The 129,052-nt window shown below is 35.4% G+C and overlaps 8 protein-coding genes, 3 long non-coding RNA genes and 1 pseudogene across 20 annotated transcripts; 5 read left to right on the top strand and 7 right to left on the bottom strand.

Moving 5' to 3' along the window:
• Positions 1-16,876: 16,876 nt before the first annotated feature.
• LOC146722505 (uncharacterized) lies at positions 16,877-18,376 on the bottom strand. The gene is made up of 3 exons (XR_014925135.1): positions 18,229-18,376; positions 17,848-17,935; positions 16,877-17,198 (listed from the first exon to the last, which is right to left on the bottom strand). It is a non-coding gene; the product is annotated as an uncharacterized LOC146722505 (long non-coding RNA).
• Positions 18,377-20,660: 2,284 nt separating this feature from the next.
• LOC146722504 (uncharacterized) lies at positions 20,661-22,366 on the top strand. The gene has a single exon (XM_085484678.1). It carries the CDS (start codon positions 20,687-20,689, stop codon positions 22,163-22,165), a length of 1,479 nt encoding a protein of 492 aa, XP_085340804.1. The 5' UTR covers positions 20,661-20,686; the 3' UTR covers positions 22,166-22,366.
• A 2,432-nt stretch (positions 22,367-24,798) lies between these two features.
• Positions 24,799-29,218, bottom strand: LOC114944368 (uncharacterized). Its single transcript, XM_029320261.2, has 6 exons — positions 29,048-29,218; positions 27,601-27,890; positions 27,102-27,315; positions 25,905-26,137; positions 25,053-25,212; positions 24,799-24,926 (listed from the first exon to the last, which is right to left on the bottom strand). Coding segments are annotated over exons 3-6 (462 nt in total). The 5' UTR covers positions 27,103-27,315; positions 27,601-27,890; positions 29,048-29,218; the 3' UTR covers positions 24,799-24,858.
• LOC146722503 (uncharacterized) lies at positions 28,097-42,331 on the top strand. Its single transcript, XM_085484679.1, has 5 exons — positions 28,097-28,822; positions 29,111-29,159; positions 29,416-29,655; positions 41,295-41,638; positions 41,675-42,331. Exons 1-5 carry the CDS (start codon positions 28,526-28,528, stop codon positions 42,320-42,322), a joined length of 1,578 nt encoding a protein of 525 aa, XP_085340805.1. The 5' UTR covers positions 28,097-28,525; the 3' UTR covers positions 42,323-42,331.
• A 2,447-nt stretch (positions 42,332-44,778) lies between these two features.
• LOC114944367 (uncharacterized) lies at positions 44,779-52,670 on the top strand. Its single transcript, XM_029320260.2, has 8 exons — positions 44,779-45,224; positions 45,312-45,488; positions 46,130-46,255; positions 46,972-47,346; positions 48,386-48,618; positions 48,894-49,053; positions 50,504-50,626; positions 52,000-52,670. Exons 1-7 carry the CDS (start codon positions 45,023-45,025, stop codon positions 50,566-50,568), a joined length of 1,338 nt encoding a protein of 445 aa, XP_029176093.2. The 5' UTR covers positions 44,779-45,022; the 3' UTR covers positions 50,569-50,626; positions 52,000-52,670.
• LOC114944369 (uncharacterized) lies at positions 45,350-50,836 on the bottom strand. 2 transcript variants are annotated; one of them, XR_003822168.2, is made up of 5 exons: positions 50,513-50,836; positions 48,879-49,028; positions 48,453-48,610; positions 46,955-47,136; positions 45,350-45,479 (listed from the first exon to the last, which is right to left on the bottom strand). It is a non-coding gene; the product is annotated as an uncharacterized LOC114944369 (long non-coding RNA). The 2 variants fall into 2 exon arrangements; XR_014925134.1 differs by lacking the exon at positions 50,513-50,836 and having other exon boundaries at positions 48,879-49,442.
• Positions 52,671-54,604: 1,934 nt separating the features above from the next.
• On the top strand, positions 54,605-65,831 carry alpha-Man-IIa (alpha-mannosidase 2). Of its 5 annotated transcripts, none has more exons than XM_029320263.2 (8): positions 54,605-54,828; positions 55,539-55,727; positions 56,001-57,358; positions 57,826-58,164; positions 58,496-58,804; positions 59,485-60,016; positions 60,330-60,482; positions 60,832-65,831. In XM_029320263.2, the coding sequence occupies exons 2-8, from the start codon at positions 55,599-55,601 to the stop codon at positions 61,414-61,416; spliced, it is 3,405 nt and encodes a 1,134-aa protein (XP_029176096.1). In that variant the 5' UTR covers positions 54,605-54,828; positions 55,539-55,598; the 3' UTR covers positions 61,417-65,831. The 5 variants fall into 5 exon arrangements, with proteins under 5 accessions (XP_029176096.1, XP_029176097.1, XP_085340801.1 ...); XM_029320264.2 differs by having other exon boundaries at positions 55,428-55,727; XM_085484675.1 differs by lacking the exon at positions 54,605-54,828 and adding an exon at positions 54,836-54,960.
• On the bottom strand, positions 60,742-66,437 carry Naa40 (N-alpha-acetyltransferase 40). Its single transcript, XM_029302692.2, has 4 exons — positions 66,215-66,437; positions 65,746-66,131; positions 65,290-65,448; positions 60,742-61,549 (listed from the first exon to the last, which is right to left on the bottom strand). Exons 1-4 carry the CDS (start codon positions 66,218-66,220, stop codon positions 61,471-61,473), a joined length of 630 nt encoding a protein of 209 aa, XP_029158525.1. The 5' UTR covers positions 66,221-66,437; the 3' UTR covers positions 60,742-61,470.
• A 2,931-nt stretch (positions 66,438-69,368) lies between these two features.
• Positions 69,369-71,781, top strand: LOC114930840 (uncharacterized). The gene is made up of 2 exons (XM_029302698.2): positions 69,369-69,902; positions 70,053-71,781. Exon 2 carries the CDS (start codon positions 70,084-70,086, stop codon positions 70,996-70,998), a length of 915 nt encoding a protein of 304 aa, XP_029158531.1. The 5' UTR covers positions 69,369-69,902; positions 70,053-70,083; the 3' UTR covers positions 70,999-71,781.
• Positions 71,782-72,940: 1,159 nt separating this feature from the next.
• LOC114933679 (uncharacterized) lies at positions 72,941-76,515 on the bottom strand. Of its 5 annotated transcripts, none has more exons than XM_029306279.2 (6): positions 76,215-76,515; positions 75,774-75,944; positions 74,905-75,706; positions 74,028-74,674; positions 73,463-73,577; positions 72,941-73,385 (listed from the first exon to the last, which is right to left on the bottom strand). In XM_029306279.2, the coding sequence occupies exons 2-6, from the start codon at positions 75,907-75,909 to the stop codon at positions 73,163-73,165; spliced, it is 1,923 nt and encodes a 640-aa protein (XP_029162112.1). In that variant the 5' UTR covers positions 75,910-75,944; positions 76,215-76,515; the 3' UTR covers positions 72,941-73,162. The 5 variants fall into 5 exon arrangements, with proteins under 5 accessions (XP_029162112.1, XP_029162110.1, XP_029162111.1 ...); XM_029306277.2 differs by having other exon boundaries at positions 76,313-76,515; XM_029306278.2 differs by having other exon boundaries at positions 76,340-76,515.
• A 9,682-nt stretch (positions 76,516-86,197) lies between these two features.
• On the bottom strand, positions 86,198-87,020 carry LOC114930841 (uncharacterized). The gene is made up of 3 exons (XR_003819544.2): positions 86,916-87,020; positions 86,687-86,840; positions 86,198-86,467 (listed from the first exon to the last, which is right to left on the bottom strand). It is a non-coding gene; the product is annotated as an uncharacterized LOC114930841 (long non-coding RNA).
• A 3,050-nt stretch (positions 87,021-90,070) lies between these two features.
• Positions 90,071-91,538, bottom strand: LOC146722502 (zinc finger protein 862-like; annotated as a pseudogene).
• Positions 91,539-129,052: the final 37,514 nt, after the last annotated feature.

Here is a 129,052-nt window from a genome sequence, read left to right as displayed (position 1 = left end):
TCACTATTAAATTTCCTTGATTTTGAACAACAGTATTACTTTGATCATCTATAATAAATGCTTTTATTATTTTGTGTAATAATTATATATTGCTGAAACTACACAGCTGTCATTTTTGAATGCACACAGTTATTGAGAAAACAAAAATTGTGTTAGAAAGAGGAAAGTCTGCAGTTTTTAATGGATATAAATAAAATGTTTGTATACTAGTTTATTTTATTTTGATAAAAAGTAATGAAAAAAATTCTGATAATTACATAAAATCACATAAACTAATGACAAATATTTTCAAAGTGCACACCATTTGAATTTGTACAAAATTCTGTTCTTTTATGAAAACTCATAAACACATTTTCTAATATGTCATTTTTAATGTTATTGCTGATCCTTTTAATAGCTGCTATTAAATATTTTGGCACTGTTGAAAATATTTATCATTAATTTATGTGATTATTAGCACTTTTTTCATTACTTTTTATCAATAAAATAAACTGATATACAAACATTTTATTTATATCCATTAAAAACTGTGGACTTTCCTTTTTCCAACACAATTTTTGTTTTCTCAATAGCTGCATAAATTAAAAAATAACAGCTGATTAGTTCCTGCAATTTCTTACTTGACACCCTGTATAAGATATAATAATTTAATTCAAATTTTCTATTCATTACAATACCTTGTGATGATTATGATTTATTTAATATGCAAATCCTAATAGATATATTACTGTATACATTTTACTTACTTATATCTCCTTTATTTATTGATTTGTCTCCTTTAAAAATAATGATATTATTTCGAGCACCTGTAATAAATGACTTATTTTTGCAAGGACATATATATATATATATATTGTATTAATTATATTAAATACAATCCAATAAATAATTTTAATTACAATTAATTAATGAAAGGCTCGTATAAATTAACAAAATTAAACAAATCAAATATAGTAGGCCAACTGAACGAGCAAATAAATAAGGTGTAAAAATTTATTAATAGTTAAATAATTAAATTAACATTCCGTTACAGAATCGATATAAATTGTAAACGTTTCGACTGCACTACAGTCTTTATCAATACATAAAAGTTAAATATTAAAATACAAAGTTAGTTAAATATTAAAATATAAAATTAAAACGATTCTTCGCTGTTGACCAATAGATATGCAAGGCGATTGGTCTGAGATGCCAAGTTATGCGACATTTAAACATGATTATCGTTTTAACAAGTCCTTTTTCCCGATATTTCAAGTGTGTGTTGCGAAGTCTGAATAACAAATGTCAGGACAATGATAAATATTTTCAACAGTGCCAAAATATTTAATAGCAGCTATTAAAAGGATCAGCAATAACATTAAAAATGACATATTAGAAAATGTTTTTATGAGTTTTCATAAAAGAACAGAATTTTGTACAAATTCAAATGGTGTGCACTTTGAAAATATTTGTCATTAGTTTATGTGATTTTATGTAATTATCAGAATTTTTTTCATTACTTTTTATCAAAATAAAATAAACTAGTATACAAACATTTTATTTATATCCATTAAAAACTGCAGACTTTCCTCTTTCTAACACAATTTTTGTTTTCTCAATAACTGTGTGCATTCAAAAATGACAGCTGTGTAGTTTCAGCAATATATAATTATTACACAAAATAATAAAAGCATTTATTATAGATGATCAAAGTAATACTGTTGTTCAAAATCAAGGAAATTTAATAGTGAAAAATAACAATGAAATTGCTTCAGCGAATGGATGTGTGAAATGTATGTGTTGTTTTCAACAAAATAAAAGAATTAAATATTTATATACAATTAAGTATGTACTTTATAAGTGAAGAATCTATAAAATATTGTAGGTTCCAAATATGCAAAATATGATGCGTTGTTAGAAGAAAATCAACAATTAAAGAAGAGAATAAATGAATTTAACAAATCATAAGAACGATTAAATCAGCAGGCAAGCATGTTTTGTGAGCTCATGAATACAAAAGAAGCTATGTTAAAGAAGAAATTAAAAATGGTCAGAAAGAAAAATAGAACCTTAAATAGAAATATACGACAAAGAGAAAAAAATATGTATTTAAAAACATTACTTACATACTTCCATCGCCAGCAGTTTAGTAGAAGAAAATAATTCATCTATTTGTAAAAATCATCTATTTACGAGGCCTTTGAAACTTTCTTTAAGTGCAAGAATTAAAATATAAGATACGTATATATTATTTATATTTTTTTATTGAAAAAAATGATTTTGCATACATGATATTGCTTCAATCTGGTATAATATATAGATGTCGATAAGAGAGAAATAGATATTAACTAATTATTAAGAAATGTGTGAATTTTATTAAGAAATATGTAAAACTAGTTGTCGTAACTGCTGATGATTTACAAATATTAAATATAAGTAATTTAAAAATTAAGATTTAATTAAATCTGCATACAATAAATAATAAAATTTATTAATGTTTAAAATGTATTAACTTAGAAAACTAATGTCGAATGTTATTATTTTGTATGATTCATTGTGTAGACTCAAAATATTACATATACTTACTTACGTATAAACCCATTTATCTCGGTTATCGTACAACACAGAATTTATTTTTTTAATCAATTAACTTCATTAAATTTTATTCTATATTCTTTATTTTATTTAATTTTATTTACTTTATATTTTGAGAGAGAGAGAGCTTCTATATGCTGCCTGTGGGTTAACCTCAATCTAAAGCGGGGTCTACAATGGCAGCAGGAGTACAGAGTACAAGAGTAAGTAGTAAGCAGTACGAAATGGGATTGGCTCATTCCGTTACTCCCGAAATGAGCGAATCCCATTTCGTATTGCTTACTGGGCGTCGATTGTGTAACTTTTTCTAAAGTGAAATTTTTCACTTTCACATTTTCATTTTAGAAAAAATTACACAATTGACCCCCTGCTTACTCTTGTACTCTGCACTCCTGCTGCCATTGTAGACCCCGCTTAAGGGTCAACAGGTCGGCCGGCCAAACTCCGAATTGATGTTGGAGACCTCGCGCGGTGACAACGCGAAACTTCGATTTTAGTGTTGCCAACGCCGAGAAACCAATTCTCGGGTTTTATGTAGTGGTGCATGTCTGTACACGTACATACACCATTGCATTGCTCACGCGGACGCACGGTAGAGAGACAAGGACCGATAATCACGTGTTCTCCTTGTTCCTCTACCGTGCCGGTATACGCGAGATGCCGCCTGAAAATGCTTTCTGGCCTTCCGTAGCAGAAGGCAGTAGCGTAGCAAGGCTAATAAGTACCTACTTTTTGTAAATTTTATATATGCTTATGCACATATGTGCGTATATATATATATATATTAATTTCAATATATACATATATATATAAATTATTATTTAACTATTACATACGATACGCCTTTTATTCAAATAATAGAAAAAATAATAGAAAAAAACAAAGAATGAATAAAATTTATTCATTTCATTTTTATTTGTTTTTATAAAATTTTTATTCAAAATAATATATTAGCAAAATCATTTATTGCGACTTGTAATCATAACATTACGCTAATCGATGTACAGCATTCATCTTATAAGATTTCCATGTGTTACCACAGATTAATAGACAGATCGCCAAAGGTCTGGATGAAGGAGAGACCAGCATTTCTCACTGATTTCAGCGCCATATTGTAGTAGTGGTCAATGCAGTAACTATTAATACGTTCCCAAGATAAGAGCGTCTCATGCTCATGAACTCGTCCGGCGGCATGTACGAGATTTATCTTTTCGTAGCGTTCGCGTATTTCGGAAAGGACAGAATTTTATGATGTTATAAATAAATAAATAAATAAAATATTAACCTGACCTATTATAATTATTTTTTAATAAATGTTTCATTATTATTATCATCTAAGTCTAAGTCGTTTAATTAATTTTTAGTTTTTTAATAATTAATTTAATTTATTCTAATCATTTCAATATGTGAAAAATACTAATACGTATACGTTTTATAATGAATTAATATATTTCGAGAGTCGAATTATATATTTTTAATAATATAAAAGTGTTCAAAAATTATATTTGACTTTTAATTTTAATTATTGTAGCAAAGAGTTCCGAAATCTCTTACACACATAATAGGGATTTTGTTCATCCATATAATTCGCAATTAAGTATATATGTTAATTATTAATTTTAATAAAATACAAAATTAAAATTAAAGGTCAAATATAATTTTTGAACATAAATATATTTAATTTGTTATAAAACGTATCCCCGTGATAGTATTTTTCTCGTACAAAAATAACTAGAATAAATTAAATTACTCATAAAAAAATAAAAAAATAATTAAATAATTTATATTTTATATGATAATAATAAAACATTTTATAAAAAAAACAGATTCAATAAATATAAGTATATATATAACATGTACTTATATTTATTGAATCTGTTTTTTAATAAAATGTTTTATAAGCTTAGAAAACTTGACTTCGACGTAACTAGCAAATTTTATTTAATTATTTCACGACGGTTTGACGTAATAAAATGTTTTATTATTATTATATAAAATATAAGTTTAAATTCTTTAATTAATTTTTAATCTTTTATGATTAATTTAATTTACTCTAATTATTTTTGTACGAGAAAAATACTATCATGGGTATACGTTTTATAATTAATTTAATATATTTGTGTTTAAAAATTATATTTGACCTTTAATTTTAATTTTTATTTTATTAAAATTAATAATTAACATATATACTAAATTGCGAATATATGGATGAAAAAAATCCCCATTATGTGTGTAAGAGATTTCGAAACTCTTTGCTAAAAAATAATTAAAATTAAAAGTCAAATATAATTTTTAAACACTTTAATATTATTAAGAATATATAATTCGGTTCCCGAAATATATTAATTCATTATAAAACGTATACGTGATATTATTTTTCTCATATAAAAATGACTAGAATAAATTAAATTAATTATTAAAAAACTAAAAAGTAATTAAACGACTTAGACTTAGATGATAATAATAATGAAACATTTTATTAAAAAAAGATTCAATAACTAGTAGGTCAAGTTATAATTTTTTATTTATTTATTTATAACATTATGAGCTATTAAGCTCATCATCTCGTTCGCTCTCTGTCTTGCTTTCATTCGGCAAGTCACAAACGATATATGATACTCGTATGTTCCTACTTCAACTCTCGAGAATCTGAAACAAACGAAACTCGTGTCCAATATACAGGGTGTCCGGTAACTAACAGACCAATGATTACAAATGGATTCTTTGGTCAATTTGGGAACGATTTTTCTTCAGCGAAAATGTCGAAAAAGGTCATCATTTTTTACAACTTTCCAATCTTTGTCATTATATATCTTTATAACTAAGCCTTAAATTAAAATTTTATTATAGTAAACTCTACCTGAAATTAACTGAAGAATGTAATTATGTTAGACTTTTAACTCCAAAACGTTTAGTTTTCAAAAAAACCTATTTTTTTCAATCGCTTATAACTCGAAAATTATTGACTTCTCTACATTTTTGCTAAGGAAAAATCGTCTCCAAATTGGCCAGAGAATCCGCCCTTAATCATTGGTCCGTTAGTTACCGGACACCCTGTATATATTATATAAAAGTGTATAGCACGTCAGAAGCTTGTGAGCTTACAGCGATAAGTAAAAACAATTGCGTATCTATTTCATTGCGTTTATCTGTTTAAACGCGCGCTTTAATTTTTCCAACGTTTTTGCCTGTTTATATTTTAAAGGTCCTCTCTTCTAAAAATCTTGTTTTAAAGATCCTCTCCGCGAGCAAAATTCGAAAACATAAATTATTTAATATTTTTACTTTATTATTTGTAAATCCTCGGTAATTTCAAAATTTTTCTATTTGAAAATTATTAATTTTCTATTGCCAATTAATTTTATCACAGACTTTACTCTTACTTCCATTGCACTTTCGTTTGCGGTTTTCAGTATACGATTTTTTATCGTAGTTACTGAAAATTATTATTGTGAATTATACTTGTGCAGTGATTTGAAGAATTTACAATTTCGTTGAAATTGTTGATTCTTCAAAAAAATTACGAGATTCGCGGAAATTGCGTGCTTTCTTGGCATTTTCCGTTCGCGGCAGGCGGTTTATTTTTGATTGTTGCAAGTGTTTTTTTTTTTTTTTTTATTAAAATAGATAATAATAATGTGAAATAAATCACGATATTTGACAGATGTGCATATATATAGAAATTGTAATAATAATAATATTATATCATAAAATTGTAAATTGTTTCAATTTTTTATAGACTGCGATAAAAGATTTTACATTTGGATAAGAAACTGCGGTAAGTAAAAATATAAAATTCTTGAAAACGTACCAAAAATATTTGATAACGTAAAAAGGTGAACTTTGAAAAATAAGGAACTTAAAAATTGCACTAATAAATGGGCTATATGTGAGCCGTGCGCGGATGTAAGGTGTGTTATATCGAAATTTAATTAATAGAATTGAGAATTAATCCCAATTTTAAGTCTTACAAATGTCCAAGCTAATTTTTTGTACCTCGTGTACATTTTTGAAAGTTATATCGAAAAATTAAATTTCAATATGCGTCTTACATCTCACATTTCGCATACGGCTCACATATAGCCTATTTATCTCTTATACTTTATTTCAACCCTTATAGAAATTTATTACTAGTAACGCCAATTTATCAATTTTATTTCGAGTAATTAATCACTTTTATTTCGAATACTTAAATTACTGTATATTATAGTATTTTAAATACTCGAAATAAGTGATTAATTGGCATAGTGATAAATTTCTACAAGAGAATGAGGAGCCTTTAAATTCTTAATGTAAAAAATTTCAAGTAATTTTTTTTAATAAAATTTAATTAAAAATTTTTGAACACTGTGTTATATCACATTTAAAATCGTGATTATTTCAATAAAAAAACATTTTATGTGTAAAAAATATATTTTTTATATTTAATAAATTTTATATATATATATATATATATATGCATATGTAAAATATTCTCTTTCTCTTTCTCTCTCTCTCTCTCTCTCTCTCTCTCTCTCTCACACACACACACACACACAACGGGGGCCAAATCTCTCAAATTGGTCTCATGATCAATTAGCCTGGATTCGCACCAGGGGCAAAGTCTGTTGGTAATGTCAAACGAATTTAACCTGGACTTGCACCAGGGGCAAAGTCTTTTGGTCGAGTCTACGAAATTTAGCACGGACTCGAACCAGGGGCAAAGTCTTTTGGTTCAAGTCTACGAAATTTAGCACGGACTCGAACCAGGGGCAAAGTGTGTCGGTAAGGGGCAAAGTCTATCGCACGAAGATGGCGGTCTATTCTTTAGGCAGGCCTTTGGCGATCTGTCTATTAATCTGTGGTGTTACTACCTCACAATATTATTATAAATAAATGTGAAATTTAATTTGCATTACTTTTATATTTTCATATATAATGAGCAGATGTAAAATATTTCTCATTCGTGTGCGTAATATATTGGTTTTTGTATTTATACTGATTTTACACATATCAAATGCAAGAGAGACAAAGATAGAATGATACTCTCTTCTTGTCAAGCTGTCAGTATGTTACCATAAAAATTTCCCCATAAGTATAGATCTAGTGAGATTTGTTCATCCCAAATATTACATAAAAAGAAGTTACGTAGCTTCGTGAAATATTTTTTAATATATTCTTTATATAATAAAGCAAGGAGACAAAGAGTCGAATTTTGCATTATTGTTCTTAAGAATTTATAATAAATTAAATACGATCTTGTGGTTAACCCAACCTTACCCGCTGCTAGCTGCGCATCTCCCCAAGTTATATTATGAATTTTATATTCATCTTTTTTCCAAAAAATCAATCTTTGTCTCCCTGCGGACAATCCTACTGATTAAGAATATCGTAAATTTAATAAGATTCATTAAGTATTTTGGCTAATATCTGGGATGAACGATTCCGTAATTCCCGGCCGGCCGATAGGCGTCTCCACCATGCCGCCTGTCGACCCTTAAGGGTATCCATTCTGTAACTTTTTCTAAAGTGAAAACGTGAAAAGTGAAAAATTTCCACCAATCGCATATCGATTTCATTTTAAATTCAATTTGTGATTGGCGGAAATTTTTCACTTTTCACATTTTTACTTTAGAAGAAATTACAGAATCGATACCAAGGTTGCTGGTTAAGGGCCGATTTTTCCAATTTCTTGGTAAGTTTTACCTGAAAGGTAGCATATTTTTAAGCGTTTTTGAGTGAAGCAGGTTTGAGCGATCCGGGATCGATTAATGACGTCATTAACCAATCATAGCCATTTCTCTGAAGAATAAATAGCTCTGATTGGTCAATGACGTCATTAATTGACTCCGGATCGCTCAAACCTGCTTCACTCGAAAACTCTATTTGTCTCTTTTCAGATAAATTTTAAAAAAAGAGCCGAAGATATGCTACCTGTTGAGTAAAACTTATCAAGAGTTGGAACATCCGGTCCTAAGCCACAGTAGAAGCAGTATGTGCTGTCACGTCCTAGTGACCTTCCTACTCTCTCTATTCTTAGGCTAGAAAGAATGGGGCGCTCTCTATTTTTTATGAGGCAACCTGCTTACACCGGCTATACCTCAGGGACGTCGAGAGCATGGACTATACTGTGGAACTAGGGACCGAGTGTTGGGACGTTGGGATGGGGAATTCTAGTTACTAGTGAAAAAAAGATTTCTACTAGCAATTCTTTCTAAATTATCTAATGAATTTATCAATTGATCGACCGTAATTTCCCCGTTTAAATAGTTGTTAATTAATAAATTCAATAGCGAAAATATAATATAACTCTCAAATCTAAGGTCTTGAAAATTCCTCATGGGGTCCTATTATTAAACAATAATTTAAATTACACAATTATCGGGTTCCGTGAAGTCTCGCGTTTATCGTATGCAATGGATCTGGAATGTTATCTAAACAGACGAGAAATTGGTCTAAATCGATGTTTCCCTGTAAAACGTCTGTTAGTAGGGCGATAATTATACTTATTATCGTATGAATTTCTTTGTTAATTAATTTGCGATTTTCTTCAATAGTAAATTCTGATGACATTTGAGAAATACCTTAAATATTTAAATATCTAGATAATTAGCATATTGATCGATTTCAAGTAATTTATCTGGACACTGATCTTTTAATAATTGTATCAAATCCTTACGATAGGTTTGTTTCTGAGAAGTATTCTCTTCTATTTGTGGTACTAAATCACACAGTTCTGCGATTAGTAACAGTTCTGAGAATTGGTCTTTTATTGTTTGTACTTCGTCTGTAGGCTAAAATTGTTCCGGTAAATTATTTTTTTCTACTTGCGATACTAATTCGTGTAATTCCGTGATTAATAACTGCTCTGAAGAATCGGTTTCTGAACTAAATTTATGAGATGGTTCGTCTGGCAAGGATTCTATTCTGGAATCAGGGGAAATTCCTTTGTCTGAGATTGGTGATAACTCTGGGAAGCTAGTTCTGAGATCAAAATAATTAAGTGCTTCTTCTATTAAAGAATCAATTGAACTCGGTAGTTCAGGAGTCGTGAGTTCAAGGGAATTAAGAGGTTGGTTGATCGAGGTTTCGGTCTCAATATGAGAGGGAGTTCCTTTGTTTGCTACGAGCTTATATTGTCAAGATTTAGCTGAATAGATGAAGTCTTCAATCTTGTTATGGTCTGCGGAGAAAAGGTAACTTTTTCACACGATTTGACACGAGGTTTATTATCCGGTGACCGTTGCCTGAGCCAAAGTAGAGTAGATGCAGCGCGGTTAGCGCGAGCCTTTTTCTTACTTGCCCTACGGTTACGTTTCTTTCGATAATTGATCTTCAGTTCTCGTTTATTCATTTATAAAATTGTCATTAAATAATAATGGAATATCTATTCAAATTAGATGTTACTAGGAGGATACTACTAAGGGGTGGTATACTGAAAGAGATTACGTTAATTGAATCAAATCTAATTAACTAGAGAATTTGTCAAAATAACATTCGCTAAATTATTGGTCTCTTTGTATCGTTTATTGGGAAGGAGAAGATTTAGGAAAAAGATCTACCTCGTGGCGTTGATAGGAGAGTTGTTTCTGGTGCGCTTATTCAGCGCTCGGGGGAAGGAAATAATCAGGGGATTGATAAGAGAGTTATTTCCGGTGCGCTTATTCAACGCTCGGGGGAAGGAAATAATCGGAAAGTTGTTTCCGGTGCGCTTATTCAGCGCTCGGGGGAAGGAAATAATCAGAGAGTTGTTTCCGGTGCGCCAATTCAGCGCTCGGGGGAAGAAAATAATCAGAGAGTTGTTTCCGGTGCGCCTATTCAGCGCTCGGGGGAAGGAAATAATCAGAGAGTTGTTTCCGGTGCGCTTATTCAGCGCTCGGGGGAAGGAAATAATCAGGAGGTTAATAAGAGAGTTATTTCCGGTGCGCTTATTCAGCGCTCGGGGGAAGGTGATTGGATAATGCTTGAAGGAAATCTGCGTGACCTTCAAAACTCGTTCGAATTTTTATGTAATGTCGGAGTGTTGGATGATCTGTGTGATTAACAGACTTCTACCTTTAAGACGACGAACTCTTCGTAGACCTGTGATGTGCCTGGCCAGCTTCGCTCCTTCGCAAGGATCTCGGTCGTGGGGTGCTTATAGCGAAATCAAACGCTCGACCGTACGATGCTCTGAAGTTCTTTATTCGTCTTTTAATCCGGTTACAAATTGTGCGTGATTAAAAATTAAGAAGTCAGCGAGTTCGACGGCTAACCTGTCACGTGAACAATGTGCTAAGTTACAAATTTACGCGGGGTTACAACGATTAGGCGTCGTTGACAAACTTATATGTTCCGAGATGCGTTATAGATCGTTTGATGATTTTAGAATGGTACGAAATTGTTGCTGCACTCCTCGGCTAGCGACAATTTAAAATGTACACTGTAACTTTCTATGATGAAATGCCGTCGCGTAATTTTAGGATAATACGAAATTGTAGCTGCGCTCCTCGGCTAGCGACAATTTAGGATGTAACTTTTCTGATGAAATGCCGTCGTCCGGCCAGATTTTCTAGGGTTTATATACCTTTTGAAACCGAAAAATCTTGGTGTCGTGTGCGAATTTTTGGGTGGGAGGATTCCCACGAAAACGCTTTTCTAGGAAGATCTCATAATAAATTCTCTTATAAAAGAAGGGGTAGTTTGGGGGTCCTGAGAAGGCACGAGTGAGCTCTTCTTATGACCAAATATGGTCAAGAGAATTTATCATGACCATATATGGTCATAGGCGACGAGAAAATCTAAGAGAGAATAAGTCGTAAAAGTCTATGATTTGTTGATTCTCGAGGTTCACGACGTGCAGATGTTAGTATCCCGAAAGGCGCGGGGTTGCTTATTGTATCAAGATCGGGGGCGGTCCGGGCGACAAAGAAAGTTCAAGCGGTAGCCGCACGTTGGGGTTTTATTGTTCGCTTGCTAGTTTCTATACGTTTCTGAAATCGTTCTCTATATAATTCTCTGCTATATTCTAGTTGTTGCAATTTTAATATAATGAAATGAAGTTATAATTGCTAAATTATATAGTTATGATTTCAGAACGTGGTATATTTTTATATAGTTACGGTAAAATATTCATGAAATCCTTATTTATGTAAATATATTGAAAAAAAAGGAAAATAACATCTCTGATACTAAGTTGCAAGAATTCGAGTAGTTTCAATTATTGATAATAGTGATAAAGATAGTAAGGTTGTAATTAATAAATATAATTACAATTGAGGCGCATCGTTATCTTATAAATTAAAGAAAAGATTTTATGGAATACTTTATGACAAATAGTTGGTCATTACCCACACGGAACAAAACATCCAATGGACGTCCATATAACCTCCATACCTCCATGCGACCTCTACCTCCACGGTGGACAACAGATGGATTTCTAATAGATATCCATACTATCTCCACAATAGATATCGTCTACAAATTCATCATGGATGTACATTAGACATCTATTGTGGATATATGATAGATTTATACATCCTTGCATTGAATAAAATAAAAATTAAGTTTTATTTAAAATTCTTATTTCTGAGAATGTTTTAAAAAATATTGAAAAATTTGTAATTATATATATATTATTCAATTTTCAACTTATATATACGTAACATTTATTAAAACAGTTTTTAAAAATATACTTACATAACAATACAATAGTAATAGCAAGATTAACAAATTGTATGAATCAAAACTTTTTAGATTAAACTGTAATATTTATAAAATTTATTATTAAATATAAAAAATTTTTAATTTTTTAATTAAAAATAGAAAGTATTGAATTTGAAATGACTTTAAATCTTGCAAAAAATACATTAGCTAGTTTTTAATAAAATTACTGTTACAAGTACGCAAATAAATAAATAATGATTAAAAAACATTCAACAATTTAGAAATTAATTCGATAAATAAATATCTCCTAATAATTAATGAAAATTAACGTAGACAATTTTTTTATAATAGAAGATATATTTTTATTGATAACGTTTATAAATAAAAGTATAATTATATAATACAATATGTTAATATAAAATTACTACAAGTGTATTTTCAATATATATATAAATTTTTTTGCGACCTTTATTACATAACTCCTAGAATGACAAAGAAAGATAACATACCGAATTTACAAAAGGAAGACTTTTCTCGCTTGATTTTCGGTCTCAATACAAAAACAATGTTCCCAGATTATACATATATATATTTTTTTTCCGATGAGTAAGAGAGAGAGAGAGCGTGTGTCTTAAAGAAAGAGGGAGGGAGAGAGATAAGGAGAGAGAGAGCATGTGTCTTAAAGAGAGAGAGAGGGAGCGCGTGTGTTTTAGAGTGAGAGAGAGAGAAAGCGTGTCTTAAAAAAAGAAAATAAAATATCTGGGAGAAAAAAATAGATAACATAGTAGTCATCCACAAAAAAATTTAAACATTTATTTTGGTATAAATTTCGTGAAAGTCGAACAACAAATGTGGAAGTAGTTCGCGGTAATACAAAAAAAGAATTAATTTTTTGTGTTAAAACGGATTTAATATAGACTATATGAGGACCGCGCAAAGCGCGGTCCGAATAGAAAGGCTGGCTTTGAGGACCGCGCGAAGCGCGGTCCGAAAAGCTAGTTATCTTATAATTAGACAAATTAGGTCGATAAAATAATATATAGATACAAATATTTGTATAGTAATGCTAATTGTAATGATGACAAACATGAACGCTTATTCTCTTATGAAAAATTTTCGTATACGAAGATGACGCTGAACGAAAATTGTGTGTTGTGTGTTGTGTGTGTGTGTGTGTGTGTGTGTGTGCGTGTGCGTGCGTGCGTGTATGTGTGTATGTGAGATTGGTATATACTTTTACACAGTTAAAAATATATACCAATCAGAGGGATCGCGCAGCATCATTTTCGCATACGAAAAATTTTCTCGCTCCATTTTCGGTTTCTACGAAAAAAATCTTTCCAGATTATACATATATTAATATATTTTACCCGAGTAACGCGAGGACGTCTTATAATTAGACAAATTAGGTCGGTAAAACAATATATATATATTATAGATACAATTATGTGTATAGTAATGCTAATTGTAATTATACTGACAAACATGAACGCTTATTCTCATATAAAAAATTTTCATATGCGAAGGTGACGTTGTACGAATATTGCGTGCGTGCGTGCGTGCGTGTGTATGTGTGTGTATAAAATAAAATATATGTATAATATATATGTGTAAATATATGTATAAAATATATAATACAATATGTTAAATATAAGAGATATAAGAGAGTTTTACACATATATATACATACATATATTTAATGAAGAAAATATATATACATTGAATGCGTGTGTGTGTATGTATACACACACACACACGCGGGCGCGCGCAATGAAAATGCTTATAACGTTACGTTTTGCAGGAGGACATGGAGCAGGTGGCAAATTTACACCAGACTCTTCTTCGCTTTCCGACGAAGAGTAAATTTTTCTCGCTCTATGTTTTCGGTAATATTTTGCTTCCTTTTCCGTGTCCATATCTGACGTGTATAAAGCTTTCTCTGCCTTCGCATAAGCCTTCTGTAAGGACGCTGAAAATATTATAAACATTAAATATTATAAATAAGTAAAATATTTATAAAAGTCAGTAAAACCCTATACTTAAATATAGTACTTACAATATTCGCCAAAAATTCTTATAACTTCTAATGCGGGCCAATCAAACTTTGGTATCTCCTGTTTCTCTACCGCTTTTCGGATTTTTATATCCGTCTTAAAATGCGAGGGATATTTGCATTCATCTTTATTTTGCAACCAAATTTTTGGTATTACTTGAATACCATCCGGGAATTCTGCGACGACAAAGCCTTGATTCGACATCTTCCAATGCGATTCTAAAAAAGAGCTTCTGCGTGTAATATTGTAATAAAAAAAGAAATCAATTTATATAGATGTGTTTTGTGTATATGTGTATTGTTATGTATATGCATTTGTTATGTATATGTAATTGTTGTCTCAACCACAATTTTGTCAGTTTATTTAAATTTTGTCAATTTATTTTAATTTTTTATTTATAAAAGATATTACAAAGCGGAGCGCAATATGTAAATATTATAAATGTGCGGTGCTTATAAGCGGTATTACTGCGAAATATCTTTCATTTTTATATGGCAATTTTATAAATTTAGATCTAATTTTATGTAAAGGCCAGACTTGAATGTCAGATAATTTACTCACTTTAAATATATCCAAATAAACAGAACTACATGGATTATTATAAAGTTCTTCGACAACCTTAAATTTACGACCTACTGCAATATAATTGCCTTCACTCGATGTTGCGATATTTTCCAAACAAACGATATCTTTATCTATGAGACAACAATTATCAGGAGATTTGACTGAAATAATAAAATGAGGAAATTCAATCTTCGAAAATTGTGGATTAAAACAACCTGATATTAGCGGTCCTCTCTCGTGTGGATTCTTTACATTTATTTTTGAAATATTAACATTGTCGGAATTTACTTTACAAAAACTCATTTCCGCATAGCGATTGCTAATTTGCTCCAATGGTTTTTCAGATTTTCTTAAAATAGATTTTAATTCTTTCATAAAATTTTCAAACGGAAAGGCACTGAAAGTATCTAACGGCCCAAATTGTTTTACGCAATCAGTAATGTGTAGAAGCCCGTGAATATTATGAGACACAAATTCGGGCCCGTAAATTTTAATAAAACATTCAACGAAATATCTCAATAATTTGCTCGCGTATTCAATATATTCAGCCGTACTATTATTTTGACATAAAATACGAACAGCAACATGCAAAGTGAGAAAGTTGGAAAATACATCAGGCTTTAATTCTTTTTGCAATACAACGGGACCGGTATATAACAAAAATTGTCTCAATTCGGTTGCTTTCCACTGTGCAAAATCTTCAATTTCTCGCGGTCTTCTCGCAAATTCTTTCGGAATAAAATGCCTGATATCGAGAAGAAATTTGGAAATATTTTGTATTCGTTGCGAGGATAAATATCTAGCATTAAGAGGACCGCATATCCATAATTTTATTAGTTTCTTAACAACGCCGATACATATCAAATGCATATAATCTAATGGAATTTGAGACACAATGTCAAAATTTGGAATATTCAATAGAATAGGACGACCGAGATGGTATTCTTCTTGGGTTTGATTACGAAAGTTAGCGTCTGTTCTTTTTTGCCAATCAAAATCGGGAAAACAAATTCTATTAGCGATAAAATCACCTTCAATTGTACATTTCGAACAGCTAAAATAACCAGTATGTCCTTTAGTAAGCGTAATAAAAGATTTAGCCGGAGCATCACAAATGATAGAATGTATCGACACTGGGAATGTTGTTTCGTTATAAGTTATGCCTTCATTAATTAAAACTGTAACATTTTTTACAAATTGTTCTAAGAATTGATTTGCATCCGCTGGTTTGGTTTTGCCGAAATAACAACCAATAAGAAATACTTTCCCGTGAGGCATAATACGACCTAAAATGGGCCATAATTGATTTGAATTGGATCGAGATATTGGTAAACCATCAATACCGATTTGAATTTTAATAGAAGATGAATTATTACTTTTAGATAAAAATTGCAAAATACTATATTCCATACCCAAATGACAATATTGACCAGGAAATATCTCATTAATAACGTTAGAAGATCGTGGTGTACGTAATAATGTCTTTGCACATTTTGGCAAATTAGAAAAAATTGGATGCACTTTTTTTAAACCAGACAATAAATGTGATAAAGCTACATGAGAAATACGATGCGTAATAGCCCATTGTACTAAAAATGTTTCAAAATCATTGTTTTCGTTTTCTGAATTATTATCCTCTCTGATAAAGTGTGGCAATACATTGTTTAAAGAAACATCAGATTCGGAGATTCTCGTTTCACTAGAATGTGTTAAATTTGCCTCTTGTGTTTCGAAAAGAGTATTATTCAAATTAACATTCCCAGAGTCATCATTATCATTACTCGAAGCGGAATTATTTAAAATTATGTGCGAATTGGATCTACATTCATTATTATCCGAATTATCCGAAGTAAAATTATTTTTAATTTCGTGCAAATTGGCTCTACGTTCTTCATTAAAGACAAGTGAAGATAATGCGTCACTCTCTTCTCGAATTAACTTACGGCGATACCTCGCTGAAATACGCGACAGACATTTGCGTTTCGACATGGTTGATTGGATTTATTATGTAATATTTGTAACGTATACGTGATAAATGTAACGTATTTTTAAAATATGTAAATAATATTTACTGTGTGGGTGTGCGTGTGTGTGTGTGTGTGCGTGCGTGCGTGCGTGCGTGCGTACGTGCGTGTGTGTGTGTGTGTGTGTGTGTGTGTGTGTGTGTGTGTGTGTGCGTGTGCGTGCGTGTGCGTGCGTGCGTGCGTGCGTGCGTTTGCGTGACTGTCAAGTAAAATTATTACAGATTACAAATTATACTTGCTAAATTTTTTTGATTACTCTCCTTGAATCTCCGTTGAATTAATGCGTCTTATACGCATCTACAGCCCATGGGTAGTCAGGAGGAAAAGCGCACGGCGACGAGCTTTAAGGTCGATAATCCTAATAACATTCATGCGAATTAGTATATTCATCATTATATTCGACACGGAATTCTTTACAATTATATGCGAATTGAGGACTCTATACGTTTTTTATTATACAGAAAAGTGTGTAAGTCAAATTTATCATTCTCTTTTCGAGTTTACAGCGTCAGACATTTGCGTTTCGGAGCGATTAATTGCATGTATAGTAATATTTAATCAAATTTAACATTTACAATATATATAAATAATATTTACTGTGTATGTATGTGTAACTGTCAAATAAAAATTATTAAAGATTACAGATTACTTGTTTAATTTTTTTTATAACACTCCTTGTCTAATAGTATATATTGTCCGAGTAATATAATCACAGCTGAATTATTAATTGCATGTATTGTAATATTTACCCAGTCAGAAATCATCCATCGAATTGACATATAATCGACGTCGAAATCATCACAATTACATCGAAGTACATGTAATTTCGATAATTTCGACGTCGATTATATGTCAATTCAATGGGTGATATTTGACTGGATAAATATATATATTACAATACATGATGCCGATTCGATTAATTATTTCTCGCCGGATAACGTTTAACTATATATACGTAAATATGCACACTCAAATAAAAACTATTCAATACTACAGATTATACTTGCCTTATTTTTTGCCAGCTCTCGTTGTCTACAGTTCATCAGAGGAACGGAACAGCGAACAGCGACGGACTTTATCGCCGGCGACGACGTCCTAAACAACATTCATACATGCAAATTGGCTCTATATTCTATATTCATCTCATTATCCGCAACGAAAGAATTTATAATTACGTGCCAATTGGGAACTCTACGTTTATTACAGACGAGTGTATATGATTCATTACTCTCTTTCTGAATTAATTTTTTGGCGGTATCTTTGGTCATATGCGCGACGGACATTTTGGCGCGCTTTTTATTGCATGTATTATTATTACCGTTTAACTACGTACATACGCACTTTATTCAAATAAAAACTACTTAATATGTATTTCAGATTATACTTGCCTTATTTCTTTGATAGCTCTCCTTGTTCAATGCTAATATCTCCTGTAAAATGCTCACGGCTAATCGACGGCGCGTCTTGCACGGATCGCAGACGGGAACGGAAGAGGAGACGAGCACGGCGACGGTCCGCGGCGTCTGCGAGTCCCTAACAACGTTGGTACATAGCAACGATTGTTAGTTACTATTGTATTATTAATTACAACTAACAATAATGAAAATAAGGAAAATAGGGGAGGATAGAGAAATGGGGAGAGAAATGGTGGTGGTGGAATTGGAGAAGGAAGAACAGAAATGGGAAGTGATGGAGAAGAAAAAGAGGCTGAAAGGCAGAAAAGAAAGGATAGACACGGATTTAACATGGAAAGAAAGGAAGATAAGACGAAAGTTGGGAGAGATAGCAAGGAGAGAAGAGAAAAGAGGAGAAAGGACATGGGTAAGTAATGGCAAGTTAAAAATAGGAGAAAAATGGTGGAGATGGGATGAGGAGAAGGAAGTTCTGAGAGATGAGAAGGGAAATGTAAAGAATATGATAATGGGGGAAGAGGAGAGGAGAAAGGAAGATGGGCTAAAGTAGAGATAGAGAGAGAGAGGGAAAAGGAGAAGAGAGGAAAAGGATGGAAGGTAGTATTCTGGAACGTAGCGGGAGTAGGGAATAAGGACATAGATTTTTGGAAAGGATTAGAGGAATGGGATGTAATAGTGTTATCAGAAACATGGATGGAAGAGGAAGGATGGAAGAAGATGAGAAGGTACCTACCGAAAGGATACGTATGGGGAGTGCAAGGAGCAAGTAGAAAGAAGAAGAGAGGAAGAGCGAAAGGAGGCATGATTATGGGGATAAAAAAGGAGATTGCAGAGAAGGGAGGAATGATGGAGCTGAGTAAGGAGGGCTTTGTGGTAGGAAGAGTAAAGATAGGGAAGGAAAAATGGAGGGTGATAGGAGTATACGTAGGAGAAGGAATAGAGAAGGCGTGCAGGGAGATGGAGAAGTGGACGGAGGAGAAAGAGGAGGAGGTTTACACGATAATAGGAGGAGATTTTAATGCGAGGACAGGACAAGAGGGGGGTAGAATCAGAGATAAGGAGAATGCGGAAGAGGAGAGGAAAGAGGAAAAGAAAAGAAAGTCGAAAGACAAATTAATCAATGCAGAGGGAAGAAAACTACTGGAATTCATGGGAGAAAGAGGTTGGAGCATAATGAACAGTAACACAAAGGGAGATGAGGAGGGAGAATGGACTTTTACAGGAGGAAGAGGGAACACGGTTATAGATTACGTAATTGGAAATGAGGATAGCGGAGAGAAGGGGAGAAGGTTAAGAATGAGAGACAAGGTGGACTCAGATCATCACCCAATAGAAGTGGAGATAGAAGGATGGCAGAGAAGAGAGAGAAGAAAGTCGAGAGGAGGGAGGAGAGGAGTATGGAATGAGGAGGGCCGGAGGATTTTTGAGGGAAAAGTGGGGGAGATAGGAGAAATAGGAGGAGGAGAGGAAGAGATAGATGGAGAATGGGAAAGAATAGAGGAGAGGATGAAGGAAGTATTAAGAGCAACAGAGGAGGACTGGAGGAAAGGGAAGAAGGAGAAAAGAGGATGGTGGGATGGGGAGTGCAGAGAGGAGAAAAGAAAGGTAAGGAGGGAGCTGAGGAGATGGTGGAGGGAAGGAGGTGAGGGGGAGGAATATAGGAAGAGAAGAGGGGATTACAAGAGATTGTGTGAGAGGAAGAAAAAGGAAGAAAACGAGAAATGGGAAAAGAAGGCAGCAGAGGTGAAAAGAGAATCGGAGGTATGGGAGATAATAAACAGAGAGAGAAGAAGATGGAAAGGAATAAACGAAGAAATTGAGATGAGAAAGTGGAGAGAATATTTTATGAAGTTGTTAGGAGGAACAGAGGAGAGAAAGGTAAGAAAGGAAAGAAGAGAGGAGGGGAACAGGACAGAGGAGGAGGAGGAGGAGGAGGAGGAGGAGGAAATAAGTAGAGAGGAAATGAGAGAGGCAATAAAGAAGCTGAAAGCAGGAAAAGCGACAGGGATAGATGAGATTCCGAATGAGGTATGGAAGTATGGAGGAGGGAACGTGGAGGATTGGATGCTGGATTTTTGTAATAGAATATGGAGAGGAGAAGGATGGCCGAAGAGATGGATAGAGGGAGTGATTACACCGATAAGGAAAAAAGGGGATGGAAAGGAGGTGGAAGACTACAGGGGAGTAACCATGATGCCATCAATGTATAAGGTTTACACGATGATACTGACAGAAAGATTGAGGAAGGATGTGGAGGAAAAAGGGATAGTGCCAGAAAATCAGATGGGGTTTAGGAGAGGAATGGGAACAATAGACAACATATACGTGATGAATTATCTAATCAATAGACAACTGGAAAAAAAAGAGGGAAGGACTAACGGCATTGTTTATAGATCTGAAAACAGCATTTGACTCGGTAGACAGGGAGAAATTAATGGAGGCAATGGAGGAGAGAGGAGTAAGGAAAGGATTGAGAAGAAGGGTAGAGATGGTGATGAGAGAGACAACATGCAGGATAAAGATAGGGGAAGAAGTTGGAGAGAGTTTTTGGATTGAGAAAGGAGTAAGACAGGGGTGCCCATTGAGTCCAATACTATTCAACATCCTAATAGCGGACTTAGAGGAAAAAATGGGGAAGGTAAGAAGAGGAGGAGTAAGAATAGGAGAAAAAAGGATTTATACATTGGCATACGCGGATGATATGGTGTTGTTGGTAGAGGAGGAAGAGGAACTGAGAAGTATGGTAGAAAGGTTAGAAGAATATCTAGACAACAAGAGATTGGAGCTGAACGCAAAGAAGACGAAGATAATGAGGTTTAGGAGAAAGGGAGGAAGATGGAAGAAGAGGGAGTGGAGATGGAAAGGAGAGAAAATGGAGGAAGTGAAGGAGTTTACGTATCTGGGATATAGACTACAGAGGAATGGAGGACAAGAAGGACAAGTGAAAGATAGGATGAGGAGAGCAGCGGCTATTATGGGGCAAGTATGGGGAATAGGAAAGAGAAAGTTTGGAAAAGATTGGGGGAGAAGATTATGGCTTTTCGACAAATTGGTGTGGACAGTGATGAGCTACGGGGTGGAAATATGGGGGTGGAAGGAGAGAGAGGGAATGGAAAGGATGGAAGAAAGATACCTGAGATGGATATTAGGAGTAGAGAGGGGAACGCCAGGTTATATGGTGAGGGAGGAACTGAGAAGAGAGAAGCTGAGGATAAGAGCCGGAAAAAGGGCATGGAATTTCGAGAAGAGAATGGAGGAAGGAAGAGGAAGCGAGCTAGCGAGGAAATGCTGGGAGGAAATGAGAGAAAGGGCGAAAATAGGAAGAGTGGGATCGGAGTGGGAAAGGGAAAGGGAAGAATATTTCAGGAAAAGAGGTAGGAGGATAGAGGAGGTGGAGGAGAGAAGAGGTATGGAGGAGGGATGGTTTGGGGAGTTAATAAGGAGGGATCTGGAGGAGCAGAGGAGGGAGAGGGAGGAGAGAATAAAGGGATCGGAATTTAACAGATGGTACAAGGAGGTTAGAGGAGAAGGAGTGCCAGAATACTTAAGAAAGGATTGGGGAGAGAGTAGATGGAGGAGGATAGCAAGATTCAGATTAGGAAGTAAGATTTTAGAAAGCAGGTATTGGGAGGAAGCAGAAAAGAGGAAATGTAGGATATGTGGAGAGGAGGTAGAATCGTGGGAGCATGTATGGGAGAGGTGTGAAGTGAGGGGGGAGAGGAAAGAGAGTTGGCAGGAAGTAGTGAGGGAGATACTAGGAGAAAAAGGAGAAGGGGAAGGATGGATGAGAGAGATAGAGAGAGAAAGGGAGATAAGAAAGGGGAGAGGAGAGAGAAATGTGGAGAGAGTAGGAGGGAAGGAGGATGATGGAGGAGAGAATGACGTGAGGGGGGCAAAGGGGAAGAATGTTTAAGAAAAGAAAGCAAGAGGAAACGGAAGTCCAAGAAGCGTGTGTGTGTGTACATGGGGTTGGGCAGAAGCCAAGGGGAGATGGCCTGGACAACGGGCGACCCAAAGCGGAAGTCCAACCCCTTAGGACAGATAGGTTAAGTTAGCAATAAGATAGGTTAAGAGGTTAATAGCGAAGAGGTCATGGTAGCGTGCGATTTATATTTTTTGTTTTTGTTTGAATTAGTACCTTTGTATATGCGGCTGCTGTATTGTTAAATTGTAAGGGAATTGAAACCCCAAGGGGACCAATAAAATTTACTACTACTACTACTACTACTACTACTACTACAAATAAAAAATATACAATTAATATAAATAAAAAATATTTTGCAATAACGCACGAATATATTAATAAAAACTTAATAAAAGAAATTTTTACTGAATTTGCAATTAAATATTTAATAAAATAAAATACGTTGAACTCTGAAAACTATTTAACTTATTATATACTATTATAATTAATGTAAATGTATATGGATTGTCCATCTGAAACATACGTAAAATTTATTAATAATAAGCTTATTATTGTAAGACTTAGACAGTAAGCGCGAATTAACCAATCATAATGAGAGAGACGAGAAAGAGACTCGCAAAAATACTATGATTGATCAATTCGCTTACTATCTAAGTCTTACAATATTTATACTTTCCTTTATGTGGCTTACAGTGCTTTTAGTTTTTTTACTCTAAAGTTGCGTTCCGATATTTATACTCACTTCTGAAAATCTATATTATTTGTACATATATATGTAACTGTATAATAGTATATATTTTCAGTACTAATAATTAATATTGGAATGCATTTAATGTTTTATTACCGCTTACATCTTTGTGTGTCATCGAGGCAATGTGAAAATTTTATTTATGTGCAATAGCCTTAGGGCCTGAGGGCCATTACACGTGAACAAAATTTTAGCATTGAATTCATGACACACATGTTAAATTTTTATTTATTTTATTTTTTTAAGAAGTCTCAGATCTGCATATATAAGTTATTTGAAACTTATATATTGCGTTTCATCATTGACTTCCATAAAAATAACCTGAAAATAAACTAGATGTATTATTATTGCACATAAACAAAAATAGTGACAACAAATTAAAATTATCAAGCTATGTGGTATTAAATAAAATAATTGATATATTTTTTACTATTTTATAATAATGTATTTTTTCTTTTATATATTAGGTAGGGTCACTATTTATATTTCGGGAATTGGCAACACTGATGTCATGTGAGTCCATCTGACGGTTCCATCGTAAAGTTTGACATTTTTGACGATATACGTACTCAGAACATTTTGTCATACGGACGCTATTTGTTTATTTTATATTTAGTTGAAAGTTTCGTCTCGGCAAAAAATGGAACTGAATCGTGAACATTTTCGTGCGATGATTTTTTACGACTTTCGACGTGGATTATCACAACAAGAGTGCGTCAATCAACTTAATTTGACTTTTGGCGATGAAGCTCCATCAAAAACCACTGTGTATCGCTGGTATAGTGAATTCAATCGTGGTCGTAGTTCGCTGTCCTGACGAGTTTCGTGAAGGTCGTCCAAAATCGACTGTAGTGCCAGAAAACATCGATGCTGTGCACGAAATGATTAAGCAAGATCGTCATGTAACCTATTGTGAGATTGAGGCATCTCTAAGCATTAGTTCCACCAGCATATATGCGATTTTACATGAACACTTAGCTGTGCGAAAGTTATGTTCGCGTTAGATCCCACATAATTTGACAATCGCTCAAAAAAAGGCTCGTGTCGATTGATGCAAAGAAATGCTTAAGAAATACAATCGCGGTGCTTCAAAAGACGTTTATAAAATCGTGACAGGTGACGAATCATGGATATATTCGTATGAGCCCGAAAGTAAGCAGCAGTCGACTGTATGGGTGTTCCAAGATAAATCAAATCCAACAAAAGTTGTTCGCGCACGAAGCACTTCAAAGAAAATGGTGGCCTGTTTCTTCGGAAAAACTGGTCATATTGCAACAGTGCCTCTAGAGGATCGTAGAACAGTAAATTCTGAGTGGTACACAACCATCTGTTTGCCAGAAATCTTCGGTGAAATAAGGAAAACAAACAAGAGACGTCGGATTGTTCTTCATCATGACAATGCGAGCTCTTACACATCGGCTCAAACAAGAGACTATTTGAGCACTCAAAACATCGAATTGATGGGTCATCCGCCGTACAGCCCTGATTTGGCACCCAATGATTTCTTTTTGTTCCCATCCGTGAAGAATAAACTGCGTGGTCAACGATTTTCATCGCCCGAAGAAGCTATTGAAGCGTTCAAAAATCATGTTTTGGAGATACCTTATTCGGAATGGAATAAATGCTTTGAAAATTGGTTTAAGCGCATGCAAAAGTGTATCGATCATCGTGGCGAGTACTTTGAAAAACAATAAAAATATATTCGCAGCTTAACTATTTGTTTTTGTTCCTATTCCCGAAATATAAATAGTGACCCTCGTATTAATTTTATAGATCTTTTATAGATTTTTATCTATTATAGATTATTAAGATCTTTTATAAATTAATAATTTGAATTTTCCATTGATGAATCATTGTTTTCGCGATTGGGTGAATCATTGTTTTCGTCTCTAACGGTCCGCTTTTTTCATTATTGTATCTTGCCTTGGAATGCCTAAACCACTCCATGACTTCGTTGTATTTTTGTTCGATCAGAATCCGAGATATTGTGAAGTATGGATCCTGAAAATATTTAATGTTTAATTTTCGAGATATTTCACCGTTCGGTACTTTTTATACACTCTGTATATATATTCAAAGGCATTTTTGTTTATAAATTAATTATTTATAAACAACGTATAAACTTACTGAAAATAACTTTCATTAACTCTAAATTTTGTAATGGATATTTTCCACGTCGGCTTTCCCAATTGTAATTTTCCGCCAATTTATTTGAGAATACTTTATAAAGTGTTCTCTTTACCGCATCATCGACGCCTGTTCCACCAATTGCTTGTATATATGCGCGCTATAATAAGAATACAAGTAATATTATTATTAAAGTTAATAACGATCTCTTTTTCTTAACAGCAATTTCCAATTATTTTCCATAATACATTTTATTGTGAATTGAAACGTTTACTGAAAATTGATTATGCAATAAACTTATGAATTTTATAATAATTAGAAATATATTATATATAGGGTGAACCCCTATATATAATATAAGGATATATAGGGTGATTAAGAAAATGGGGTGAAGAAAATAGGGTGATTAAGTGACAATTAAGAAAAAGATTTTAGACAAAAGTTGCAAGTACCAAGGGGGACATATATGATACCATACCAGTTATTTTTTTGCTCTCTTGCTTTTTTATCGAAATATATGTAAAGGTCACTTTCGATTTTTTAAATGTTGTTGGGTATCCTTAATTAAAAAAATGAAAGTGACCTTTACATCTTGATAAAAAAAAGGCTAAGCAAAGACTATATGGTCCTATTATATGTCCCTCGTATTAAAACCATATGACACTAATTATTGTTATATAAGACATTTCTTCATATGCATATTTTAGGATACATACACGATCTATTCCAAAAGTTCGGGAACTTTTGGGACAGACCGTACATTTTACAAAATTTACAAAGTATCGTTAACGTTTATGAATGGTTCACTCTATGTATTCAGTTACTAAAATATATAGATATGTGCTAACTTACTATTTCAGTGTTCTCTTGGGAATTAGCAGTTTTTAAAATTTCCTCAATTTCCGTTAATTGGGCTCTAGTTTCTAAAGGAAATCGACTTTTAGCGCCTTCGTAAGAAAATCTCGTATTTTCACATTCTGTGCTTCTGTTGCTTTTGTCCACTAAAATATCCAATAGAGATAGTGCTTGTCTCATATCGTATTTTACAGTTGCTATTTCTCTAGTCAATCTCTTTAAATGATCCACTGTAAATAGTATTTTTAATTATTAATAAACGAATAAATGTGTGTGTATATATATCATGTAAATTTCAAAAATCTACATTTTCCGTTTATTAGTAAAACTCTATTAGTATACCGAAATAATATATAGTTTTGTATACTATATTATCATTTTATATACTATATAAAAGTTTATATGTTATTTCGGTATATAGATAGTAAATAGAGTTTTATTAATAAAAAGAACAAAATGTAGATTTTTGAAATTTATACTACACACACACACACCAGTAACGTATTATTGTATGCATATAAATGTATGTAATATATATATATATATATATATATATATATATATATATAAAACATGAATTAAAATTGCATTACACATGTTGATTTATCAAGAAATACAGCAGACAAGACGATGTATTATTTTGATATATGTATATAATTATTTTGACAATAAAAAGAATATATATAAAATGTTGCTTTTTGAAATTATTTGAAATTAATAGTTTTAATTTTTTTTAAATCAATAGTTTTGTATTAAAATATGTATAAATTATAATTATTTTTTTTTATTTCTTTCAAATACACACCCACACACACACACACACACACACACACACACACAGAGTTAAATACCCAGATAGCACAAGATATCGAAAAGAATTCATTTATATGTCATCAATTTTGAGTCCTTTTTCAAATGCATATAAAATTCATTTTAAAAATGAATTCTATACATATAACTATGCATATATAAAATATAAGGAGCATATTTAAACAATTAAGTGTAGTGAAACATTACATATAATAGATGCTTTAAAACTATACAATACACACACACACACATATATATATATATATATATATATAGTTATGTCGAGAATCTATTATGTATAAAATCATATAATATTTAAAAAAATTATTGTTAAAATATGCCTTATATTTTTATGCATTATATCTTTATTATATATTTACTTACTAATTGCAGCTTGTGAAGACTATGATCTTTTAAATTGTTATATTTTCTTTTTCCTCATTTGTATATCGATTTTCTCGCGCATATATGTTAGATCGATCAACTTCCTTAATTTTATTAACATGTCGATTATGTACTACATTGTTTCGATTTTTTTCTTTTGTAACGATGCATGGTTCTTCATCTATTTCGTATGAAGTATCGTTGTCATTTGCATCTGTACATAAAATATATTATAAATACATTTAATGTAAACACACTTTATGTAAGTATAGCAGGTATTATTATAATTTCTGAGATATTTTATTAATATTGTTATTATGTATTATTTTAAATGTTTTATGTGTGTATATAAAATTATGGAATACTCTTTTAAATTTTTTAACATAATTTTTAACAATTAATTCTTTTTAATAATTAAATACTGTGATATTTTTTTACAAATATGAAATTTTACATTGTATTATATTATTACATGGAAATATGTAATGAATTTACTCACCTTGTTGAGATGATGTGGAGTTCAAGTTTGAAACTTGTGATAATCCTTTGTGTTTTTTTTTGTAGAATCCGAAAAATATATAGTGGAACCTGATGTATTTTCACATTGCTTCATTTGTATTGTACAGTCGTTGACAAATATCCGTCGCGTATTTCAACAAAATATCGCCGTAAATTAATTTATGTTTGTTCATTAGCAACGACGATTGCAACGACGTTGTTGATCGCACTCCGCTTCGCATTCCTGATCCTCTCTTCCGAAACGGTGGATTGTGTCCGACGCACGTATTGCTATCAGGAAAGAAGATACTATATATTGGACAGGATAGGAGTTATCCAGAAAATAAGGCAAGTGCATAGTCTATACTTTTTACTAAATAATTTTCATTTATATTAAAACACAACAATATATATATATAATCATGCCAAAGCGCAAATATCCGTCGCGTATTTCAACGAGATATCGCCGTAGATTAATTCGAGAAGAGAATGATGAATTATTTCCGCTTATATGTAATAATGAAGAACCTAGAACCAATTCGCGTGTAATTGAAAATAATTCCGTATTGAATAATGACAATGATGAAATTCTACACGCCAATTTTAATAACGCTCTTTCCGCATTTGTACAAGAGACAACAAATTTATCATTTTCCGAGGAAACGAACATTTTCGAATCTGATACTTCCTTGAACAATACATTTGTACAAACTTTTATAATAGAGGATGATAATAATAGTAATTTAGAAAAAGAAAACAATGATTTTGAGGCATTTTTAATACAATGGGCTATCACGCATCGTATTTCTCACGTAACTTTATCACATTTATTGTCTGGTTTGAAAAAAGTACATCCAATTTTTTTTAATTTGCCAAAATGTGCAAAGACATTATTACGTACACCACGATCTTCTGTTATTACTAATATGTTTCCTGGTCAATATTGTCATATCGGTATTGAATACGGTATTCTACAATTTTTATCTGCAAGTAATGGTATGAATAATAGTACAGTTTTATCTTCTATTAAAATTCAAATCGGTATTGATGGTTTGCCGATATCTCGATCTAACTCGAATCAATTATGGCCCATTTTAGGTCGAATTATGTCTCATGAAAAAGTATTTCTTATTGGTTGCTATTTTGGTAAAACCAAGCCCGCGGATGCAAATGAATTTTTAAAACAATTTGTAATAGATATAAATGTTTTGATTGATAAAGGCGTAACTTATAATAAAACAACATTTCCAGTTTCAATACTGTTGTGCCTCGGGTGAGACACAGAAGGGATGTTGCCGGATTAGGAAGTGGACTTCTGAATCGTCGGGGTTTCTCCGTAGATTTTAGTCTTGTTTAATGTAGAATTACTTCTTTAATCAATATATATATATATGTGTGTATTTTGGTATATAATCTTAACAAGACTCGGCGTATGGTTATTTATAAACCTCTGGTAACTTCGTTTCTCTTTTTCGTTCGTTGACGCGACTCTAGATGTATTCTGACTTTAGCTAACGACTCGTCTGATTACGAGTCGGGAGTTATCCTCGATGTGTCTCGGTAGGTTGGTCTAATTCAACTCGCTCTCTGTTCACTCCCGAGTTCTTACGTGAACTCGGTTTTTCGTTATTTCATTTGGAAGGGGTGCCTGGCGACAGGCACTCGATTGGTGCATAGCTTTTGCATACGCGGCTAGATTTTGAGCTAAGAGCTGTTCGAAAGATGAAGTTCTTAGCTTGCGTCTTCGCGGTTTCCGGCCCGCTGCTGCATCAGCGGTCTCCACGCGGATTTTATATCCGTTAACTTGTAATTATAGCCTTTCGGGCTATAACAATACACTCTATAATATGTGATGCTCCTGCAAAATCATTCATAATACTTACTAAAGGACATACTGGTTATTTTAGCTGTTCAAAATGTACAATTGAAGGTGAATTTATCGCTAACAGAATTTGTTTTCCCGGTTTTGATTGGCAAAAAAGAACAGACGTGAGTTTTCGTAATCAAACTCAAGAAGAATATCATCTCGGTCGTTCTATTTTATTAAACATTTCAAATTTTAAATTAATACAATTGTCGCTCGTATATTGAAAACAAAGTGATAAATATAAGGCCAACTTATCGAGCTGAATATTCGAGATGTTCAGTCAACTACCATTTATTACATGTATAAATTATAAAACTACAGTCATTATATTAAAACTAACGCAAATTACAATCATTCTATAAACGTTTCGACCGCACGCGGTCTTCTTCAGTATAATTATTGAAATATAAATTCTTACAATTCACATAATATCGAAATTTAATTATAGTTATTCAGAATCAAGAGTTTTTGAGCAATTAACGCGTGTTTCAATCCGTCCTGTCCAACAATGTTCGCCTCGATATGATCCCTGATTTTGTTCAGATCTCGGATAGTTTCATCGTTAATATGCGAGAAATTAACCCGTTCCGTAGGCGCTGCGATTAATAAAAAATTACCGATCAACGTATGTCCAAATTATAATATGTATCCCCTACAACTGGTAGTATGCTTACCTATCATCGTTCTTCTTGACAATTTTGCTACTTATTAACAGTTATTAAGGATGACACATAACAAACCAACAATACAGAAAGACAGCTCATTTTAAACTCTACTTGATCGGAGAGCGTGCGTGTTTATATATGATCTAATATCTATGTTTTACTCGTTAATGTCCTATTTGTCCTATTATTATTTCTTGTTCGCTAATATATCCAAAATATCAAAATACGACTCGCTAAGTAACTCAGTATCTTTGTTTAAATTTAGTCCATTTTTTTGTTCCTTGATATGTAGCATCTCAGAAATGAGTCTTTTATAATAATTATTTTCGTTGTCCATGATCTTAACATTGTCCCAATTAAAAGTATGATGTTCATTTATTATGTGTTCAGAAATTACTGAATGTTTCGTTGAGTCCAATCTAATATTATTTTTATGTTCTTTCATTCGCGTCTGCAATTGCCTCTTTGTTTGGCCTACATAAGATGCATTACAATTATTGCAACTGATCTTATAAACCACATTCGAATTGCATGGATGTTTAGTTTTATCTTTCTGCGCTTTAATAATATTATCCAGTTTGTTGAGACATCTATACCCTACCATACAATTTTTATTTTTTACCGAGGAAACAATCATTTCTGAGATCCCATCTATATACGGAATGACAAAGAATTTTTTATTGACCGAGTCATTTCCTATACTTTTTGTTCTTTCTATGTTGGCCTGTCTCTCTATAATGCTCCCCTTAGATATGATGTGTTCTATCCGATGATTAATTTTGTTAAAAATCAGATCAAGAGGGTAACCATTGCTTCTGAGTATATTAATAATTAACTCCAAATTTTTATTAAAAAATAGTGGATGTGATAGCAATAGACATCTGTCTACAAGGTTATATATTATTCCAATTTTGTGGCATAATGGGTGGTTTGAATAAAATGATAACGTCCTTCCTGAGAAGGTTTCTTTTTGATACCAGTCTATATATATTTTGTTATTAATAATTTTAAGTGATAAATCTAAGAAATTCAAGCTATGGTTAACCTCTTGTTCGACCGTGAATTTAAGTCTTTCATGATAGTTGTTAAAATTATTCACAATCTGAGTCATATTAGTCATAGAGGTGGCCACTATTATGTCATCCACATAACGAAAATAAAACAAACATTCCAAATTCAACGCTTTGAGAACTGTATCCTCAAGATCTTGCATAACCAGGTCTGCAATAATTGGTGATAACGGTGACCCCATAGGGGTCCCAAACGTCTGTTTACAAATTATGTCATCAAATGTAAAATATGTAGAAGTCAATATGAATTTTATACCCCCCAAAAATTCGTTTTTCGGTATTTTAGTATTTATTCCAATGTAATCCCATCTATCGTTAATACCATCAATCGCAAGATCCAGAGGAACGTTCGTAAACAAAGACACCACATCCAAGGAAAACATCCTATCATTCTCATTGTTCACGAACGCGCTGCGTGAGAGGAGGTCGCGCTGCACTAAGGCTAAGTCACTCTCTTTTGTATAAAGAATTTAATGCTTAAACACACGTAAATACAGAACACTCAGACAAGACTTATAACAACTGTTAATAATTTCACAGGAAAAGAACGTAATCGAGATAAGAGTACAAAATAAGCGGTGGTCGTCAACGAATTTTGCGGTTTATCTATCAAGCGGTCACGATATGCGGTTCACAGCGGAAAAGCGATAAAAAGCTGCACGCCGAATGTGGGCTTTTCCTTTATAGGTTTTCAGGACGGAACCCACTCTTACGTAAAGCGCCAATGATCTCGAGTATTTTGAATATTGCGCGGGGTGACCTGAGCGCATCACTCGTGATTGGCCGCTGTAAAATTAGACTAAACGCGTGTTCTAAGAAGGCATGCGTAAGCGGGGCGATCGCGGTAATTATTGGTTAATCGAGGCGTCCGTAAGAATTCGCGCATGCTCGCTGTAACCGGACTATTCGGCGGAACGGTTACAGTACCGTTAGTTGTTGTTAGTTGATAGGTTTTTTTTGTGACAGATTGATTTATTACATGGTTTTTTTCCTTGAAATACATATAAACTATGTCTCTATTTGTTATGATTTTCAATCGACCCGTCTAGAATATTCGATTAGGCGTTTCAAACATCCCGCCCGCCTTGTCGCGCAGTGACAATATACCGACGAGTTTCGGCCGTGGAATCACAAGTCGATCGTGATCGATGGTGGGGCGCGCGCGCGCTGGCGCGGTGGCAAGCACGTGGTGATCGCGTGACTCGAACAGCTGAGTCAATGGGAACACGTGGTGATCGTATTGTGCGGATCGATCAGCTGAGGCAGAAAAATGCGGGTTTGACGTGGAATGGCGGGTGTGTAATGCAGTGCGGTGAGGGACTGGTGAATGTTTACGGGCTGACGGCCGGCACGTCCGCGCTGTTTATGCTCGGAAGGGGATCCGCGCGCGGCAGCAAGACGAGCTTGACGAGCGGGCGCACAAGCTCAGAAGTGGCGGTGCGGATTGTCACCACGCGGACGATACCGTCGTTCCCGGGATGCAACCTCGTGATCCGGGCGAGAGGCCATCGGGTCGGGGGGGTGAGCTCCGAACGCAGGATGCAAAGATCACCGACGTGGGGTGCGGCCTCGGCCTTGAGCCACTTAGTGCGTGGATTGAGTCCGTGGATATATTCCTTCGACCACCTCCCCCAGAAGTGCTCTCTCATTTGCTGGAGGTGTTGCCATCGCGATCTCGTGTCTCCATGTTCGCCTCCCTGCGGTGGCTCAGGGATGGCGAGAAGGGGCGCCCCGATCAGGAAATGTCCAGGAGTTAGTGCTGAAACATCGTCTGGATCGTCCGAGAGTGCTTAGCTGACTTGACTGCAGCCTCCCATAATCCACCGAAATGCGGAGCCGCCGGCGGATTGAAGTGCCAGCGGATGCCTTCCTTGGCGGCTGCGCGTGCGATTCCTTCACCCTCCGAAGACGCTGCAATAAAGAGTTCCCGTAGGGTGCGGTCGGCTCCGACGAAGGTCGTGCCGCAGTCGCTGAAGATGTCGGCACAGAGACCTCGTCGAGAGACAAATCGACGAAGGGCGGCGATAAAAGCTTCCGACGAGTAGTCCGATACGAGCTCTAGATGGATGGCCTTCGACCAGAAGCAGATGAAGAGTGCAATGTAGCCCTTGTAGGCGCGGTGGCCGCGACCTTTGCTGGTCCGAATGAGGATTGGTCCCGCGTAGTCCAGTCCAGTGCGGAGGAATGGTCGCGTTGGCGTGACCCTGCTGCGTGGCAGACTGCCCATGGGTGGTTGTGGTGTCGTCGCTCGCCACCTTGTGCACGTGACACAGCGATGAAGCCGCTGTTTTACCGCTGCACGTCCTCGGGGTATCCAGAAACGCTGTCGAAGCAAGCCTAGGGTCAACTGCACCCCTCCGTGCAAGGTCCGGCGGTGATGAGCATCGATCAACAGTCGAGTCAGCCATGAAGTTGTTGGCGCAATCATCGGATGTCTCTCGTCCTGTGACAAGAGCGAATTTTTTAAGCGTCCTCCTACTCTCAACACGCCACGTGTATCGGCGAATGGAGCTAGTTTGGCCAACGGACTGCGTGTTGCGACAGTGCGGCCTGCAGAAACAGCGGTGACCTCGTCAGGGAAGTGGAGTGCTTGTACCTCTCGTAGCCAGTGTGATAGAGCTCCGTCTAATTCGTCTGCGGTGGGTGGCTGTCCAGGGGTGACAGTTGGTGCAACAGTGCGAAGCCAGCGACGACACCATACTGTGACTCGTAGCAGGTGGTTCAACGACGAAAAGCGGAGGAGGAGCTCAGGTTCCATGACGACCAAGCTCCTCGTCATCAGGCTGCCGGCTCGTCTCTCGATAAGGTTGTCTTCTCGGGTGTCCACTTCGGTGAGCGGCCATGCCGCCTCTTCCTCCAGCAACCAGGTAGGTCCTGTCCACCATAACGTATGATTTACCAATTCCAACGGACTAATGCCCCTCGATGCACAATCCGCAGGGTTGTCTCGACCAGCCACATGTCTCCAGAGTGCGTTCGGCAGTAGGGTCTGGATGTGAGACACCCGGTTGGCAACGAAGGTCTTCCATCGCGAGGCGTGTCCCTGGATCCACTGGAGCGTGACCTTCGAGTCCGTCCACAGATGCGTGGGTGCATCTCCCAAGTTGAGCGTGCGTTGCACATGCTGAGTCAGTGTGGTGAGTAAGGCGGCGGCGCAGAGCTCGAGTCTCGGCAAGGTCACTTGCCTGACAGGTGCCACCTTGCTCTTGGCCATTAGTAGTGTCACTGACGTTTCATTTTTTCCAGCGATGCGGAGGTACACGGCGGCAGCATACCCGCGCTCGGACGCGTCGGCGAAGCCATGTAGCTGCAGCGATGAGTCCACATCGCCCGTGCCGAGCCAGCGAGGCATCCTCAGGCGGTCGAGGAGATGGAGGCCACCCAGCAGTTGCTGCCAACGATGAGCGTCGGCTGGCGGCAGTTGAGCATCCCAATCTAACCCCTGAAGCCACGTAGTTTGGATGAGGATCTTCGCGCGGATGACGACAGGAGCGAGCCAACCCAATGGATCGAAGAGCCGTGCGGTTTCAGAGAGAACCCGTCTCTTCGTATATTTCTCTACGGACGGTGGAAGCAGTGTGAAGGAGAACTCATCATCTTGAGGATGCCATCGAAGTCCTAGCGTTGAGTGACTCTCTCCTTCCCATGCACGCTGGGACTGCTGCATACGATGATCCTGAGGAACGCCAGTTAGGATCTCTTCGTGGTTGGCTGCCCATTTTCGTAACGGGAACCCGCCCGCCTTGCAGAGGTTGCGTAGCTCCTCCTGAAGCACGATTGCTTCGTCGAGCGTGGTTGCTCCGGTGACTACGTCGTCGACATAACAATCCCGTCGCAAGGCCACCGAGCCGCGAGGAAAATGTTCTTCCTCGTCCTTGGCCAGTTGCTGAAGAGTCCGTATGGCGAGGAATGGAGCGCAACTGAGGCCGTAGGTGACCGTCCTCAGTTGGTATTCGTGCACTTCATCGTCAGGAGAGTGCCGCCACAGGATCGTCTGGAAACTGCAGTCGTCTGGATGCACGAGAATCTGCCGGTACATTTTTTCTATGTCGGCGACGAAGACGTAGCGGTGTTGACGCCATCGGAGCAGCACGTCGGCTAGCGGCGGAAGGAGGTTTGCGCCGGTGTGGAGGTGCGTGTTCAGCGATTCCCCGGCTCGTGTTCGCTGCGATCCGTTGAACACGACTCTCAACTTGGTGGTGGTGCTGGATTCCTTGAAGACCCCATGATGCGGTAAGTAACACTTGCCCTGCCGGTCAGTCGACGCCGTGGCTAACTTCGTCATGTGTTGTAGGTCCTCGTACTCGCGCAGGAAGCTCCGGTAGAGATCACCAAAGCGAGGGTCCTGGATGCAGCGTCTCTCCATGGCCATCAGAAGACGTTCCGCTGGCTTGCGAGTCTCCTCCAGTTTTGTCGGTGGTGAGGAGAACGGCAACCTCACCATGTATCTCCCAGAGGCAGTGCGAGTGTGACTGCGCACAAAGAGCTCCTCGCTCCCTTGTTCGTCGGGGGTGAGAGACGTGACAGCGGTGGGCTCCTGTTCCTGTTCCCAGAATCGACGCACCAGGTCAGCGAGGTCGTAATCAGCAGTGATACGGAGCGTGCGTCGGTGATCCGCGGTTGCTGCTGCATCAGATCCCCCGGAGAGAATCCAACCCAGGATAGTTTTCTGGGCGATCGGCATTTCTGGACCGCCCTTGCGTACGCCCTCCTCAATTATGAAGGAGCAGACCTCCGCTCCTAGGAGCAGTTCAGCCGGGTCGTCGTCCTGGAAGTTGGGGTCGGCCAGCTGAAGTCCCTGGATATGAGGCCAGCGTTTATCCGTCTTTGAGGTGGGGCCCTGTGTCATCACGAGGCGCGGCAGGATATAAGCCACCACGGAGAGCTCGGCGTTGGTCACGTCTGACGTTACCTTCAACGTGATCTTGCCGCGGATTGGTCCTGGGCGGGCTCCTCCGACCCCGGAGATGGATAGTCCCGTGTGCGCTCGAGGTAGTCGCAAGCGTTGCGCCACTGTCTCGGAGACAATGGATAGCTCGGAACCCTGATCGAGCAAAGCTCGCACTGAGTGCGGAAATCCATGCCTGTCAGCGATGTGGACGCGCGCAGTTGCTAAGAGGACGGCCTTTCGATCCTCGTTCTGATGTGTAGCGGCTAGTGTCGTGGCAAGTGTGGAAACTGATGCGGTGGCAGGAGTGTTGATCTCCGACGATGAAGACGTGGTGGATGCCCCGTGCAACATCGTGTGGTGACGTGCGTTGCAAGTGAGGCAGGCCTTCTTCGATTGGCACCGTGAGATAAAGTGGTTCCCCAGGCAGTTGTAGCAGAGCTTGTGCGTTTCCACGAAGGCTCTGCGTTCCGCTGAGGACTTGGCCTTGAAGTCTCGGCAGGCCATGAGGGCGTGTTTCTCGCGACACAGTGCACATTGTGGGGTTATCGGTCCGTGCTTAGTGACGTGGGATCTCGCGCTTCGGGTTGTATCTCCTGAAACTTTGGTGACTCCCTTTGGTCGTGCGGCGTTGAGCGTCAGAATTCTGCGGCCGATGAAGTCGAGAAGTGTCTCGTGTGATGGTGGTTCAGTGGATCCCGATGTGGATGATTCCCATTCGAGACGGGTGGTTGAGTCAAAGAGTTCAGTGACCAAGTAATTGAAGAGGTCCATCCCGTGCGTGTCGATCGGGCGACCGATGCTCTCCTGCGCGTTGACGACGGTGGTGACGACGTTGTGGATGCGGCTCAGCTCGTCGGCGGTATCTCCCTTCATCTTGGACACATTGACGAATGCGGCAAAATTGGAGCGGATGAGTTCTCTTTTATTCTCGTAGTGTTTGCTCAAGATCGCCCAAGCGCGATCGTAATTATCGCCGATGACAGGTAACGATCTGATTAATTTTTCAGCTTCTCCGGTCACACTTGAGCGCAGGTAATGAAGACGCTCAATTTTTGAGATTGACCCATTGTTCCCGACAATGGAAAGGAAGAGATCCCTGAAGGATGGCCAATCTGCGTAGGTGCCAGAGAACTGTGGTACCTTGATGCGTGGCAGCGAAGATCGTGATGCGACGTCGGTGGCTGGACGCATGGGCGTCGATGCGAATCCCTCGGCGTAGTCATCCAATGTGCTCCGCTGCGTTACGTACAGGTTCTCGGTATCTTCGTGTAACCCTGATTTGAAGTAATCGCTGTCACTGAACCTTTCTTTCAGCGCAGCGCGGATGAGGTCGTGCTGAGCCTCAAATTTCGTCCAAAGCTGGTCGAGGATTCGGGTGCGTGTACTGACGGCACTGGAGGTAATGTTGGCGTTGCCCAGCTTCCTCAAATATTCCACTGAGCGTGAGATGCGGACGTGGATCTCCCGTTGGCAGTCGATCAACGTGCCCACCTCCATGTTGATGCACGCACTCTCACTAGCCGCACGAAGAATCGCGTTCACGAACTTGCGGTTGCCGGTGCGTGTGATCCGGCTCGAAGGACCAAAAATTATGTTCACGAACGCGCTGCGTGAGAGGAGGTCGCGCTGCACTAAGGCTAAGTCACTCTCTTTTGTATAAAGAATTTAATGCTTAAACACACGTAAATACAGAACACTCAGACAAGACTTATAACAACTGTTAATAATTTCACAGGAAAAGAACGTAATCGAGATCAGAGTACAAAATAAGCGGTGGTCGTCAACGAATTTTGCGGTTTATCTATCAAGCGGTCACGATATGCGGTTCACAGCGGAAAAGCGATAAAAAGCTGCACGCCGAATGTGGGCTTTTCCTTTATAGGTTTTCAGGACGGAACCCACTCTTACGTAAAGCGCCAATGATCTCGAGTATTTTGAATATTGCGCGGGGTGACCTGAGCGCATCACTCGTGATTGGCCGCTGTAAAATTAGACTAAACGCGTGTTCTAAGAAGGCATGCGTAAGCGGGCGATCGCGGTAATTATTGGTTAATCGAGGCGTCCGTAAGAATTCGCGCATGCTCGCTGTAACCGGACTATTCGGCGGAACGGTTACAGTACCGTTAGTTGTTGTTAGTTGATAGGTTTTTTTTGTGACAGATTGATTTATTACATGGTTTTTTTCCTTGAAATACATATAAACTATGTCTCTATTTGTTATGATTTTCAATCGACCCGTCTAGAATATTCGATTAGGCGTTTCAAACACTCATCAATCTTTTTACCAGACAATATGCTGTACAAATCAAAACTATTATTAATATGACTTTTCGCTTTGGGTAGGCTAGTTCGTAAGGTGTTTTGTAAAAACGAAGCCAGCGAGTATAGAGCTGTATCAACCGATGAAACTATGATTCTAACTGGATAGTTTTCCTTATGGATTTTAGGTAATCCATACGCTTTTGGAAGGAGAGAATCACTACAACGTAATTTATAATATTCGTTTTTTGAAATATAATCTTCCTTAAGCCATCTCTTCAACAAATCATTCAAATCGTTCTCTATTTTTTTGCACGGATTTTTTTTAACAATAGTGTAAGTGTTGACATCTTTTAAAACGTTTTCCATTTTGTTAATATAATGAGATCTTTCCATTGCCACCGTAGCATTACCCTTGTCCGCGCGTGTGAATAGAACATTCGGATTGTCTTTACAAAATTTTATTAAATCTCTGTGTGCACCAAGTAATTTTTGTTGACTTACGTCATTTTTATCCTTCGTGTTCAGAAGTTGTGCAAATTTTGGAACCGCGATATTTCTGATCGTTGTGAGATTATTAATATTATTTCGTTTGCTATTACTCTCTATGTCCTTGATGAATTCATGTATCGCTGTTTTTTTACTAATATTCGGAAGACAGAATTTATCACCCATTTGCAACAGATTAGAAACGTTAGGCGGAATGTTTGTGTTGGAAAGATTAACAAACCATTTTTTATTAGTATTTTCCCAAGGGGTAATTGTATCATTGAGAAATTTATTGGCTTCTATGTGTATATTGATCTCCTTGGCATCATTAGTGATTGCCCTGAGAGAATTTTGTGATATTTTCGTCGGTTGTGAAGTTTCAAAATGTAAAGAACAATGTATATCTATAGGTTTGATGCTGTTGATATACTTATAGTGTTGTTTTCTCTTAAGCCAATTGAATTTCTTTTCGTGTGCAGTAACCAATCTGTTGTGGCAATTTTTAAAAGCAATGTTATGATGTTCGAAAATTCTATTCCACGCGAGTACAGGTAAACGATTAAATAACCCGCTGGTGAGATGAAAAATCCTATTTTGTAATGACTCTACCTGTCTATGCAAATCAAAGATTTCAATGCTCATCGCATTTGTTTTGAATTTGTACAACATACTATCTAGTCTTCTGATCGATCTGTGATGAAAAACGTTAAATTTAATGCGGCAAAAACCTTCTAAATGTGTAGGAAAAATATCGCCATTTTTACAATTTCTTAAAAATTCCAATTTTGCTCTCGCTCTTATTAACAAGTAATTCGCATTAATCCATTGTTTAAAATAATCTGCGGTTATTCTTCCAAAAACTCTATGAATAAAATTAAAATTAAAATAGTAATCAGTCCGTTTTGTGTTAAATTGACGCATTGTAAGGCCAGCGTATATTAAAAATAAATTAATACAATTGTCGCTCGTATATTGAAAACAAAGTGATAAATATAAGGCCAACTTATCGAGCTGAATATTCGAGATGTTCAGTCAACTACCATTTATTACATGTATAAATTATAAAACTACAGTCATTATATTAAAACTAACGCAAATTACAATCATTCTATAAACGTTTCGACCGCACGCGGTCTTCTTCAGTATAATTATTGAAATATAAATTCTTACAATTCACATAATATCGAAATTTAATTATAGTTATTCAGAATCAAGAGTTTTTGAGCAATTAACGCGTGTTTCAATCCGTCCTGTCCAACAATGTTCGCCTCGATATGATCCCTGATTTTGTTCAGATCTCGGATAGTTTCATCGTTAATATGCGAGAAATTAACCCGTTCCGTAGGCGCTGCGATTAATAAAAAATTACCGATCAACGTATGTCCAAATTATAATATGTATCCCCTACAACTGGTAGTATGCTTACCTATCATCGTTCTTCTTGACAATTTTGCTACTTATTAACAGTTAGCAATTCGAATGTGGTTTATAAGATCAGTTGCAATAATTGTAATGCATCTTATGTAGGCCAAACAAAGAGGCAATTGCAGACGCGAATGAAAGAACATAAAAATAATATTAGATTGGACTCAACGAAACATTCAGTAATTTCTGAACACATAATAAATGAACATCATACTTTTAATTGGGACAATGTTAAGATCATGGACAACGAAAATAATTATTATAAAAGACTCATTTCTGAGATGCTACATATCAAGGAACAAAAAAATGGACTAAATTTAAACAAAGATACTGAGTTACTTAGCGAGTCGTATTTTGATATTTTGGATATATTAGCGAACAAGAAATAATAATAGGACAAATAGGACATTAACGAGTAAAACATAGATATTAGATCATATATAAACACGCACGCTCTCCGATCAAGTAGAGTTTAAAATGAGCTGTCTTTCTGTATTGTTGGTTTGTTATGTGTCATCCTTAATAACTGTTAATAAGTAGCAAAATTGTCAAGAAGAACGATGATAGGTAAGCATACTACCAGTTGTAGGGGATACATATTATAATTTGGACATACGTTGATCGGTAATTTTTTATTAATCGCAGCGCCTACGGAACGGGTTAATTTCTCGCATATTAACGATGAAACTATCCGAGATCTGAACAAAATCAGGGATCATATCGAGGCGAACATTGTTGGACAGGACGGATTGAAACACGCGTTAATTGCTCAAAAACTCTTGATTCTGAATAACTATAATTAAATTTCGATATTATGTGAATTGTAAGAATTTATATTTCAATAATTATACTGAAGAAGACCGCGTGCGGTCGAAACGTTTATAGAATGATTGTAATTTGCGTTAGTTTTAATATAATGACTGTAGTTTTATAATTTATACATGTAATAAATGGTAGTTGACTGAACATCTCGAATATTCAGCTCGATAAGTTGGCCTTATATTTATCACTTTGATTTCAAATTTTGACTGATTGTATCTCAAATTCCATTAGATTACATGCACTTGATATGCATTGGCGTTGTTAAGAAATTAATAAAATTATGGATAAGTGGTCCTCTTAAATCTAGATGTTTATCATCGCAACGAATAAAAAATATTTCTCAATCTCTTCTCAATATGAGACGTTTTATTCCAAAAGAATTTGCAAGAAGACCGCGAGAAATTCAAGATTTTGCACAATGGAAAGCAACCGAATTAAGGCAATTTTTGTTATATACCGGTCCGATTGTATTACAAAAAGAAGTAAATTCTGATATATTTTCAAACTTTTTAACTTTACATGTTGCTACTCGCATTTTATGTCAAAATAATAGTACAGTCGAATATATTAAATATGCAAATAAATTATTTAAACATTTTGTTGAATGTTTCATCAAAATTTACGGGCCCGAATTTGTATCCCATAATATTCACGGTCTTCTGCATATAACTGATAACGTAAAACAATTTGGGCCATTAGATACTTTTAGTGCTTTTCCATTTGAAAATTTTATGAAGGAATTAAAATCTCTTTTAAGAAAATCTGAGAAACCATTAGAGCAAATTAACAATCGCTATGCGGAAATGAGTTTTCATAAAATCAAATCTAATAATGCAGACATTTTAAAAATATGTGTAAAGAATCGACATGAGAAAGGACCGTTAATATCAGGTTGTTTCAATCCACAATTTTCGAAGGTTAAATTTTCTCATTTTATTATTTCAATCAAATCTTCCGACAATTGTTGTCTTATAGAAAAGGATATTGTCTGTTTGGAAAATATTGCAACATCGAGTGATGGCAATTATATTGCAGTCGGTCGTAAATTTAAAGTTGTTGAAGAACTTTATAATAATATATGTAATTCTAGTTATTTAAACATTTTTAAAGTAAGTGAGATATCTGACATTCAAACGTGGCCTTTGAATAAAATCAATTACAAATTTGTAAAATTGCCATACAAAAATGAAAGATATTTCGCAGTGATACCGGTTATAAGTACTGCACATTTATAATATTTGTATCTTGAGTTTTTATTTGTTTAATAAAAAATTAAAGTAAATTCTGATAAAATTTTGAATTGAGACAATCTTTTTTACACACACACAAACACACACTATATATATATATATATATATATATATGTATATATAATTTATACAAATTTGATATCTTTGTTAACATGATTACTCGTAGATGTTTTTTTAAAGGTCATTCCACAATAAATTGCAAATGTTCTCGATGCCAGTTGACAATTGTCGATTGACTAATTAGAGCAAAGTAACTTGTCAGCTGATTGGTTAATCCGCAATTGTCAACTAACAACGAGGATATTTGCAACCTAGCTATTATAGAATGGCTCTAATTTTACAGGAAGACGTCGAATCGAGAATTCATTCTGGTTAAATTCTTCGATGGTATTCAAGTAATCCTAAAATCTGGCTACAAAGTAAAGAATAATGCAAATATCCTAAAAAATTCATTAATATCAAAAAGTAAAAAACACATGAATTATTTTATTTAATACACATAGCTTGATAATTAACTAGTGTAATTATGTTATATTGCAGAATTTTTTATTTGTTGTCACTATTTTTGTTTATGTGCAATAATACATCCAGTTTATTTTCAGATTATTTTTATGGAAGTCAATGATGAAACGCAATATACAAGTTTCAAATAACTTATATATGCAGATCTGAGACTTCTTAAAAAAATTAAATAAATAAAAATTTAACATGTGTGTCATCGATTCAATGCTAAAATATTATTCAGTGCAATGGCCTTCAGGCCCTAAAGCCATTGCATGTAAATAAAAATTTTACATTGCCTCAATGACACACATAAAGATACGTAAGCGGCAATAAAACATATTGAATGTACTCCAATATTCATTATTACTGAAAATACTATACAGTTACATATATATGTACTAATAATATAGATTTTCAAAACTGAGTATAATAAATATCGAAACGCAACTTTAAAGTAAAAAAACTAAAATCACTGTAAGCTACATATAGAGAAAAGTATAAATACTGTAAGACTTAGATAGTAAAAGCAAACTGATCAACCATAGTATTTTTGAAATAATTCTCGCGAGTCTTCTTATCTCTCATTATGATTGGTTAATTCGCGCTTACTGTCTAAATCTTACAATAACCTTATTATTAATAAATTTTACGTATGTTTCAGATGGACAATCCATATACATTTACATTAGTATAATAAGTTATATTGTTTTCAGAGTTCAACGTATTTTATTTTAAATATATAATTGCAAATTCAATAAAAAATTCTTTTATTAAGTTTTTATTAATATATTCGTGCGTTATTGCAAAATATTTTTTATTTATATTGATTTGTATATTTTTTATTTGTATATGCGATTATTATTAATTTTACAATAAAAACAGAAAAAATTTTTTCCAATTTCTGTATTTTTGTGTGTTTCCAATTGTCTTCTTTAATAATTAAGCTAGAAATATTTTAGAAACATCCATAAATCATCTATATAATCTCTAGTAGATGTTCATTATTCATCTATGTAACCTCTAATGGATATCCATTATCCATCCATCATTTTTTGAAATATCCATAATTACTCTGTATTACATCCATATGACATCTATGAGTATGTCTAATGGATGTCGAATGGAAGTAGCAAATGCGAAACTAGAAACATAATGTTTTTAGTGTTATTATTTTATTATTTAATATATTTATATTATATTCATGAATTTAGTAAAGTTGAATTTGTAAATTTTAGAAAATTAAAAGTAGGATATATAATATTACATGTTTTTAAGTGTACTTTCAATACATTTGAGAATTATAAATAATATTTAAATTAAAATTAAATGTTGTTTTGTTAAAAACGTAAAAGAAATAATACGTGTACAAATATATTTAATATGTATTCATCTATCATCTATCATAGATATCTATTAGACTTCTATGATTGCTTTACAGACGATCATTTTATCGCGGAGATAATATGGAGATCTATTAGAAATCTATACAGCATCCATCGTGGAGATATATGTTCCATGGAACTATGGAGGCTATATGGACATCCATTGGATGTCATGTTCTGTTGGTTGTAATATATATATTTATCCAGTCAAATATCACCCATTGAATTGACATATAATCAACGTCGAAATTATCGAAATTACATGTACTTCGATGTAATTGTGATGATTTCGACGTCGATTATATGTCAATTCGATGGATGATTTCTGACTGGGTAAATATTACAATACATGCAATTAATAATTCAGCTGTGATTATATTACTCGGACAATATATACTATTAGACAAGGAGTGTTATAAAAAAAATTAAACAAGTAATCTGTAATCTTTAATAATTTTTATTTGACAGTTACACATACATACACAGTAAGTATTATTTATATATATTGTAAATGTTAAATTTGATTAAATATTACTATACATGCAATCAATCGCTCCGAAACGCAAATGTCTGACGCTGTAAACTCGAAAAGAGAATGATAAATTTGACTTACACACTTTTCTGTATAATAAAAAACGTATAGAGTCCTCAATTCGCATATAATTGTAAAGAATTCCGTGTCGAATATAATGATGAATATACTAATTCGCATGAATGTTATTAGGATTATCGACCTTAAAGCTCGTCGCCGTGCGCTTTTCCTCCTGACTTCCCGTGGGCTGTAGATGCGTATAAGAAGATGTCGAATCAAGGCTTTGTCGTCGCAGAATTCCCGGATGGTATTCAAGTAATACCAAAAATTTGGTTGCAAAATAAAGATGAATGCAAATATCCCTCGCATTTTAAGACGGATATAAAAATCCGAAAAGCGGTAGAGAAACAGGAGATACCAAAGTTTGATTGGCCCGCATTAGAAGTTATAAGAATTTTTGGCGAATATTGTAAGTACTATATTTAAGTATAGGGTTTTACTGACTTTTATAAATATTTTACTTATTTATAATATTTAATGTTTATAATATTTTCAGCGTCCTTACAGAAGGCTTATGCGAAGGCAGAAAAAGCTTTATACACGTCAGATATGGACACGGAAAAGGAAGCAAAATATTACCGAAAACATAGAGCGAGAAAAATTTACTCTTCGTCGGAAAGCGAAGAAGAGTCTGGTGTAAATTTGCCACCTGCTCCATGTCCTCCTGCAAAACGTAATGTTATAAGCATTTTCATTGCGCGCGCCCGCGTGTGTGTGTGTATATACATACACACACACGCATTCAATGTATATATATTTTCTTCATTAAATATATGTATGTATATATGTGTAAAACTCTCTTATATCTCTTATATTTAACATATTGTATTATATATTTTATACATACATTTACACATATATATTATACATATATTTTATTTTATTAATATATAATAATATATTGTTTTTATGATTCATGTAAAATTATATTATATTTAAATTTCTTTAACTTTTCTTTATATTATAGCTTGAATCACTTTGATGATGTCGCGTATTGGAATCAAAGTTTTCAAAACACGTGGTAAAGTATTTATGGCGAACACAAAGTCACCTTACATCGATTCTAATACGTTACATCATCACCGAAATTCAGTATAATTTCGAACGTTGGACCGTTAAGACGTGTTGATACTTTTATTTTTTCTTTTGTAATAAATAAAATTTAGAGTGGGTCCGATGCATCTGGGAAAATGCTAACGATAAATCGTAATCTTAATTTGAAATAAAATTTAGAGTGTTACAGTGAAATGAGAAGTTCATAAAATCCAGACTATATAAATTCTATCAAAATTAATTACTAAAATCTTGACACAGATCAACGACTCAACGATTCAGATGTATCTCGGATACAATGTAAAACTACATCCAATGTACGCTCTTCCGAAAAATCACAATCATCGCAAATTACAAACTCGAGCTCCCATTCATCATTTTTACAAGGTGAGCATTCGCAACATTACATAAAATTTCATATTTATAATTAATATTATTAAAGTTACATATATATATATATATATATATATGTATATATACAGGGTTTGTCCGGAAAGTAATGCGTCGCATTTTTTTAAAAAAGAATTTATTGATCGCATAGGTAAAACAACTTAAAATTGTTCGAAGTATGACCCTTCTGCGTCAATACATTTTTGCCAACGCGATTTCCATGCGTCATAAGATTTCTGGAACTCCTTGACTGGGATGCTGTTCAGGGAGGCCGTCGAAGTAGCTTGTACGTTGTCAACCGACTCGAGCTGTTGTCCTTTGAGCTCCCTTTTCAGCCGAGGAAATAAAAAAAGTCCGCCGGGGCCAAACTTTCTTGAGCATTTCAAAAGTTTCCAGCGGCGTCTTGTCCAGCTTCACGCAAAACTTTATCGCATAGCGTTGCTCTATCGTTCTCTCCATCACAAGTTCGACGCGACCACTAAGCAGAGGTTCACAGAATAAGCCGTCCTAACCCTCCAAGCGCATGGAAACAATTGAGCGACCTACCGTTGGAAAGCTAAGGGTACCCCCCTTCCTCCCCAACCGGTCCCATCGCTCTGCGATGTATAGTCGCGTCACAAAAAAATGCGACGCATTACTTTCCGGACAAACCCTGTATATTTAACTTTTATATACAATATTTAAAATAATACATACAATTTTGTTCTCTACAGCTTCGCCTATTAATGAAGATAGGAATGGAGATGATTTCGGTGCTTCATGTGAAACAGATGCTGAGGAACATATGCCGCGTACTATTATTGCTCCAAGAGAGAAAACTCGAGATGGCTTGATACATGCCCATGGTCGGTCAGACAATGAATATTCGCATAACAGCCCTATAATAAAAGGGAAAAATCGAATTAATTCGACACATAATTGGTATGACACCATCGATCCACCATTGACGCCATCGATCGGCTCGAGACATAATGACAATGATGCGGGAAAAATTGGCCGAGCTACTAAGAATAAGTATACGTACAGAGAAATTGAAAAGGAAAAGGAAAATTTTAATAATCAATTTTCACACGCAGAAGGTCCAATTGGTAAGTAAAGCTGCGTTCGGGAACATCACGCGGATGCACACCGGCCGCTGAAAATTTATACTATGCGTTAGGCCTGTTCTACAATAGAGTCGTAAGCTGTAAGACATAAAAAATTGACCAATCACAGACGAATTAAAATAGAAGAAAAATCGACTGTGATTGGTCAATTTCTTACGTCTTACAGCTTACGACTCTATTGTAGAACAGGTCTAACGCATAGAATAGAGTTTTGGCGGCCGGTGTGCACTCGTGTGATGTTTCCGAACGCAGCTTAAATGTAATGCATGTGTGTGTGTGTGTGTGTGTGTGTGTGTGTGTGTGTGTGTGTGTAAATACGGTTGAAATACACAATTATGCACTCAATTATTATAAAAAAGGATTATTGAAAAGGTTATATTAAACAAAGTACTTAAAGTATTATTAAAGTGATTATTAAAAAATATTATCGTTAAATTATGCGCATTTTATATATATATATATATATATATATATATATATAAATATAANATGCGCATAATTTAATAATATTTTTTAATAATCTCTTTACTGGTCCTTTTTATAATGTTTTTAATAATCATTCTTTTATATGATTTTATACATATCAATGTCCGCAGTATTGTGTATTTTAATCGTTTTCTCTCTCACACACACCCACACACACGTACGCAAGCACGCACGCACGCCCGCACACGCTCACGCACACGTTCACACACCCGCGCGCGCGCGCGTGTAATTTAAATATTTTCAACAGTTTACATTTATTCTTGTATATTTCTGGTTTATCGTTTGAAAGCAGCGTGTAATGCGACTAATTTATGTTTTATAAGCTATTCGTATATTTTATATACTATGCACATTTTATAACGTTTTTTTATTATATGTTTTTGTATTTTTTTTATATTATTATTATAAACGTTAACACATTTATTATATAAATTTATATGCTATTGATACATTACAATTACATATCATGTTGATTTTATAAATCAGTCGTATTACACGTTGCCTTCAAGAAAATAAATACTAATAATATTTGTAGTTGATCATTTAAAAAAATTAACGAGGGAAGTAGCATCAGTAAAATATGATGTGAGGCAAATACTGACCTTAGTAGACATCATAGTGGACAAAATTAATAAAGACACAGAATGTGAGAGAACACAAATTTCCTTTGAGGGCGCTGAAAACCGGTTTCCCTTGCAAACCGTAGTTCAGTTAGCGGAAGTTGAGGAGATCTTGAAAGCGTCAAATTCCCAACATAACACTGAAATAGTAAGTAAACGCATATAAATTTATATAAATAAGATATAAATATTTTACCAATAAAATAATCAGACGCGAAATTATATTTTGATAATTGAACAAATACTGTAACTCACAATTACCATGAAGTTTTACAAGCTTTTATTGCATACATTTTATCGTTCAGATTATTAATAATTTAAAATTGTTATAAAAAAATGATTGGAAAGATTGAGAATTTAAAAGAATTTTAAGGAATTATTTAATCTGATAATAATATATTATTTTACCTTTTTATTTTATAGCGCGGATATATCAAATCCATCGGAGGGACAAGTGTCGATGATGCCGTAAAGAGAACATTGTATAAAGTATTCTCCAATAAATTGGCGGAGAGATATAACTGGGAAGGCCGACGCGGAAAGGAACCACTGCAGAAACTGGAAGTGATGAAAGTTATTTTCAGTAAGTTTAAATATTAATTAAACGTAAAAATATGTGATTAAGTAATGCTTTCATATATATACACATAATGACAGATAAAAAAACTGCACACACACACACACACACACGCGCGCGCGCGCGCGCGAATGCAAACTCTCTCTCTCTCTCTCGCTCTTTCTCTCTGTGTTATTTTACAGGGTGTCACGGAAATTTGTTGACTATAATTAACGGTCAGTTTTTAACGCACATAAGGAACAAAAAAATAAAAAAATCTTTTAACAGATGACATTTTGCATTTATATTTACATTTAAATAAAGATTGGAAATAATTTTATCACTACAAACAAACGTTTATTTTAAAATACTAATTTAATTATAACAGTTTCAGTAATTTATCATGACGCATTGTACTATATGCATGGTCCGTATTCAGAACGCTTTTAAAAATGTTAGCGTGCTTTTTTGTCATTCTATCTTTATTGTTCATTAAACGTGAAATAAGGATAGAATGACAAAAAAGCGCGCTAACATTTTTAAAAGCGCATTCCGAATACGGACAATATAGTACAATGCGCCCTTGATAAATTACTGAAATTAACTGTTATATATATATATTTAATTAGCATTTTGAAATAAACGTTTGTTCGTAGTAATAAAATTATTTCCACAATTATCTTTGTTTAAATGTAAATAAATGCAAAATGTCCTCTGTAAAAAAATTTTTTAATTTTTTGTTTCTTATGTGCGTTAAAAATTGACCGTTCTGAAACGTGCAGTTCTGAATACGGGCCTATATGTATACCTATATATATAGCTGTTATTTTTAAATACACGTAGGGAGCAGAAAAAATTAAAATATCTTTAAATAGAGGACATTCAGCAGTTTTATTTTCACATAGAGTAAAGACATTCTTATCATTTATAATAAAGTTTTTTTTTAATGACATATTTAAAGTGCATCATTAAAACATCATTGAAACAAAATCATATCTCTTGCGGAAACTATAAATAATTTTACGTAACTTTACGTCTCTTTTGAGATGCCATTCATTGCTTTTAATTCTCACAGCTCTGATCAATTTCCTTTATTATCTTGAACCATCTTTTATAAATCGTTTATTAAATAATAAGTATATTTCCGATATTTGTCTTTACTCTATGTATAAATAAAAATGCCTCTCTTAGAAAATATTTTACTTTTACTGCTTCCTCTCTATGTGCATTTGAAAATGACAGCTGTTTATTTTCAGCAATTTTCCATTCGACACCACGTAGATATTCGTAATTGTTTATTATTTTAATCAAATTTAAAAAGTTTTCGATGAATCAATTTATGTGAATAAAATTTTGTGTACTTTTAATCTTTTTGCATTATAAAACTAAAAAAGCAAAATTATTCAAATATAATTTATGCACTCTCTATCTCAATGAATATAAAATAAGAAAGTTAAAACAAAGAAAATGTTTACAGGATCCATACTTCACAATATCCCGGATTCCGACCAGAGAAAAATACAACGACGAGTTATGGAGTAGTTCCGACATTCCAAGGCGAGGCATGAAAATGAGGAGAAGCGGATGAATAGACGCGAAGGTAATGCTTTGTCTAATTTCTTGGAGGACTGCAGTGAATAGAGAAATGAAAAGTTATTAATAATGTCAATGAAAACACAGTTCTCTAATATTGTACTTTAGAATTCCAGTAAAGATAAAGTAAAGCCTGAGACACAATGCGAGGCAATAGCGATAGAAATAGCACAGCACAAATTTCAACCTATAAGAAACCACGTACCAATGGAATGTGGTTTCTTATAGATTGAAATTTGTGTTATGTTATTCCTATCGCTATTGCCTCGCATTGTGTCTCAGGCTTAACGGTAACGTAACATTTTTGGGAACTTTCCAGCAGGTAACACAGGCGACACCAGTGTCCATTAGTGTGAGAGAGAACGTATCAGTGTGTCTCACTTATACTAGTGAACATTGTGTTACACTGTGTCTTGCCGGAAAGCTCCTATTAATATTATAATTTCTCACTTAACAAGATAACTGCAACGTAATTGCAATGTAGCATGCCTTATATATGAAAAATTATAATATTAATGTTACACATTATACTGTTACTTAATGTTTATATGTATTTTAGATGTATACTCATCTTTGACGCTCACTGTATATTAACACTACATTTGATCCTTCCACAAGACCGTAAATTACGTCACATATTGTACATACGTCACATACCACCGTTAAGCTCCTGTCGCAAGACTACAAAGACCGACTCAACTGTCGATCGCGACTACCGACTCTTATCTGACTTATAGGACTTATCTGACCTATAGAACGTATAGGATTTGGTACGCGTATTAAGTGCTCGGTGTAAACAAAGCCTTTAAAAGCGAGCTTTGAGCAACACGCAACCATAAAGGCGGGGGGGGGGGGAGATGCGTGTTGCTCGAAGCTTAATTCTTTCTGACATCACTGGCGCGAACGCTTCGCTTTTACGAGCGAGATGACTACGAGTGCTTTCTATTTAGCAACACAAGTCGACACAAGCATCATTCTGTCTTTTTTCAACAACAGTGAACAACAAAGATAGAATGATACTTGTGTCGACTTGTGTCACTAAATGGAAAGCACCCTACGTTTACACGTCACCCTTAAACGTTTGTATTAATAATAATATCGATGTTATAATTGCGGCGTAAATCGGATCGTATAAACGTAGTCATAAATTGCGCGCTTTCATACAAGTCAACGCGTCAACATTAGCAAGAAGAGGGGCAATGTAATTATATTCTCTCTTCGTCTATATTGGAAATTGTGTGACGAAAAAAAAATATAATTCCAGTGCCCCTTTCCTGCAATAATTTTTATCTACTTTTAATATTGCGTTTGCACTTTTTTTTATCACCCATCTGATGTTTTATATTATACGTGTATATCACACATACTTTTATATTTCAGCAATGTAGCGAGATCGCAGAGACTGGACCGATGAAGACCGATGAAGCCAGTGATATGCGCGGACGAAGCCTCTCCCTGTTAGAATTGTTCCAGGACCTCAATTGTTAAAATCGAAAAATTTTCCTATGCGAAAGACGCTACGCGATTCTTCAGATTGGTATATATTTTTAAATTTAAAAGTATATACCAATCACACACACACACACACACACACACACACACACACACACACACACACAGACACACACAGCACACACGCACGCACACGCACAGCACACACACACACACACGCACAGCACACACACACACACACACACACACAACACACACACACAATTTTCGTTCAGCGTCATCTTCGCATACGAAAATTTTTCATAAGAGAATAAGCGTTCATGTTTGTCATTATTACAATTAGCATTACTATACAAATATTTGTATCTATATATTATTTTATCGACCTAATTTGTCTAATTATAAGATATATGTCCTCGCGTTACTCGGAAAAAAAAAATATATATATATATGTATAATTTGAGAAGTTTTTGTATTGAGAACGAAAATGGAGCGAGAAAAGTCTTCATAAATTTGTAAATGCGTTTATCTTTCTTTTTGTCGTTCTTGGAGTTAGATAAGTCGCAGAAAAATTTATATGTACATTATAAATACTTATATTAATTTTGTTCCATAAAAAATACTTATATTAATTTTATATTAATATATTGTATATTAGTTTTACTTGTATTCATAAACATATTTATTTCATCAATAAAAATATTTTCTGTTAATAAAAAAATTGTCTACATTAATTTACAGCGAAGTAAACCAAAACAAAATCAAAAATCTACATTTATATGTCTTCCAATTAACGTCTATTTATTATCTATCAAAGCTCCATGAAATATCTATGATTGCTCCATATTACGTCCAAATTGCTCCATGGTATACTCCATATTACGTCCATACAATATCCATGAATACGTCTAATGGATGTTGAATGGATATATGAATTGCGGAACTGTGGATGTCTAGTAGACGTCTATAGGAGGTTTCGTGGACGTCTAATAGAGGTTTTGAATTTCCTTGATGGATGTCTAGTGGACATCCATTAGAGGTTTTTGTTCCGTGTGGGTAGAATTTATTAATTTTATGATTCATTCACCATTGTGTGATTAAGATATTTATTCAGACGATTCATCATTTTAACTATTCCATAAATAAGATTATACAATTTCAAACATATTGATTATAAGATTCACACATTGATCAATAGATTTGCACACATTAATTATATTTCGCATTTATCGTTCATACCGTTAGGGTTGTAAGAGATGGCGACGACTAGTAATTTATAGGTATACGCTTGTTGTGTTGGATTGGTCGCGTTGCTAGTCCCTAGACTAGTTACAACTAGAAGATTCCCTATGCTGGTATTACTAACGATAAATGATAAAGACGTCTAATTCAAAGTTAAATCATTCTCAAAATAGTTAATTATATAGGTTCTTGCAAGAAATGATATTAAAGCGAAAAAATTAGAGTTTCGACCAATGGCAGGACGTCACAGTGCACTCCACCTTTTTTCTGGTTTGCGTCGATTCGCCATGTTTTTGAGTGGAACCAATCAGATGCAAGATCAGTATGATGCTCAGAGACGAATACTGTGGTCACAGTGTCACATATATGTGAATGTCTAATGTGCAATAAATGTACGTTTACAAAAATTATATTTTTTTTACATTATTATTTTATTTAAGTTATGAATATAAAATTTTTAACAATAAATAATAATCGGATTATTTATAAATTTGTGCTTAAACTAGATACAATAAAAACTAGGACACTTTAATAGTTGATATGCTAGTGGGCCACCCAAAAACATGGCAGATAATCAGAAATGAAAGATCAAAAGTGCCAACAGAGAGTCGACATACTGGTTCTACTATGATCGTGTCTTGCACCAAGTAATTTGTGTTGACGCGCGCTTGCAATGGTCAGAAGATGGCGAAAAAACCACGTGACTTTAAGAGCCAATCAGAGTTGGCGCATCTCTTATTATAGGTTTTTAGTCCAAACTCAATGTCCGACGAAGTAAAACGGGGAGTACACACTTTTGTATAGGCGCACAAGCGTAAGCATAATAATCTTGATTGGTCTATAAACTTATGCATAAGAAATTCAACCAATCGAATTTCTTATGCATATGCTTATGCGCTTATGCAAAAGTATGTGCTCCCCGCTTTAAGTTCGTTGCGTTCGGTCACTGACGAGGTACTGTTAAAGACTATCGGCTTTGGGTAAATTTTTGTCTCTATCAAGTGGGCCCAGTGGGCCCGGCATCGGTCGATAATCATGACAATAAATAGCTAATAAAAACATTCTATTTGTTCTACTATATTGTAAATTATAATTATAAAGTTTATATTCAATATAATTAATAATTAAATATATATATAAGTATTTATATATATAAAATAGGAATTTGATAGTTACCGACATCGTACTGACAGGCCTATTTAGTAGGCGACACAAACTCCCGTAAAGCCGTCGGTCTTTAATAGTACCTCGTCGGTGGTTCGGTGCTGGACGGAGAAAAATGAGTATTTTCCGTAATCATTTTTTTCTTCTTCATAAAAAGTAAAATATTAAAATTATAAAAGATAATTAGTGCAAAATATAAAATTTTTTAAATTTAATGAAAACACGTGTCAATTCTCACCTGTTTGTATACGCGGTTGCGTCCAATTTTAATTGAGACACATTCCGACTTCTTTTTAGAAGAGTCGAAGTATGCCTACTTTAATTTCAACACACTCATTAATGGAAAAAGAGGTATGGTAATTTAAAATGAATGTGCCGTCTGTGTCATCTAAAAATAAAGCATATCTCTGTAAAACAGTTAAATTGTGTCTGTTTTTCTTTCAACACTTAAAATGGAAAACGAAGTGTGTCAAATTGAGATGAGTATGTCGCTTGTGTCGCCTAAAAGGAAAACAGCCAACGAGCATCTGTTTTTGACATTTGACAGTTGCGCATCACATTTCTAAACTGTTGCTGAAAGATCACAAGTGTGTCTGATTACTAAATCGATTGAAAATGATTAGAAATAAAAAATAAAAGCAATCATATGCATATATACATATATATACATATATATATATATATATATATATATATATATATATATATATATATATATACATATATATACACACTGATATATTTTTCTGCGACGACGAAGTAAAATGCAGTAAAATAATCGTCGCAGATGGCAAGATAATTTAACGAATAAAGTATTAAAGGAGACTCGGAAACGAGTTTATGTGATTTATGAGATTTATTATCTCAAGCTCAAGAAGAATTCACCGAATTTCACTGCAAATTAAAAATTTACAATTTAGAATTATTATTTCTAACGTAACCTTTTGTAGACAAATGTAGATTTGGCAAGTAGAGATTAGATAAGGTTTACACTTGACATTTGAATTAGCACATAGGTCAAAATTAGCTTAAATTATTATTGTGCTTTTGATGATTACAAGAAAAAAAAAGTGAACTGAAACGTTTAACTTGATGCGAGGAGAAGAAAGATCTATAACAAAATGAGAACCAGAAAGACCATTGCCATTCTTGGAGTGGGTCTGATCCTTGCTTGTTGCATAATGATCTATCTGATGATGGATCTGACCCTCTTTCCACCTGGACAAGATTCTAAACTTTCCATAAATGATGTAAGTTATAGCAGTGCCTTTTTTTAACATAAATTATTATTGTTATACTAAGTTTTATTTTCTCAATAAAATATGCTAGTACTCCCTTCTTTTTAATATAAACTATTATTTATATTATACTAAATTTTATTTTATCAATAAAATGTACTAGCGCTGCCTTCTTTTTAATATATAAATTATTATTTTTACTATACTAAATTTTATTTTATCAATAAATGTGTTAGCATACACTAGATTTGTGACAAATTGTAAAAATTATTTACTCTTTTCCAGAATCAGTGGCTCCACTTTGAAAACAGACTCGCAAAATTGGAAAAGGATTTTGACAAGCATCACAAAGTCATGAATGCTCTACAGGAACAGGCAGCAAAAATCAAACACAATTTTATACCAGTTGTACAAACAGTCAACCGCTCAAATAATTATGATGCCATTGTTCCACACCTGGGAAAGAGCCTCATGTGTAACTTCAATATTCAAAAGGTTCCAGAAGTCGACATACAAATGTTAGAGCTGTACAAACAATTGGAGTTTGATAATACGGATGGTGGGGTTTGGAAGCAGGGCTGGAATATCGTCTATGATGAGAAACAGTGGCACCCTAACAGAAAGCTGAAGGTATTCGTCGTGCCTCATTCGCATAACGACCCTGGATGGCTAAACACTTTCGAAAAGTATTATATATTCCAAACCAGAAGCATATTGAACAATATGGTGACCAAACTGAGCGAAGACAGGAGACGCAAGTTTATTTGGGCAGAAATATCATTTTTTAAGCTCTGGTGGGACGATCAGTCCAAGGTCATCAGAGACGAGGTGCGTCGTCTGATACACGACGGACAATTGGAAATTGTGTCTGGTGGATGGGTCATGCCAGACGAATCCGTATCGCACTGGATCGCTCAGCTGACCCAATTGACCGAGGGTCATCAGTGGCTCAAGTATAATTTGGATTACACCCCGAATTCTGGCTGGGCCATCGATCCCTTCGGCCTCTCTCCCACCATGCCGTATCTCTTGAAGAGTTCGGGCTTGGAGAACCTATTGATACAGAGAGTTCATTATTCGGTGAAGAAGAAACTAGCCAGGGACAAGAATCTGGAGTTTCGCTGGAGGCAATTGTGGGACAGCGATGGCTCCACAGAACTGTTCACTCATGTTATGCCGTTTTACAGTTACGACATTCCTCACACATGCGGACCAGATCCGAAAGTGTGCTGCCAATTCGATTTCTACAGGATGCAGAACTTCGGGCTGAGCTGTCCATGGAAGATTCCACCCAAAACCATCACCAATGCTAATGTGGCAGAGAGGGCTATGCTCTTGTTGGATCAGTATCGCAAGAAAGCGCAGCTTTTCAAGACCGAGGTGGTTTTCGCGCCTTTAGGCGACGACTTCAGGTATACACATGTGGCTGAGTGGGAGGCTCAGTACGATAATTATCAGAAGCTCTTCAACTACCTGAATGAAAATCCGCGCCTGAACGTTCAGATACAATTTGGAACTCTGAACGATTACTTCGAGGCGGTCAGGGAGAAGCGCAACCTGAATGAGTTTCCGACTCTCTCCGGCGATTTCTTCACCTATTCCGACAGGGATGATCATTATTGGAGCGGTTACTATACTTCTAGGTAGAAGAATCTTATATCTTTTAGGGATGATGAATAATATTATAATCTTTGAACAACGACAAACTGCAATTTTTGTTCTCGGATGTGAGATTTTTCTTTTGGAATTAAAATTTTCGCCACTAGAGGGCGCTTTCAAATATGTTTAAAATGAAATGTGTTAAAAATTGAAGGTGAGGATGAAAAAAGTCTTTGTATTTTAAAGCGTTTCTTGATGGCGAAAAATTGCATTTATATTTTTTATACTTTTAATTCTTAAATTTCTTTCCAATAAAATATTGATAACTTAAATTAGAGAATTATTTTCTATTTTTGAAGCAATAAAATTATCAAACTCAAATTTCAAAATTAAAAACAGATCTAATCTAGCGAAATTATCTCTACGCGGAATTGCTAAATCATCTGTATTTTCAATTCCAAAAGAAAAATGTCCTGCCCAAAAAATTGTGTTTAATTGTGTTATCTTTCAGGCCTTTCCACAAACGATTGGATCGTGTATTACTGGCTTCCTTACGAGGATCAGAAGCATTGGCCGCTATAGCCTGGGCCAAAGGTAACGATCAATTGGTGGAGGGAAACCTCGCGTCCCGTTTGAGCAAGGCCAGAATGTGGCATTCCCTGTTTCAACATCATGACGGAGTTACTGGAACTGCCAGAGACAATGTTGTGATAGATTACGCCCAAAAGATGATAATGGCGTTGAACAACTCTGCTCATGTACTTCAACAATCTATTGCTCATTTGTTGAAAACTCCGCAAGTATCGCCCATAGATACGGAAACTGTGTATTTCTCATTAGACGAAACTAGGTACGAGAATAAATAACAATAGATCTCGTTTTTTGCAGCTGAATTGGCTAGTTCAAAATTTATCTGTGGGTTTGTTCTTTTTAGCTAAACTAGTTACTAGTTCAGAGTTTATCTCTTTCTTTCCAATGTGGAGTAAGAAAGAAACTCTGAACTAATGCAACCAGTTCAGCTGAAAAGAATAGACTATTTTATACTCCTCATTGGAAAAAAGAAGATAAACTCTGAACTGGTGCAGCCAGTTGTTCAGCTGAAAAGAACAGAACCTAATATTTCCTAATATTAGTAACAAGTAAAAGATATATGTACAAATGTATATGAATCTTTTTTTAAGGTCGCATCACACGAGTGCAGGTGAGAAGCACGTTCTTAATCTGGGTGACGATAACCCTTCGAGAAAGATTATCTTGTACAATTCTCTCCCGAGGCAGAGGACGAAGGTGCAAACTTTGATTGTATCAACGCCGTTTGTCAGAGTTACAGATCGAAGAGGTCAGATCGTCAAGTGTCAAGTGTCCCCGGTTTGGATCGGTTCGGCCGCATTGTCTGCGGCCAGATACGAGCTATCGTTTTTAGTCACCGTACCAGGATTTGGTATCACTACTTACATAGTTCACGCGCTGCACAAGACATCGTACACGAAGTAAATGCGATAAAAATGTTTATGATTAAAAAAAAGGAAAATACAAGGTATCCAATTTCAAATGAGCCAAATATCTCAAAATATATGAAAGATATGGGAAAAAATTGTGACCTTGGATCATTTGAAGGTTATATGAAAGTTACTTAATTTCCTAAATGGAAACCCTTATTTAAATGAGCCAGCCAAATATCTCAGAAAGTATGAAAGCTACGGCAAAAAATTATGTGACCTTGGATAATCATATGAAAGTCACTTAATTTCCTAAATGGAAACCTTTATTTTTTAACGCACATTCTTATAGCTTATATCAAAAGCTTTTCAAAACACTATAATAAAACTTTTTTCCGTCAAGTATTTTTCGAGTTATGGGGCAAGATATTTTGTATTTTATGTTAAAATACTATAAATTTCAAGTATTATAATTTGAAGAGCACTGAATGAAAAAATACTTTATTATAGTGTTTTGAAAAGCTCTCAAGACATGCTACAAGAATACGTATTAAAAAAATAGGGGTTTCTATTTAAAAAATTGAAAGTGACCTTTATGTGACCTTGAAATGATTATAATATGGATCATTATTCTTTCTGTATTTTCCTTTTTTTATTACCTTATGAATTAATAAGAGATTTAATGCATGCTCTGTTAGAGACTCATCTATTCTTCTATTCTTTTTAAACAGGGAAGTGTATCCAGCTAATGTCACCATCTTCAATACTGACATTACCCTTTTGTCGGTGCCTGGTTTCGGTCCTCTGACGATTCTACCGCACATGCAAGAGTTCTCGATCAGTCAACGACCAGAATTGTCCGCCTCGTTTGGGAAGTCTGGTCTGTTGAAGGCTCTGCGAGTCGGCAACGTTACGTTTCCTATACACTTGGACTTCGTGAAATATGGCACCAGGGGCTCCGGCAAGGACAAAAGTGGCGCCTATTTATTCCTGCCCGACAAACCGGAACCGGATCCGGTGTTTATGGACAGTAGGACGATCGTTCACCTGGTGACCGGACCAATCCTGTCGAGGGTGTTCATAGAATTGGCTCACGTGCGACATACCTGCACGTTGTTTAATTCTCCTGGTAGCGACGGACTCGGATTGCACATATTAAATGAGGTCGACATAACGGAAATGCAAAATTATGAGCTTGCGATGCGTTTCAACACGGATATCGCATCCGGCGATCAATTCTTCACGGATCTAAATGGGCTCAATGTAATTTTTTATGTTATATATTTATTATATGTATATACAGGATGATCAACAAATATGAAGACTCTTGAATAATTCAGAAAATATGCAAGATAGAAAAAAATTTTTTAAATGTATGACCTTGAACAGCGTCGTCAGTCACTTTAAAATTTTTAAATGAAAACCCCTATTTTTTATTCGTGTAGCTTAGCTAGAGAGCTTTCCAAAACACTATAATAAAATATTTTTTCATTCACTATTCAGAGGTCTCTATATTTTTTGAACACTATATTTGTTAGAGATGTACTATATATATATATATATATATATTTTTTAGATGATCCGACGACAAAGATTCCCTAAGCTTCCCACACAAGGCAATTACTATCCAATGGCAGCAAGTGCATATATAGAAGATAAAAGAGTTAGATTAACAATCTCCACAGCGCAGCCATTAGGTGTAGCCTCTATGGCATCTGGTCAACTTGAGGTAAATCATATAAACTTGATCTTGTCAAAAACTTGACGCATAAACAAAAATATATAAATTTAAAAAAAAAAAAGGTATATAAAATAACATGTCAATTTTGAGAAATTTGCAAAAAAGGGGTATCCTTTTGAGGGATGAAAATAACTAACAACATTGTCATTATATGGCAAAATTCGTGAAAATAGCCCTTTTTCAACATCTAAAAAATTATAAGAATTGATTAGTCTCGTTTCAGTGAATTTTTTCTTGAACAACACTCTTCTATTAAAAAAATGCGCTTTATTTGATGTGTTCACATGAAAAATTTATTAATGTACATATATGCTGTGTGTATGATTTTTATAAATAGATCATGCAAGACAGAAGATTACTCCAGGATGATAATCGAGGATTGGGGCAGGGCATAATGGACAATTTGCTGACAAATCACATGTTCACGTTGACCTTGGAAAGGAAGGAGGGCACTTGTCCCTCTGCTGTACCATCGGTTAATCATCCAGCGGGACTGTTGTCTCTAAGTGGCCACTTAGCTTCGGAAGAGTTGCTGCATCCAATTGTGGCTCTGCATCCGCGAAATTCTCTGTCATTCGACCTGCACGCCCACTTCTCGCCCCTTCGATACGATCTTCCAGTAGACCTAAACATCGTCAGTCTTCGTGTGTTTCCCATTCCCGAAGGCGCCGGCAAGGGCGTTGGTATGGTGCTGCATCAGTCGGCCTTGGACTTTTGCTTCAACAACTCCCATCTGCGACACTTCAACGTCTCGGAATCGGGGGAAATCGACTTGACCAAGTTTCTCAACGACATGGAAGACTGGACTATAAGTAAAGCGCCTCTTACGTTCCACAATGTGGGTCCGTCTCTGAAATCGCCTATTGTAAATTTGTGCCCACATCAAATATTGCCGATTTTGTTTCACAAGACGCAGTCTTAAATCATTAGGAGACAAGGAAAATATAAAAGAAAAACTCAGTCTTGTATCTTCTTCTTATCCACGAAAACATTGTTTGCTCAAGATTATATAATCCAAGTACGCTGAGGTCGGACTTGAGTTGTCTAATTTAAATCTGAAACACAGTATTAAGACTCATTAGAAATTGTTATCGTTTTCGATCGAAGATACGAACGTAGTTGCATACAACAAGTATAATGTTTAAATATGTACATTATTTGCTAGTCAAACTATAGCGATAGGAAAGCTATCCTCTTCGAAATTACACATATAATGTGTATTTCCCAGATGGGGAGATTTCAATTAAAAATCATTTTTAATTGAAATCTTACGTAAAAATAATTTTCTAAAAAACGATATCGAAATAGGCTCAAAATTTGCCTAATATCGATTTTTATATTTTTGAAAATGTTCAAAATCCAGAAAATTTTGAAAATGCAAGAAAATCTCGTTTTGCAGTAAATATTATATTATTTTCACAAAGTTTCGTGAATTTTGGTTAATTAAGCTTCATATTCGAGTTTTGCAGGTTCAAAAATAAAATGAACCGATGATTTTCTACGTCTCTTTTCAGGCAAATTTTTACCTTATTTCAACATCGCTTTTTGCCATTGGATTTAATGTTTATTATCACTTATATTTTAGTAAACTTATAATTTAAGTAAACTATATTATTTTGGATAATAATCCTATAATTTAGTAGCATTTCCAAGTTAAGATAAAATAAGTGCAAAGAGAAAATGTTTATTATTACTTATATTTTAGTATTTTTTTTCTTTAGTTTATATAAACTATATTAAAATATTATTCTAGATAATAATCCTATGATTTAGTAGAATTTCTAAGTAAAAATAAAACAGAGCAAAAAAGAAGAAATTCAAAACAATACAACTGATAATGGGAGCATTTGATAATTGATAGAATGTCAAATCAAGTATTTTTGAAGAGACAATCTATAAATATCCGGGAACATCGCATTTTGCTACTATAAAATTAGCTGCTCAATTTGTTATTATTTAAATCTCAAATTAATAAATTAACATTTTACATTTTGTATAATAAGAAATATAATTTTTATATTTTATGCATTTAGTTTTTAAAACATTTTATGCTAAAAGAGATATTGTTATAAGATTTATGACTGAATATTTATTTATGAATTAATTAATGTAACATTCTCACGGTACATTTAGCATGTTAAATGTGATTCTTCGAGTTGATCTCTGATATAAAAAAGGCTACATTAAGGTTCCTGGCTTCTCATCGATTATATTGGAATTGTGACATCAGAGGCAAGAAAACACACGCTAAAAGTTCTTAGATACAATTTCGAAATAAAAAGATAAAAATGACATAAGAATTTTCGTATACTTTCTCGCTTCTCACGTCACAATCTAACATGCGACGAGGATCCAGGGGTTTTAAGTACGAAATATAGTTCAAACAATTACATTTAATATTAGTTGAGTGAGAATATGACAAAAAAATTAGTATAATGAGAAACTATTTCTTTATCAAAAGAAGTACTTTGATACTAGTCAATTATAGATTCTATAAGATAGATTTGGATTCCACGGAAATTTTATACTTGGACTACATTGTACACACATTAGTATGAAAAATATTGCTAACAATTCTAGGATAATAAAAAAAAAGAATAAAAATTTTATGTACAGGGTGTCCTGTACGAAATTGCTTAAATTAACTAGCTATCATTTTTTAATGCATGCAGTTATTGAAAAAATCAAAAATGTGTTGGAAAGAGGAAAATCTGCAGTTTTTCATAGATATAAATAAAATGTTTGTATACCAGTTTAGTTGAAAAAAGTAATGAAAAAAGTACTAATAATCACATAAAATCATATAAACTAAAAAAAGTAATGAAAAATACTAATAATCACATAAAATCATATAAACTAATGATAAATATTTTCAACAGTGCCGGATTTAAAATAGTTATTAAAAGAATCATCATTAAAAATGACACGTTAGAAATAGTTTTTACGAGTTTTCGTAAAAGAACAGAATTTTGTACAAATCCAAATGGAGCGCACTTCGAAAATATTTATCATTACATATGTTATTATTAGTACTTTTTTTATTACTTTTATTATTACATATGTGATTATTAGCACTTTTTCATTACTTTTTTAAATAAAATAAACTGGTATACAAACATTTTATTTAAAGTGTAAGACAGGCAATAAGAGCCAATCGCGGAAGACAGCGTTATCCCAACAAAACTAAATTTTTTCGTTAGAATTAAATATCTGTGCACAAGGCACCAAATTTTACTTGGTCACGGTCAAGATTTTAAAATATGAAATAATCTCATTTTTGAGATTTAATTTCAATAATCCTTTAACCCCTCTACGGAAATAAATAAATAAATGCAAGAGAAAAATATAGATCCAAAAGTCGCTGAATCGGGAATCGAATCCGAGACCTTTCGCTTGCCGGGCGACTGCTCTTCCAACTGAGCTATTCAGATCCTTTCGATTCTATACTTTTCTCTGTTATATATATAATAATGTTGATAAACAAACGCCTTTAAGCCAGCGTGTATAAGTTAAGAGTATAACAAGGCTCTGTAATATAAATATAAATTTAAAGTGTAAGACAGGCAATAAGAGCCAATCGCGGCAACATTTATACATTAAACATTTTATTGTTATCCATTAAAAACTGCAAAGGAGAATGTTAAAAAAAGTCGATTTCCCGACTATCGATGGAACCTAAAATTCGAGTTCCATGGGTATCTATGAACCATATAAGATGTAAAAATGGTGACCTTTTTTCCTAGAGACCTGGGGAAAGTATTGAAAATCTATCAGAACTCTATTGAAAATAGCGTCATTCGATCGATCTGAAGATAACTATAAAATCGATAACATGGGTGAATTTTTCATCAAACCAAGTTCTGGTTAAGCACTTATATAGTTTTCCAAATCAATAATGTTTTAATATCGGGATCGCAAAATTCAAGATTGTGGATCCAATATGGTAGATCAGTATTGAGAAAAACTAGATTCGAGGATATAGTTACTTCCGAATAAAAGATCTGATTCCACATTCAAATACATTATGTTTTTTAGTTTTTTATTTAAATATTTTTGTTTCATTTTGAATAAAATTCTTTAGTTTTAACATAGAAAATATGAGAACTATTAATATTCTCTATGTTAGAACTAAAGAATTCTATTCAACAATAAAATGTAAGTAATTGTGAGCAATCAATTGAGAAACAAAAATATTTAACAAACAAATAAACAAATTAAAAAACAATGTATTTGAATGTGGAATCAGATCTTTTATTCGGAAGTAACTACATCCTGGCATCTAGTTTCTCTCAATACTGATCCACCATATTGGATTCGCAATTTTGAATTTTGCAAACCCGATATTAAAACATTATTGATCTCAAAAACTATTTGATAAGTGTTTAACCAGAACTTGGTTTGATTGAAATGTCATCCATGTCATCGATTTTAGTTGTCTTCAGATCGATCGAATGACGCTATTTTCAATAGTTTTGACAGATTTTCAATACTTTCCCCAGGTCTCTAAGAAAAAAGACCATCATTTTTATATCTTATATGGTTCATAGATACCTATGGAACTCGAATTTTAGGTTCCATTGATAATCGGGAAATCGACCTTTTTTAACATCCTCCTTTCCTCTTTTAAACACAATTTTTTGTTTTCTCAAAAACTGCATACATTAAAAAATAACAGCTGATTGGTTTCAGCAATTTTCTATGAGACACCCTGCATAATGTCAACAAGAGATGTTATTAAAAATATTGCACACACAGTGCTGATCTATTTGTAATGGTACTGATAAATTTTCATTACCCAAGTGTATAGAAGAATTGTATCGCCGATAGATTGCGTTTGAAAACTGTTAAAACAATTTTCAACATCCGATTCTGATTCGCCATAGATTCCAGAGCCGACATCATAAAACGGCCAAGTCCTTTACGTCTAATCACAGGTTCCAATTGTAATTCATAGCTATATACATACATATAAATATTTAATTTATATCACAGTTTTATTTTAAATATGTGTGTGTGTGTGTGTACGTGCGTACTCTGCGTATTCTTTAAGGTTTAGAGCTCAAGGTCAATTCCTTATGGTTTAGGGCTCAAGGTCAATTCCTTAAGGTTTAGAGTTCAAGGTCAATTCCTTAGGGTTTAGGACTCAAAGTCAATTCCTTAGGGTTTAGGGCTCAAGGTCAATTCCTTAAGGTTTAGGGCTCAAGGTCAATTCCTTAAGGTTTAGAGCTTAAGATATACTTAATATACATACCAATATAATACTACATCGCCATTGTCAATGTCGAAGCGAAAATGTGAGAAGCCTAAAAACTTGTCATTACACGATGCTATCAAGTACCAAGCCGTCTCTTCTGTTAATTCAGTCTGTTTCTCAGCTGCATCCCAGCCCCAAGAGGACTGTTTATACATGTCCTTCATGTTTCTCTCCATAATATCGAACACCCAAGAGAGACATTCTGGCTGCGCGTCCTTGGCTCTGACGCAAGATAATTTTATTGTACAATCCTTTGTGATGTATTCATGGCATTTTTCTAAAGTCTCTAATGGATCTGTCAAGGCATTTGCTTTGTTGATCAATTGTTGTTGCACCGCAGCCTTGTCGGCCAAAAGCTGACGCCTTGTCTTTCTAGCTTTTTTCTAGAACATAAAAAAAAACTCGAAATCAAATACTACCCCTGATAATAATTTTCTAATGCGCGAGCGTTTAAATTAACACCAACCTTCATAATTAATAAGTATTACAAAATTGTAAATATTCTGCTTTTCACATTCAAACACTGCAGATTACATGTAATATTCGGAAAATTATTTCCTGTAATATTTCATATGCTGTAACAACGAAAGAATTAATAATTATGAAGTTTTCTTTGTCTTTTTCTTTTTTTGAGTTAAACCACGCCGGATAGCTTGATGTTAAGGTTAGGTATTAGGTTTAGTTCGCAATAAGTAATTCAAGCCTTTAAGCCTTAAGAAATTGACCAATCATGGTCAAGTATGAAAATACTCGACTGTAATTAGTTAATTTTTGAGGTTTAGGGCGGATTCACACTTTGGCAGAAAATAGAAAAGCAGAAGCCAATCAGAATTCGCGTTGACAGTAATGCTAAAGCGGGGAGCACACACTTTTAGTTTTGTGAAGTTAGCCAAAATTAGATTTTCGAAGTTTCAATAATTGGAATCAATAGTTGGTCTTTTATTGATCATTGTTGGTCATATTTTAGCTTTTGTTGGTTATTAGTTTGATTGTTATCAAAAAAATAAATATCGAGGTGCCGTCACATGAGGCGTAACTTGCGTTAAGGGTCGACAGGCGACATGGTGGAGACGCCTATTGGCCGGCCGGGAATTACAGATTCTTATTTTCCAAATATTAGCCAAAATATTGAATGAATTTTATTAAATTTAGGATATTCTTAATCAGTAAGCTCATTTGTAGTCCTCTAAAGAGCTATTTTATAAAAAAAAGATAAAAATAAAAATTTTTAATAAACTTGGGGGAATGCGCAGCTAGAAACGGGTAAGGTTGGGTTAGCCGCGAGTCCGTATTTTATTTATTATAAATTTTTAAGAGCGAAAATGTAATATCCGGCCTTTTAGAGGACTGCTTTATTATATAAAGAATATATTAAAAAAAAATTCACGAAGTTATGTCACTTATTTTATGAAATATCTGGACAATAAGATTCTCACTAGATTCATAAGAAGCAGGGGAAATTTCTGTGGTAACATACTGACTGCTTGACAAGGAGAGAGCATCATTCCATCTTTGTCTCTCTTACATCGCATATGTAGTAGCGTCCATGTAGGTACAAACACTAATACGTGAGCACACGGATGCAAATATTGAGAGATAATGTCAGCAAAAAGGCTATCATATTATTTTTATTTTTTTGTATATGTATGCATATGTAAATAAAGAACAAAAATAAAAACTATTTTAAATAATAAGAATCTATTTGTGTATGTGTGTGTAATTAAAAATTAATAAAAAAATATTTTTAAATATTTAAAAATATTTTTTCAAGATTAATTAAGGAAAAGAATATTTTAAATATAAAAAAATATTTTAAATATTCTTTTTCAATTAATTTTTAAAAATATTTTTATATATTCAAATACTTATTATATTATATAAAAATTATTGTGAATTATACTCATTGGAGTAATAATTATTGATTAAAGCTTGTTATGGCACAAACTGAACATCTGGTACATTGTCTGTATAATATTTTACTTATTTATAAAATGTATTTTATAAATAAATAAAATATATATATATATATAATATATAAGATTATAATATATAAGATTATAATATCCCATACAGCACAGATTATTGCAATTATATTGCAGCAACGTTGCAATGTTGCAAGTTGTAATGCAACATTATAAAGACATTGCAGAGATATATGTAAGTGCACAAAATTCCAGCACACTTGTAGCAACATGACATTAATATTTCGGAAATATTGCATGTAATCCAAATTCTATAATTTATATATTGTAATATATATAAATTAACTACAATGTATTTTCATTAATGATTTATTTACATTTATATACCTGTATATGCAACATTAGTTTATGGTTGTAATAACAATGCATTATTGCAAACTCATAACATATATTGCAATATTGTTGTAATATTTTGTTGCAATCTTCCAAAAAGCGGACATTTTAATATTGCTGCAATTCAACAGCAATGATGTAGCAACATTTTGTAGTGAATTTGCAATATTGCAATATTGCGGTGAAAGATTGTTGTAATGTTTTTGCAATCTATCGGTGCTGTATGGATAAGATTATTGATGTTACATTGTATAATTCTCATTTCTTTCTCTCTGCTACATAAGTACTTATGACGTGAAAGAACTTACGAGTAACGTATGATGGCTCAATGCAAGAATATTTAATCACGTAAAAAACTTGAGTTCAAATATATCAATATCAATTTTTTTTATAATATATTGGAATATAGAAAATCATAGAAATATGATTTTTATATAGGCGATAAACTTAAAAATTTGAAAATATTTTAATCATTTTACAACTACACATACTATAAATATATATAAATGCAAAATAATTCCGTAAATAAATTTCAAGTAATAAATCAATTGCACACATGCACACAGCTGGTATGTAGATTTTTATTAAATTTATTTTTAAATTTATTTTCTGAATTATTTTACACTTATACATAGTGTATGTAGTAAAAATATTTTTAATATATTAAAAAATTTTTAAATCGCCGAAATATATTTTTTTATCATTTTTCTATATTCTAATATATATGTATATATATATATATATATATATATATATATATATATATATATTATAAAAAAATTGATATTGATATATTTGAACTCTAATTTATATACTGGATGATATACTGAACATCCTTGCATTGATTATACATTACTCAACGTTCTTCCACGTTATAAGTATTTGGAGCAAATTATACAATAGCATCAATAATCAAAAAGAAATCAAGAATAATCAACATATCCCTTATATAATATATATATATATATATATATATATATATATATATATATATATATACGCACATATGTGCATAACCATTATACAAAATTTCCAAAAAGTGGGTGCTTATTAGCCTTGCTGCGCTACAGCCTTCTGCTACGGAAGGCCAGAAAGCATTTTCAGGCGGCATCTCGCGTATACCGGCACGGTAGAGGAACAAGGAGAACACGTGATTATCGGTCCTTGTCTCTCTACGGTGTGTCTGCGTGAGTAATGCAATAGTGTATGTACGTGTACAGACATGCACCACTACATAAAACCCGAGAATTGGTTTCTCGGCGTTGGCAACACTGAAATCGGAGTTTCGCGTTGTCACCGCGCAAGGTCTCCAACATCAATTCGGAGTTTGGCCGGCCGACCTGTCGACCCTTAAAAAAAATTATTAATTACAAAAAACCTAATTTGTCACAAACTTTAAAAACAGACTTACAATTAATCACAAACGATTTACAAACGAAATATATTCAGAAAAAGTGAAAATAATCATATTTTATAATTTTTGTCGGCTAGCTTTATGTAGGTGCAATTGGAGTTATGTTTGACGGTTGTGGATTGACCAATCAGAATGAAGTAGCTTACGTCTGGTTGGTCGATCAACAATCATAACTCTAATCACATAAAAAAATAAAAAAAAAATAAATTACAAATACGTGAATGTGGGATGATATGCGATGGCCTGTTTCACGCAAACTGGATTCTTTTTCGTTCCTTTTCACTGGATTATGTAACGATATGAATGTATGTAACAGCTGATTTAATAAAAATGAGCGGTGACCGATGATCGAAACGAAAAAATTCAAATCCAGAAGGTCGGAGACATCCGATTATATAAAATACGTACTACGGTTCGGGATTGACGTAAGTTTATATCTTCATTTTATTTATAGATCATTAGTAATATCGCGTAATAATTTCAATTCGTAAATTTTCCATTTGATACGAGCGATTTATCTATCATGTCGATTAAAGCTATGTTGATATTAAATTAAATATCTTTACATTTTTCAGTCTTATCGTCCTGTAGAAGGGATCTAAAGAAATGGCTGAGGAGGAGAAGGCCGTTCCTTCATCCATGACTCAGTGCTACGAAAATTACATTATAGTCGACGTGGGTGCCAATTTAACGAATAAGAAATACAGTCGTGACCTAGACAGTGTGGTGCAAAGGGCGAAGGATGCTGGTGTGCAGAAGATCATGGTGATAGGTGCCAGCTTACGTTCCAGCAAGGAAGCTCTGAGGCTAACCAGAATATATCCTGGCACGCTCTATTCAACAGCGGGCATCCATCCACACGACGCCAAATCCTGGGAGGACACGGATACTTTGCACGAATTGGAAAGCATAGCGAATAACATAGAATGTGTTGCGATTGGGGAATGCGGCTTGAACTACAGTCGCGACTTCTCAGCCCCGGAGATTCAACGTGCTGTGTTTCACAAACAAATCGAATTAGCCTGCACTTTAAACAAACCTCTGGTGATACACGAGAGAGGTGCACAGAAGGATGTGCTAGAGGTCCTGGGTCAATATAAGAACCGTCTACCTTCAGTTCTAATTCATTCCTTCATTGGCACCGCAGAGGAGGCTCAGACCTATCTGGATCACGGCTTCTACTTGGGTATCACGGGTTACTTGTGCAAGGACAAATCTGACAGCGGAATCAGACAGCTGCTGGAAGCTGGACAGGCGCCCTTAGACAAGATCCTGATAGAGACCGACGCCCCGTTCATGTATCCCAACACCAGGGCTAGCAAGTTACCCGCGCATGTAAAGGATGCTTTAACAGAACGGTCCACGATGTTCCTCCAGCGTTATTGCACTTTCCAGCGTAACGAACCGTGTGCCTTGCCTGCGATCGTAGAGATGGTGGCGGCGTTTATGCAAACCACTCCGGAGCAGGTTGCGCTGGCTACCGCTTTTAACGCGTTAAAATTATTCGGTTTGAATCAATGATAATATATTCGAATCTAACGAAATTGTGTGTAAAATGGTACTAAGTTGGTGCTATGGAGTTTTATTACGATTTTTAAATGTATAAAGCTTCAAATTTCGAGTCTTCATCCATTTCTTCACACTTTTCTTTCTTAATCAAAGAAATGATATAGTTACATCCCAGATAACAAACGTACGTCATTAAATGTCAAACTGACATTATTAAATGTTAAAATGACGTCATTTTGATGTTTAATGGCGTCAGTTTGACATTTAATAACATCAGTTTGACATTTAATGACGTCATTTGACGCTTAATGATGTCATTTGACATTTAATGATGTCAGTTTGATATTTAATGACGTCATTTTGACGTTTAATGACGTCAGTTTGTTACTTGGGATAATAGTTGAAAAACTTGTTTAATAAATACCTGCTTGTAGAATAACGAAGTTAACACAATAAAGTTTACTTATAATAAGTTTATATAAGCTAGAGAAATGTATGTTTTACATATATTTTTATGTATATTATCATATATATAACATTGTTAAATTATATATGTACTAGATTAGAATATTTTTATTATATTGAGATTTGTGAATTTCTCTTTTTTAATTTTCTTTTTTATAAAATGCCGATTATTGAAGTATACATATAATATATATGTATATATATGTAGATACAAATCTATAAAATCCAGTATTATATGTTTCATTGTTAATATGATATAAATATTTTTGTACAAATAAATTATTATAGAGATTATTTTTTCTTTAAATATTGTCAGATATTGTTTTTTTTACTCATGATAAATTTTATTTATAATTTGAAAGATAAAAACATGTATATAGAATTAAAAAATCAATTGATATACTATAATATATTATATATTTTACAAAATATAAATTTTTTTAAACTTACAAAAATTTTCAAATCTCAAAAATTAAATATCTTAAGTTTTATTATTTTAAAAGTTAGTTTTAGTAACATTTTCTCTGTACATGTTATTTATATACATATATATATATATATATATATATATATATATATTTCTATAAAAAAATTAAAAATTAAAATTGACATTTAAAATTAATATTTTAAATATTATTATTGATAAATATTCGATAAATTATAATATTTCATTTTTATGTAATTTTGATGTAGAGCAAAAAATCAATTTTGACACATTTTTCACAAAATTTTAAAGATTTTCGTTTTTTCTTACACCAAAAAACTAATACATAAATGAAAAGAAAATTTTAGTATAAATCAGCCAATATTAGAATAACATTATCACGTACTTATTCTAATTTATAATTTTTTAAATATATTTTTGCATTGTGTGTGTGTTGTGTTTTAAATTTAATTTTAAAAGATTACACAATAATTTTACATACAACAGTTTTCATCAAGGTTTCAATAAACTTTAGTTGAGTAATTTTTTGGAATTAAATTTTTTGTAAAATTCGACAAGTTTGTAAATATCTAAAATCTAAAATAATGTTTCGTAAGTTTATTAATTTTTAAAATTACTTTTTTCCTAGTATTTAATTATAATTTATTATGAAAATTTTGATATTAAAATATATTAATTATTCACTAAACTTTATTCACATTTTCAATGAATTCCTTATAATTTCAATTTTTCAGAACATCATTAATATATATATATATATATATATATATATATATATTAATAATGAAAATGTGAAAATAAAGTTTAGTGAATAATTAATATATTTTAATATCAAACTTTTCATAATAAATTATAATTAAATACTAGGAAGAAAGTAAAAAGTAATTTTATATATATATATATATATATATATATATATATACACACATACACACACATCAATTAAAAGAAATACATTTCATCATTAACTATAAATATTGTAAAATAATTGTTTTATTATATATATAATCTCATTTCAAAATTTGTAATTCAATAATAAAAAGCTAATCATAAAAGCTCATTTTTATTAACATTTTTTTTCTAGCTATGTATTATTTTACATTTGTGTTATTATTTTTACACATTTTTAAATCAATTATTCTATTACATATTTTTTTATTTACGAAGCTATTATACATTAATAGCTAATATCTAATATGAAATGTTTACAATAAATTCACATTTTTAGGGGGACAATGTATTTTATAATATTGATTACAAAATATTTCAATTAGCTGAAACTGAAAGATCTTCACATTTCAGTCTTATAGCTTGCATCAAATAGGGAACCCTTTCGTGTTCGGGTAACTTCATCCAGGAACCAGAATTTATTGCAATTGTATTGGATTTTGTTAACGCCTCTGCAGATTTTATCTTTAGCAGCCATGTACTTTTCAATCTTTGTGAATTCATAGCATACGCAACATCTGGTAAATTGAAGATAAGCATTCTGAAATATAAAATATCTATCAGCAATGAGTAAAATGATTAAATAATGTTAATTAAATAAATTGGAAATGTTCTTACATTTGACTTTCACTTGGAGTTTGTATATCCTCGACATAAATCGTGTTAGTCTCGCTGCACGTAACTGTATTAATTGCAATAGGATATCCACCTTTCCTCATTACAACAACATGATCTACAGCGAATAATATTTTAGATTATTCATAATCTAAATAACTTAATAATTATTGTAAAATTATATATATATCTATATAATTTTAAGATTGTGTATGCAATTAATTTATTATTCAATAAATTAAATTAAAAAAAAAATTAATAAAAATAAAAAATTATAAATAATAAAATAAAGATTATTTTTCTTTTAACTATTTCAATATATTTATATAACACTTAAGAGTATGTATGCAATTAATTTATTATTTAATAAATTAAATTAATTAAAAAAAATAAAAATAAAAAAGGTATACATAATAATAAAATAAAAAAATTATTGTTCTCAACTATTTCAATAATAAAAAAATTATTTTTTTTAACTATTTCAATAATAAAAAATAAAAAAGAATTTTCTTAACTTGACAAATTAGTAGCAATAAAAAAAATTCAGTTCGAGTTCACTCATACTTACCAATATAATGGCCAAGTCTTGTTCTTACATCATTGTGAACGTACTGCGGTCCACCTAATGCTAGTTCTAATGCAGCTCTTACGGAATATGTAGGAAAAACTGGGTTAGCAGCAACAGTCGCGTATTCAAGTAATTCGTACGGTGGCCAGGATCCATTGTACATAGGATACAATGTTTTAACACTTTGATATAAAAGTAACAGTTCTCTAGCATAAACATTCCTCATTATTTCATTGTCGCTCCTTATATTCTGAGAAAAAACTTTATCGAGCAATTTTGGACTATAACAATCTAGCGCGATTAAATGTAGAACAAATCTGATCATGGATCTCCTGAAAGGTCTATTCTCCACCTCGTTCGCTAATATCGCGTCGCGTATAGTGTCCCAGAATACCGGCTTGTAATCGGCATTGGTGAATCCTTCCAAGAAAATGGATAGTTTAAAATATGGCGCATCCTTTAATAGATTCGGCTCTTCGAAGCATTTCGCTGCTAGATATTCCAGAAGGGATATGTGAGCGTAATTTAGATCGTTCAATAGTTTGAGCAGCTGAATTCCGCTAGTGAAATTGATGTTTGAGGATAATGCTGAGTTCACACAAGCATCCACCAGTGTCTCATCGTAGAACTTGTATCCATATTCTTTGCTGTAACAATATAAATTATGAATATCTCATTTTTTATAATTATGTAATGTAATTAAATAATGTAATTATATAATGTAATTAAATAATACAATTATATAATGTAATCAATATCTCACTTTTTATAATGTAATCATATAATGTAATTGAATAATATAATTATATAATGTAATTAAATAATATAATTATATAATGTAATTAAATATCAAAATTATTAGAATTTTATAACGAACTTCTTTCCAGTAACGAACACCAGCTTGTTCAGTATCTTAATTATGTCCTGAACGTTCAATTGTTTTGCATTGGCTGTGAGGATTGTTCGTACTTTGGATAATACGTCGAAAGCTATGGGAGGTAGATGAGACTCGAAACAGCACAAACTGTGGAAGATGGACCGAGCTGTTTGCACATCCAGATTATTTTTACATTTCATATTTTTCCACAGCGAGCTGAGTATTATATCTTGTATCATTGGATTATTTATATTATTTTCACTTATAAATCTTAAGGACCATGTTAATAGAAGTATATCATCCGAATCCAACTTTGTGGGCAGTTGCGCTTCAAATACCAGAGGCAGAGCTATCAGTAGTGCTTCTTGTAATGGTGTTCTATCCATTTTCCTTAATAAAAAAACTATAAAGATTATATCTCGAAGAGATATCTCATTTATGTTTGTGCGAATCATTTGCAATAGCGATTGAGTCAAAATATTGTTGGTAGGAATTTGAAAATATGTGAATACTTTTAAACTTTCAATAATATCATTCATGTTCATCAATCTAATGTCCTTGTTCAGCACTTCACATAAACGTATGAAGCCTACGTGCTCTCTGATCATTTGCACATCTCTCACATTCTTAGATGCTCTGAATAACGTAGACAGTGTATCGACAACATCGTGCACAGTCATATTTGTATAATTTGTTGCTGCTTCCTCCAAGATTTTCATTGGTCTGTGTGGTATTCTGATATTATTGGATATACGATTCCTTTTTGTTGTTAACAACGTAAAGTCCTCCAGTTGTGTGTAATCTGAAAGGAAAAAAAGACTGCTGTACTATACTTATACCATAATTATATATCCAAATTGCTCGATTACCTGTCAAATCAGTGCTATATATTCGTAATGAACTTATACTTGAAACCAATTGAGACGGTGTTACATAATTTGACAAGGCTGTACAATTACGTACTATAGGGTAGAGTCGCAGCAAGCTCTTTAGAGTCCTGTCCATATTATATACAGTTATGTGGTTCTGTAGCAATAATCCTGTAAAAATTATAAAATAATATTGTTTCACTATTGTCACTGAAATTTTATTAATTTCACAAAATAAAATTTTCACAAATTGAAAAAATTTCATTAAGAAATATAGATCAGATAATCTGACATCTGAAATATAAGCTAAATACTCTAGTGTTAAACAAATATATAAATATATACCGGCATATAAAATTTAAATAATAAAAAATAAAAGGTTAGAGACTCTTAGACAAAATTCTTTATATAATTACACTATTATTGATATTTATTTCGTACTTTGGGAAATTATTAATAATATAAATGGCGATATATAGAAAAAAATATTTATATATAAATGAAAAATTTATTTCCTTTTTTTAATCGCATGCACATGCCTTGAACAAAATAAGAAGCATGTATACTAGTTAAAAACCCTAGCATTCTATAGGTCTGTTCTTTTCAGCTGAACAGGGGGTCGATTGTGTAACTTTTTCTAAAGTAAAAACGTGAAAAGTGAAAAATTTCCACCAATCACGCATTGATTTTAAGGGTCGGCAGTACACCCAGGCAAACTCCGAATTGATATTGGAGACCTCGTGCGGTGACAACGCGAAACTCCGGTTTCAGTGTTGCCAACGCCGAGAAACCAATTCTCGGGTTTTATGTAGTGGTGTATGTCTGTACACGTACATACACCACTGCATCGCTCACGCGGACGCACGTAAGAGAGACAAGGACCGATAATCACGTGTTCTCCTTGTTCCACTACCGTGCCGGTATACGCGAGATGCCGCCTGAAAATGCTTTCTGGCCTTCCGTAGCAGAAAGCAGTAACGTAGCAAGACTAATAAGCACCCATTTTTGTAAATTTTATATATGCTTATGCACATATGTGGATATATTATTTATATATAAATATATATATATATAAAATATACTAATTTACTCTCAATTATATATGCTACTGTTATTATTTATCATTAGACAATTATAAAACAGAGGTTATAGATTTGGTCTGACTACACTGGCCTCAAATTATAGTTGTATATATATTTATTTTAACGTTTCGACCATACGGGATGTGGTCCTTTTCAAAAATACAGATTGGAATATTAGAGAGTTACAGCATTTCGTCTTTAAGATGTAAGCGCAAATTATGATTCGGAGAGATTTAACTTGTCAAATAATAAAATATAAAATAAATTATAAAACATATACATATATAATTTGTAGTGCTATATATATATATGTTTTATAATTGTCTAATGATAAATAATAACAGTAGCATAATTGAAAGTAAATTAGTCTACAATGTTAGACACGGGTACTTGTTAGATTTGATAATTTATTGCTTATACTTTTTCGAGAGACAAGAATAAGAGAACGAATATAAATTATTATTAGCTTGTATAGCAATCATAGATTGACGAATATGCATTGGTTATTCTTGATTTTTTTTCTATTATTGATGTTATTGTATAATTTGCTCCATAAATACTTATAACATAAAAGAACTTATGTCGAGTAATATTGATCAATGCAAAGGATGTTCAGTATGTATCACCCAGTAAATTATTAGAGTTCAAATATATCAATATCAATTTTTTAATAATATATTGGAATACAGAGAAATGATAAAAAAATATATTTCGGCAATAAAAATTTTATAAATATATTGAAAATATTTTTACTACACGCGCGCGCGCGCGCGCACACACACACACACACACCCACATACACACTATATAAATGCAAAATAATACAGAAAATAAATTTTTAATAAAAATCAACATACCAGCTATTTGTGTATGCATATGTAGCTGCAAGCATGCAACGGATTTATTACTTGATAAATTTATTTACGGACTTATTTTGCATTTATATATATATATAGTGTATGTAATTGTAAAAATGATTAAAATATTTTCAATATTTAAAAATTTTCAAGTTTATCTCCTTATATTTCTATAATTTTTCTATATTCTAATATATTGTAAAAAAATTGATATTGATATATTTAAACTCAAGTTTTTTACGTGATTGAATATTATTGCATTGAGCCATCATACGTTACTCGTAAGTTCTTTTACGTTATAATAGTATTTATGTAGCAGAGAGAAAGAGATAAGAGAGAGATTATACAATACAACTTCAATAATCGAAAAAAATCACGATAACGCTATTGTCATATCTATGTGTGTGCATATATATAAACTTATATATTATATATTTTATAAATAAGTAAAATATTATGCAGACAATGTATACAATATAAAATGTTCAGTTTGTGCTATGCTTCAATCAATAACACTGGTCGACAAAAAATGACTTTTTTCAGGTTCGAAGATTTCCAAAGCGTATTTTTGTAGATTTTTTTCATGCCGATTACAAATTCGGCCGCAAAAATTGCGTATCACGTCACGTTTTTTAGATATCTTGATCTAAAGATGCAAAAAAGGGCATTTTAGATACTTTTCCGTAAAATATATAGCTTTAAATTGGGATGTGATAAAAAGTGCTACGACGGCTCAAAATAAAACTTCTTGTAGTTTATATAAAAAATATATAAAAGGTCGAACCTATAAACAGTTTATTGAAAAAACTAAATTAAAAAATTGAAAATATTTTTTGCACGTTTCCTTATACTACTAATACAAAGTCTTTAGAGGTTCGATAGATAAAATATTTATAAATATTATTTTATTTGTACATAAATATTTAATTATTTATATAGATTTATTTACAATATATAAATCATAATAATTTGAAACACATTATGTGAAATAATCTACATTTTTGTAAACACACACACACCCACACACACATATGTAAAAGAACAAGAATAGCAATAATTCTTGCCTAACATTATCTTTCAATTATCGTTTCGTGTACGCAATATATGTATTTCGCATTATGCATCTGTAACAAATTATATCGAATGATTTATTATTTGCATATTAATTTGCATATTATCTACCCAGACAGCACCAAGTCTAAAATTGACGCATAAGATAGCATTAAGAAATCTTTAAGACAGCTATTTTATGATATGATATCAAAAAGACATCTTAAAGATATCTTACGCGCCAATTTTGGACTTGGTGTTGTTTGGGTATATAAATAAAATATGTACACAAATAAAATAATATTTGCATAAATATTATTTTATTTGTACATATTTTATTTACATAGATTATATGCAAATATTTAAATAAATCATTCGATAATTTATTACACATTTTATTTATTATATAGATTTATATAGATTATATGCAAATATTTAAATAAATCATTCGATTATTTGTTACAGATCCCATACAGCACCGATAGATTGCAAAAACATTACAACAATCTTTCACCGCAATATTGCAATATTGCAAATTTACTGCAAAATGTTGCTACATCATTGCTGTTGAATTGCAGCAATGTTAAAATGTCCGCTTTTTGAAAGATTGCAACAAAATATTACAACAATATTGCAATGTTATGAATTTGCAATAATGCATTGTTATTGCAACCATAAACTAATATTGCATATACAGGTATATAAATGTAAATAAATCATTAATGAAAATACGTTGTAGTTAATTTATATATATTACAATATATAAATTATAGAATTTGGATTACATGCAATATTTCCGAAATATTAATGTCATGTTGCTACAAGTGTGCTGGAATTTTGTGCACCTATATCTCTGCAATGTCTTTATAATGTTGCATTGCAACTTGCAACATTGCAACGTTGCTGCAATATAATTGCAATAATCTGTGCTGTATGGGATGCATAATGTGAAATATATATTGCGTACACGAAACGATAATTGGAAGATAATGTTAGGCAAGAATTATTGCTATTCTTATTGTTCTTTTACATATAATATACATATACAGAGAAACAATGATAATACGAAAACCAGGTTCTTGCTGATATCTCCCAATAATCGCATTCGTTCAACGCATTAGTGTTTGTGTCTACATGGATGTTACTACATATGCGATGTAAGAGAGACAAGGACAGAATGATAGTCTCTCCTTGTCAAGCTGTTAGCTGTCAGTATGTTACCACGGAAATTTCCCCTGCTCCTTATGAATCTAGTGAGAATCTTATAGTCCAGATATTTCATAAAATAAGTGACATAACTTTGGTTTTTTTTTTTTAATATATTCTTGATATAATAAAGTAGTCCGCCAAAGAGTCGGATTTTGCATTTTTGCTCTGAAAAATTTATAATAAATAAAATACGGACTCCTGGCTAACCCAACCTTACCCGTTACTAGCTGCGCATTCCCCCAAGTTATATTATAAATTTTATTTTCATCTTTTTTTCAATAAATAACTCTTTGGCGGACTGCATTTGAGCTTACTGATTAAGAATATCATAAATTTAATAAGATTCATTCAGTAGTTTCGCTAATATCTGGAATATAAGAATCTCTAATTCCCGGCCGGCCGATAGGCGTCTCCACCATGTCGCCTGCCGACCCTTAAGGGTCGGCAGTACACCCAGGCAAACTCCGAATTGATATTGGAGACCTCGTGCGGTGACAACGCGAAACTCCGGTTTCAGTGTTGCCAACGCCGAGAAACCAATTCTCGGGTTTTATGTAGTGGTGTATGTCTGTACACGTATATACACCAACTGCATCGCTCACGCGGACGCACGTAAGAGAGACAAGGACCGATAATCACGTGTTCTCCTTGTTCATCTACCGTGCCGGTATACGCGAGATGCCGCCTGAAAATGCTTTCTGGCCTTCCGTAGCAGAAAGCAGTAACGTAGCAAGACTAATAAGCACCCACTTTTTGGAAATTGTATATATGGTTATGCACATATGTGCATAACGTATATATATAACATATATATATATATATATATATTATATAAGGGATATGTTGATTATATTCTTGATTTCTTTTTGATTATTGATGCTATTGTATAATTTGCTCCAAATACTTATAACGTGAAAGAACGTTGAGTAATGTATAATCAATGCAAGGATGTTCAGTATATCATCCAGTATATAAATTAGAGTTCAAATATATCAATATCAATTTTTTTATAATATATATATATATATATATTAGAATATAGAAAAATGATAAAAAAATATATTTCGGCGATTTAAAAATTTTTTAATATATTGAAAATATTTTTACTACATACACTATATATAAGTGTAAAATAATTCAGAAAATAAATTTAATAAAAATCTACATACCAGCTGTGTGCATGTGTGCAATTGATTTATTACTTGAAATTTATTTACGGAATTATTTTGCATTTATATATTTATAGTATGTGTAGTTGTAAAATGATTAAAATATTTTCAATATCAAATTTTTAAGTTTATCGCCTATATAAAAAATATATTTCTATGATTTTCTATATTCCAATATATTATAAAAAAATTGATATTGATATATTTGAACTCAAGTTTTTTACGTGATTAAATATTCTTGCATTGAGCCATCATACGTTACTCGTAAGTTCTTTCACGTCATAAGTACTTATGTAGCAGAGAGAAAGAAATGAGAGTTATACAATGTAACATCAATAATCTTATATATTATAATCTTATATATTATATATATATAATATTTCATTTATTTATAAAAAACATTTTATAAATAAGTAAAATATTATACAGACAATGTACAAGATGTTCAGTTTGTGCCATAACAAGCTTCAATCAATAATTATTACTCCAATGAGTATAATTCACAATAATTTTTATATAATATAATAAGTATTTGAATATATAAAAATATTTTTAAAAATTTGTTTTAAAAATTAATTGAAAAAGAATATTTAAAATATTTTTTTATATTTAAAATATTCTTTTCCTTAATTAATCTTAAAAAAAATATTTTTAAATATTTAAAAATATTTAAAAATACTATATATTATATAAAAATAATTGTTGATTATTATATTGGATTATTAATTGAATGAAGCTAGAGCTTTTAATATGGCTTTTAATACTGCTTGACAAGGAGAGAGCATCATTCCATCTTTGTCTCTCTTACATCGCATATGTAGTAGCGTCCATGTAGGTACAAACACTAAAAAATATTAAATTTAATTTTTTTATTGTTTTGAATAATTTTATCATTAATATACTTATTTTCAGAACTATTTCAATTTTTATTTCATACTTATGTTTATATAAATTATAAATTAAAAACATATCAAAAATGTAATATATATTAATAAAATGCAAATACATATAGAAAATTAATTATAAAATGTCATCTTAAAATAGTTTTTATTTTTGTTCTTTATTTACATATGCATACATATACAAAAAAATAAAAATAATATGATAGCCTTTTTGCTGACATTATCTCTCAATATTTGCATCCGTGTGCTCACGTATTAGTGTTTGTACCTACATGGACGCTACTACATATGCGATGTAAGAGAGACAAAGATGGAATGATGCTCTCTCCTTGTCAAGCAGTCAGCATGTTACCACAGAAATTTCCCCTGCTCCTTATGAATCTAGTGAGAATCTTATCGTCCAGATATTTCATAAAATAAGTGACATAACTTCGTGAATTTTTTTTTAATATATTCTTTATATAATAAAGCAGTCCTCTAAAAGGCCGGATTTTACATTTTCGCTCTTAAAAATTTATAATAAATAAAATACGGACTCGCGGCTAACCCAACCTTACCCGTTCCTAGCTGTGCATTCCCCCAAGTTTATTAAAAATTTTTATTTTTATCTTTTTTTCATAAAATAGCTCTTTAGAGGACTACAAATGAGCTTACTGATTAAGAATATCCTAAATTTAATAAGATTCATTCAATATTTTCGCTAATATCTGGAAAATAAGAATCCGTAATTCCCGGCCGGCTGATAGGCGTCTCCACCATGTCGCCTGGCGACCCTTAAAATGAAATCGATGTGTGATTGGAAGAAATTTTTCACTTTTCACATTTTCACTTTAGAAAAAATTACACAATCGACCCCCTGGCTACACTAGTTCAGAGGTTATCTTTTTCCTTTCAATGTCGAGCAAAAAGGACAACCTTTGCTGAACTAGTGCAGCCAGTTTAGTCGAAAAGAACAGACCTTAGGCTTGTTTTCTGTTCCTGCCATAGAAATATTATATGTAGAGGACGCGAGGGAGTCGAGAGCGCTAAAGTCACTAGATTACAAAGTACCGCAATTAGGGAGAAAAAAGCTGCCATTTTGACTCCACGCAACGCGGCCGTTTCAATTGTATATAATTGTATGTATAATCCAATTTTTTGTACGAAAGAAAATAAAATTGTAATATATATAAAAATATTATATAAAATATATAAAAATAATTTTTATTTATGTTTTTTTCCATTTGCTATGGCCATTTTCATTGCAACACTTTTACTGCTATGACCAGCTGCTTTTTTTACATTACTGCTTACTTTTTTTAATGAAAAATGAATTCTTGTTATTACAAAATTTTTTATAAATTTATAACCAATATTATGACACGAAGGAATAAAATTTATCGAATATTATTGTAAAAACATTGTTATAAAATCATTTACTTTTAATACATTAAAAAGTAAATTAGTCTCATTTTTCCGAAATAATAGTTCGCACTTATATATTAAATTATATATTTCCACGCTTGGAAATATTAAAATATTTTCTTTATATTCTCTTAACTTTGTATAAAAACTTAGATTATTGTAGCTAGAATTGTTGTTAGAATCATTCGTAGTCACAAGAACATTAAAACAATTATTGCAATGTGTAAAATTTTTCTGTATTTTAAATAATAATGCACCTATTAAATAATATAATGCAGCTTGAACTGTATTATTTAAATCAGTTTTCTTTTCATTTCCAAGCAATGATTGATATATATTTATATCCCATAAATTTTCATTGCTCTGCAGACATCTCTCTTCTGCAGAGGAATTTCTAGAATCTAATTGTTTTATTTCATTACAATAAGTAATAAGATCATTAGAGTCAATAACAGAATAGTTACTACGATTAATATTTGCCTGATATTGTGATAAACAAACAAGTCTAAATGTTTGTTTAAATTCACGAGCGTCCGGTACAGATTTTTTCCCTCGAATTTGTGAAAATAGATTTTCTAAGGCATCTTGAGTGAACCTTTCTAATAATAATTACTTGAAATTGTGTTTTTCTAAATATAGAGTTTGCACATCTAGAGCAGTCTGAGTACAAAGTAATAAACCGCTTTGAAAAGGTTTCCATCCTCCGTTCGAGACTGTAATTCCTCGAACAATCTCCATAAAATCTCGCAGAAAATTATCTTTCGCTGCGATTATTGCAGTCTTTAACACAACAACCTAGCATCTTGATACCTCTTATTTCTCTTCATGTGCGAAGAAGGTTATAACAGGTTATAAAGACTGCACTTAAAGTAGAGATAATTTACACAATGTATACACTATCTACACTTTTCGACACCATCTTGACTCCCATGTATCTTATGAATTGCGGTACTTTGTAATCTAATGACACAGTATATGTATAACCAGTAGCGGCACTTCGTGTCGGTTCTTTTGATGTCAGTGTCCGAAATCATGGGTGCATTCGTTTATGCAGAGACTGCCGCAGAATGCCGCAGATGTCGTTCGTTTACTCCACCTGCGCAACCGACTGCAGCGCAGTTTGTTGTTCGTTTAAGCAGAGCTGCTGCCTATCTGCGCAGCCATCTCGGAGGTCCTGCTCAGGATGCTCTGCTCGCAGTACTGCGGACTACTGCGTAAACGAATGTAGTCTTCTCCATTGTTAAGCCAATTGAACTTGGAAACGTTGTCTGAAAATTATTTCAATTATAAGTTATGTTATAAAAGTTCAGAACAAAGAAGGTGGAGAACAACTCCTCCAAATAGATCCTACAAAACTAAAAGTAATGCAAGGTAAGTAATACAATAAAATTATGAAATCTGTTAATTTATATTTACGATCCAATTAACTTAAAAATGCATTTTTATCAAGAATATAAATTTAAAGTAATCTGTTTAAAAAAAAATGTGCTTTTGTATAAAGATGCAATTCTGTTACAGTCATTCCTAGCTATCAAGCTACTTCGTCCCCAATTAGTTTGGAAAAATCTGAGAAGTCTACATTCAGCAACATTTCAATCCTACTGTCATCACTGTCTGAAAATGTTATGTGCACACGTCATATGTCAGAACCTTCAATCTATTTAAAAATTTTATTATATTTATTCAAATAATAATTCATATTTAATATAAATATGATGGTTTCTAAATCGGCCTAAGAGCCATAGCACGAAAAATTACGAAAATTAATTATTCGGAACTGTATCTCTTGGTACGAGATTACTAAAGTTCCATATATTAATTAACCTCGAACTTACATATGGAGAAATAGGCACGAAAAATATAGATCCGAAAAGTCTGAATAGCTTAGTGGTAAGAGCAGTCGCCCGGAAAGTGAAAGACGCGGGTTTGATTCCCGCTTCAGCGACTTCTCGGACCTATATTTTTCGCGCCTATTTCTCCATATGTAAGTTCGAGGTTAATTAATATATGGAACTTTAGTAATCTCGTACCAAGAAATACAGTTCCGAATAATTAATTTTCGTAATTTTTCGTGCTATGGCTCTTAGGCCAATTTAGAAACCATCATATTTATATTGTTTATATTGAGAGCCAATAAAAAATATTTATTTCTGAGTTAATTCATATTTATTTAAAATTTCTTTACTTACGCACTCCAATTACAATCTGAGCAGTCAATTCACGCAGGTGATCGTTCGGTAAATGATGTCACGTGACTCGCAGATAATAGACGCAGTAGATGCGCAGTGGATGCGCTAATCGCTGCATAAACGAATGCACCCCATGTGACATGTCGCCATGTTCTTGATAGTAATAGCGCGCTTATATTTAAATTGTGAGAAAGAAAGGCAACTATATATAAACAATTATTTTTATAATTGTGCAGACAATTATTGTATAAATAACCACAATGTATATTTTCTTGAAATACATATTATATATGTAACATTAAAGTAACGCAAATAATCATATAAACATAAAAAAAGAAGAAATTTAACAAGTAATAATATTAAAATATACCTATGTGTTATTTAATAAATTATTTTTTTATTATGTTTGTGTATTATTTAATGAATTATTTATATTAAACAAGTAACATATTTATTATTGCCATTTTATTTATAAACATATTGATGTACATTTAGATTATTTACAATTGAAATGTATATAATGTGTAAAATTACGATAAATTCGTGATCAATGATCCCAATTTTTTGTTATACTCTTCAAAAATACGAAATCTCAAATTTTAGATGTATATAAAAATTGATAATAAATAAATGTATATAACAATTCTATGTAATTTACAATTGGTTATAAAAGACTAATTTGTTTTATATTATCAGGTGTATTATTGTTTATCTATTTAATGTACTTAAATTGATTTCTGTCTTGTTATTATGAATACGTATGAATACTTATAAGATAAGCTCCATTTTGTGGATAGGTATGTGTTGAATAATTGAACAGGAATTCAGTCACCTAGAAAACAATATTAATTATAAAATAAAACACTTTTTATTAATATTTTTAATATTATAATGTTTAGAAAAAACAAAAATTAGACATTTTCTGCATCTTTAACACACACACATATATATATATATGTAGCAATTGTGCTCTAGAATAAATGTTATTGTAATTTTAGAAACAATTAAATTTTATATATACGTATATAGGAAATTGTCAAACAATTAATACCTTTCTGGATGAGATGGAAAGCGAAAAAAGCTCAAGTGACGACTGGAGCCGGAATTTTCATTGCAATCTTGCATTGCGCACGTGAAACCACCAACAACTACGCGACGTTCCATTATTATAACAATGTTTTTTAAAAATATTTTCAGACCTAAAACTTAACAGAGTCCTTTAATTAACTTGAATTCATTAATAGGCTATATTTATTTTGATAAACACAACCACCACTTACTGTGTTTACAACTCACTGTACACCATATTGTGGATAGTAATCCAACGCATGCGCCGTAGCATTTCTCCGACGCTATTTTTCTTGAGTGACGCTACTGGTTATACATATACTGTGCTAATGACTTTAGAGAGCGCGATAGAGAAATAGAAAGAGAACGCTGCATATGGGCCCCTGCTGTCCTTGTCTAATCGTGTATGCGCATGGCACACATCCCTCTTCTCACTCTGCTCATCTCTATGCTCTCAACAGGCTCGGCTATAGTTCTCGTGCTTGCTTTGCTTTGCTCAAGTGTTAGCAGAATAAGAAGAAGATTTACGTTTTTATAACAAGTTAATATAACAAACTTTCAAGATGACAAAAAAGTGTATAATTTGTAAAGAAGAAGCAAGCATAGAGATGAGCAGGAGTGAAAGGGGACGTGTGCCATGCGCATGCGCGATTAGACAAAACAGCAGGGCACTTATTACGATTCTTTGGGTGAGTTTGCTCACGAGGTGAAAATCACAAAAGTGAGAGATTCACTAGGTTGTCTACGCTTCTATTGGTCAAAATCTAGTGAATCTCTCATTTTTGTGATTTTTATCTCGTGAGCAAACTCACTCAAATAACCGTAATAGGTACCCAGGAGCCCATATGCAGCGTTCTCTTTCTATTCCTCTATCACATTCACTTACGGGCAAGCATACGACTCGCGTCCTCTATATATAATATCTCTATGATTCCTGCACTAATGAACTAGTGCACACTGGTGCAATAAGTTAAGGTGCCTTTTCACGAGCCGCTGAAACAGATTGTTTGAGCGACAAAATGATCACGTAACAACTTTTGTCGCTGAATTAAATAGCGATCATTTTTGTACATGAAAAGAATAGGCAGGGCGACAGAACAGTGTTCCGATTAGGGACCGGCTGTACGCGCATGCGTGAGCACGCGGCCACAGTGAAGTATCTCGTACTAGAGAAAAGAAGCACCGTTACCCGGCTACATCAAAAATATTAAAAAAAATTAAATGTATACTTATATATTTTTAAAAATATTTAAAATTTATTTATTTAATATATATAAATTATAACAAAGGATAAAAAGAAAGAGGAAAAGGATGATATCATAAAATAAAACACTTTTTACATAAATAAAATAAAAATTTTTAATTTGGCAGAAATTTCAAAGAATACCAACATTTATTGCAAGGGTAAGGAAAACTGCCAAAAACCTTACCAGTATTCATTAACAATAATACAATTAAGAAATTATAACAAGAATTGAAATAAACAAAAGTTATATATAATTATTGATTATAAAATTATAAATATTACATTTTATCTCAAATTATATTATAAAATAATTTTTCTTATAAAAACCGTTAATAACAATAAAATTTAATTTTGTTCGCCAGGAATGAAAAATCAAGGTTATAGATATTGAACTGACGACACTGGCTACAATTAGAGTTGTTAATATATATTTATTTTAACGTTTCGACCATACGGGCTGTGGTCCTTTTCAAAAATACAGTGGAAACATCAATGAGTTACAGCATATCGTCTTTAAGATGTAAGAATAAACTTATGCTTCGGAGAGATATAACTTATGACAAGAAAATAATTTATCCGTTTCGCTTATGTCATCTTGCCTTGACAGAACACACAATACAGTATTGTGTGTTCTGTCAAGGCAAGATGACATAAGCGAAACGGATAAATTATTTTCTTGTCATAAGTTATATCTCTCCGAAGCATAAGTTTATTCTTACTTTTTAAAGACGATATGCTGTAACTCATTGATGTTTCCACTGTATTTTTGAAAAGGACCACAGCCCGTATGGTCGAAACGTTAAAATAAATATATATTAACAACTCTAATTGTAGCCAGTGTCGTCAGTTCAATATCTATAACCTTGAAAAACCGTTAACTTATAAAAATCGATATAATATTGCACAGTATTCAATAATTATAAAAAATAAAATTGCACAGTACTTATTATAATTAGAAAAAAATTGCACATTTTTTCTTAAATTAAAATCATTAATAAAAAAATAATATGTACAATATTTTCAGGTACTTATATTATCACAGATATATTAAATATCCTGCTATAATAATAAACTATATGAAATTTTAACATTATAATAATATATAACTAATATATGCATAAAAGTCATTTGGCTAGATGCAAATAATTAATGCAAAATAAATTATAAAAAAAATAATATTATTTAAATGCATATAATTATCTTAAAAAAGCGTTAAAGCATTAAAGTATTAAAGCATTAAAAAACAATTAAAGCATAAAAAAGCAATTAAAATAAATTAAAAAACATAAAAATTAAAGCATATTCAAAAACCATCAGATAAATTATTTTCCATATAAATTTTGCGGATTGTGTAATTTTAAATGCCCGGAATCAATTTCAAAATTTGTACAATTAATGTTTTCAGCTTGAAAACTCGATCGTATTATACACATCGCGGAAACAGTATCATTTGATAATCTATTTCTTTTTTTATTTTTAATATCAGTTACCATTGAAAATATTCGTTCTGCTTCCGCATTAGAATAAGGAAAAGAAAGAACTACTTTGATTAATGACTCTAAATTTAAAAACATTTTTTCCCCATCAAAATTTTTAAATTCTAATATTTTTTGCCACATAGAATCAATCTCTAAAGAAGCTAACTCTACTTTTTCTTCGTTATTAAAAACGGATGGCAAAATTCTCCACTCAAAAGCTAATTTTGTAATATCAATATGTTCTAATAATAAACGCGTTGCAATAAAAGTTAAATCTTTAAATTTGACTCTAGCTTCATCATAAAGAGCAATTTTCGGCTGTAAAAACATTAATTGTTGAAAAACAATATCTTTATACGGTAAACGTTTTAACATTTCGCGAACAGCAGTTACATAAAAGTTGAAACAATTTAATTTAATTTCTCGCGTGCATTCTGAAGGTAGTGTTTTAAGAAAACTTTCACATTCCGATCCAACATATATATTATTTATGTCTTGAAAATTATGTTCGTTTTCTATATTTAAATCAATAATAGAGTCTAATGCTCTTGGAATTAAAAAATTTTGACCTATTTCGCGGATTAATCGATGACTATTTTCATACAGTGTATGAATTAAAACCTTACGAGATTGAAAAAGGGCATTAAAGCTATTACAAAAATTTAACAAATATTTTAAAAATAAAAAATATGCTTTTAATAAATCATCATTTAATTAATTTAAAATAATTTCCGCGGATTTTAATTTATCTTTGTTTACAGCTAAAATAAAATAATTTTTTAAAACTTCCCAATTATTTAATAATCTTACAACACATTTATGTAAAATTAACCACCGAGTATTTGATAATTTAAAAATTTTATTTCTTTCCACATCAAAAAAATCCTGAAATTCACCTAAAATTGCACATCTCTTTGCATTACCTGAGATATAAGTTGCAACTCCTCGAATTAAATTTTCGCACGACTGTGGAAGTTTTTCACAAGCTTTACTTGCTACAAGCGCGGATGAATGGCAAATACAATTTAATGTAACAAGACCCGGTATTTCTAATTTTAAGCGCGACATAAAAGAATTATAGCATCCAATCATTACAGATGCATTATCACTTGCCATTCCGACAATATTTTTTAAAGGAATTTCTTTTTTATCTAACATATTTTTAAAATTTTCAAAAATTTTGTTCGCGGAACAATCTGTTGTATCCATAGATAATAAATCTAACAATTGCGTTTTTACTTTTTTAGTTACAGGTGAAACATATTGCACAAGAATACACATAAGTTTAGTATCCAAAATATCAGTACTTTCGTCGATTAAATAGAAAAGTTACAATTTTGAATAATTTGAATTAATTTTTCTGTTTCTCGTTTCGCGATTACTTGTGTAACAATTTTTGTGCACTTATCTCGAGCCAGTGCAAGATCTGATACAACTTCAGGGACTATGCAGATATTTTTCAATAGTGGAATTAAATGATCCGCGGAATAAAAAGAAATATTATGTTCAGAAAAAAATGCTGCTAATTTTATTTCGGCGCGTTTGACTTTATCTTTATGTGAAAGAGTGACTTTATTACTACTATTCGCGGTAGTTTCTGTAAAATTAATATTTAAATTTTTAGAATTTATTTTTTTCTAAATGTTGGACCGATTGTGAATGTTTAATTCAATTAGATTTACAACATCTGATGGCTTTATTACATGCAGTACATATAGCTTTATCTAATGTAGGATGTGGAGCCAACCATCCTTTAAAAATTGTATCATCTAGCCATGACATTTGAAATTTACGGACTCTGTCTTTTGATAGCTCCTTTTTCTACAGAGTCCATAATTAATAAATAATCGTAATTAATAAATAATAATTAAAACTCTTTTACCTCTTCTTATCTTACCATTAGTTGATTAATTATCTTCTCTGCTGCCGTAGCCGCCGATTGCCGACCATCCTAGGATTCACACCTTGGCAGAATAGCTTCTTTTCCTACAGAGTCCATTGTAATTAAATAATAATTAAAATTCTTATCTTACCATTACCTCTTTTTATCTTACCATTAGCTTTTTTTCCTCTCTGCTGCCGTAGCCGCGTAGCTGCCGATTGCCGACCATTCTAAGAGAGGATTCACACCTTGGCAGAAAAGCAGAAGCCAATCAGAACTCGTGTTGGCAGAACGCGAGTTCTGATTGGCTTCTGCTTTTCTGCTAATGTGTGAATCGTCCCTAACTCTATCGTTCACGATCTCGCCAAACTGCGTATATGTACGTTACTGCACTTTTCTAGCCGCGCATGCGCGTACAACCGGTCCCTAATCGGAACACTGCGACAGAATTGAAAGTTAAGCGTTTAAGGGTCGACAGGTGACATAGTGGAGACGCCTATCGGCTGGCCGGGAATTACGGATTCGTTCATCCCATATATTAGCCAAAATACTTAATGAATCTTATTAAATTTACGATATTCTCAATCAGTAGGATTGTCCGCAGGGAGACAAAGATTGATTTTTTGGAAAAAAGATAAATATAAAATTCATAATATAACTTGGGGAGATGCGCAGCTAGCAGCGGGTAAGGTTGGGTTAGCCACGAGATCGTATTAATTTATTATAAATTTTTAAGAGCAATAATGCAAAATTCGACTCTTTGCCGACTTTTTTTATTATATAAAGAATATAGTAAAAAATATTTCACGAAGCTACGTAACTTCTTTTATGTAATATCTGGTAGAACAAATCTCACCAGATCTATACTCATGGGGAAATTTTCCGTGGTAACATACTGACAGCTTGACAAGGAGAAAAGTATCATTCTATCTTTGTCTCTCTTGCATTTGATATGTGTAAAATCAGTATAAATACAAAAACCAATATATTACGCACACGAATGAGAAAATATTTTACATCTGCTCATTATATATGAAAATATAAAAGTAATGCAAAATTAAATTTCACATTTAATTTATAATAGTATTGTGAGGGTAGTAACAGCATATGGAAATCTTATAAGATGAATGCTGTACATCGCATTAGCGTAATATTATGATTACAAGTCGCAATAAATGATTTTGCTAATATATTATTTTGAATAAAAAATTTTATAAAAACAATAAAAAATCAAATGAATAAATTTTATTCATTCTTTGTTTTTTTCTATTATTTGTTTCTATTATTTGAATAAAAGGCGTATCGTGTAATAGATAAATATAATAATTTATATTCAATTCTTTATTCTTCCCCGGGGGGTTTAAGGCGTTTTTGAAGGGCTTCCCCAACCTTAACAACTTTACAACTTTATTTCTACTTTTATTTCCCTTTTAATAAAATTTACAAATAATTTAATTCCCCCCAAACCTATTATCACTATTTTAGGAGAAAAAGCCGTCCCCCTATCCTTCGCTTGGCTTCCGACCCCCATATTTCCCACCCCCTTAACCTCCTTCCCCTCCTCTTTTTCCCTTTCCCCCTTTTTCCCCTCCCCCCCCTTTTTTTTCCGTTTTTTCCCTTTCCCTCTTTTTTCTTTTTTCCTCAACCTTCCCTTTCCCCTTCCTGCAAATTTCCTTTTTTTTCCCCCCATTTCCCTTTTTCCCCCCTTCCCCCATTCCCTTACATGCTCCCTGTTTTTTCTTTATCCCCAAAACCTACCTTTTTCCCCTCTTCCCCCCAGTATTTTGCCCCCTTCTTATTTTTCTTTTAAAACCAAAACCCTTCCCCCACTTTCCCCCCCCCTTTTCTCGGTTTCCCCGGAAACCCCCTCCTTCCCCCCCAAACCATTATTTTCTCGACTTTTTTCCCTCCCTTTTCTTTCCCCCCTTTTTTCCTTTCCTGCCTTTCGTCCCACCCTCATATTCTTCCCCCCCTTCCCCTTTTTCCCCACTCTTTCCCTCTATTCCCTTTTTCCCCAAAAATTTCCCCCCCTTTTCCCCCCCCCAAATTTTTTCCTTTTCCCCTCTCCCCCTTCTTTCATACCTCAAAACTTTTCCCGCAAATTTCCCCCTTCCTTTCCCCCCAAAATTCTTCTCATCCCTCCGCCCTTTCCCCCTTATCCAAATTTGTTTTTCCTTTCCTCCTTACCAATCCCCCGGGTGCCCATTCTTTTAAATCCACCAACCACCCCTGCATTGCCTCCACCCTTCCCCCTTCCACCCCATTTTCCCCCCCCATTTCCAACACCGTCCCCACCAACCTTTCCTTACCCATACTCTTTTCACCACCCCCTGCAATTTTCTTTTTCCCCCCTTCCCCACACCTTTTATCCCCCTCCTTTCCCCCAAATTGTTTTTTACCTGCCCCTCCCCCCCCCCTTCCCGTATTTTCCCCCAAAATTGAAATTCTTCATTCCCAAACCCTTTTTTTCCTTTCCTTCCCCCCACCTTTTCATTTTTTTCCCCCCCTTTTTAAAACCCAACCTTTTGTCTTCCAATTCACCTCAACCCTTTTTCTTGCCAAAAATTTTTTCCTTTTCCCCCCCAACAATGTACCCCCCTTTTCACCTCCCCAACATACCATGCATCTGGTACCCAAAAAATGACCCTTTTCCCCTCCCTTTTCCCCCCCCCCCAAACCCCTTTTTTTCACTTCCTCTTTTCCCCTTTAGCAAACTGAATAAATCGGATCATTGGGGGAACCTTTTCCCCCCCCCTTGTCCAAAAATTTTCCCCTCCTCCTTCCCCCTCTTCCTTATCCCGTTTTCCTGACACCTCTTCACCTATCCTAAAAAACCCCTCCACCCCCTCCTTTATTGCCCCCCCATTAACCCCCCTACACCCAAACAAACCCCGCTTGGGGGAAAAAGCCGCGTCCCCCTTTTCCCCCCTTTTTATTTACCCCTTTTCACCAATAATTTAAACCCTAATATACCTCACCCCCCTTCCCTTCCAAAAACCGTTGCCTCCGGTATCAATTTCCCCCCATTTCTTCCTTTAACCTTTCATTAAAAACCCCAGTAAAAAATTTATAGCGTTGGCTCAATTCCCTATATTTTTTCCCCTTTTTTCCCCGTTTCCCCTTTTTTAAAAAGGGCACTATTTACCCTTCTTTCCACCCCCGGCCCCCCTTTTCCCTCCATATCTTTGCCTTTTTCCCCAAACCCCTTTACCCCCCCCTCCTTTTCCAAACCCATTTTTTCCCCTCCCCCCCCTGTTTTTTTCCTTTTTCTTTTTCCCACTCCTCTTCACCCCCCTCTTTTCCGCTCCTTCCCCCCCCCCCCTTTTTTTTTTTCCCCTCTTTCCACTTTTCCTCTATCCCCCCCAAATAAAACCAAAAGTTTTCCTTCCTTCCCCCCCTTTATCCCCTCATTTCACCCCTTTTCCCCTTTTTTTTTCCCCTTTTTTTTAATTAAACTTCCATACCTCCCTTCCTTTTGCCCCTTTTTCCCCCTTTACCTTTGCCTTCCTCCCCTTTTCCTTCCAAAAACTTTATTTTCCCCCCTTTTTTTTAACCCTTTCCCTTTCCTCCCCTTTTTTCCCATTTCCCCTTAATTTTTCCCCACCCCCCCCTTTCCTTCCCCCCCAACCCCCCTTTTTTTTCCCTTCCCCTCTCTTTTTCTCCTTCTTCTTTTCCCTTTTTTTTTTTTTTTTCCTTTCCCTTTCCCCCCCTTCCCCCCTTTCCCCCCTTTTCCCCCTTTTTCTTTTCCCCCCCGCCCTCCCTCTTTTTCTTTTTCCTTTTCCCCCTCCCCCCCTTTTCCCTTTACCCCCCCTTCTTTTAGGTCAAAAGGGGAGGCCCATTCTTGTTACCCCCCCCATTTTTTTTCTTTTCTTTTTACTCTACCCCTTCCCCCCCTAATTATCCCGTTCCCCCTTCCCCCTTTGGGGTTGTGAAACCCCCCCCCCTTTTTTCCCCCCTTATCCCCCATTAAAATTCCCCATCCACCTTTTCCCAAAATTTTTTACAAATTTTTCCCCTTCCTTTTAAAAATTTTTTGGGCCTTCGCTTTTTTCTTTTTTTCCCCCCCCCTCCTACCCCCCCCCCTTTTTACCGCCCTTTTTGGGTTTTAAATTTCCCCCCCCAAAATTTGTCCAATTTTTTTTTTTTCTTTTTCCACCCCTTCCTTTTTTCCCCCAAATTTTCCTTTCCATGCCCCCCTTGATTTACCCAAATTTCCCCCCTTCCTTTTCCCCATTCAAAAAACCCGCCTCATTTTCCCTCCCCCTTTTTTCCCCCCTTCCCGATACTTTTATTTTCCCCCCTTTCCCCCCCCATGTTTTTTCCCCCCCCTGGGCCCCTTTCCTTTTTCTTTTTCTCTTTGTGCTTTTCCCACATATCCTTGGGGGAAACCCTTTTTAATCGCCCCCCCCCCCCTTTCCTCATCCATTTTTTCCTCATCACCACCCCCCCAACCACCCCAAAATTTTTCCAACCCGGCCCCCCCTTTTAAAAAAAAACCCACCCCATTTCCCTTTTCCCCCCCTTTTTCCCTTTTTCCTCCTTTTTTCCTTTTTTTCCTTTCTGCCTCCCCCCCTTTTTTCCCCCTTTCCCCTTTCCCCTTTCCCCTTAAAATTGTTCTCCCCCCCCCTTTTTCCCCCTTTTCCCCTTCTCCCTTTTCTACCCTTTTTTTTTCCCCCCCTTTCCCTTTTTCCCCATACCCCTTCTTCCCCCCTTAATTTTTCAAATCCCTTTTTAATTTTTCCTTTCCAGTTTTTAACCCACCCTTCCTCCCTTCCCATCCCCCCCAAATCTTTTTTTTTTACCCTTCCATGCTCATCCATACATTTTTTCCCTTTTCCCCCCTTTTCTATCCCCCGCTCCCCATTAGTTCCATTTTACTTTTTTTTCCCCGGGAAAAACATCTTTTTTCCCCCCCCTTTCCCCTTTAAAACCCCCCCCAAATTACCGGCTTTTTTGTTCCTATTTTCCCATTTTTTTCCCCATTTCCCCCCCCCCTTTTTTTAACTTTCCTTTTCCCCTTCCCCCCCTTTTTTTCTTTAATTTTTCCCCCCTTTAAAACCTTCCCCCTCCACTTTTTCAAATATTTTTCCTCTTTTCTTTTCCCCCTTGAATTTTTTCCTTTCCTTTTTTTTCCCCCTTTTTTCTCTTTTTTTCCCCTTTTTCCCCTCCTTCCCCCCCCCCTTTTTCCTTTTTCCCCCCCCTTTTTCCTTTTTCCCCCCTCTTTGTTTCCAAATTTCACCTTCTCCGGGCCCTCAAAATTTTTTTTCCCTTCTTTCTTTTTTCCCCCCCCCCCCCCAAACACCCCCCGCACCCCCCAACCCGGGGGATCCCCCCACCCCCCCACCCCCAAAATCCTCCTTTACTATCCCCCCACCCCTTTTTTAGCCTTTCGGTTTTTTTGCCCTTTTTGGGCCCTTTTTTTCCTTTTTTTCCCTTTGTCCTCCTCTCCCTCTTTTTTTTTTTTCCTTTTTAAAAAATCCTCTAAATCCCAAAATGCCTCCCCCCTTCCCCCAACTCATCTATTTTTTCCCCGGGGCCCCCCTGCCTTCTTTTTTTTTTCTTCCCCATCCCCCTTTTTTCCCCCTTTCCCCTAAAATCCTATCCTTTTTGGGCCTATTCCCTTTTAATATTCTTTTTTAATCATTTTCCCCTTTCCTTTTTTTTTTTCCCTTTACCAAATCTATGCCCAAAATCCCCTCCAACTCCTAGTAATTTCCCTAGTAAATTTCCCCTATTTTTTTACTCTTTAACCCCCCTCCTACCCCCTCTTTTTCCACGGTTCTGTCCACGGTCCCCCTTTTTTTCCCACTTTCACTTTCTAACCCCCTTCCCCCCCTTTACCCCTTTTCCCCCTACCTTTCTCTCTCCCCCTTTCTTTTTTTTAAAAACCCCTCTAAACCTCTTTCCCATTCACCTCACCCCTTTTCTACTTTTTCCTCAAAAATACCTGCCCCCTTTACAAAACCGGTCCCCCTCCTTTTCCCGGAACCGGAACCAATTTTAAATTTTAAATTAAAATTTATTTAAAAAAAAAATGAAAAAAAAATGATAACATTAGGGAATAAGGGAGGGAAATAATTTTTTTTCTATAAATTAATTATAAAATTTAAATATAAATAATTTTATAAAAAAGTATTTAAAAATTTAAAATACTTTTTAATAATATTAATATTTAATAAGTATCTAATAAAAATTATAATAGATAATTTTATTATTTATGAATTAAAGTTAGGTGCCAGAATTGCGATTAAACTGATGATAAGAAGAAATAATTTTAATAATAAGAAGATTAAAAAAAGGTTAAAATTTTTTTTATTTTATTTATAGTAAAATGTAATAATTTTCGTTAAGAAAAAAATTCATGTTTGAAAATTTATTTTACTTAAGTTAAAAAGATAAATTATGATTAGAGAACCCTATTATTTAAATAAGAATAAAAAGTAATTTAAAAGTAAATGTAAAGCATTAAAATAAAAAATTTGCGGTAATCTATTCTATTAGAGGAACTTGTTGGATTAATTTGATAATCCACCAATGAAGTACTTACTATAAATATTTTAGATATTGTGTTGAAATTAACTGAGAGATTTAATTATAAATTTATATTATAAATTAAATTCAAAGCAAACACTGGAGAATTATTAAGATTTAGATGAGTTATATTGAAAAATATTTTTTTTGTAAATAATATTTAAATGTATTATTAAAAAGGATTGACAATGTAAAATTTATAAAAAAAATTAGAAGGTGAATGATATTTAAATTATGTACCAAATGCCCGTCCTTCTGATTAATGATAATTTGTAAGAAAAGTCCTAACAAAGTAAATATATTGCGAAATTGATTAAATAAAAAAAAAAAAAAATTTAGTTTATTTAAAAAAGTTGCATTTACATTGAAGAGATAATAATTATAATTTAAAAAAAAATTAAATTTTAAATATATATGAAAAATATGTGCATAAACATATATAAAAATTTACAACAAGTAGGTACTTATTAGCCTTGCCTACGCTACTGCCTTCTGCTACGGAAGCAGAAGCATTTTAGGGCGGCATTCTCGCGTATACCGGCACGTAGAGAACAAGGAGAACAAGTGGATTATCGGTCCTTGTCTCTTACGGTGCGTCCGCGTGAGCAATGCCATGGTGTATGCTGAGAACTATATATTACTGGAAGGGGAATTGCTATTGTTTCGTGTAAAAATCTGTGTCCACGTTGGGTGCGAAAGAGAAAAAGGGGCTTTTAACCTATGCTCGCAATGCTCAAGTGCGATGACGCCACACGTCCGCTCCACGCTCACGCGCCGTTTAAAACGGTAAATGTAATTTTTAATTCGATACACAATTGACAATGATTGAATAACTGAGAAGTAATGTTGGACAGTGTACATACAGTGATAAATAATATAAACTTTATTTTTTATAAACAGAATAACAAAATAACATTGAGCGGTATATTAATATATATATATGTATATATATATATATATATGGATAATTATAGTATATATATATATATGTAGATATTCATTGGTGGTGAAAGTGTATTAATTTTGAATATGTTTTGTCTAATACAAATCTTTTTGCTTAATATTAGTCGCACTTTTTCCTTCGTGAACAAACGCAAATTTATATAAATTTTAATAATACTTTGTATTAATCAGTCTTATGATTATTGAAAATATTTTGTTCATAAGGTTCCCGTCATTTATTATCATTAAAAACTTAATGACAAACATTTGTAAATGATTTCATGACCAACACATTTTAATATTTTTAGTTTTAAAATTAATATGGTAGTTGTATCAAGTTGACAGATAAGACACCAATATGGGGCCTGCATTTTGTCTTAATATAATGTTGAAATAAAACTTTAAATATAACTTTTTAGGTGGGAAACCGTCATGTCCTAATCTTAACCTCCTAAAACAAAACGCGCTAACCGCTGGTGCGCCGTTTCGCTAAGTCGCGCTTGCGCATTGCGGACGGATGTAACAATCTAGGCCCTCTCTTTCTTAAAATGGTGTTCTTATCTTGCACCCAACTTGGACACATCGGCTTGATCCTTTTTATTCCCCTTCCGTAATATATGTTATGAGGGTGTATTGTACGTGTTACAAGACATGCACCACTACATAAAACCTGAGAATTGGTTTCTCGGCGTTGGCAAACTGAAATCGGAGTTTCGCGTGGTCACCGCGCGAAGTCTCCACAATTAATTTGGAGTTGGCCGACCGGACTTGTCGACCCTGTAGGGTGAATTGACGCCTTAAAGTAGCAGTTTGGACAAAACTCTGAACTCTGGACGTTGATGGTAGGTTAGGTTATAAGGTAATAGAATAGAATGTCCCAACTTGCTCGAAATTTATCGCTGTGCCTGTTAATACGACTTTTCTATCTGCATTGGCACCATGCATTCCCTAGGTTGTTGGTATTTCTGTTTCCAGATCGTGATGCTATAGGTATTAGTTATCGTTAAGCGGGGGAGCACAATTCTTGCATAAGCGCAAAAGCATATGCATAAGAAATCGATTGGTTGAAGTCTTATGCATTACGTTCATAGATCAATCAAGATTTTTATGTTTACGCTATGCGCCTATGCAAAAGTGTGTTGCTCCCCGCTAAGGAATATAATTTTCTGTGCATGCTGCGAATAAATGCGGAAAGAGGGAGGATGAGACAGAATAGAATAGAATAGAATAAAGCTTTATTTGTAGGCAGCCCTGTGGAGAATCCTCCGGGGGGGGGGGCGCAAAAACCAGTACATACATAAAGTAAGAACATCTCAATCAAGAAAAAAACAAAGTAAAAGTCGTATGACTTGATACCCAACATGAGCTGAAAGATAGGGATACATGAGAATTACATGGACTTAATAATATCGTGGATTACAAAAGAGAGAAAAGAAATAAAATATGCCAAAAGTAGATCAAACTAGATACGAAAAAGGTCAGGTCAATAAGAATAATATACATTAAGTTCGAGACACTAGGAAGAGATTGTTACAGTGAATAGATGAATCGAATACAGAATAAAGAAATAAGAACAAGCATAAAAGAACAGGGCTGTCAGATATAAATCGCCCCAGAAATAAGGCGCACAATATGTATCCACTGCACCAGCACTTTGGCTGGCGAGTAAAATGCGATACAACTTTGCTTTAAAATCCGAAAATGAAGTACTGTGCCTAATATCATTAGGAAGATTATTCCAGACTGTGAGATTGTCAGCCGGAGGACCTTTTATCTGTCTCTGTCCTACGTGTGGGCTGTATGAAAACCCTCTAGTGGGCTCTGGTCGTGTTCCGATGGATGTGTATCTGCCTGTAATTGATGTATAAAGTAGTTGTTTTGTCCTAAGAACGGGTAAGTCAAGAACAAAGAGGGGAGAGGGGGAGAGAGCGGGAGAGAGAGAGAGAGAGAGAGAGGGAGAGATTTATCCACTATAGCACTATAGTAAAACTACTGAATATACAGCACTTTTAAGTATCAAAATAGTGCTAAAATTGGGCGTTACTATAGTGATAAATTTTTATAGGCTGTATATCCCTAAAGATGCAAAAGATTTAGAAAGGAATTACTCGTATTAAATCAGCCTGAGACGGACACTGACCGCGTAAAAAACGGCATACGATGCGAGAATACCGGAACCGGAAATTGCTCAAAACGCGCAAGCAAAGCAGAAGGACTTGAATCTGCTTCGCTTGCACTTGGTCCTTGACCGGGGGGCCTGTTGCCAGGCACCCCTTACGATCGGAGGGAAATCCCAAAAAAGTGTACTATAAAAACGAAGCAGGAGACGCGCAGCTCAGTCGTAAAAGTCACTCTCGCGTGTTAGTTAAACGATCTAGCTAGCCGCGTGCGATATAAAATCCTTGCAGTCGCGCACGATACGCGAAGTTATAGTTAAACAGTGCCGTTAAACGATTACTCACAAGTGTAACAGTGGTAAAATAAAGAAAAGTCAGCGCGTTGACTTGAATAAAGTTTTAAATAATAAAAAGTGAAGGTGGATTTATTTCATCAACCCGAAATAAGTTCGACGCCCGGATCCTCATCCTCCAAGTTGGCTGCAGTGGACCCCTTGTCGTCTCAACGGAGGCTACACATACGTAAGATGTGTGGCGTGACACTGGCTAGCGGATACGCGCGAAGCGCTACGTCAGCGTAACACTACTCGGTAGTGAACGAGACTCTAGAACTTAAATTAATAGTCTGGTATTTATACTTGTCAGGCTACGTCGAAAATAATACACTTCGACGTGGCAACGCGAGGTCCTTACAAAGTCAAATATAGTGGCATCAATACACTGATATATGATCGCTGTTAATGTCTACGCGTCACCATAAGATCGAGCCTTATGTCTATTTCACGTTCTAGCCAGCTGTAATTACCTTAGCTGCTGTAATCCCGTTCCATAAGAGCACAGCGTGCGTCACGTTGCAAGATTACACCATAACCCCACTCATAGGACAACGGCTTTATCAGCAGGACGTGATACCGTAGGCCATCATCTAAGGAACGCGACCTACGACAACACGGACAACGCATCGCACCGTCAGAGACCCGCAGGATCACCCTTACAACGCAGGACCGCCAGCCGTTATACCCACCGCCGAGCGATGCTCTGCAGCGTCAGCAAGCGCGCGATAATAATGATAGCCGTATTAAGTAAGTTCCGATATAAAAACCTTTTTATATATCTGCGGGATGTCGGACGAGAGCGAAACACCCGCCAAGAGTTGAAGAATAAAACCGTGGTTACATAGCGAATCAACCCAAAAGGTCAATCAGAACATTACCGTTTTAACTTTAAAAAAATCTTGAAAACGTGCGTCGCGAATACATTAGAAGCAATTTATTCAAGCACAGCGACTCAGAACAATTACTCACGGGAAAGCCGAACGCGAAATTCTGTTCGATATTTGAGCCGAAAGTTATTCGAAATAGGGAAGAAATCGACGCAGATAAAGAATGAAGAAAAGAAAGTAAAATAGCGTAATCGAACTCCATAGCAAAGTATCGAACACGCGGAGCGAGTACGCGCTTACGTCTACGGACAGTGTATTTTTGATTCCGAGCGCATATCAGGGACCATGTTGCGAACACCGCCAGAACGGTCTGTAATGGATTGAGGTCCCGAGGGTTTGCGATCGACCGCGGATGGAACGTTTTCACGGCACCCATAGCTCGCGACATAATCGGACTCGTAAAGCGATGTACATGCCTACCCCCTAAATAGCGATATAGAACAGATACCCTCGCGAATCAGGCGAGACACAACTAAACGCGTTGAAGGAAGCGAGATGCGCGAAAAACACCCAATTATAGGAGGCAGGCATAGAAAACACTATGCTGCGCGATAGTAAATGAGAGGCATGCGAGAGATACGTTAGGGAAAAATGCTCACAGAACATAAATGTATTAGCGCGAACAAATGCGCGAAAATACTAAAGCATACGCCGACGATCGGTGTCAGATTCGACGGACACACACGCACGTACACTCGAGACGAGAAAAGCAGATACCCAGGGGTCGATAATAAGAATATGACGTTATGTCCGGACGGACGGAGAATGACGCTAGACACTGACAAGGTCCTCATGAGTATTTTATCTCACATTTAAAAGAGAGCACGACAAATTGATTTCTGAATTTAACGGGACGACACAACACAAACTGCAGAATCTTAAGCGCATGCACTTCATGCTATGAAAAATAACCACCATGACTATGAGAGAGGGGAGGGTTGGTGGGAGCTATTGTGTACAAAATTAAAAGGCCAAAGACAATGTTGGATTTTCAAACGCGAGACTACCAGACATACGACGACTCAGCGACAATTGGGAATGTACGTATCAGATAGGCGATAGCACTACGTATTTGCAGAAGAGTTCAATTCATTAAAACAAAGGCAAAAGGCAAATGAAAGGCGCGCAAGTTCGAACGCGCGTCGATACCGTAGCTAGAGTGAATGATACCTAGGACGGAGGGAGAAGATCACTCTCCCATTAAAAAGAGATATACTAAAGTACGATACAAAAACAAGCCTTGCAAAAAATTTCAAAGCGGATTATACGCGGACGAGATACAACGGCTATCGTTTCTCGAAATTACCAAAACGCTAAGGAGGAATAAACTGCCGCAACCGCCGAAGAAAGAAAAGAAAAGGGTAAAAGGCACAACGCATCGCGATTCGAGTCACATAAAATCAAAATCGTTTGATTGAAGCGCCGTCGCAGACCATCAAAAAACGAGGGCAATTCCATAAAAGTGGAAAAATCGGGGGACACTAGAACGGAATGTCGCAGCAGCAAATATTTGCTCCCGAAAACCGGAAAAAAACCTTCTGTTGCGAATAATGATCGATAAAAATTTGCAAAACTATTGCAAAAGCGTGGGCATAACCGCGACAAGAGCTGGACTTTAAATGGACAGCAAAAAACGAACAACAAGTTGAGATAGAAAAACCGGTGAATAAAAACAACGGTAATTGTTAACGTAACCGAGAGTCGTAAAAAGCCGAAACCGAGAAAAGGGTGATACGGATTCCGAGCGAAGCAGCGACGAAGACGAGAGACACGATTGGAAAAGAATAAGATGACGCGCGCGCCGAATTCAGGTGACACACGTGCAGCCGATCGCCGAGAAGAGAGAGAGAAGAGGAGAGACGAGTTTAAATAAATTAATTTGCCCATGCGAGAGAACGAAACAACAGAGAAAAGTAATATGCGTAAAGATTCGGGGCTACGATCTCATGATAAAGTTGAAATCTTTAAAGGGCGCGACCGAAATTTACAATGATAAAACCCCCCTTTTTTTTAAAAAACCGGTCAAAAGCCAAGACGGGGGGGAAAAATGTACGCAAAATTTTAGGGTTTAAAAAGAAAAAAAAAATAAAAAACGCCATTTACGTCGTAAAAAATAATTTCCCTGGAATACGACGGGTTTTAGGAATCGATTTCCTTCAGAAGCAGCAAATCACTGCGATTTCCGAAAACGCGAACTACCCAAAAGGGGAAACCCCGTCCAAAAATTTTAAACCCCCCAAACAAAAAATTTCTTTTAAAAACCGCGTAAAGGGGAAAATATTTTTCCATAACCCCAAACTAATAAACAAAGGGGGGTTTTTTTTTGGCCCCAAAAAAACCGCCCCCGGGGGAAACTTTTACGGACGATGTGTTAGGCCCAAAAAATTTCCAAATTTTCCCCTCGTGTAATTAAAAAATGAAAAGCCCGGGGGGAAAACCCATCCCCCCGTAACCGTTTAAAACTTTTTCGAGATTTCGCGCACTTTTAAACAAAATTACAACGCGAGACTCCGAACTTTAACCGTGAAAACGAATCTACAATTTTACGCAAAAAAAATTTAAATGGGGAAAAAAGGGAAACGATACAAAAAATATGCGAAAATATAGCGGGTTTTTTTTTAGGGGAAACCACGTCATCCCCGCAAACTAAAAACGAGAAAAGCACGGGGCCGATAACCCCGTCCGCAATAGAACCGTATCCCCTTCCCCCGGAAAAAAAACAAAAATCAGAATAAAAAAACAAGAAAATGCTTTAAAAACGGGAAAATTTTTTCAAGTTTTGGGCCCCCGGGGGAAAGCACCGTTTTTAGTAGGCCAAAAAGGCTGACCAACAGGAAAAAACCCCATTGGGGAAATGGTTTGTCGATTTCCGGGAAAATTAAAAAAATTAAAAATATAAGCGATTCATTTCCCTCCCCAAAATTTCCGATATTTGGTCCTGGGAAAAGCCCAATATTTTTTTACCTCGACCTCGCATCTGGATATCACCAGATCCCCGGGGGGGCCAAAGGGGCCCCAAAAAAAAAAGCCTTCGATCCCTACGGGGCATTACATTTTTTTTTAAAAGAACCTTTTTGGGCTTAAAAACCCCGGGGGGCCCGGGTTTTCCCAAATCAAAACTCGGTGCTAATCGGGATAAGGGGCCATGGGTTTGCGACATCTTTTTTAGGGGCCATTTTTAGGAAAACAAAGACTAAAGGGAAGAAAAAAACCCTAGGGGGAAAAACGTTCAACTCCGCCGAAAAATGCAAATTTTTCAAAAAATTAATCCTTGGACATATTATTTCGGAAAAGGGAAAAATTTCCCGATCCCAAAAATTTAAAGGGGGTTTTTAAAAATTTTCCGAAACCCGGGGAAATTAAAAACTAAAAACTTTTTTGGGGCAAAGGGTTATTACCCCCAAAATTATAGAAAATTTTTTTGCCAAAACGCAAAAAACGTTAACAAAAAAAACGAAAAAAAAAAAAGTTCAAAAGAAAAAAGGGGAAAAAAATGCGTTTGAAAAAATTAAAAAAAAAAAATTAAAAACAGCCCCAGTACAAAAATACCCCGGGTTCAAAAAAAAATTCAACGTGACTCCCCTGCCTGGGGCTATTTCAATCGGACGTTTTTCAAAGGGGCGGGGGGGCAAGGATAATTTTTCGCATCCCCCCGCCGAGTATTCTCCCGGAAAAAAAATTTTAAAAACTAGGGAAAAAGGGGAAATTTTTGGCAAGGTAGGACCGAAAAAAAATTTTCACCAACTTTTCGGAAAAAAAATTTAAAAAAAAATTACCGATCTTTAAAACCCTTAGTATGGTTTTTTAAAGAAAAAACCCCCGGGTTTTAAAGGGAATTTTGCTGGGGGTTAAAAAAATTTGAAGAATATGTTTCAAAAAATTTAAAAAAGGGCCCGGGCAGCAAAACGCAAACCCGACGCTTGACCGGGAAAGTAATCCAAAAACTACTAAAACAAAAAGGGGGAGGAGATAAAAGGAGAAAAAGAAAAAAGAATTCGACAAAAATTTCAAAAAAAAATTCGGGGAAAAGGGGAAAAAAAAACAATACTCTACGGGAAAACCCCCGAGCCCCCTAGGAAAGGGGATAAAAGGAAACAAAAGAAAAATCAAAAAATTTTGTTTAAACATAACGGCAGGAAATTTACAAAATTCGAACAAAAATTTTCCAATCAAACCTGCCCAAAAAAAAAAGGGTCGCGCCGTAAAGCCCCCTTCCCATCAGGGGTACTCCGAAAAAAACCTTCGAAAATGTGCATTAGACATTCTCGGACCTTTTTAAAGGGCCACTAAAGGGGAAAAAAATAAATTTTTTAAAATTTCAGGTGCCCCCCAAAAATTTAAATAAACAATAAAGATCGTAAACAGGGGAAAAAAATACCGTTTGCAAAAGAAAAATTTTTACGAAAATAATTTTTTTTTAAAAAGGCCATTTTTCCCCCAAAAAATTTTTAAAGGATCAAACACCCAAAATTTTTTTTGAGGGTTTAAAAAAAAAAATCAAATTTTAAAAATAAAAAAAATACAAAAAAACCGCGTATCATTTCCCAAAAAGGGAACGGAGCATTAGAAAGATCGCCCCACATTAGCCGAATTTTGGGGACAAAAGTAAATGCCGACCAAACCCCCACGGGGGGGAAAGGGTCCCCTCGCAATGTTCCATATAATACTCTCCCCCAAAACAGCTGGGGTAACCCCCTTTAATTTTAAAATAGGGAAAAAAGTCAAAAAAAAACCCAAAAACCATAACGAAACCCCCTTTAAAATGGCTAACTTAAAAACTATCACAAAAAAAAAAGGGAAAAAATACTGCACAAAACCAACTTCGAAAAAAAAATTTTTAAAACGAAAAAATAAAATCAAAAGAAATTTTAAAAAACCCTGAAAGAAAAAAATTTTTTAAAATGGCAAAGGGGGGCCTTCGTGAGACGCTACGACGTGGACGATCAAAGAAATTGATCCCATAGGGGGAGGACTATCCAAATTTGAAAAAATTAAGCGTGAATACCAGTAAAAAAAAAAAAGGGAAGGGGCGATACGCACCCAAAACAAAAAACTAAAATTATTTTTAAAAAAATTTTTGGGGTTACCTTTTTGGGGTTCGCAAATGGATCAAACTGGTCGCCCCCCCCAAAAAACCCCTACCTCACGCACCCCCCGCCTTTGTACCGTATCGAGGGTGATTGAAAGGGAAAATTTGGGGCTCCCCGTCCCCGGGACCCCCTGCCCCCGGGGCACACAAAGGGCCGCCCGGGGATATTTCCCTGTCATTTTTGGGCCCCCCAAAAGGGGGCGGGCGCGCAATAAGACACAACAAACATACAATTTCTTATAGGGATTTCCCCCTACAATTATAACAAAAAAGCATATAAAACTCGGCCGGGACTAAAAAAGTTTCTAGACAAAGGGGGGACAGATACTAGAGAACGAAGCTCCCTCTCTTGATAAAAAATTGCAAAAAAAGTATATAAAAAAAGTAGTAAAGGGAAAATTTTTTATTTATTCCCGAAATAGTATTTAGTGCCAAACCGCAGCAATTAAGAGGTCAAACCAAAAAACCGTACGAACCCAAGAATTTGCCAACGAACCAATTTTTAAACCCTTTTTAAAAAATAGGGCCCACACTGCTCTAAAAGACGTAAAAATTTGTTTAAAAAAATTTTTCCAAAACATTTTAAACCCCCAAAAAAAGGGGGTTTTAAAAAAAATTTTAGAACCAAAAAAAAAAAGGGAAAAAATTAACCCCAACGAAAAAACCCTGCCTTAAAAATTTTTTTAAAAAATTTTTAAAAAAAAAATTAAAAATTTTTTTGAAAAGCAACAAAGCAAAAAACTCACTCACCAACCCTAAGACAAACGTAGGGGGGGAAAAATTTCGGGGGGACATGCAAAAAAATTGTTTGGTACCTGGGCCCCGGGGGGAAAAAAAAAGTAAAAAAACAAATAGAGGGTAAAAACCGACAGAGCACGTAAAACACACATTTGCACAACAAATAATTTAACGATACGAAACACACTAAACAATAAAAAAAAAAATCTCGACGGAATTTAGAGCCGTGCGGATGACATTCCAAAAATTTTAAAAAATTTTAAAAAAAAAATCTCAAAACAAAATCATTTTTAAATTTAAAAATTCGACCCCCCTTCGGTTTCTTTTATAGCGGAAAAAAACAAAAAAAAAAAAAAATCAAAAATAATCGGTACAACAAAAAAAATAAAATCTATACATACAAACCCCCAAAAAAAATTAATATTATCTCCTCCCCCCTTTAAAAACCCCCGGCCGTGGAAATTCCCCCCCAAAAGGGGCCATCGTCAGAAGGAAGCAAGTAGGGACCCCCCCTTTCCAAAACAATCACCCTAAAAAAATTAAAAAAAGAAAAATCCCCAAGAATTAAAAATTTAAAAAAAAAAAAAAACCCGGGGAAAAAACCCCACCCCCATTAAAAACAAGAAAGCGAGCTACACGGACACATTACTTAACGACCGGGATTCACCCCCAAAAAGTCGATAAATATTTTCCAAAAAAAAAAAAAAATAAAAATAAAAGAAAAAAAAAAAAAAAAAACCTAAAAAAAACCCTTTTTTCGGCGTTATGTCAAAGATTTTAACAAAAAAACCCCGGGTATGTATAACACAAAGCTAGATTTTTTGGGAAATTTTTTTATTTTAAAAAATCAAAAAATATCGTTTAATTTTTTGGGGTCGCTATGTAAATTTAAAAAATATTCCTTGACGTTTTTTTGTGGATCATTTCGGATATCAAAAGTTTTTCCTAAAAAAGGCTCCTCGTCTAAGACTTTACATCCTCCCAATTAAATTTATGGTTCAATAATCTATGTTTCCCAATGACTGATAATTTTGACGCGTTTTTTTTTATGGGTTTTTGCGATGTTCTTTCAAACCTAGTTTTTTTTAAAAAGTCTACCCGTTGGGCCCCACGTACGAGCACACAAACCCTACAATCAAATTTTTTAAAACTACTTTTTTATGGAGTTCCCTTGGAACTTTCCCTTTTGGACTTTGATGAATTTACGGAGACTGGTTTAATTTTTGTATAAGATGGAAGACATCCAAATCACGTGTTATATCCTTGATTCTTTTCGAACATTTTAAATACGGAATATTAAAAAAACGAAACTTTTTTTTTGCGTTAGAATTTGTCATTCATATTTTTTGCTCTATTGTTTTTGCAACTTATTATTGTAGCGGAAGAAAAAATTTTTTAACCGCGCTTGTAATGTTTTAAATTCAAATTGAAGGATTTAAATTTTTACACAAAAGAAAATCCAATCATAGACTCAAAGTTACTTTTTTGGAATTTCGGGAGGGGATAGCCAAAAATCTATGAGGCTGATAATGGTGCCTTTTTTTTTTGGGGAGAGAGGGTTTCTGCGATTCAAAATTTAAATATCTACCCAAATACGTCGGCTTATGAAACAAAAACAAACTCAAAGCTCCCCTTGTTTAAAAATGGTGACGTTTTTAAAAAATTCAATCGGTTGCAACCCCCTCCTCCATGGGGAAATTTCAATCTAGGATGGGGAAAAAATTGAAAATTTTTTAAAATAATTTTTGCATGGAGGGTTTTGGGGGGCCCACAACGCGATATCGGAACATATCTAAAAAAAAAAGGAAGTGCCCCTGGGGAAAGGGGGCAAAAAACCCCCTATTTTTTCCCAAATTTTTTAAAAAGGGATTTTTCCCAAAAGATGGGGGAGAGGGGGGAAAAACCCAAAAAGGCCCCGCCCAAAATTGGTTTAAAAACATATTTTTTAAAAATAAAATAAATCGAATTCATAAAAAAAACCCAAACCCCCAAAAAAAAATTTATTTTCCCTGGAATTTAAAACACTTTTTTTTTTACCCCCCCCTCTTTTTTAAAAACCCCTTAAATTAACCCCAACCCCCAAGGGTTAAGGGGTTTGGTTTAAAAATTTTTGAAAAAATCTGGGGAAAAAATAGTTTTTTCCCCCCCCAAACCAAAAAGAAAACCCCAAATTTTAATTTTTTTTTCCCAATTGGGAAACTTCCGAAATACCCCCAATCGGGTTTTTTTTTGGAAATTTTTGGGGCCTTTTTTATATTTTCTTTTTAAAAAATTTTTTCCAAAAAATAAAGAGGGGGAAAATTTCCCCCAAAAACCCCCATTTTTTTATCCCCAGGCCCCCGGTTTTTTGCCCCCGGCCCCCTTAAAAGGGGGTTTGGGGGGGGGGGGGGGGTTTTTTCGGGGGCCCCGGGGGGGGGGGGACGGCCCCCCGGGGCCGGGGGGGGTTTTTATCAGCAGAAAAATTTTTTTTTATTTTTTTAAAAAAAGAAAAACCCCAAAATTTTTTTAAAAAAGGGGGCCCCGCCCCACAACCCGGGGGGGGGGGGGGTTTTTCCCCCTTTTTTCTCCTTAATTTTTTATGTTTTTTAAAAAAAAATAAAAATTCCAAAATATTTTTTTAAAAAAAAGGGGCCCCCGCCCCAACCCCCGGGGAAGGGGGGGGGGGGTTGGTTTTTTTTCCCTTTTAGGGTTTTGGGGGTATTTCTAAAAATTAATCAAATTCTAAAAAGGGGGGCCAAACCCGGGGTTGGGGGCCCCCTTCCGACAAAAAAAGGGGGTTTCCCTTTTTTTTTCCCCCCCAACATTTTTTTAAAAATATTTTTCCCCAAAGGGATTTTTTAAAAAATTTGAAAAATTTTTGGGGATATTTTTTGAAAGAAATTTGTGGGAAAAAAGTTTTTCCCGACATATCAAAGGGACCCGGGGGTTTTTTCAGACAAAATCGTCGTTTTGCCCCCCAAACATTAAAAATCCCCCTTTGGATGGGGAACGCAAATTTGCCGGCCCCCCGCACCGATAAACCCCAGGATTCCCCCGCGAATGCCCCAGCGAAAATGGGCCCTAAAGGAAAAAAAGGGGGGGAAAAAAGGGTTGTGATTTAAATATTATATTATATTTTTTTAAAAAAATTAATAATTGTTTTTTTTTTAAATTTAAATATTTTTTATGTTTACGATGAACCTTTTTTTTCCAATAATTTTTTCCCAGAAATGTTGGTTGGGAAAACCCCATTTTTAAAGAGGCGCCCGACAAAAGCTGATTGGGGGGTTTTTGGGGCAGTTTTTTTTCACTCAAACCAGAGGGGGTACGATTTTTTGGGCCCTCACCTACACCGCCCCCCACGCCGCCCGCCGTAAAAACCGCCCGCCCGCCCCAAAAACCCGCCCCGAAACCCAACCCCCCGAAATTCAAAAACCCCCGGGGCCGGTCCCCCCTTTCGCCCCCCCCAAATTTCGCCCCCAATAATGAAAAACCATTTTATTTTTTTTTTTATATCCTTTTTTTTTTTTTTAATTTTTTTTAAAATTTTAAATTTTTTTTTTCTATTTTCTTTTTTTTTAAATTTTTTTTAATTTTTTTTTATTTTTTTTTTTTTCCCTTTTTTAAATTTTTTTAAACCCACACAAAAACACACAAATGTAAATGAAACACATTTTTTTTAAAATTTTAAAAAAAATATTATTATAAAATAAAGGGGTTATTTATTTTAGATTAAAATGTTTTCCCCTTACCTTTTTTGGTTTTTTCCCCTTTTTAAAAAATTAAAAGGGGTTTAATTAAAAGAAATAAAAAAAATTTTAATTTAAAACTCCTTTTTTTTCCTTTTTCTCTCTCCCTCCTTTCAAAAAATTTTCTCTCCCCTTTTCCCCCATTTTAAATTTTTTTTTTCGCCGCCCTCCTCAAAACCCCCTTTATGTCCCCCTTTTCTCTCTCCGCTTTACGTCTCTCGCGCGGGCCCGGGCCTTCCCCTTTTCCCTCTCTCTCTCGGCCGTACCCTCCCCCGTTTGCCCCCCGTTTTTTTTTTCCCCCCCTTCTCTCGCGCCCTTTTTTTTGGGGCCGCCCCTCCCCAAAAACCCCCGAAATGTCTTTTTTTTTCCTCCTCGCGTACGTTTTCTCCCCGGGAAAAGCCCTTTCTTTTTTTCTCTCTTTTCCGCTTTCGTCCCCCCCCGCTGAAAGCCCCGCCCCCCCCTTTTTTTTCCCCCTCCCTCTCGCGTTTTTATTTCGCCCGTCCCCCCCTTTTTCACCCCTCACGTTTGGGGCCCTCTTTTTCAAAACTCGTAAGGGCCCTCTTTTTTTCTTTTCTTCCGAAAGGGCCCCCTCTCGTTTGAAAAGCCCATCTTTCTTTTTTTTTCCCCTCTCCCTCGCGCCCCCCCCTTTTTTTCCCCCGTCTCTCCCCTCGCCGGGGGAAGCCCCCCCCGAATCTCCCTCCCCTTTCTCCCCCGCCAAAAATCCAAATTTCCCCCTCTCGCCCCCCCCCGGGCCCCCCCTTTTTCTTTTTCGGGGGGGTTTTGCCCCCTTTCCGAAAAAGTATTAACGGGGTGGGCGCGCAAAAAAAGTAAAAAAACCATAAATATACATAAAAGAAATTTTATTTGCCCCTTATTTTAAAATACACCAATTTATTTTAAATTTTTTTTTACCTTTAAAAAAAAATAAACCCCACCAGTTTGGGCCAAACCCGACAAGTTTGGGGGGGCATGTCAAAAGGCCCTTTTTTCCCCTAGCGGCGTTTTCGAAAATTCCCCCAATTCCCCCTCGAAAATTCTTTTTTACTTTGGAAATTCAATATTGGAAAAATTTTTGGGGTATTTTTTAAATATCAACCTTTTTTTGGCGATGAACCCCTCTTTCAATCGATCAAACCCATTTTTTTCAAAACCCATGAATGGGAGCCCCGAAACATACGACTTTTTTTAGGGGCCCCGTTCCCCCCCCCATCACCAGGGGCCAAAAACCGTTCCCCCCCCGTTCGAGACTTATGAGGCTTTGGGGGCCCGTTTTATCTTGTAAAAAAAACGTACTTTTTAGGGGGCCCCCCCCAATTTTTAGGAATTTTAAAAAATCGGTTTTTTTTGGGGGAGACCCCCTTTTTTTCAAAAAATTTTTTAATACCCGTGACGTTTTTCCCTTCGAGAGCCCTTTTTCCCACGTTTCGAAAAGATGAAATTTTACCCTTTTTTTTTTCCCCCCGGAATGATCCCGGGGGCCCGATCCCCCCCGGTAACCCCGGGGGGGGGGGGGGGAACCCCCCTCTGATCCCATTTCGGGGAATTTTTAAAATTCCCGTGGGCGTAAATTCAAATCGTCTTCCAAGTATACAACCGCACGAGCCCTTCCCAGCGAAACGCTGAAAAAAAAATTGGAAAAAAAAAAATTAAAACCAAATTATGAAAAAAAAAAAAAAATTTAAAACTCATAAAAAAATATATAAAAGAAAAATAAAAAATTATAAAAAATTAAAAATTTATACTTACTCGTCGCTTTTTTTTTTCTGTTTTTTTCCCCATCGCTTTCCCCCCATGTAAAAATTTTCAGGGCTCCCTGTTTTTTTTGGGGGCCAAAATATTTTTCTCGAGGTTTTAAAAAAGTTTAAACCCCCCAAGCCAAAAAAAAACCAAGCCCCCCCGACGAGAAAACTGTCGTAAAAAAAGTACTAAAACCCGGTAACACCCCCATTTTTAAAATTTAGGAAAAAGGGGTTTTTTCCTGGGAAATATACCCCTCTGGAGGGGGGAAAAAGAAAAATTTTAAAAAAGTATTGGGGAAAAAATTTTAAATTTTTAGGAAAAGGGGGAATTTTCCTTAAATTTTATATATCTGGGGGAACAAAAAAGAAAATTTTTAAAAAATATTTGGGAAAAGAAAGGTTTTTCCTTTAAAATATATTTTTCGGTGAGGAAGAAAAAACCCAAAAAAAATAGTATTAAAAAACAAAAATTTTTTTTAAAAAACCCGGTTAATGCGCCCCGGTCCAAGCCGGGGATTTTTCGCCCCGCCAACCCAATTTAAATAAATTTTAAATTACTTTTTGGGGGGAAAAAAACGCCCCAATTTTTTTAAAAATGTTTTTACCCCGTAAAAGTAAATTTGGGATTTTAAACTTTTTTAAATTTCAGGTACATCTTCATTTTGGGCCCTCCAAGGCCCTAAAGGGGGGAAACCCCGCGGCTCGCATCGCCCCCTTTTAAATTTGGGGGGGGCCCGCCATTTTCTCCCTCCCCCTTTTCGAGTCCTTTTTCCCTACCGGGGAAAAGGGACTTTTTAAATTGGGCCCCTTTTTTTGCTAATTTATCCCAAACGATAGCTGCCGGGTAACAAGCGCCTAAAGCCCTCCCTTTGGGGAACATTTCTTCCCCCCCTTTGGGAAAGGGCGGGTGATGATTTTGGGAGTTACCAGGGGCCCAAAAACCCCCTTTTTCCGGGGCCCTTTATAACCCAACCGCCCCAGGCCCACGGGGAAAAAATGGCGAGAAATAGTGGGACGGGGTTTTAAAATCCCCCCTTTCTCGGGGTTTTTCCCCTTTTCCTTTCGAAAAATCGTTTGTTTTTTTTTATAAAAATCCTTAAAGGTCGAAAAAACCTTTTTTGGTGGGGACTTTAACCTTCTTTCGTGGGGAGCCCACCCCGAAAGGTTTTACTCCCATCAAAAAATCTCCACCCAATTTTTAAATTATGTATCCCCTCCCCCTCCCTTTTTTTCCACACCCCGGTTTTTTTTGGGGAAAACTTTTTTTTAAAGGTGTTTTTTCCCGCACAACTTTTGGGTAAAAGGGGTTTTGTATTTGGAATCACAACGACCCGTGAAATAATGAGGCGTAGGGGCAGGGGGGAAAATTTTTTGGGGCATTTTTTCCTTACACTAAAATTCCCCAAATCTCACATCCCCTTTTGGCCCCCCTTAATGGGATTCTTTTTTGGCCCCGAAAACCCAACCCGATAACCCAAAAACGGACCTTTTTTGAAAAAAACCGTGTGAGGGGTGAGTTTTGGGCCGGGGGTATTCGTATCCTTTAAAAATTCCCTTGCAGAAAAACGTGTGAAAGGTTTTTCCCCGAAACAGAATTGACCATCTTTTTTTTTTAAATCAAAACCCCATTTTTCATGTCGCCCGTAACGGGAAAAAACTTTTCCGTTTTTTTCCCAAAAAGGGGGTTTCAACTTGGGGGTTTTAAATTTCCAGTCTTCGTTTGGGGCTGATATCCTCGGCATAAACTTTTTTTAAACCCCCGCCCCCCCTGCAAACCCAAAATTCCTACCCGCGGGTTTCCCTCCGGGTTGAGTTTCGGCCCCCAAAAGGGGGCCCACGAAGGGTTTGGGCCCCTTTTAAACGCTGCAATAGGGGAAAATTTCCCGAAATAATCCCACGAGGGGGAAAACCCGGGCGAGGAAAAGGGTCCGTTTTCCCCAAAAAGCGGGGGGGGGGGCGAAAATCGACAGCTTCTTAAACCCTCGCTAAACAACCCCGTGGGGGAAAATTCGCCTTGTTTTTCCTTAATATTTTTTGATCACAGGCTCCATTTGGAAAGAATCTCCTACAGACAATTAAATTGCCCTTTTGCGCGTTTCCGAAATTAAAAAATCAACTCATGACGCCCCCTTTAATTAAATACTCGTTTGTAGTCACCACAAAAAACCCCCAAAACCCATTTTTAAGCGGTAGGGCAGAATTAAGTGCCCACCGCAAAAATCGGATCACCCCAAAGCCAGCGTTACCCATAACCATTTTTTTCTATCGAATGAAATCTTTTAAAAATTATTTTTTTTTTTTTCCCAGCAGACTTTTTTATTCCTACTTTCCCTTTTTTGCGATCAATCCCCCACCCCATCGAGCCATACAATTTCCGTCAAACTTTATGGGCCCACAATTTTTTTCCCCCTGTAAAAATTTGGGGGTTTTCCCCTCAATTGGAGGGTTTTTTTAATTTTTATTTTCTCCCTCCGATATATAAAAACCTCCCCCAAAAAGGGGGGAAAATGAAAATATAAATCCTGTTTTTTTTTGTTTGGGAAATTCTATTTTCGGGGGGGGCTGAAACCCCAAAGGGTTTTTTTTGGTTTTGGGGCAAACGAGTTAAAAAGGGTTGGGGATCTAAATTTTTTTAAAAAAAATTGCAAATGGGTCAAAAAAGACCGGGCCCCTTCTTCCCCGATGTTGAAAAATCTAAAGCCCCATTGTTCGATGGTGCGAAACCCGCAAACCCCCAAAGATTGAAAAAATGGGGCCCCCCCCGGGCCCAGTAAACCCGTAAAAACCTAAATCAAAAATTTTTCCGTACAAAGCCCGGGCAGGTAAAGGGTCGGGCGGGGGGGGCCCCGGGTTTTTCCGATATCTTATATCCGGGGTTGCAAATCCTCGGGGAAAAATTTCCCCCGGGAAATCGTTTAAACGAGTTTTTTTTTTGCTTTTTTGGCACCCCGGTCACTTTTTTAACACCCCTATGGGGAAATAATTTTTTTAAACGTTGATAATTTTAAAATGGGCCATTTTTTCCGATTTGGCCATTTTCGGGGTTTGCAGTATCAAAAATTCGAAAAAACCCCAGCAGGGGATCCAATGTTTTTGGGGGGCCGGTTTTAAAGTTTTTTTCCTTTTTACCCAAACAATTTTGATCCCCGTTTTTTTCATCGTTTTGAAATTTAGCCGCGGAGCACGTTTGGATAATTTTCCCTCTCGAAACCTTTATCGTTTAACCCCAAAATTAAATTTTTTCGGGAAAGGGGAAAACTTTTTTAAAAAATTAAAATGTATTGTTTGAAAGTTTCGTACAAAAATCTCCCCGGGAAAATGGGAAATTTTTTCCCGCTTTGGGCCCTGTCCCCCGTAAAAAAATTTTAAATTAAATTCGGGGAATTTCCCAAAATTCGATATGGGTTTTGGGAATAATTTTTTAAAAACCCCGTCAAACCGGGGGAGCTCGTACCCCCCGCTTTCGCTCAAATCTAGGGGGGCGGAAAGAAAAGGGTCGCCGCGAGGAGGTTTACTTTTTCCCATTCAATTTTTAGTGTTAGCGACTTTTTTGAACAAAACTGAGTTAAAAAAAAACGCAATGAAAGTTTTTTTAAATTTTTGGCGGGGCGAGAAATCTGGGAGAAACTCCCAAGCACAAATTTTCCCCCCGCAGATACTCTGACCCATAACTTTTTAAATAAAAAGGTTTAATTTGGGTTTTCCCCTTTTTTTTCCGGCATTTTTAAAAATATCGCCCCCCAATTTTTCCCCTCGGGGGGTCGAAGATTCCCAAAAACTGTCGAAAAAAATTGCGCAAATTTCCCTCTTTTTTTCCCTTCCCGCCACCCCAAGGGAGTGCCAAAAAACCCGGGCCCCCTGTCTGCCCAAATTTTTAAACGTTTTAACCACCTCATTTTTTTCTTCCGCGCCCCCCTTTTTATCGGGAAAATTTTTGGGCCCCCCCAAAAAATAAAAAAACCTCTAAAGTAGGGGCTTTTGCAAAACTTTTTTGAAATTTTTTGAAAGAAATTGAAAACTTTTGAAATTTTAAAAACCTTTTTCCCCGGCTTTTTTTAAAAACTTTTTTTTTTTTTTTCCCGTTTTTTTTTTTTTTTTTTTCCTTTCGCCCCCCTGGGTCCAATTTGTAAGGGGCGAGTTTAAAATCCGGGGCCCTTTCCCAATGGCGCAAATTTGGGGGGCGTATTTTAAATCTCTTGAAACCCCCCCGGGACTTTTTCCCGGCGGCTTTTCTGTTTTTTCTTTTTTTTAACCCCGTTTTTTCCCTACCCAGCCGCCCCCCGCCAACCGGGGGATCCAAGCCCCGCCCCCACCATTGGTAAAATGGGAAAAAAATTCCCCCCCTCGTTTTGGGGGGTTGGTCCCCAAAAGGGGTTACCCTCCTCTTTTTTGGGGTCCTTTTTTTTTTCTTTTTCCCAAGCCCATGCCCGGGGCTTCGTTTTTGGCCCCTTCATCGCTGTCCAAACAATTTTGGGGGCCCCGGCTCTCTCACCCAGACCTGGGAGTTTTTTGGGCGCCCGTTTGCAGTTTTCGTTTTCCCCCCCCAAAAGTCCCTTTTTCCCCCCCGGCCGTTCTTTTCGGTGATTTCCCCGTTTTCCCTCCAAAGGGGAACGTTTAATACCCGTTTTTTTCCGGAAAACCGCCGCGTCCAAGGGGGTTTTTTGGAAAAACCTTGATCACCGCCCCCCCAAATCGTTTTCCAAAAGGCCCCCCGGGGTTGAAAAAATTGTTTACCCGGGGGGATATAAAAAGCTGGGCCGGAATTTTCTTTTATCGCCGTTTTTTAATAGCCCCCCGGGGGCCAAATTTTTGGGTTAAAAACCATCCTTTCCCAATCCCCTGGGAACATTACTAAAACAAACCCGGCGAGTCCGCCCCCGCTAAAATGGGCGGACTTTGGGATTTCCAAATCGGGGGGAAGAAAATAAAATTTCCCGTGAAAACAACCTCGGGACAATACAAAATTTAAATAAATTTACAAAACGACATTTTTAAGGGCGGGGCACGAAAACGAAGGGTTTTTCCCCGGAAAACCCCGGTAACGATCCCCCGCCCAACCCTTATTTGGGCCGATCTTTTTTTGCGGGGCCCCTAAAAACTGGGGGGGTTAAAACCAACGGGGTTTTGATAAGCCTCCCGGGAAAAGGGCCCCCGCAGGGTTTGGGTTGCTTTTTTTCCAAAAACGTGAAACGTGAAACTCTAAATCCCCTGCAAAAACCCCCAAAATTCCCCGGCTTTTTTGGAAGTTTTTAAATTTTTGCCCCGGATTGACAAAAATCGGCAAATTTTTACATTTCTCCCTTTAACGTAAACGTCTTTCCCCCCCGAGCGGGGCCCCTTAAAACCCAAAATTAAAATTTTTTGGGTTTTTTAAATTAACGGGGGGCCCGACAAGGGGCAAGAAAAGGGGGGAAAAAAAAGTACTTCTCCAATGGGGGGGGGGGGGCCCCATTTCAAACATCGATTTTGGCTTTTTAACCCTTTTCCCAGAAAACGCGAGAAAACCGAAACACCCTTATAGGGCCACAAGGGAAAACCTGCAAACCCTTTGGGGTTTAAAACAGGACCCCCCAACCAATTTTTTGAAGCAGGGTGAAACAACGTTTAAGGGGTTGGAAAAACCCTGCCCGTATGGGGAAAAATTTTCCCCCAGAAATTTTTAATGTCGAAAACATTTTTGGCAAACAAAATTTATGGTTTTTCAAATTGATAGAAAAAGGGACACCCTCGCTTTCAAAGGGGCGATAGGGGGAAAAGGGATTTAACGATTTTCGCGAAAAAAACCCGGCGAGCCTTTAAATTCGTCCCCAAAAACCCCCCTCCCCAGTCAAAAGGAAACTCTAAAGGGATTTGGGCCCTGCCGAAAATTGGCGGGAAAATTTGGGGGCGACCCGGGTAAAAAGGTTTCCCAAAGGAAAAGGGGGTTTGCGAAAAAAAACCGGGCTAAATTTCCGATCCCGGGCAAGAAACCCCGGCGCCCCCCTTAAAAAAGACCGGGAAAAAAAATCGTGGGTTGAATTCGGGGGGTCAAAAACTCACTTTTAAAACCCTTTTAAATCGAGCCGGGCAAAAAGGGGTTTTGGGGCCCGGCCCCCCAACGCAACGATTTTTGGAAAAAAAGGGGGAAGCCTAAAAACCGGGGGGACGAGGGCCCGCCCCTTTTGGGGGAAGATGGGGGGGAACCCGGGAAATAAGGGGGGAAAACCGAAAAAGAATAACCCCAAAAAAACCATAAACCCGAAAATAAAGAGGGGAGGAGGGGGAAAAATTAAAAAAAAAGAAATTTTGATATTTCGAAGCCTTTTGGGAAACGTTTTAAATTTGGCCCCCAACCCACCCAAAACCGAAAAACGCACAACCTGTAAAATCCCAAAAAAAACCCCCCGTAAAACAAAAAAAATTTTTTTCCCCAAAACCCAAACGCGAAACCCCGCCCAAAAATACCCCTTTCCCGACACGGGGTTTAAGATCTTTGGGAAAAGGTTTCAAACCAAATAAAATTGCAAAAATTTTGGGGGGGCCCTTGGAAAAAAATTTTTATAGGGGGAACCCCTTCCCCCCTCGGTGCTGAGGGAAAAAGAAAAAAATTAAAATTAATTTTAAATACGGAGCCCCAAAAATTTCGACGAGAAAAAAAATTGGCCCATCAAAAAACAAGCGATTGGGGGGGGGGGCGGTTGGGACAAAAATTTAAAAAATATAACCCATGGGTAAAACAACTTTTAACTTTGGGAAAACCCCGGATTGAAACGAGGATATTCAAAAAAAGACCTAAAATTCCAGGAGGTTTATTTGCAAAAATAAAAACCATATATTTTTGGGCCCAAAATGCCATAAAGCAATTTTAAATTGTCCCGGCCTTTTGGGAAGATTAGAAAGGGGACCGTCAAAAAATTAAGGGGCAGGGTTTGCCCGCGGGGGGAAATGGGACTACCCAAAAATCTTTTTGGGGAATGCCTCGGGGAAATGACCTAACCCCCCTAAATTGATTACGGGGCACTGGGACACCTCACGGGGCTATTTTAAATTGGGCCTACAAATTCCCTCGTTCTTGGGCACCAAAAGCTGGCCCAACGCGAATGACAACGAATTTTGTCGATTACCCGGGGAACGGGCCGGGAAAGGGGCGGGCATTATTAAAAATTAAAAAAGGGTTCCCGACAACCCTTTTCATTCATGGGGTTTTAAAATTTTAACAAAGCATTAAAAAAAATTCTATCAATAAATTTGGTTTATTCAAAGGGGAAATTTGATGAAACCCCCTGGCAAAAAAACCCGGAATAAATGGTATGTTTGGATTAGAAATGCGGGGGCGCAAAACGCTCTGAAATCGGGGTCGCTACAGATTATGACGGGGGAATCGCGCCAATTCGCCGTGTACGCAACCTGGGGCGGCCCCCGGATTCGCAAAAAATTGTACCTGGGATGTGTTTTAAAAACATTGATGACCAACAAAAGAGTCAATGAAAAGGCTGGCTGCGTTAGAAAAAGGGATGTACAGCTTTGCCCTGCGATAAAAAAGCTTCTGCGTGGCCCAAAACACAAAACCTCAGACCGGGCATCAAATGACGGTTGGTTTGAAACGCCCTTAAAAAACAGGGGTGAAACGTCAAAGGGGATTCTCGAGGGGTTTGGGGCAAAAAAATTTTTTGGGAACCCGCTACGAAGGATTTCAGCTTTCAAACCAAACAAAAATGAGGGGCTTTAGTGACCGACCTGGAAGAAAGCAGTAAAACGACCCGGAAAAGCGAAAAACGACCGGGAAACTTTTTAAAGGGGAAACCCTTTTAACATCGAGGTTCCCGGACCCCTGTCAAAGGGGGTTTGCAAACGGGGAAACGAAAAAAGGGCCCAAAAAGGGTTTTACATACAAGGCTACCCAACAACTCAAAAGGGTTTTTCGAACAGGTAGGGAGGGGCGGGCAAGGGGTCCAAGGGGGGGTTTACGAAGGGATCAGAAACAAACTTGGAGGGGGGCCTGAAATTTCGAGCCCGGGAAGGCTTTTGGGAATAGGAAAAGGATTGATTTGAACGAACGTGAAAAAACCCAAAACAACGAGGCACGAACCCGGGAAACAACGGGGCACAACCCGAAAAAAACGAAAATTTTAAAACCCAAACAAACGAGGCCCAACCCGAAAAAACCCCAAAGAACGAAATTTAAAAACCCAAAGAACCCAAACAACAAAACCCGAAAAGGGCGAAAGAAAAAGGGCCAAAAACCCCCGAAAAAACGAGGCACAAACCCGAAAAACGAGGCAAACTCCCGAAAAAACAAGGCGCAAACGCACTAAACCCCAAAACCAACGGGCACAACCGAAAACCCCAAAAAAAACAGAATGAATATGAAAATAACAACGACCACTTATTTTTGGAGAGACGGAAATTTTGGTAAACTTTTTTGCAGGGGGCGCCCACGAAAAAAAATTTCCCCCTCGAAGACTGTCTTTGTGCGAGGTTTACAAAGGGATTTGGGGCAAGCCGACTTTTTTCGATATGCTTCCATACTCCCCTTTTCAACAGTTTTTAAACCACTAAAAAATCACCATCATCGATGTTTGAGAAATTTAAGCGTGGGGCTTACCACTCAAGGTAAAGGAGGAACGAAACAGCGACGCAATCCCCAAGAAAATTCGGGATGGAAAGAGATGCCCAAAAAAACATCCCAAACCGAAAACGGAAAGGAATTTTAACAAAACCCGGAGGGGGAACATTTATGCGAAGACTGACTTAATAAATATTCTACCATATTCGATTTTGGGAAGGGGCTTCGGTCGCCCGAGGGCTTCAATCGCCCCCTTAAAGAACTTTTTGGGAAGATTTTTAACCGCTGAAGGAAACTTAAAAGGGGGTTTCGACTGTTTCCACTTCCCGTATCAGTTTTACAACGGGACGCAAGCATCGAACGTTTGGGGTATGCACCCGCCAACGTTCCCCCCTTTTCGATCGCCGAAAGACTCTTGGTTTTTACCGTGTAAATCGTGTAAAAATCCGGGTGGGGCCAAAATTTAAAAGTGGGTTTGATCAGTCGGGTCAGCAAGTCAAAAATTTTTCGAAAGGGATACCCCCAAATTTTGGGACACCAAGGTTTTTTAAAAATTTTTAAAAGTGGAAAGCATACAATCCCGTCCATATCTACTCAAAGGTTTAATCGCAAACTCTATCGCTGTACCCTTTTTAAAACGAGCATGACTGCATCGGGGAAAATTTAAATCCGGATGTGTCCCCCCCGGGGAAAAATACTGCCAGGAGGGGGTGACGGGGTTTTTATTTAAAAAGGGGCCCGGGGAAATTGGGGCATTTTGGGGCACAACTCTTGGTTTACATAAAAAAAATTGTTTTTTAAATGTATTTTTTTTTCCCAACATTGTAAAAAACCATAAATATGTATATTTTTTTTTATAACAAAATTAGAAATATAGAAATTTTAAAAAAAAAATTAAAATATAATTCCCATTAATACGCCCCTTAAAATTTACAAGGGGTATGCGAAAAATTCCCCACGGCAAGGGGTGTCGGTAATAAATTTACAAAAAACCCTTTTGGGTGGGTCGTGGGGCTTAGGCTTTTTCGTCTCGCTAAATGGTAAAAACACTTAATCAATTTCGATCTTTCCCATGCTGTTTAGGCTTCTTTTCAAACCCTCGTCATTAAGACAGCGTGTAAAAAATTTCCAAATTTTTATACTACGGGGCTACGACTTTTTACAAATTTTGGGAAAACCTTTTGCCTTTTTATTTCCCTTTTTTAAACCACCCCCCCCGAAAAGCATACTTTTTTGGGCTCTAACCCCCCAATTCGGTCATTATGCGCCCTTTATTCTCATCTTTCTAAACCCCCCGGCCCCACTTTTTAAATTTCGCGAGGGGTATCCGTACGCATTTTTCCCGGGGCGAAAATCTCTGGTATGGGAATCGGGGGCATTTTTCGCTTTTTAAAAATTTTCATAAAAATCCTGACTTTATTTGATATATTAAACTATCCGTGTGGTGAAACATTACTCAAAATTTGGGGTCACGATAGAGGGGGTTGACATGTATTTCGTGTGAAATTCAAAAAAAGGAAAATCTTTTGATACGCCCCGAAACCCCGATACGCACGGCCGGATTAGTTTGGGTTTTTGTAAAAATTTTAAACCCTTCGAGTTTGCGAAATTCTAGGGCCCAACAAATTTTTTTTCCCAAAATTTATGCTAAAATTTTTATAAAAATTTGGGTTTTCGCGATCATTCCCTTATCCGAAAACCGCCCCCGGGGGCCCGCGCCCCTTTTGTTAAAAATTTTAAAATCCCTTTATTGGGGGACTTTTTTCCCTCGTTTTGGGCCAAATACCGCATTATTAAAATAAATTTTATAAAAATTTTTTTTCAAAATCTTTTTTCGCTTGTTTCAAAAAACTGGGGGTTTTGGGAGTTCGATGTATTTTAAAGCCACGCTGCCCTCCCGTAAAATTGTGGGATGCGAATTTTTTTTTGTTAGGCGTAGGGGCCCGGGGCGCGTGCACTGTTTGCAGATTACGATAGTGTATTAGAAAGGGGGGGCTTCTTATCGAAAAGCTTTGGGCGGGGGATTTTTATACTCCCGCTTGCCGGGGGGCTTATCGCGCGCCCCGGGAAAAACGGTAGGTCAATTTGCGCGCCCCAGAAGAGGGCCGGGCGGATACTCTAAATCAAACTTCGGAACATGGGCCTAAAAGGCGAATAAAACGCATAGATTAAGTCAAATTTCCATACTTTCGTGGGACCCACCAAAATCGGCATTGGCAAGGTTGACACATTCCCCCTTTTCCGTAAAAAATTATTTAATTTTTGGGAAATACAGGGAGAAAAAGGGGGGGGTTTTGAGGGGGGGCGTACGTTTTATGAAATTTGTTTTTTTGCCTGTGGTTATCGACTTGAACTTGACTAAACCCCACCCCGTATCCCCTTTTTCCCGGCCCCAACATTAAACCATGTCAATTGTCTGTTAATAATTAAAATTTTTTATATTCGTTTTTTTTTAACCCATGGCTTTCCCTGAAATGCCCCGGGGAAGTTAATATTAGGGGGGGATGGGAGTCCGTAATTTTTTAATACAACTATCGGAAAAAATTTTTAAATATTCCCAAAAACCAAACATCATTTTTAAATAAAAATCGCTAAAATTGGGCCTACCCTTTTCAAAGGGGAAAAAATCGGCTCCAAGACGGTCTCGGCGGGGCGCTAATCACTCTGGGGAAAACCGTGTCGTGGGCGGGGAATTTGTAAAATGATTCGCGGGGGCCGGAAAAAACGTGTGTCTTTTAACCCTGCCCCCAAAGTCATGTTTTTCGTACGGAAAAACCCCCTTTCGGGGGCAAATAATTAAATTTTTTTCACTATTTAAAATTTTTTGGATATTCCAAAATGAAAAATTTTTATTTTTTTCTTTTTCCAAAAATGACGCTAATTTTTTCGAAACACGCTGAAAAACCCTTGTACGAATGAAAAACCGAAAAATTTGATAAAATTTTTTAAATTTAAATTATCTTGGTCAATCTAAACAGTTTTTCGAGAATGAAATGAAATTTTTTTTTTTTGTTTGGGGCAATTTCGTTTCCCCCTTCGAACGCTGGGCTAGGTCCTCCAAAAAAAATTTAAAAAAATGCCCGTCTTTGCCGGACGGGATTTTTGAAAACTAAAAGGGTTTAACCAAAAATTTTCCCTTTGTAATTTAATTACAATTTGAGGGGCGGGGGACCCCTTTCCCCGCCCGGTGGGGTTTGGCAATGTTTCGCGGACGCATGAAATCGCCCCTTCGCCCAAAGGGTTTCTAAAAAAAAGGAAAGTCCCTTTCTCGCGGTGGGAAAATTTTTAACCCCTTCGTCGGGCCCTTTAAAAATTTACCAGGGGGACATTGGTCGTTAAAATATTTTTTAAACGCGGGATTTCAAAATTTTTTTAAGCTTTTTGGGCAAAACCCAAACGCGACGCAATCGACACTACGGGCGGGAATTGTATGTGGACAACAACTGTTCGTACAAACCACGTACGTAATACGCTTTTGCTAAATACTTGAGGGTTTTTGAAATTTTTTGGGCATCTTTTGGTTTTTTTTTCCCCAAAACACACTCAAAATCGGCTTTACACTACAAACCCGGGCCCCCGGGCCCCTTCCCCCGGTATTTTTCGAAGCGACCCACTTGTCCTTGTCGCTCGGCAACGGGATAGCAAAGTCTTTTAAATTTCCCGGGCAACCCTTCCCTTTATGCGCTTGCAATTTTTTTGGGCCCGCGGCCGAAACGTGAAAACACCCTGAAAAAAAAAAAAATTTAATTGAAATTTTTAAATATAATTTAAGTTTAATAAAAAGTTTAACTTACCGTTTCCAGAAAAATTTTTTTTATGAGTTTTTTTTGCTCATTTGGGCGAGCCCCCAGAGGGGAACAGATTTTTTTTCAAACAAAATGTCCAAAACCCTTTTTTCGTCTTCCGTCCCAGATTTGACTGTCTGTCTTTTTTTTTTTTTCCCGAAGACGTAGCGGGAACGATGTCTCGTTTTTCGATGATGTATACTTTTTAAGGGAATTTTTCTTTGGGGCAAGTTTAAAATTTTTTTAAATTTGATTCACAGTCCCGGGAAAAATTTCAATTTTTGGAGATTCAGCACTGTTTTGTAATGCGGATGGGAGGTTTTCCCATCCAAATGTTATCAGCGGGTACAGGGGCGGCCACCCGGGACCATGGCGAAAAAAGGGCTTTGGGCCCGCTGATCGCACTTTAAACCAACCGCTCCTCTTTGCCCAAAATTTTTTGGGGGGCGGAAATTTGGGGCCCAGGGGCATCCGGGCGCGAAATTGGATATACTTTTTTGATATTCACAGTCAAATCTATTATCCGCCAAACAATCCCCGGGGCCGCAAAACCGCGTTCCTGGAACTTTTCAAAGCGATGCTAGTGGGCTAAATTTCCGGGGGCGTTTCGGACCACTCGCGACATGGGACTTGGGGAAAGGGGTTCAAATTTCTCGTTTTTGGGATCTTTTAGGGCACGCTTTTTTAAAACCCAAACCCCCAAATTGGGCCGTTGAAAACGGGTTCACCTTTTACACTTGTGTCCCCTGCAGCCTTTTCCAACTTTCTCGACTCCCAATGTTTTTGGCTTTTTTCCAAAAATTGACGGGGGTTCGATATGCCCTGGGAAAAATTCCCGGGCCCCGGGGTTAAATTAAAACGGCTATCGAAGGGCCGTTGGGATCCCCCGCGCCAAACGATTTTTTGCCCCGTTATTGGGAAAAACCACTAATCCGGCCCCGGGCCCCCCCCTAAATTTCCAAAAGGCATGGATTCACCAAACATACTGCCCCCCTGAAAGCGCACCTTCGCACCCTCGAGTCCCCCTTATTTTTTGGCCCCGAGAGATTCCCCTATGTCCAATCGAGAAAAGGGCCGACGCTTGGCAGGGCTGCGTTTTTTCCCTCCCCTTCGAAAAACCGTTCGAAAACCCCCTTGCGGGGCCATCCAAAATTTCGCCCAAGGGGGGCAAATTTTGGTGTAAAACGCCCCCCAACGGGTTCCGGGGGGCTCAATTTTTTCTTTTTTCCCCTTTTTGAAAAAATTCACTTGAAATTTTCCCCAAATAATTTCCGCCCTTTGGGCACACAAATTTTTTTTTCCTCACACCCCAAATTTTTCCTTGGGGAAAAAGCAGGGGCCGCTCGCCAGGGGGTACTAGGGCCCGGGCACGGCATGGGTCCTCTTTAAAATTACCCCCAATAAAAACCCTTTTTCGCCCAACTTACAAGGAAAAATTTGGGATGACGAAAATTTTTTGGGCCTTGTTTTTTATAAAATTCCGGGCCGGCCGCGGTTTTATCGGGGGCTGGTATTTCTTCCTAAATAAACAAAAAAAGCCCCCCGCCGTTTTATTGGGGAGGTACCGCGGGGGTTATATATAATCCCATGAAAAAAACAGGTCGCGGGCCCCGAAAGCGGTGAGGGGTTGCGGGGGAAAGGCGGGGGGGGTCGAAAGGGCGGCGCCCACTTCGCCTGAAACTTTATCCGCTGATTTTTCTTAGAAAAAATGTAAAAAACATGTACACACCCCTTGATTGTGGCGATTCCAAGGGGTGACCCTTTTTAAAAAATTTGATCATTTTGGGGTTTTTCAGAAAACTGATTGCCCGGCCTCGGATCCAAGGGGCCCCTTCTTAAAATTTTAAATTTATTTTTCCCTTAGAAATATCGATAACTTTGGGGGGAAAAAGAAACGAAACCCCCTTGTTTTTGGGTGGGGCATATGCCAAGGGGTGGCCCTTCTTAGTTTTTGGGAATTATATTTCAAAAATATACGATAAGGGAAAAAGGGAGAAAAAAAGGAAACCCCCCCCCCCTTCCCCCTGTTGTGGGCGGCCCTTTTTAATAATTTGTTTATCTTTTTTTTATAAACATAGAAAATTTACGGGCTGAAAAGACCCCCCCCCCCCCGGCCCGCGGGGGGGACGTCTTTAACCCCCTCCCCTTTTCGAATACCCCCCCGGGCCCCCCCCCCCACCCCCCTCAGGGACCTGTCTAAAAACCGGCCTAGTATAACTACTGAAACATAATACGAAAAAGGGCAAATTGGGTTTTAATGCACCTTCGGCAGCCCATACGCTCTCTTTTAAAACCCCCCCCGGGGCCATTTTCGGGGGAATTTATTGTTTTTGAAGAAATGTAATTTTTTTCTTTTTCCATCCCCTTTAAAATTTCCGTGAAATTTGATTGATAGGTTCCTTTTTCGGATTTTTTTTTAACAACAGTATAAGAACCCCGGTCGGGCCAGAAAATCACCTTTTTGGGGCCCATATACATTTTTCGGGGTTCTTTCCAACCGTAGATAATTTTGACTAACATATTTGATTATAACAAACAAAGTTTTAAAAATTGTAATAAAATAAATTTCCAAATTATATATGCGAACACAGCAGGGGCCGGGTTTTATGCAAAAAACCCAAAATCCCCCTGCGAATTCAATGTATCCCGCAACAAATGCAAGATAAGCATGAATGTAAGGTACCCCTATCGGATAACGGGGAAAAGACGTTATGGATCCCGTTACATCAAACACCCCACATGGTTTTACGCAAAAGCCAAGGGAAAAAAAAATAAAATTTTTAAAAGGGGATGAATATACACAAAAAAATTTGTGATAAAAAATTTCAGGCCGGGCTAACCTTTCGGGGAAAAATGCCAAAATTAAAAAAAAAGGACTGACTTAGAGACAAAAGAGCGATTCCCCGTAACAAACATAGACACATATTTTCCAAATTTTAAAAATTGCACCATCACAAGACGAGGGGGCATGAGAGTACCCACACATTGGTAACCTGACACAAAAACAAAAAGGGGGAAATAATAGAGTTACAACAAAAATAACCCACCTAGACAATGATTTACGAGATAAAAGAACAAAAATTTTAACCAAAAAGGGCAATTTATTTACCCCCTGACCCCGAGCGGTTTAAATAATAACCATAATCATAATAAATTTTTTATTGTCGTTGTAATTTGGAAAAAAAAAAAAAAAAAGCACAAAAAGGGAAAACCGAGAGTAACGTTTCTTTAAAGATACTGGAGTTACCTAGATCCTACTGAAAAGGGGTAATAACACACGTTTTTTGGAAAAAAGAAACGATTGTAA

This window comes from Nylanderia fulva, unplaced genomic scaffold, assembly GCF_048542155.1.
Source record: "Nylanderia fulva isolate GAGA-0341 unplaced genomic scaffold, ASM4854215v1 Scaffold305, whole genome shotgun sequence".
Taxonomy (NCBI): Eukaryota; Metazoa; Arthropoda; class Insecta; order Hymenoptera; family Formicidae; genus Nylanderia; species Nylanderia fulva.
The sequence above is the reverse complement of the archived record's forward strand: the minus strand, read 5'-3'. Positions and strand labels throughout refer to the sequence as shown.

What these genes read in the sequence shown, in the direction of transcription:
- LOC114930840 (XM_029302698.2), top strand. Translation starts at nt 70,084, where the DNA reads ATGGCTGAGGAGGAGAAGGCCGTTCCTTCATCCATGACTCAGTGCTAC.
- LOC114944367 (XM_029320260.2), top strand. Translation starts at nt 45,023, where the DNA reads ATGTCGAATCAAGGCTTTGTCGTCGCAGAATTCCCGGATGGTATTCAA. An exon ending in CCATTCATCATTTTTACAAG is followed by an intron (nt 46,256 to 46,971) that starts GTGAGCATTCGC and finishes TGTTCTCTACAG; the next exon opens with CTTCGCCTATTAATGAAGAT. An exon ending in ACACGCAGAAGGTCCAATTG is followed by an intron (nt 47,347 to 48,385) that starts GTAAGTAAAGCT and finishes TAATATTTGTAG; the next exon opens with TTGATCATTTAAAAAAATTA.
- Naa40 (XM_029302692.2), bottom strand. An exon ending in GGCGATGTAGTATTATATTG is followed by an intron (nt 65,449 to 65,745) that starts GTATGTATATTA and finishes GTATGTATATAG; the next exon opens with CTATGAATTACAATTGGAAC. An exon ending in CAATTCTTCTATACACTTGG is followed by an intron (nt 61,550 to 65,289) that starts GTAATGAAAATT and finishes ACTGTGTTTCAG; the next exon opens with ATTTAAATTAGACAACTCAA.
- LOC146722503 (XM_085484679.1), top strand. Translation starts at nt 28,526, where the DNA reads ATGTTTCCTGGTCAATATTGTCATATCGGTATTGAATACGGTATTCTA. An exon ending in ATGTTTTGATTGATAAAGGC is followed by an intron (nt 28,823 to 29,110) that starts GTAACTTATAAT and finishes TTCTGACTTTAG; the next exon opens with CTAACGACTCGTCTGATTAC. An exon ending in TATTTTATTAAACATTTCAA is followed by an intron (nt 29,656 to 41,294) that starts ATTTTAAATTAA and finishes TCAAATTTTGAC; the next exon opens with TGATTGTATCTCAAATTCCA.
- LOC146722504 (XM_085484678.1), top strand. Translation starts at nt 20,687, where the DNA reads ATGGAGGCAATGGAGGAGAGAGGAGTAAGGAAAGGATTGAGAAGAAGG.
- LOC114933679 (XM_029306277.2), bottom strand. Translation starts at nt 76,358, where the DNA reads ATGCTAGGGTTTTTAACTAGTATACATGCTTCTTATTTTGTTCAAG. An exon ending in ATATAGCACTGATTTGACAG is followed by an intron (nt 75,707 to 75,773) that starts GTAATCGAGCAA and finishes TTTTCCTTTCAG; the next exon opens with ATTACACACAACTGGAGGAC. An exon ending in AAGACTTGGCCATTATATTG is followed by an intron (nt 73,578 to 74,027) that starts GTAAGTATGAGT and finishes TATTCGCTGTAG; the next exon opens with ATCATGTTGTTGTAATGAGG.
- LOC114944368 (XM_029320261.2), bottom strand. An exon ending in CCCAAGAGAACACTGAAATA is followed by an intron (nt 25,213 to 25,904) that starts GTAAGTTAGCAC and finishes TTCTTATTATAG; the next exon opens with CGCGCATATATACAAGCAAT. An exon ending in GTTAATGAAAGTTATTTTCA is followed by an intron (nt 24,927 to 25,052) that starts GTAAGTTTATAC and finishes AAATATTTTCAG; the next exon opens with GATCCATACTTCACAATATC.
- alpha-Man-IIa (XM_029320263.2), top strand. Translation starts at nt 55,599, where the DNA reads ATGAGAACCAGAAAGACCATTGCCATTCTTGGAGTGGGTCTGATCCTT. An exon ending in CTAAACTTTCCATAAATGAT is followed by an intron (nt 55,728 to 56,000) that starts GTAAGTTATAGC and finishes ACTCTTTTCCAG; the next exon opens with AATCAGTGGCTCCACTTTGA. An exon ending in AGCGGTTACTATACTTCTAG is followed by an intron (nt 57,359 to 57,825) that starts GTAGAAGAATCT and finishes GTTATCTTTCAG; the next exon opens with GCCTTTCCACAAACGATTGG.